This window comes from Euprymna scolopes, chromosome 35 (assembly GCF_053919585.1).
Source record: "Euprymna scolopes isolate OS-2025 chromosome 35, ASM5391958v1, whole genome shotgun sequence".
NCBI classification, from domain to species: domain Eukaryota; kingdom Metazoa; phylum Mollusca; class Cephalopoda; order Sepiida; family Sepiolidae; genus Euprymna; species Euprymna scolopes.
Window position 1 is genome coordinate 31981427 of NC_136516.1, and position 144179 is coordinate 32125605.

General features: G+C 34.7%; 3 protein-coding genes across 3 annotated transcripts in view; 1 reads left to right on the top strand and 2 right to left on the bottom strand.

The window, feature by feature from the left end:
• Positions 1-18896: 18896 nt before the first annotated feature.
• LOC145259794 (cyclin-dependent kinase 2-like) lies at positions 18897-114347 on the bottom strand. The gene is made up of 8 exons (XM_080117559.1): positions 114086-114347; positions 101253-101330; positions 68812-68932; positions 60611-60781; positions 50858-50959; positions 46934-47003; positions 22129-22262; positions 18897-19187 (listed from the first exon to the last, which is right to left on the bottom strand). Exons 1-8 carry the CDS (start codon positions 114199-114201, stop codon positions 19086-19088), a joined length of 894 nt encoding a protein of 297 aa, XP_079973685.1. The 5' UTR covers positions 114202-114347; the 3' UTR covers positions 18897-19085.
• Positions 114348-123115: 8768 nt separating this feature from the next.
• On the bottom strand, positions 123116-123646 carry LOC145259600 (SCAN domain-containing protein 3-like). The gene has a single exon (XM_080117255.1). The coding sequence runs from the start codon at positions 123644-123646 to the stop codon at positions 123116-123118; it is 531 nt and encodes a 176-aa protein (XP_079973381.1).
• A 9799-nt stretch (positions 123647-133445) lies between these two features.
• The window catches only part of LOC145259795 (rotatin-like), a 149247-nt gene continuing 138513 nt past the window's right edge, over positions 133446-144179 (top strand). Inside the window, exons 1-5 of the mRNA XM_080117560.1 lie at positions 133446-133610; positions 137854-138041; positions 140885-141071; positions 141824-141973; positions 143819-143903. Of these exons, the coding sequence (XP_079973686.1) occupies positions 133553-133610; positions 137854-138041; positions 140885-141071; positions 141824-141973; positions 143819-143903 (668 nt within the window). The 5' untranslated portion in view covers positions 133446-133552. The remainder of the gene's footprint in view (positions 133611-137853; positions 138042-140884; positions 141072-141823; positions 141974-143818; positions 143904-144179) is intronic.

Below are 144179 nucleotides of genomic sequence, written 5' to 3' on the forward strand. Positions count from 1 at the left end.
TAAAAAAAATTATATTACGAACAGAAGAGTGATGGATCCATGAAAATTATATTATTTTCAACTGACGAGTGACAAAACCATGAAAATGATAATTTCAAAATTGACGAGTGGCAAAGCCATGAAATTGATAAAACTTTGTATAGATGCATTAAAAAGCCATGAAAATAATATTGGAATGAGTAATTAATGGGGAAAAAATAAGGCGACGAAAAAATGGCAAAAAAATAAAGGGGGGGACGAAAAATGTCGAAAAATAAAGAGGACAAAAAAATCGGGAAAAAAATTAAGGGGATGAAAAAAATCGGAAAAAAAATTAAGGGGACGAAAAAAATCGGAAAAAAATGAAGGGGATGAAAAAATCGGAAAAGAAAAAAAAGAGATGTAAAAAAGGGAAATAACATCAAAAGGGACCTAAAAATCGGGAAAGGATCAAAAGGAGCACAAAAAATGGGAAAAAAACAAAAACTATGAAATAAAGAAAAACAAAAGGGAAGCAAAAAATATAAAAGGGAAAAAAACAAAAGCAAATATGTCTGTAATAATTACGGAGATGAGCGAGCAGAGAAAAGGGGAAAAGAAAGAAAAATAGAAAGCAAGGCGAAATCTTGATAAATGAGTATAGGAAGAGTGATCACGGACCGAGTTAACTTTTGAGGGATGACTTGGGTAATATGACAAGAGCATGTCACATGTAACGACAACCAAGATGAATGGCAGAAAACGCGAACGCACAATTTATGATGAACGATGGTATGAAAGACGGAAACATTTCTCATTTTTAGAGATTTAAGCAGACAGAATAGTTTGCAAATTTATATATCTGACTTATAAAGTCATCTTGTGAAATTCCACAAGTTGAACTTAAGTAGCATCTAATCTAATATAAAAAAAATTTGATTTCGACTAGCCAATTTTCAATTTTTTGAAACATTTTGTACCATTCTTTCTTGTCACTATAACACGATTTGCTACAGTTTATTTAAACAATTAAATCGTCCTGCTAAAAAAAAAAAATGGATAATTATGGATGTAAAATCAAAATTAGCATCGGTATAACTCGTGTTTTAATTAGAGAATATAAAGAGTCGTCTTCAATACAACTAAACTTTTATTTTTCTGTATGTGCAAACAAATAAAAATTAAATTTTGTTTTCAATAAGTATTCCTAAGACAGAAAATCTGGAAATCATGCAAGCATCCTTTTTCAAGAACTGCCTGCCTGTGGAACACTTCCACCGGTCTGCTTCCCAGTTGAATACAACATGGTAGCCTTAAAATCCTATGCAAACAAGTTCTTGTTGAGCCGTCCTCATAAATAATCAAATTCTACTCAATTTACACCATTAACAATTACTATACTACCACCTTATATTCATTAACCCTTATCCTCGAGTGGCTTTCTGGTACCGATAAGTGGTGAATATCAAGTAAAAAGAAATGGTACCGGAAGCTGAGCATGATGAAGAGTAAGGTTACAGAACCATGAAGTGTGGTTTGTTTTACGGCATTATTCATCTATGGGGGATTTAATGTGAAGTAATGTTGTCAAACATAATTCCATAGGTCAGATAATCTTTTATAATAAAGTCATATTCCTGTCTGCTTGTTTGTTCGCAATTTGATTAATATGTACAAAGGGTACGCTGTTTCAACAATTTATTTTCATACTGGAAACAGACGCTTACACACATTCCAGTATCATTTCTATGCATACTATTTATTCAAATCTGCATTCAAGAAGTAACCTCATTTGCATATTGCATTTAAGAAAATCTATTTTAATAATTAACTCCATGCTATGAATTGTTTGTTGTAGTGAAATTGTTTTGACTGTTCTATGTATAAATATTTAAAGTTGATTGAGTTGGGCAAAAACTAAGGGAATCAACCCCAAAATCAAACACCACTGCTTTGTGGGCCTTATCACAGCAAAAGGCTAAGAGATGGGGACTCTGACTTCAAAATCCTACTGCTGCCTTGCAGTTTTCCTTAAAAGGCTATGAAACCTAATCCAGAAAAAAAAAAGGCGCAGTAGTGGATACGATATGGCGACTGTTTACCTCACTGAGATTACTTTTGGCTAGAAACTGCAGCCTCCTCTGCTCCCAGTCATCACGGGTTCGCTCCACTGTTCATGAGCATTAGAGGTTCAGAGGGTGTTTATCTGATGCGCAACATACTGCACCTAAACTGCGCAAGCAAGTTTGGAGCTAAGGTGGGAAGTCCTGTGGCGATGGAGTGAGACTACTCCAACCCCGAGGGATAAAGCACTGGGGCTCCAACTAGTCATGATGACGATTTATTCAAAGGAAATCTACATTCAAGAAGTAATCTCATTTGCATATTACATTAAGGAAAATCTATTTTAATAATTAACTCCATGTCATGAATTGTTTGTTGTAGTGAAATTGTTTTAACTGTTCTATGTATAACTAATTAACGTTGAGTTAATTTATTTTTAATTATAATTAGTTAACACCAGTTGCCTTTAAAAACGGAAAAAAAAAGTTTATTTATTTAAGCTTTTATTTGAGTTATTTCCCCTTTAAACTATAAGAGTTATTTCCCGTTTAATTTTCATAGACGAAATGGATGTGTTTTATGCTTCCATAAATCCAACATGTGATCCATTTTAAAGTTAAACATAAAAAGTTAGGATATTTAGTGCATCTTAGTTTTTGACTTAACTCTCCACCCGCTAATGTTTCAACCTGGCAATGCTGAGTATATACAGCTAGCTAGTTTATATTTCTAGAATACACTGCTATCGTATCAGGCAAAAGTATCTAAACCAAAAATTAGGGGAAATCATCAAGTAAAATTTTAATAATAGAAATCAGTTTTATTGTATACTAGCAGGGCACCCGGCATTGCCCGGTCATAAAATACGCTTAAATATATTTTAATTCATGCAGATTTTGTATTTATTATTATAGAGCCAATTCTCTACTGAATATTATATTGTACCTAATATATAGTACAGATTCAAAAAGTTTAAAGCTTTAAAAAAATGATTTGGGTACCATCAGCTATAATCAAAAACCAAAACATTTAGCGCTCCTACAAATGTAGCTATCGAGAAATAGGTAAGAGAGGTTTAACATGAAACAACTTGAAGAAATGGAGTTTGGGCACGTGCAGAAAAACGTAAAAATGCTGGCAAGTTAGAATTAACAGTTTACATTTCAACTTGCCGATATATGTCTATACGCGTTATTCATCCATCCAAACAAAGATTTTACTCGTTATAAACCATCCTTGTGTGATTACTATTTTCTGTTAATTTCAGTGTTATGTGACCAGTGGTTTAAGAGTTTGTTTTATTTACATAGATTTTATAAAAAAATTTTGTCTTAATTAGTAGAATTACATAAGAGAGAGAAAAGAGAAGAATAAATCAGACAAAACAAGTTTGTGTCGATGTAAAATCCGATAAAACTGACTTATATTTGGATTCTTCGAACTACTGTTCTCTTCTTGAGTATCATGGTCACATTTTTGTCGATGTAAACTTCCACCTTCTTCAAGTGTATCTTGTCGAACCCTGGAATTTTTTTCTCTCAAACACGGGATCTGCACGGAATTTCAAACTCTAATTTAATCCATGGGAGATAGCACGCTCTCATTCCGTTTAGGTAAAAGTCCTAAGTAGTTTGCCATCAGGTTTTGACCCTTCAAACGAGTATAAATTTATAACTAAATTTTACCAAGTACTTTATCTACTATGCCACGGATCCTTGCAGACAATTCTAGTATGAATTTTAGGAGTCTTAAATCTATTTGGGCTCTAGATGTACAATCTTACTGCCTGCCATTCCAGAGTTTGAGAAGATACAGGAATCTGCAGGGAATTTTGAACGGAACCCTTTATCTACAACGATCGTGGCGTAGTGGATAAAGTACTTGGTAAATTCAATTGTAAAATCACAATCTTCTGATGATGGTTGATGGTTCAATCTTCAGTGCGGACGACACTCAAAAATATGACTGCAAATTACTTAAGACTTCTACCCAGTCAGGGCTGATGGAACGAGAGCATGCTAGCCTCGTAGATTAAATAAAGATTCCATTCGAAATTCCATGCAGATTCCCAGAGTTTGACAGAAAGATTCCAGAATTTAACAAGATATACCTGAAGAAGGCCAAAGGTTACTACAACCGAAATGTTATGAAAATACCACATATAATGAGAACGGTAGTCTGAGGAATTAAAGAAAAAAATCTTCATTTTAAAAGAATTCCAGCATAAATTTAATTAAAAAAAACTCGTAACTTGTCGTTTCAATAAACATGGCCTTATAGGTGCGGAGCCAATGAAATAGTATTTGGGTATCCGTTACATCTGACGATACTTAAAAATAAGCAAAAGACAAAGTATAATCTTTAACAGATTTATTCAACAACTTACAGATTAAACGGTAATGTAGAAGCCACTGGATACATGATAATCAAAGTCTGCAATTTGAGACACATTTGTTTACCTCTAAAACTGGGAGGTGACGGTGGTTTACTGGTTAACGACGCAGACTAACAACCTGGATGTTCCAAGTTTAAATCAGATTCGTTCCACAAAAATCACTTTCACTTAGGATGTTGACCGCCTTCTCATGGTCCCTCCTGTAAGTACTCGTTCAGCAGAAACATTTCTGAGTTCGGCAAGATACACCTGATGAAGGTCAAAGATTATATCAACCGAAACGTGAAAATAATACTTAAGATGAAAACAAAGAATAAAAATAAAAATAAAAAATGCAAAAACTGAAATATATTTTAAATAAAATTCTACTTGATTTTCCATATTTTTTTTGTGTAGAGTTCTAAAACAGAAGAGTTTCCGCTGTTAATTATTTTGGAACTGCCAGGTCTTCCAAAAAAAAAAAAAAAAAAAATTTTTTTTTTTTTTTTTAAATCAGGAAAAAAAAAAAAAAAATTTCAAACAAATTAGCAGAAAATATAAACTTTATTATGATTTTAGGAATGTTAAGATATTTGAATCATAATGATACAAACAATATGGGTTCCTATTCAGAATTCTCATATAAGAAAAATCTGTATGCTGTATGTATCCTTGACTAAACGAATATATCATCTTCCAAAAATCAAGTAAACTGATCAAATAGTTTTAGTATTATAAAGAAAATCATTTTTAAATGATTAATGGAAATACATAGACAACATTAGTTTTACAAGTGTGAATTATTGGTGAGTTACCTCCCTTGTTTTTAAAGATTTTTTTTTCAAAATGGCAGGCAATGATCACTCTTTGGATACTCATAAGACTTGATTTATTTAAAAATAAAACTACTTAATCGATTTACATGACTTTTGGAATATATTTTTGTATAGTCATGGGCATAGGCATAATCTATATATTAATACAATAGCGTGTGTGTTACTTTGTGTCATGCTTACATCTTTTTTTCCTTGGAGTGGCTGTTGTTTAATAATTGTTGTGTCCTTCTATTTCTTGTATCAAATAATTTTGCCAAGAATTCTTCATAAGTTTTGGTTTCGTTTTCGATTATAGATGATGGCACTCAACTCATCTATTTTTTTTTTTTAAATCACTACTTTATATCGTTTTTTAACGGTCATGTTTACATTATTAAATAGGAGAAAATAAATAATGCACCTTTTTTTTTATTGTTCTGTCCTTTTTTTATTGTTCTGTCCTTTTTTTTATTGTTCTGTCCTTTTTTTTATTGTTCTGTCCTTTTTTTATTGTTCTACACGCTATTGTATTAATATACAGACTTGCTTAAATATTTTTAGTTTTAACAAAATGGTTAGAATAATATGATGGTGTCTCCATTCATGCTGAACGCCCACAATGCCCAGCAGTAATATATTACATATGAAAGATGCCACTGTGGAATTTCCACAGGTCTCGCTAGTATAAATTATTTTTTTATTTTTTTTTTTTTGATATAGGAAGAATTCTGGACAAGAATCAAAATATAAATTAAATTTTTTTGGAAGAAATTTACAAAGAAATTAACTTTGTGCATTTAAAAAAAATTTTTTTTTTTATTTAATGAAAGCATTTGACATTTTTTTCAATAATTCTGTGTTTTTCTAATAGTTGTGAATAATTGGTCCGCTTCAACATTTGTTATAATTGTTCAAATTTTTTTTTTTTTTTTTTATTGAATAGAATTTGTGGGTTTGTTTTAAAATCCACAGATGCACGAAAACGTGGTAAAAAATACAAAAATATAACAAAGGTTACCAAAGGCAAGATAAGTTACTCTTCTGCCTATCTGGAAAAGTTTTTAGCAGTTTTACTCACTTTAAAACATTTAAGCAGTTAAAAAGTGTCGAGCATTACGTGAGAACAAGAAAAAATGGATGCGAATTGACACAGTGACTTAAAAAATATATATATATATATATATATATATATATATATATATATATATATATATTACTGTTAGAAACCCACCCAATATATGTTACAGTAACATTTATTGGGTGGGTTTCTAACAGTAGTTTGTATAACTTTTTATTTTTAAGCTATTATCAAAACGTTAAATAATAATGTGTCAATTTGAAGACATTTTTCTTGTTCTCACCTAACGCTCGACACTATTTTTTTTTTTTTTTCAAACCAAATAACCGTTTTCAAACCACTAAAAACTTTTTCAGATAGGAAGAATAGAAACTTATCTTTCCTTTGATAACATTTATTTGATATACATTTGTTTTTTTTTACCACTTTTTTTTTTTTTAAATAAGTAAACAGATTAATTTTATTGCATAAGATAGGCTGAAGGATAATATGCAACATCGTATTAAGGAGTTTGCTTTAACAGCAACCTTATTGCAGTCAACAAGTACCTTGCCCCTGATCTATTTTGATATATGTTAATACTTTTAACCTGATGATTATAAATAGATTAATTTTATTGTGTACTAGCAATGGATGCGCGGCGTTGCCCGGGTGTTTGGAGGTGTATGTTGAGCAAAAAAAAAAAAAAAAAAAAAAAAAAAAAACGGTCAATTTTTTTAACTTTGACCCCTATTATGACCCCTTTAAATTTAATTGTTTAGGGCTCAAATAAAGTTAAGTTAGATCCATGTCTAAGGAACCTATATCTAAAATTTCACCTGTTTAGACCCAAAATTGTAGGAAGAGTTTGGTAGAGTTCTCAAAGGTCAAATCGTTGAACTTTGACCTCTTAACAGCCAAATTTCTGTCCAAAAACCAATCACATCGATTTTCCCAAATCTCAGTACCCTGTATATCAAATTTCGAATCTGTAGGCTCTGTATTGACAGAGTTATTGCATAGGGAAATGTACACAGACACATTCACTTATATATATATATATATATATATATATATATATATATATATATATATAGAGAGAGAGAGAGAGAGAGAGAGAGAGAGACAGAGAGAGACAGAGATTAGAAAAGTGTCATTTGCTCCTTTAAGGGGAAGCTAGACACACACACACAGGTTATCAGTTAGTGTATGCATGCGTGTGTGTGCATATATATAAATAAAGTGAAAAGGTAATTTGCTTGAAGCATTGCTGATACACAAACATCTAACTGTATAAGAAGGCTGTTAGCAACGTAGAATATCCGGATGATAAATCAGTAAAGAAATTTCATTGTGCAACATATTAGAAAATTTGCTCCTTTAAGGGGAAATCGTAAATGGACTTATATTTAAGATATACTCCCTAGTATCTTTTCGTTTTTACGAACAGACATGTACAAAAAGCCACAAAGCTGTTCTTTAGTGTGTGTGTATATATCTATAATATAAAGCTGAATGTCTGTGTGTGTGTGTGTCTGGTCACGAATAGGCTCCTATATGGTTGACTATTTTAAAAAACTGATTACATATAATGATAGAAACTATTGAGACACAGGAATGGGTATGTTTGATCTGGTAGAACAGTGGTTCATTAAAATTGAGAGGTCTGTGTACACGCCTGGTCCACAAAGTATGGAAATAAAAAAATTAAAAAAAAAAAAACGTTTACAAGTGTTTTTGATATAGATGTACATAAGAATACTTTGATAAGTATGTTTTAACTTAAGTAGGGATGGTATAATAAAATTGTAGAGTCTGCATTCGTACCTGGCCTCCATAGAATGGAAATAGGCACAGACTTTAATAAAGACTTTTCATATCTATCTGCATAAGTATACTTTGATAATTATGTTTCAGTTTGAAGAAATATGGTATAATAAAATTATGGGGTGTTCGCTCGCACCTGACCTCCGTAGAATGGAAATATGCCACAAAGTTTAACAAGGTTTTTTAATATAGATCCACAGAATATTGTGATAAGTGTTTCAGTGTGAACAGGTATGTTATAATAAATTATGGGGTTTATCTATTTTATTTTTACTTTCATCCTATTTTGCTTTGGTTTTGATACCCCCAAATTCAACCCAAATTTACAACCTTTCCTTTTTATAACCTATCATACTTTAATAAATCAGAGTCCATTTTGTGTAGGCTGTTTTTGAACCCAGTCAACGACGGGTACTTTTGCTAGTATATATATATATATATATATATATATATATATATATATAATGAAAAAAGGTTAGTTTGCTTAAAGCATTGCTGGTAAACAAATATGTAAGTGTTTAAGAAGGTTGTTGTAGAACAGCAGGATGACAAAGTAACATGACGTATGAACAAAAAAATGACAACCGAAAGTCGTATATAAATTAACAAGTCTTTGTATATTTAAGTAAACATATCAGCAAATCTCCTCACTAACGTAATGTACTTGCAATAACCCTTATCCCTGAGTGGCTTCCGGGCCTTGATAAGTGGTGATCACTGTGTAAAAAAAAAAAAAAAAAAAAAAAATTAACATACATAAATCAGTAGATAAGATTTACCGTTTAATATAACCGGAATCGTAAAATGTCTTTGACGATTTTGAAGGAGAGCCCTCCCTTTTTCAAAATGAAAACAAACCAAAAGTATGCCGTAAAAACGGAACAACAAATACAATTCCAAAAGAGCTTTGAAAAACGAAGACATACAAAGACTTGTAATTTATATGTGGTGTTTGGTTTTTTTGTTCATAAGTCATGTCACTTCACCATCCCAGTATTCTACATTGCTAACAGCTTTCTTAACCCTTTATGACCTGGTTGAACTAATTCGTTCAGTTATAAATTAATGAACATAACAGCATAAATAAAGTGGGAATTGATTCAAACACACCTTGTACGTATTAGTTCAGTATCTGGGTAAATGACAGATACCTCCAGATTACAACTGTCCATTGCTTACATTCATAGCATCATTACCTGTTAAACTAAAATTAACAAATATTTTTTTAAATCATCTACATCATAATCTATAATATAAATCTGACCAGTCTGTTTAAATGTATGTATGTATGTATGTTTCGCAAAAACATTGACAAAGGCGACGGATCCTGGTAAGATCGGTATCCTTTTGAAGCTCAACACCTCGGACAACAAATATCGAAAAATTAGCCAAAAACATTAATTTCTTCACCCTAAACTCAGCCATTTTGTACAAGGAGGGTTGTTTTTTTTTTTGCCGGCATTTTAGCAAATCATTGTCACCGTTGGATTGACATCGGTTATTTTCAACGCTTTTGACTTCCGGCCGCGTCATGGAGACATCGGCGAAGAAGTCAGATTTTATTTCAATTTCTTTTCCGTCTTCGCGTAACGGGTTCGAGCTTGCTTGCTTGCCTATTACCACTTTTTTTTTTTTTACTTTTGCTCAAAACACATCTCCAAACGCCCGGGATGCCGGCACCCAGGCTAGTTCAGGTCATTAAGGGTTAAACACTTACATATAAAATAATTGGATAATTTTTTTTTTTTTTTTTTCTCTCAGAAAGACCATATGCAGTTGCACAAAAATTTTATTATTTAAGATTATGACATGCTGAATGCAGTTAAAATCAATTTAGTATTATGTAATAAATCTAACAAAAATTATTTTATTGAGCAAATAAACTAGTATCATTGGCTTATTTCCAAGATGATGACATGCTTCACTGGATTGAAGATCGTCAAAAAAAAAAAAAATAAATAAATAAAAATAAAAAATAAAGTAGATTCAATGAAACAAAGTAAAGTCTTTTAGAGAGATAAAAAAAAAAACAATTTAAATTGACATATTTATTACAGAAAATATTTATTTCACATGTTTTGGTACTTATACTGATCAAGTTAAATTAAATACTGCATTAAAAATAACCTCTTTGATATACTTATGTATTGGGCAACAAAAAAATTAGGGAAAGATACTGAGTAGAAATTTTTATTAAAAGTCGAAATTAATTATATCATAAATTTCAATTTTATTGAATTAATTTTTGTAGCGTTATCTGAAAACAGGGGAGATAATTCATTTTGACAAACTAAAATTTTTCCTAAAATAAACAACTCACGAAAAATACAATAAAATTGATTTTTACTTTTAATTAAACTTCTTGATATTTTTCAAATTTTTTGGTGAAGATAATTTTCTCTTTTTTGGCCTGATACATAAGTATACCAACATTTTTATTTGGAATGCCATTTTCATCTGTGTCTTTATCTGTAGAAGCACGCAAGTTGTTTAAATTTTTTTCCACTAATTCCATATACAAACCATTCAATACGTAAATATATAAACAATACTAAATAGATCATTTTTGAAAAAAAAAAAAAAAAAAAAAAAAAATTTTAGAAAATGATTACCTGTTTTAGGTGGAACAATTTTGAAATAATGCCCATGAATGCCAACATCGCTAGTCAAATTTTTTTTCTTTAAAATAAAAGTTGGAGGTAGTGAAGAAAAAAGAAAAACAAAGGGGGAGGGATGTATCTTGTGAGAGAAGGCGATTCAATTCTATGGGCTACGATTAGTTGAGATAGATCATATGTTAAGAGAGAGGTCATTTATGAACAAGTGAAGCATGCATGGTCCCCCGTGAGTGCGCAGTGAACAAGGCATAAAAAAAATGACTACGTTCAGCATTGCCCCCCCTCCCCCATTTAGCCCCAAAAGTCCTCAGGGAACATCAAATCCTGGTGAAAATGAATGGTGCAGTTTTAGGTCTTAACATATGTAAATTTGAGTTCTGCACTATGCAAAAGAAAAAAAAAAAAAAAAAAGAAATGACTAAGTCCATCATTTGCCTCCACCCCGACCCCATTTAGTCCCAAAAGTCCCCAAGCCCTTAACATATTTAAATTTGAGTTCAGCATCATAGACACAAAGACAATTTTGGACAAATATGGTAAAATGATCCCAAAAATGGAGTGTTTTTATTAGCCCTAAAAGAGCCCCTGGGGCACACCCAAGAATTATCGCAAAGTATGGACAAACGAAATTATATAGAAATCAGTTAGTTACAACTTTTCAGAAAGTTTTATAAAAATCCAAGGCATCAATTTTTTTTTTTAAGCACAAAAGTGTCACTTTTAGCCATTTTAACTCAAAAGACACCCCTAGAGAGGCAACCGAAGTTTTCGCTGGAAATCCGTTGTTACTTTTTTTTTTACTCATATAATGTTTAATGTTTGTGCAAAATTTTAAAAAATTCCAAGGCGTAGTTATTGAGAAAAGTGCGGACAGACGAACGGACAAGGGTGAATTAACAGGTCCACCCTTCTTTTGTCGGGGGGGTATCCTGCTTCATTTGTGTTTCAAAAAGCAGCATTTGATATGAACCATAAAATATGTAGATGGAAGAACCTAGAGATTTTTTTATATGTTGACTACATAAAAAAAATTTGTTTTCCTCTGGTTTAGAAACACAAATGAAGCAGGATACTCGACACATGCCTTTTACCTACTTTTTTTTTTTTTTTTTTTTTTTTTTTTTTTTTTTTTTAAAAAGAATTCTATTCTTCTGCTTTTTGGTTAGGAGAAAAATGTTTGCTTGTTAAAATGTTAGATAATGCACTTTTGATGATCGCGTGACGGAACTGACAGGTCAAAGAGACACAAAGTTTAGTCAATCGAGTTTGAGTTTGGTCGCCAAAGTGAACAGACATGCTCAAAATCTGGGAAGCGGGACTAGAAAAGCACAAGCATGTAGACAAGTAAGCAGACTCCTGGTGAAGACAAACTAAGACAGTCTGAAATAAATTTATATTTCGTAAATTCAGGTGTCTATAATCGTTTATGGCGTTGGTCGTTGCAAGTTTCATCACAGAGCCCAGCAGTGATGACAGAACTCTGGAGAAGGGAAAGGTATGAAGCATCTTATTCTTCTATAATAACTACGTTTTATCGAAAACATATTCCATATAATAATCCCTGTATATAACATGTGTATACGTCTATTTGAAACGTGGCTATACAACATCTATGTTTATTTGGTGCCGTTTGGAGAAGATATCATCCTTTCCTATACAAAAGAGATTTCTTTTAATATGTCATTTGAAGCAAAAAAAAGAAAAAAAAAAAAAAAAAAATTATGTACTTGTCATGTTGAAAACAGTAATAGATCCAACAACAATGAATATGAATCAAGCAGAAAGTTATTTTTATGGAAAATTGGGTAAAATCTCATTTTTCTTAGATGTTATGAAGCAGATAACTCTGAAAGGAATACTTTAGATTACTTTTGTCATAGCTGCAATATTTGTAGTTTATAGCAACACACTTTTTTTCTTTTTTTTTTTTAAACTAAATAAACAATAGAAGTAGTTCTACTCAATGAATTTTCATAATTTTTGGATATATTACTATTTTCGACATTGCTTAAAACAATATATTTAAAATACTGATCTGTCGAATATATCTTAACAAGCACCGAAAAGGGTAATATAATGTTCTGATGTTACAATTCATATTTTCTGTTCTCGGTTAGTGAAGGAGAAATCGTTCTAAACTAAGGCAATTTTTATTTTTGCTCCAATCCATAGTGCCTTTTTTTTGCGGGGGACTGAATTTTTCCCACATTAAAAACCAACCTTGTGTCTAACTCTCCCCTGTGGGGGGACAAGTAAATAGGGAATTTAAACTAATTCTATCTAGAAATGATTTTCTAACCAAGTTTCAAAACAAGCTGCGCATGCGTGGTCCTCCTCTGGTGCTGCATGTGAGATGACGCCACAAAAAAATAGTGAAGAAATGATGAATGTGAGAAATATTAAAGAGCCACAAAAAAAAAAAAAAAAAAAAAAAGGGGGGAGCATTTTTAGCACTAAAAGTTCCTGGGGACACAAACCAGAATTTAGCTAGGGTTACCCATACTGGATTTATATTAAGAACAATAGGCTCCACATTTTGGCCAAGTTTGAGAAAAATCTAATGGATGGATCAAATGCTATGAGGCAAAACGTGTCATATTTGGCCATTTTGGGGCATTTTTTAACTCTTGAGCCTCTGGTGACACAACAGGAATTTTCACAAAAAATTTCTTTTGACTGTGCACATCTACTTAACGAAATAGAATTTGTGGCAAAATTTCAGGAAAAACTAATGGATGGTTATCTAACGAACACACGGACGCCACTGAAAACATAGGTCCCTCTCCGATAAATCGAGGGATCAACTTTCGAATTTTTCAAAACCACCAATTAAACAGAGCGACAGTTTTTTTTTTTTATTTCTTGAGGGGATGGGGGGGGGGAGTAATTTAAACTAATTCTATTGTTTTATGTATTGATCAGACTATTGATCTCATCTTGAGTGTTATTTGTGCAACGTTTCAGTCAGTTTGGCCTTCAACCATCTTCAGGCAAGTTGTTTGTTGTTTCTTTTCCAAAGAACAAACCAACATGCCTGAAGACGGTCAAAGGCCAAACTGACAAATTTGAAACTAAACTATAAAATAGATACTAACTCACAGAATACGAAAATATCTACAGAGCCAGTAACTTTTCTTTTTCCAAACAACCAACATGCCTGAAGGCGGTCGAAGGTCAAACTGACCGAAACGTTGCACAAGTACCACTCAAGATGAGAACGAGAGTTCAATCAATATAAGTAATATAAACAATCAGCCCTCATCAGAAATTTAAATTCACAACTTTAATAATTCTAATTATGCCCGCATTCACTATTCACTTCAGGTCATCTGTCCAGACACACGGAATGAATTATAAACTGACCACGTAATCCACACGGGTTCAACATGAAAGAAATTAGACAATCACAAATGAATATACAACATAGTCGGCTTTAAGTCATATGAACACTTTAGTTTTTTAAATGCAGAATTCAGTCAGCTTAAAGGTCTTAATATCGTTTAAATATCGTTGTGTAGATTTTTATTTGGTTTGATCTTCCAGACTAGATATGTCTACTAGCAAAGGTGCCTGCGCTTTGCACGGGACTTTGCTATACACTTGGGTACCCAAGCGTACAGCAAAGTCCTGATTTTGACCTTTCATCTTGAAAAATAGTGTGCACCATCCGTAGGTCTGAGACTATCATCATATGAGGTTTAGTCATGATCGGCCCAGTGGTATGGGCTGTAGGAGAGTATATATACATAGACTATGACCTTGAAAAAGGTGTGCACCATCCCTAGGTTGGGAACCATTATCATGCCAGGGTTGGTCATGATCAGTTCAATGGAGTGAACTGCAGGAAAGTTACACACACACACAACTTTTACTATTAGTCAGACACAGTATTATAATATGTCTATCACTTGCTACAGCATATCAATCCTTGTGTTATTTTACTCCAAATGCCAACCAGTCAAGCCTGCCGTCTCCCAACCAGTCAGACACACCGTCCCAACTAGTCTGATGATATGTCTCTTACATTTGACAGCATATCAAAGCATTTGGAGTTATTTTATCACAAATTGTCATTTTGTTAAAAGTGTTTTCATATTTACTTGATTTTTGGAATCCTTTGAGATGAGGCTTTATAATTTGTGTATTCATTTTTTTTTTTTTTTTTTTTTTTTTTGCGGACTGTTATCCTCATCTTCATAGTTGTTTCACCACGTTTCGGCAAACTCATCCTCTGGTCTTCTTCAGGTGATTAACCACGATGTGATAAGAATGCCGAGTCTTATAACTAGGGCTAGAACAACAGCATATTCTTTTCATTGTTCTGACTCTCAAGTATATATCCGACGCAGTTAATCAAACGAGGACTACATCACTTTATATAAAAGCATATAAGATATGAACGGATACACACTCAAGAGTCAAAACAATGAAAAGAATATGTTGTTGTCATAGCCCTACTTATAACTGTACCTTCAATAATTACTGCCTACCATAGTTGTTTCACCATCTCAAAGGATTAATAAAAAAAAAATTTTTTAAATTATACCATACCGAACCCGACCAGATAAGAACACAAAATTGGATTTATAAGACCATAAAATCCAACCTTAATTGGCCTTTGGGGCACATGGTGCAGTGAACAGAGGCGTTGAGTCTCTACAGTTACAGGTGAGACTTGTTTGAAGATAATTTCAATCCTACCCAAGCACACACATTTTGTTTTCAGTCGTCCATATTTTAAAATACGAAATAGATATCATGACAAGAGAGTGTGGATCTAGAAGTTAATAAAAACTAGAAGGTTGTCAATCAACGCCCCCACCACTTGATGCAATGGAAAGTCATATTCAGGAACGGCTTAGAATGGACAGTTTGATTGTAGCTGGGAAGTATGTTAAGCAGGAGAAACAAGAATGTCAAAAAAATAGAAAAATGGTTAACAAAGATTGACTATGGTCAAGGGTCGAAGACTTTTGTACAAGTGTGTCATAGGCAGTTTAGTATCATGGTCCCTAAAGTTAGACACACACATGCATATATACGTATATACATACACTTATAATTTTATATACAAGCGTAAAGCAAAAAAAATTTAATGAGTCATTCTTTAAATTTAACACAATAAAAAAAAAAAAAAAAAAGGGGTGATGTGTAAAAATGGTTACCTGTTTGGAGTAGAAAAAGTTTTAAATGATTTCAACAATTGCTGGGATCCCTAATCACATTTGATTTTTATCATTTGAGTTAGAGGTTCTAAGGGGGAGAGAAAAGAAAAACAAAAAGGAGGTCAAGACCGTGAGGACAAACAGATATAGGAACAAGGACAGCGAGCGATTTTAAGGGGGGGGGGATAATACATACTGGAGAGAAACCACATTCGGTTTTATGGATAAAATATGCTTGAATCACTTCATGTGTTTTATGCTTAATAATACCACATGTATCCTCTGGATTGCCAAAGTCATTCCGTTAGCAAAGGAACATGACAGGGGATAACTTATGAATTCAAACATAAAATTATATGGCGCTTACTTAGATGGCACTTACGGCGATAAACAAAACTGAAGAAAAACCTTTGTCATGTACCTATTTGTCATGGAATGAAGATAGTATATTCAAAAAAAATTGATCAAGTGAGTTTTTATTTTTGAAAAACAAATTTGCCGCTTTTTTTTTTTTTACTAATAAGTGAAGGCCAAAGCCATTTCAATATTCTATTTATATAAAATTACCGTTCTTAAAAAAAAAAAAGTTTTCATAATTTGAAAATTTTATTTTCTGAAAAAAAATTAAAATTAAAAAAAATTGTTATGCCAATAAATTGTTCGATTTTAAATCATGTCTTTCCGACATTATCCACCCCCCCCACACACACACACACAAAAAAACAATTTGGAAATAAAAATCAGTTGTCTGCCCTTGATTTTACCATCACTGCTACCCCCCCCACCTCACCTCATCAACAGAGTAAAATTATATTTTGTTGAATAAAATAAAAAAAACTACTTGATCAAATTACTTGATTTTTGGAATATTTCATCTTCTTTCCATAACTGGTATGTATATAATACAGATTTTTCTGTATTTTCTTTACTTTTAATTTTTTGCCACTATAAGTGCCAATCTGAATAAGCACCAATTAAATTAAAATTCTTAAAATCGCAAAAATCAGCAGTGTGAGGTGTTACAGCTTATTTGTTATCAAACTAAAAACTTTGCTTTGAATTCAAACAAAACCGAACATTCATGTTATTTGAATTCTTCAGACTACTGTTCTCATCTTGAGTGTCACTTTCACAAGGTTTCGGTCAATGTAACCTCGGACCTTCTTCAGGTGTGTCTTGTTAAACTCGCAAGGACCCACGGCGCAGTGGTTAACTTGGAGGACTTCAATGGTAAAGTGACATTCTCCTGAAGGTTGAAGGCTCAACAAAAAAAAATGGCAAAATTATGTCTGCATTCACTATTCCCTTCAGGTCATCTGTCCAGACACACAGAATGAATTATAAACTGACCACGTAGTCCACACGGGTTCAACATGAAAGGAATTAGACAATCACAAATGAATATACAACATGGTTTGCTTTAAGTCATATGAACACTTTAGTTTTTTAAATGACTGGATCAACGGAACAAGAGCATGCTATTCCCATGAAGCAAATAAACGGTTCTGTTTGAAATTCCATCCAGATCCCCCCCCCCCCGAGTTCAACAAGATACACCTGAAGAAGGTTAGAGGTCGCATCGATCGAAACGTTGTAAAAATAACACTCAAGATGAGAACAGTAGTCCAAAGAATCCAAATAATATGAATAACCAATCCTCATCTCAAAAATTCAGAAACATAAAACTGAACACGCTGTAAGTCTCTTAACTGGAATTCACTGTTTTTTTCCGAGTTCATTTTCGTCGCTATAGTCTTGACGTTTGGTTTTCATATCCCAAAACTAAAAAAGGTTGGAGGTTACATCGACCGAAACATTGTAAAAATAACACTCAAGATGAGAACAGTAGTCCGAAGAATCCAAATAGTAGAAATAACCAATCCTCATCTCAAAAATTCAGATCTTTGTCAATAAACAAATGGAGCAAAAAAAAAAAAAAAAATGTATTTTATAGCGATAACTTTATGGCTGGTATTATTAGCTCCCTTGAGCCTTGGAGAGTTGCTCCAATAATGGTTAATGTACTCGACTACATATCCGGTGGTGGCAGGATCAAATTCTGTCATAGTCAGCCACCCTAATGAGCTGTAGTAATGGCGAAACATGCAGATATATATTTATATATATATATATATATATATATATATATATATATATATATATATATATTGATATAAACAAATTTACAAGGTCGCGGCACTGGACATGCTACTGTTTCAGACAAGTGGTCGGTTTAAACTGGAACTCCTCAATAGGCGACTTAATAAATGGTTGCTTTTTTTTTTCTTCTGCAACCAATTATTAAGTCGCCTGACAAGGACTTCTAGTTTGAAATGATCATTTGTCCAAAACATTAGCATGTCCAGTGTCACGACTATGAAAATTTGTTTATATTAATAAAAGTATATCTTATAGAGCACTCTTAATAACCTTGTTAAATTCATTAGTTATCACTCTTGAATACTTTTCACTGGGAGTGTGTGTGTATGTATATATATATATATATATATATATATATACACACACACACACACACACACACACACAGGGTGACCCCCCACCCCACCCCCAAAAAAAGCTAAATGGAGGCCATCTAGAACATATGCTATAAAACGGAGAAAAAAAGGCCAAAGATCTTTGTGTTTTGATGTGTTTTGAATATAATAAACTAGTTATGACCAGTTTCATTTCATTCGGACAAAACACTAAGAAACGGGGCCTAATTAGAGTTGGGGCCCGTTTTTTGGGAGGGTCACCCTGCACACACACACACACACACACACACACACACACATATATTGACGATTTCATTTTCGTCGCTTATAGTCTTGATATTTCTGTTTTTCATATCGGAGAATTAAAAGTGAATATTTGATCTAAAGTTTGAACATTCATTTAGATCTGGAGTTGGAAGTTGTTAATCATTTTGATAATCTGTCGTGGAACTGAAACTTTGGAAGAAGGGGAAGAGATATTTATTAAATGAGATGAAAATGGCATGGAGAGAAAATGGAACATTTGGGAAAGGTGATGAGAGATATTGGAGTGAGGAGAGCAAAAAAAAAAAATTTTTTAGAAAGAGATCTTTCATTGGTTGTAGGGTGACAAATTTTTGCTGAAGTCCTGTGAGATTTGAGCGGGAAAATATTATGATAGAAAATGCATTCTGGTAAATCTGAACAATCACAATACGAAACAATGACACATTCAACTAAAGACTGGTTTCTGTTTGTAAACAATGTTAAAGTATGGATGGTGTAAGGCCAGTTGTGCGGATATTCTTTTGGAGGGCTCATAACACAGCATCACCTGAAAAACAGAAATAAAAATTGAAAATAAAAATAAATATAAAAAAAATAATCTATAAATATAAAAGCGAAAATGTATGTATGTATGTGTGTTCGCTTTTTCTGTATGTCTACAAAAGGCTTCTTTCAGAGAAGCGGTCAGTCGGTTCACAACTTTTTAAAACTTTTTATATCACATATAAATCGTAATATCTCACAGTTAACAACGAAGCTCGCCTGTCTATTTAATTTGCTCGATTTCGGGAAGATAAATATTCAACATTTGTCGCTCGCCGCATGTGGGTTAGTCTTTTTCCTATAACATCTTGGGAGGGGGGGGGCGTTCAGCAGTAAATGAACTCCCGCAGTCAAACTTGACCTCATTAACTCATTAAAACGAGCACCTGCTAAATCCAAGTAATTAAATAAATTCAAATGTGTTTCCGTAAGCATGTCGCGGTGGGGCAATGGTTAACGTTGCACGTTTATTTTTTTCACAACTTTGCCTCAACAGTTCGGGTTCGATCCTCATACTTACTTTTTTTTTTTAACCCCCCCTCCCCCCACACACACACCTCCAAACACCCGAGAAACGCCGGGTATCTCGCTAGTCAAAAATAAATTAAAAATATAAAATAAATAAAAATATAAAAAGACAAGTAAATAAAAATAAAATAAAAATAAACAAGTAAAAAAATATATATATAAAAAGACAAGTAAATAAAAATATAAAATAAATATAACAAGCCGCTCATGTGTGGTCCCCCTCTGTATGTGAGATGACGCCACAAAAAATAGTGAAGAAATAATGAATGTGAGAAACGTGAAGAGCCAACATTGTCTTCACATTTTTACCAAGTTTCAGAAAAATCTAATGGATAGGGCAAAATTATGGGGGTAAAAAGTGTCATTTTTTGCAATTTTGGGGCATTTGTGACCCCTTTTGAGCTCCTGGGAACACCGAATTCCAGTGAAAATGGACAAACACAGTTTTACGCCTTAAAACATGTATATTTGAATTCAGCACCAAGGAAAACCACTATATAGACATACATATCAAGTTTTGAGTAATATGAAAAGACCTCCAAAAAGCCAGGTTTTTTAGCCCTGCTGTGAACCAGAATTTTGCCAGTGTCACCCATACTGAATTTATATTAAGAACAATAGCCTCCACATTTTGACCAAGTTTCAGAAAAATCTAATGGAAGCATCAAATGCTATGGGGCATGTATATTTGAGTTGATCACCGTGAAAAATCACTATATAGTCAGACATAAAAAATTTTTGTTGAGAAATATGAAAAAAAAAAAATAAGCCACAAAAAGTGGCGTTTTTAGCACTAAAAGTCCCCGGGGACGCAAACCAGAATTTTGCCAGTGTCACCCATACTGGATTTATATAAAGAACAATAGGCTCCATTTTTTGGCCAAGTTTCAGAAAAATCTAATGAATGGACTAAAGGTTATGGGTCAAAATGTGGCATTTTTTACCTCTTTTGAGCTCTTCGGGATGCAACAGTAATTTTGTAAAAAAATCTTTTTACTGTGCACATTTATTTAATGAAATAGAATTTGTGGCAAAATTTCAGGAAAAACTAATGGACGGTTATCTGGCATTCGTCTGGACTAATGGTCTCACGGACGCCGCTGAAAACATAGGTCCCTCTCTGATAAATCGGGGGACAAAAAAAGAAAACAACTCAATTAAACTCAATAGATCAGCGGTGTTATGACAATTAGTGGTCAACTTTCTGGGTGACCAGGTAGCAATGGTAAAAATAAACTGGCAATTAGGTTTTGAGAAAACTGGACATATCAGATTGCCAGTGAAAGTAAATATATTTGGGGGACACTGGCTGTTAAGGGGGAGATCAGTAACAGAGCCTGACAAGAATGGTTTCAATAAAAGATGGTGATAGGGCTAGTCGACGTCAGAGTCAATTTTAACCGAGATCCTGTACTCGAAATGTGAGGCTGGACTCAGATGCAAGATGCTTTGAGGGCCTGTGGCACTATGGATAGAGACGACAAGTCTCTACAGTTCCAGGTAAGCATTTCAATAGCAGTTTCAATCCTGCCCAAAGAAGGTCATAGGATTAGTTGGCCAAAATATGAGAAGACAACAACTATGGAAGGCAGTAATTACTGGGGATAGTGTTAACCACCTTTTTTCTTTTTTTTTTATTACATTTTCACCCCAAACAAGGCACATTGCCACTTTGGTGTAGGGGGCTATTATCAGGGGAAACATCTACTGGGGTACTATGTAGGGATTAGGGCAGCGAGATGTTGGTTCACGTTGCACTTGAACTTATGCATGTCAGTACAGTTGGGGAAGCAGTGACCTGGAATGGAATTCCAAAGTCTAGCAGTTCTGGGGAAGAAACTACTGGAATAGAAAGATCTTTTACATCTAGGGATCTCTACAGTGTGGGGGTGGGATTTTGCAGCTTGTCAGGTCTGTCGAGAGTGTTCACGTCGTGGGGGCACAAGTGCTTGCAGTTCTTCAGAGCATTCACCATTATAATACTTGTAGAACAGGCAGAGGGATGCAACGTTTCGACGATGGGACAGAGGCTGAAGCTTAGATGCCAGTTTAGGGCCTATCAGATTTGCGACTCTTTTGAACCCTGTCAAGGAGCGAGAGACTAGTAGCCGATGCACCAGCCCAAATATGACAGCAATACTCCATACATGGGCGAATAGTGGCCTTATAGAGGTACAGGATACTTTCGGGTGTTAGAAGTTTTCTAGCACGGTAGAGAGAGCCCACCTTCCTCGCAGCGGCCCTGGCAATGCCCTAAAACATGCGAAACAACTATGAAGATAAGTTCACAAAAAGATGAACACAGTTTTTACGTGATATTTTATTTCATTCAACTATATTAAGTATTAATTGCATATTCTTTCCTTCTTGTAGGTAAAAAAAAAAAAAAAAAAAAGGAAAAGAAATAAAAGGCTTACTTCAAGTAGATCGATTCCTTCAGATTCACAATTTGGTAGCAATTCATTAAGTTTTTGTGCTGGCCAGTTTGGAAAAGAACATTTGTAGTCAGGCAACTTAGATACTCCAGACCACATTGATTCATTTGGTGTCCCTAAATAATATAAGAAATAAAATAAATTATAAAAAGAAAAAAATACACACACACACACACACACTAGTTCCTATTTTCCTGCCTCCCAAGAGGCAGAGTTAGACACCAAGGTTGGTTTTTAATGTGGGGAGAAGGAACAAAAATAAAAATTGTCTCAGTCATGAAGGATTTCTCCTCCACTAACCAAGAACAAAAAATTGAAGTGTAGTGTCAGAACAGATACTACACTTTGAGATGTTAAATTCTTTATTCAAGCTAAAATTACAAAGTAAGTTCAAACTGAACAAAAAACTTAGGCACAAGGCCAACTCAAAAGGAGGGAAAAAAGGGAGTTGTTGGTCATCCTTGTCACTCCAGAACTAAACAAAAGTTTCTCTTAGCTAGTATCTTCTTTCACCATAATACCGCATTCACCCTTTTGTACTGGGGGATGTCCTAATTAGAACCCAATTGTTTAAAGCATTTTTTATTTACATGTAAAAACAAAAAAATAACAATAATGATGATACAATAATTCATTTGTGTCGAGGGTGAGGTGAAGAAAAAATACAAAAGTGGTTAGTAGGACCCTCCCAATCCCGTCTAGTTGATAGACCGCCTGTTCCATTTCGGTTTGTAAAGGAACCTGAGTTCCTGCAGGCCAGCCTCTAAATGGGGGTGCTCTATAGATGGGACGAAATGGAGTAAAAAAAAATTTGTGGGTGAGGAATGGGGCATTAGTAATTGATTTCTTTCTCTCTAAGATGGGTGAAATTTAGAGTGAGGAGTAAAAAGAAAAAATTGAAGGGGTGGGGATCTTGGAGGCTTCCTAGTTGGAGAGGGATGAAGCATTCACTTGGCTGGCTAAGAGGCTGAAAATTGATTACACTTGACGGAACTGCGTGTTCCACACCTAGGCGGGGAACACGTATTCAAATTTGGCTCCTTTTCGTACATACAGACTTGCTACATGTATCCATCTTCTGTCAAATGCCGCACAATGCAGCCTTCTTCCATCACATCTGATCTTCATCCGTAGTTGGTGTTTAAAAAAGCGATTAGATCCTGATCAGAAACCCCCCCCCCCCCCGGCCAACTTGCAGATGCAACGTGCAAATCACCATTCTTGCCACGGCCATGATCGTAATGTAGACCATTTGTCTTTCCCCGTCCAATGGCGGCCCCACGTTGTCAACGACACTGGATACGGTAATCGGGCGAGCATGCTCGGGATCGATACGAGCCGTCACCTCGCTGACATATGACCAGTACTGGCGGAGTTCGCAGCAATCGAAGAAAGCATGATCAGTCGTTTCTACAGCCGTTGTTCCACAATGGAGACAATCAGGCGACTCCAAAAACCCGGAACTGCATTGTATGTTGTTGAGTGGAAGTGCATTTCGGACCAATCACCAGGTCAGAGAAAACTTTGAATTGTTCAGATGACTCAAATCTGGCGCCCAATTCCACGTGAGGCGAATCTCACTCTGCTGCCAACCCAAACGCGCGCATAGTAGGTCGGCGGCGGCCCCCCTCACTAGATCCCTGTGGAGTTCCATACAGGTAGCAGTCACAAGGTCGCTGGACCTTGGTAGTCGTTTTAGCACGGCTCGGCACTCTTTCAGGGTGGCAAATTCTCCCCGTGGCCTGCGATGGATCGAGAATGAGGTCAATAAAGGCGGCAGTAACCACGGGGTGCCATGGTTGATCCTCTTGCATATAGTGGCTCAGGAAAGCCAGTCTCTCAATGTCTTGATGACACTTCAAGTCCGGCATTCCCAAGCCTCCCTCACACGGACGTTGAATACAGACCTGTCTGCTCACCCAGTGTCTTCCTCTGTCCCAAAGAAGCGAGGATAAGAGTTCGACGAGAGCTTTTAGGTGTTGTGCAGGCAGGGGAAGTATGGCCAGTCAGTCAAGGATGAGAGGAAAGACGTACATGGCGCACGCCTCAGCTCTACCCTTTAAGGAAAGTTTACTAGGAAGCCATGAGTTGACTACAGCCTCCACCTTTGACCATACCTCCGCCCAATTTTGATCAAGCTGGAGACCCGGTCCAAACCACACGCCGAGGATCCGAACCAGACCATCCATTCAGCTGAAGGGCACCAGGTGGTTTGCGTTGCCACTCCAGGCACCCAACTGCAGTCCAACCGACTTGCTGCGGTTTATCTTGGCTCCTGTGATTCTTTCATACCGAGCAAGCGTCTCTGACAATCTCGATGTCTCGGAAGCTCAACACAAAGATCGTGACGTCAGCGGCGAACGCGGATACCTTTGCGGCTGGACCACCAGGTATAGCAATTTCGAGTAGGGCCGAATTTGCCTTCCCACATCTCAACTTGCTGAGCAGAGGCTCCAACGCCAGGACATAGAAAAGGGGCAACAGCAGACAACCCTGACAAACTGACTGAGAGATAACAAATAGTTTTGAGCGCTTTCCATTGCTTGCACGACAGCCCAGGGCTGTCGATACATCACGGAGATCCACTTGCAGAAGTCCGGTTTAAAACCGGCGGCCTCTAAGACAGATGCCCGGAAGTGATGGTCGACCCTATCGAAAGCTTTGGATTGATCTAAATTGATCGGTGTGGCTTCCGTGTCATCTTCTATCCCCCTTTAGGACCGTGCGGATCAGGTGCAAGTTGTTTTGAATCACTCTTCCCTTCATAGCATAGTTCTGCTCCAGTTCGATTAAGTCACCGATAACAACCTGCAGCCGATTCAACAAGATCTTGGCCAAAATCTTCAACTCTGTGTTTAGCAGAGTTATGGGCCTGTAGTCATCAAATTCTTCCCCGGCATGCCCGTCACCTTTCCTCAGCAATGTGATCACTCCTTTGGTGACTTGCACCAGGATGGATTCCTGAACAAACCAATGATTGAACACATCTGTCAGAAGAGGCAGAAACATGGGTGACAGCCTCAAATACAGTTCATATGATAGACCATCAAGTGCTGGTGATCTGTCACAGCTGACCCGCTTCAGCGCAGTAAAAACCTTCCGCTCAGTCACCCAGCCCTTGCCACTAACCACTCTAGCAGTCTCAAGATGGGGAGAGTCGGCCAAACAGCTGCTAACCTCAAGGACTGGAAGATCGGGCTGCTGCGGAAAACGCTCCTCGAAATGTTCTTGAAAACCCTCGCATATCTCCAGAGTCGATTCCAGGGTGTGTCCATCCGAATGTTTCACTTTGCCAATATACTTGTCCGAGCCACACCTAGAAACCTCACGATACATGTCCGCATCAGCACTGACTGCTTTGTTGTCTATCTTTCTAAGCCTAGCTCTAACTACTTGGCCTTCGTAATGCTCGCTAGTCTCGCCTAGAAGGTCCTGCTTAGCTAGTTCCTGACTAACCCTATCATCCTCCCCGGGCTAGTTTCTGTTCTAGCTGCTTCTTCATCTTAGCCTTATCTAGTGCAAGGCGCTGGGCATACTTGACGGAGAAGCTTCTGATCTTGGCTTTAAGACCTAACAACCACTTACTCCCGGTAACCGCCCCCACTAGTGCCTTTTTAATTAAGTCTATTAACTGATCTCAGAAGTCTTGTATCTCCAAAAGGGAGGTGTTTAACTTCCAGTACCCCACTAACTTATGCCTATTTCACAGCTTCAGCCAGGCCATAGCTAGTTTATGGTCCATCTGGCCTAGCCAAGTGAACATGGAACAGGATAGGAAGTCTACTTCACCTCTCCTAACTAACATCCAGAGGTTCGACTCAAAACCTATCGACTAGACCACATCTAGCCATCAGATCAGCCAGGCTGAACTCGCACCTCTCTGACCCTCTAGCTTCGCCTCCTACCTTATCTCCCTCGGGGTCTAAGATGACATTCCAATCCCCCATTAACACTACCTACTTCCGACAATCTACAAACACGTCGAGCTGACTGAAGAATGAGACCCTCTTCTGAGCGGTGCTTGGCGCATAAACCGCGATCACCCAAAACACAGAATTTTTTACGGCAACATCGGCCACGACCAGCCTGCCCTCCGCATCCCGATGAACGTCGATCATCGCAGACAGGGTACGTTTAAGAGACTCCTTTCCCCCGCGGGCTGTCATATGCTGAGAAAACCTTAAAATCTTGGGCCAACATCTGACAGTCCACAGAACAAACGAAATGCGTCTCCTGAATCACAGCCACATCCACTACCAGGGACAAGAGGTCGTGCCGGAGGCGAGCTGCCCGGCCTGATGATCTCAAGCCCCTCGCATTCATACTAGCCAAATTCAAAGCCATGGTACCTACCTTAAGGTGTGTCACACTCGGCTCCAAAATCAGCCAGGGAAAGGACGCCAACCTTGTATGCAATGCTCAAGGTGGTCAGGTTTTTTATGTCCTGACCTTCTCTCACAATGCCGCCGACGTCCAAAGGGAAAGTCAATTTAAGGACCCTATAAAGTGACAGATGAACCAACACTGGGATACTTCTCTTACATCGTTTTGAGAGTTTGTCAAGGGAAGGGTAATTTTTGTTACTAACCACCATATTAAAAACCGATCTTGTGTCTAACTCTGCCCTTGTGAGGAGGAAAAAAAAAACAACAGGCAAATAAATCCAATTAATTTCAATTGAAAAAAATGTTGAAAAAATGCAAAAGTTGTTTTTTTTTTTCATTTATAATCACCATCAAAATGTTTTTTTGGTTTGGAGCAAATGTCTTTCCTGATACTACACTTTTCTGTCCTCAGTGAAGGAAAAATTTTTCTAAGCTGTGCCAATTTCAATTTTTGTCCCACAGCCCCCCCCTCATTTTTTCTTTTTTTTTTTTTGAAGGAAGCTGGATTTTCCCCATATTAAAGAGAAAACTTGTGTCTAATTCTGCCCTCATAGGAAAGCAAGTAAACAGGTCCCATCGAAGCACTTAAAATCAATAATACAACCATTGTGTTTGAAATACTGCATATATAGCAGAAAACAAAGACCCAAGCACATCTATTTGTATTTCTAATTTGCATAACAATTTTTTAAACAGTTCATAATAAATGTTTGATGTTAATCATTTGTAATTTTATTGTTCTTTTTTCTTTGTATATGTGCTCCCCTTGAAGGGAGTACAACATAACATTCGTTCTGGTGCCTACGTCTGGTAATATGTTACAGAACGGAAATTGGGTATCAAGACATTCGTTTACATTACATTTAAATTTCAGTATGTGAGTAGAGAATTTTCTCCGACTGAGGGAGCTGGAAGGGAATTCCAGTAGCAAACAGTACAAGGGAAGAAACTATCATTCATTATCATATTCTGTTTATCGTCTATTTCACATGCTGACATGTGTTCGATGGCTTTAAGAAACTGGCTTTGAAACTAACTTATCTCTGACCAAGTTTTTATTTATCCCTCTTTCACTCAAATCTATACTCTCCCCCCCCATATGAACTGAACCTGCTAAGTCAACTATTCTACATCCACTAAATCAATAACTCTCAGCCATTCTTTCAATGTGGCCATACCATCAAAGTCTCCTGTTCTATACACATCTCTCTATACTTAATCTTCCTTTGAGATCATCAGATCCGTTTGAATTTCCTTTCTTTCTCTGAGGTCATTAGATTTTATGTGTTTATTCAAGATTCACATTACTCATCCATCGCATCGTTTTCATTTCCCTTCATGCAACACGTATCCTTATGAGCAGACACTTCTCAGATATGCGGATAGGTATCTTCCGCGCGCGCACACACACACGTTATTGCCTTGTTGTGGTTTCTGATTTATCTGACAGGTGGCGTCTACTTCTGTTGCAATATTTTTTGCTTCATAATGGGGGTATGGGCCCTCACAGTTGGGAGATTCTATTTATAAATGATGCTGCTAGAAACTGACGAATCAAATTAATTCATATTCTGCTACCAACCAATCAGAAGCCAGAAAAATTAAACTTTTTTTTTTAGCAACTTTGCATATGTTTTCTTCATGCAAACACGGGAAGAATCTTTTGCTCTTTGGCTACAAAATTATAAAGTCAGGAACCTGTACAAAACAACAAGTCATCTCCAGGACTTGTATAGAACAACTAACCATCGTAAACTGTTCTGAAACTAAACATCGCTTCCAACTCAAGAACTTCCTGTTGCATACTTTCTTTATCTACTTCCGTTCTCTGCCTGTCTCTACCTTTTTTTTTTTTTTTACATGGGGGTCACCACTTATCAAGGCCCAGGAGCCATTCAGGGATAAGGGTTATTGCGTGTACAGTAATCAATGGGATAGTATCGTAGTAATAGTTAGTATTGGGGATTTGATAAGGTGTCATTACTTAAGGGGACGGTTCATCAGGAATTTGTTTGTGTTGGAGTTGAAGACATCCAAGTTGAATTCGGGAAAACAGGCAACGGCAGAGAGTTCCACAGCCGTGCAGTTCTAAGAAAGAAGCTTTGTTAATGGAATCTACCTTTTGATTTAGGCACGGATAAAGAGTGGGAAAATTTATCGACAGTGGTTTCAGCTAGTTGGGTGTTTTTCGTGAAAGATTGGCGAGGGGAGGGGGACCAGAGAATGGAGCTCAGACGAGCACTTGCCATGTTAATAACGATAAAACAGAGACAGGCTCGCAACGTCTCTTCTGTGGGAGAGAGGTTGCAGGGAAGAGAAAAGGGCATCCCCCACTAAGCCACGAAGTCTATTTTGTACTCTGTCAAGGCAGGATAGACTGTTTTTAGCAGCTCCTGCCCAGATGTGGCAGCAGTACTCCATCCTTGGATGTACTTGGCTTTTATATAGATAAAGAATTGCATCAGTAGTGTGATATCTTCTGGAGCGGTAGAAGGATCCCACCATCTTTCCAGCGACCTTGGCAACAGATTTGATGTATGTGTTCCATTTCAGATCAGGAGTAAAGGTCAAACCCAGAAGCTTATCAAAACATGGGCCCTCCCTTAGACGAGAGCCATCCATTTCAATCGATGCCAGATGGGGATCAGAGCGTTAATGATATAATGATAGGAGCTTGGTCTTAGATGCATTAAAGGTAACCAGCCACCTCTTCCCCCACTGAACCACGCGCTCAAGATCAGAGGAGAAGAATCAGAGAACATTGCCTTTGATGTGTTGCCATAGATAGTCGTGTCATCAGCATAGATGTCAACGAATGATTTAAGTATGCATTTTGGGAGATCATTGATGTAGATCAAGAAGAGAGTTGGGCCCAGGTTGGACCCCTGAGGAACTCCAGCATTAATACTGTGGGCCTCTGATTTCTGCCCATCAACCACTACTCTTATGAGCCTATCAGAAATGATTTAATGATAGAGAAAACATTTCCAGTTATACCGTAGCTGGAAATCTTGTGAAGTAGGCCTTTATGCCATACCTTATCGAAGACCTTTGATATGTCAAGAGCAATTTCCCTAGAAATGAAGCCTTTGTTGAGAGATTCGCTAATGCTATGTGATATAACTGTTAGCACGTCAGCTGTAGATCTAGCAGAACGGACGCCATATTGTGTGTCACTAAGGTTATTTCTGCTGAGGTAGTTGACTACTTCTCTATTTAATATGGATTCCAGCAACTTACTCATGACACACAGGAGACTTATTGGTTTGTATTGAGAGGGTTGGTTGGGTGTTTTACGGCATATCAACCCTTTTCGGGTTATTTAATGCCGAATCCAAAGATTTTGAAGAAAAACAGGTACTACCACTCCGGGTCAGAGTGGATCTGGGAGCAATGGTAATTAAAGGGTGACTCCACACTCCCCAAAGCCCACAAGCTGGGGCTTCACCACTGGATATAGTTTAAGGTCATATCCAGGACCCCCATTGAGGGACGTTTACCCTCTGCAAGGGGGCAGTCGGCGTATTCTAATGCCCCATCGACAGGGCCAGTATTGAGAGGGAGATGACTTATCACCTAAATTCTTAAATACAGGGCATACTGATGAGGTTTTCCAGGGTGTTGGAAAACACTTCTCCTTAAGGCAACGCTTAAACAGTTTGGTAAGTATGGGGGCAAGTTCTGGTTGTAGCTTTTTAAATACTATAATTGGAATACCGTCAGGCCCAGTTGCTTTGCTGGAATCAAGGTTCTTGATTAGCTTGGCGACCTCACGCACAGATATTTGTATGTTACCTAGCATGTTGTAGGAGGAAATACAGGGAGTTGATGGCCTTCGTCGCATCGGGTAGAATTTGCTGCAAAGTTCTTGGCAAATAGTTTGGCCTTGTCGGATGCTGACGAGATGACCTCTGGACCATTGATAATGGTTGGGATAGAACGCACGCTTCTGTTCAGGATCCTATTTGCTATAACTGGTGGGAACCAAGCAGCTGCTCAGCTACTTTGGATTTAACGGATTGAGCATATAGCTCTCTTGCATTTTTTATTACTCTTTTACAGTGGTTGCTTGCGGTCCTGAAAGCAGCTTTAGTCTCAGTGCATCTATTATGTTGGTAGCTATGGAAAAAGTGATTTCTATGTGCTATAGCAGCAGCACATTCAGGGGAGAACCATGGCTGGCTGTTAGGTTTTTGTTGGAATTTTTTTTGATGGTATGAATTGGTCTATGCCACCAAGTAACCATTCGGTCAGGTCTGATACTTTAGAGGACACATCCTTTTTTAAACATGGAATGGAGAGGTAGATCAGATATGAATGTACGGAAGGTATCCCAGTCAGCCATAGAGTATTGGTACACAGTACGGTGAAGAGGTACATCTGTAGACTTATTATATTTCATTTTTATCTTAACTGATACAACAGAGTGGTCGGAGGATCCCAGAGGAGATAGAATGGCACATGAGCATAGCTCTGGGGAAGTGGAGAGAAAAAGGTCTAGAAGTCTTGCGTACTGACCGGTAGTATCGGGCACATGGGTGGGCTCACGAACAAACTAAGTGAGGTCATATGCAATGGCAAAATCATGACAGAACCTCCCCTCATCGTTCGTCTTATTTGAGTGGGTCAGCCATTCAACATTGTGGACGTTGAAGTCACCGCAAATGTGAATGTTAGCCGCGGGATGAGCAGACAGGATGTGTTCAATTTTCGCCGTTCATGTAGACAGACACTTCTCCATACGCCTCGACAGGTGCACGTTTGTTTTAAGGTAAGACAACCCAATGTATACACTAAATAACTTTTGTGAACACTAGACATGCATACACAATAAACATACATATACAACGGACATACCACAAGTTAAAAGACATGCTTATGCATGTACACAAAATACTCATGATTCTTACTTTGTTAAAGAAAACATCTTATTTGTATATATTGTAACTCAGCTTTAACATCATCCATTTTGATGGCTCTTCTTTAAATGTACCTCGGTACGTGGTTGCATTATTCTGAGGTCGGAGTCGTCTTGTTCCCTACAAATGGAGCTGTATATCAGTTCAAAATGCGTACGCCTAGAATACATTTTTACCCTACAAAATAGTTACCCCAATCCCTATATCCTCAACCCGACAGATTTCACTTTTATACATCACACGGCGTACACATACTAAAAAAAATGCAAAAATAAAAAAAAATAAATATTTATGCAAAAATAAAAATATTTATGCAAAAATAAAAATATTTATGCAAAAAAAAAAAAATATATTTATGCAAAAAATAAAATAAAAATATTTATGCAAAAAATAAAAATATTTATGCAAAAAATAAAAATATTTATGCAAAATATAAAAAATAAAAATATTTATGGAAAAAATACAAAATAAAAATATTTATGCAAAAATAAAAATAAATATTCATGCAAAAAATTTTTAAAAAAATATTTATGCAAAAAATAAAAATATTCATGCAAACATAAAAAAATAAAAATTTAAAAAGACACAGTACACGAAAAAAGATGCGTTCATATCTATAAAATCTGACCATGCTATAATGGTGCACTCATCAATACGGATGAGGACACAGCATCATCCAATCTTTGTAAAAGCATCAGAGTGAAGTTTTCAATTATCATTTTAAAGATATTTTATTAACTTTATACGTTTTGCATAATTGTCTCCGAAAAACATTTTTATTTTTCCTGTTTAATATCACAATTTGCTAAATTGCAATCTAAACATTCAACAAAGCTTAAAAACAAATTACAAAAAAAAAAAAAAAAATAGAAAAATTAAAAATCTTCATTAAGTTTTCCTAAACAATATTTATTAAATTGAGTTTCTCATTTATCAAATCCATTTCCTCTTTTAATGTTTTTGCTAAAAAGCAACTTCCTCAGTTCTTTTTCTTGGCAGCAAAAGACATTCTTAAAGAAATAAAAAAAAAAACAAGGATGAATAAGAAATATTTCTGGAAAAGACACCTGTAAAACAAAAATGCAAGGTTTTCGCTTATCTTTCTGCAGCGTCAGGAAAGTAAAGCTAGTCTACTCAAAGAGTAAATAATGGACTGATTAGTCGGGTAACTAGATAGAAAGGATTTGAAGTTCTAAGATCAGTTGCCGTTTCAATTAAGCAAGAAAAACACGCACCATAAGGTTTTGCTAGATAGACGTTATTTAGTTCTCTTCCACCGCGAGAACTGTGACACCAAGATTGGAAAGTGGGATTGAGAGGTCGACCGCTCTGATCTGCAAAAAAGTGCCTGGGCAGCCCCGTCGGCATACCCCAGTAATGGCGCCTCAGGCGATTAGCAATAAACTAACCCCATCTCAAAGAGAAAAGGCAAAGCCTGGGAGGGTGAACCTCCTAGAACAGCGTTACACTGCAATCACCGGTCATTACAGGAATGATCTAATCTCTTGATTTTAGGAGTCCAAGGAGGCTTTGGTTCTTATGCAATATAAAGATCGTGCTATCGTCAAAATCATTCAGGCAGTTTACACGTGTTAACAAAAATGCAAAGTTTTTGCTTATAGATGCATTTTTACTTTGTCTGTCTGTCACATTTACATTAGCATTTTTAGATAAATTGTAGTTTCGATTTAGCAAGGAAAACATGCAATGTAATGTTTTGTTAGGGGCTTTAACCAAGACCGTCTTAAAAGACAAGATGGCCGGTGAGCAAAAATAATTTAATCTGCTGACGTCATCACGGATAGTCCATACCGGTGACACCGGTAGTCACCGGTAGGCATTCGTAACGTCTTGGAGTCAGTGTAATATTTCTTTTTTTATTAAAATGCCTTCACGGTGCATCGTTCCAACTTGCTGAGGAAATTATCGTAAAGTACCAAAAAGTGACAGTATTTTCATTTCCGAAAGATAAAGAATTATAATGCAGTAAAAAAAAAAAAGATTTTACACCATCTCCATTCAGCAAAGTAAGTTTTAACGTGCTCCCCCCCCCCTGTATTTAACACGATGTAACTATATTTTAATTCAATATTATCATCCTAAATGTTCTACCATTCAAAATAAGAAGCTTCAAATAAATTGCTAATATTAAAAAAAAAAATTTTACAGCATACAAAACTAATGAAAATGCGAGACAACATCGACTCTTTAAAACACGATTTTTTTAAGCTGTTGACACACGTTTAAAAATCTAACAAAAATTAATTTTCCTGAAATTTTTCAATATTTAAAAATAAATTATGCCGGCTGATAAAATTTTTAAACTTTTTTTTAAAGCTAGAAAGATAAAATTTAAAAATACTTATTTTATATATATATATATATATATATATATATATATATATATATATATGAAACTAAACTAAAAAAAAAAAAAACGCGCGTTCACTCGTGGTCTTAAACAGTCTTGGCCTTCGGGACCAGATCAAAGTGTAGTATCTGTTCTCCAGATGCTGCAATGCTGCATTCTATTTCTTGTTCTCTTTCGGTGGAGGAGAAATCCTTCACGACTGAGACAATTTTTATTTTTGTACCTTTTCGCCACGTTAAAAAACGACCCTGGTGTCTAACTCTGTCCCGTGGGGAGGCATAGTAAATAAGTACAATTCATTTCATTAACGTAATTGGGTTTGTATTACTGTACACATAGATTCGAAAAAGTTGTCAAAAACAAATATATAACAAATAAATGTTATCAAAGGCAAGATAAGTTACTTTTCTACCAAATATTTTTCGTGTTTTTATTCAATGTAACATGTTTATTCAGCTCGAAAAACATAGTGCTTACCGATGTATTCGAAAATTCAAGATGGCGTCTGATTCTCTCTTTAACACGGTAAGTTTGGGATAAGGTGTTATAAATAAAAAACTATACAACATACTATTAAAAACCCGCCGAATATATGTCAACCTATGTCACGGTAACATATATTGAGCGAGTTTTTAACAGTATTTTATCCGGTTTTGTATTTATAACACCTTTTCCCAAACTTACCGTGTTAAAGAGAGAATCAGACGCCATCTGGAATTTTCGAATACATCGGTAAACACTGTTTTTCGAGCTGAATAAACATGTTACATTGAATAAAAACACGAAAAATATATCCAGTTTGGTAGAAAAGTAACTTATCTTGCCTTTGATAACATTTATTTGTTATATATTTGTTTTTTGACAACTTTTTCGAATCTATGTGTACAATAATACAAACCCACATATTTTAACAAACTGAAAATATGGATATAAAAAAATGATTTTGCATGTTATTTTTGTTATGTGGTGAAATAATCTTAAATAAGAAACATGATTTTTTCTTTAGGTTAATTTTTTTACTGTGCAATATTTCATGAATTTATTAAAAATATTGTTTTTGATTTTGAAAAAAATATTGTGGTTCATTTTGATTTAAAAATATTCATTTTGATTAAAAAATATTCATTTTGATTTAAAAAAAGTTTAATTTTAATATTTGTTTATTGTCTTAACTCATATTAAATGTTTTGCTTGTGTTCTGCTTCAAATATTCATAATCTTACATGCATAATTTTCATTTAATTATATTAAATAAACTTCAAGTTTATTTCAAATCAAATCGTGTTCCTTCACTTTTTTAAAATGTAATTTATAAGTAATTAAAGAACGCATTATTATCTTTAAAATCTATAATACAACGAAATATTCAATTGCTTATAATATACTTAAACAAATAACTTGTGTTTTTTTTTTTTATTATTTTTTATTATTAATATTAGATGAGTTTCAGTATAAATCGTGTTCTTTCTTTATTTCTTTATTTTAATCCAATTTTGAAGTTTTGTAACGCTGTCTGTAAAAATTACTGTTCATTATTGACAGTCTAAGAGTTCCACATATCTTGCTTGTTGGGACCTCGGCGATGACGTCATTTTTTCAGCTGGCCGGCCATCTTTATAACGAAGGCCACGCTTTAACCCACCACTTTTGTGTTCTCTATCAAAGAAAACCATGAAATACCTCATGAATGAGTTTTGCAAGATGAAGGGGGGGGGGCAAATATCTTCAAACAGCCTGATCTAGAGGCACCTGAATTATGGAGAGAAATTGCATGAAAATTATACCATGGAAGCGTAATGTGAATTTTAAAGACAGGCTTAGTTCTGATGACACCATAAGAATATTAAATCTGGAGAATATAGTGAGATGTGTTCAGAACAGAAGACTTTGTTGGTATGGTCACATTAAAAGAATAGATGAGAATTCTTGGGTTAGTAGATGTAGAACAGTCGAAGTAGCAGAGTCAGTTGGTTGGAGAAGGTCAAAGAAAACATGGGAGGAAGTGACAAAGATGAAGTTGAGATCAAGAGGGATAAATAAAGACCTGGCCAGAGATGTTACGTTTTGAAATCAATTTCTAGAATTCTCCCAACACAAACCAGCAAAAAGCTCAATCTGGTAGCACCAGGTTTAACTTAAGACAACCGCGAACCATGTCATGATGAACAATAAAAACAGTTAACGTGACCATAATAGATGCTCTCACGACACATGCAGTGTAAGGTCAAGCTAGATAAAGGCTTTAAACCCACACCTCTGTGCCATAGAGCGGCAACTTTGGTTGAAGTGAGTGTCCCGGATAATGGAGGTCTGAACAGAGCTGAAAGAGAGAAACAGACCAAATATCAAGGTCTCATGTATGATATGAAAAGAAACTGGAATCTTAGGGAGATATCAATCATACCAGTTATTATAGGTGTCACAGGGCTTATGAAGAAGAACCTGAAGTCCTACCTAACTAATATTCCTGGTGAACCAAGTGCAAAAGAGATCCAGACAATTGCACTTAAGAGAACAGCGAGGATACTAAAAAGAGCTCTCTGTTGGTTTCAATAAAAAGCAGGGCTGGTTTGGCTGCCTCATACCCACCATTACAATCTTCAAAGGAAGAAATTAAAATAATAAAAAAAAAAAATGTAGTTTGATTGTTTTATGGCATAGCATTCTTTTCAGGTTATTTAATGCTGAAGCTTGTAATTTTAGAAAAAATTTTTATGCTTCAAGTTCTTTATATCTTCAAATATTTATTAATGGTGTTTGGCTTGGTTTATAACAGAGCGCAGACGCACATGTGCAAATGCATGTAAAATGGCGTCACTGGTAAAGAAAAAGACTATAAAAAGGAGAAAGACAATGTTAAAAGACGATCACGTTAGAGATGTGGATCACATTCGAGAGCATGTTAGAGACGTGGTAACATCACAGCCAATAACAAGTCGCACGTGGCAGAAGAACAAAAAGAAATAAATGCTGTTGCTACAACCGGGGGGGGGGGAGTTCTTTCCTATTCTTTGTCTACTTTGTGACTGAGGCTACAACGTGTTTTGATGACGTTACAGGTTGTGTTGTAAATGGAAAATTCTTTTTGTTTTTGACTTTGCAGAACATGATTGAGTTTTACAAAGACAAAGAAAAAAAAATATAACGAAGGAACATGCATTGTAAGGTTGTGCGAGATAGGTTTTAAACCCGCAAGAATTGAAGCCTCCTTCATTAAACCTTTTGAACAACGCAAGAAAAGCACAAACTGCCTCATGATAAACAATGAAAACAGGTAAATAGGCCATTATAGATGTTCTCACGACAGATATTAAAGGAAATAACATTTCCCCTTTGATGATCGATCATATGTGGCATATTTCCTGCATTTTCATTTCTTATCGTAATTTCGATGAGGATGAGCAGCTTAGATATAAATAATGGGAAGATGCTCGTACGGAGAATTTCCTTTGATCTTCAGAGTCCAAACAATATTACCTCCACCCGAGGCGGGGCGGGTAAGAAGGGAGGGTGTCCAGCAACGCTGCAAATAAACGAATGCGCGGAAAGAAAAGAAAAAGATAAGTTGTTCAATATGAGAACCTATTAAATGAGTACAGCAGACAATTATTTCGGTTTTCTTAAGGGACCAATCATTAATAGGCAGGAAGAAGAAGAAAAAGATGAGGAAAAGTAAAAAAAAAAACAATATGAAAGGGAAGATAAAATTGTTTCTTATAAAATAATGATATTAATAATGTCTACAGGAAGTTGTATTATGCGTCTTGTTAGTTTTCAGCAGTTGTATAATGTTTTTAAATATCTTTAATATTTATATTTTTAATGTTTTAATATTTTTAATGTTTTTAATGTTTTAATTATTTTTAACACTTTTTAATATTTTAAATATTTTCAATGTTTTTAATATTTTTTTATGTTTTCAATATTTTTTTGTTTTTAATGATTTTAATGCCTTTAATATTTAACATTTTTTAATGCTTTTAAATTCTTAATGCTTTTTTCATGGTTTCAATATTTTTTTAATATTTAATATTTTAAATTATAGTCAGCAATTAATTTCTATTCACTGTAACTTTTGTGTTTTTTATGTTATGTTAATTTTTAGGATTTGTAGGGATGGGAGAGAAAAACAGATGAAGAGAGGGTAGAGATGGAGAGGTTGTATAAAAGAGAAATAGGTGTAAGAAATAGACAGGGAGTAGATAGAGAAAAGAAGGAAGTAGAAAGAAAGAGTATAGAGAGACAGAGAGAGACCGATTGAGGGGGGAAAGTAGAAGAAAGAGAGAGGGGGGAAAGTAGAAGAAAGAGAGAGGGGGGAAAGTAGAAGAAAGAGAGAGGGGGGAAAGTAGAAGAAAGAGAGAGGGGGGAAAGTAGAAGAAAGAGAGAGGGGGGAAAGTAGAAGAAAGAGAGAGGGGGGAAAGTAGAAGAAAGAGAGAGGGGGAAAGTAGAAGAAAGAGAGAGGGGGAAAGTAGAAGAAAGAGAGAGGGGGGAAAGTAGAAGAAATAGAGAAGGGGAAAGTAGAAGAAAGAGAGAGGGGGAAAGTAGAAGAAAGAGAGAGGGTGAAAGTAGAAGAAAGAGAGAGGGGGAAAGTAGAAGAAAGAGAGAGGGGGAAAGTAGAAGAAAGAGAGAGGGGGAAAGTAGTAGAAAGAGAGAGGGGGAAAGTAGAAGAAAGAGAGACAGGAGGAAAGTAGAAGAAAGAGAGACAGGAGGAAAGTAGAAGAAAGAGAGACAGGAGGAAAGTAGAAGAAAGAGAGACAGGAGGAAAGTAGAAGAAAGAGAGACAGGAGGAAAGTAGAAGAAAGAGAGACAGGGGGAAAGTAGAAGAAAGAGAGACAGGGGGAAAGTAGAAGAAAGAGAGAGGGGGAAGTAGAAGAAAGAGAGACAGGGGGGAAGTAGAAGAAAGAAAGAGGGGGAAGTAGAAGAAAGAGAGACAGGGGGAGTAGACAAAGACGCAGACAGGGGGGAGTAGACAAAGACGCAGACAGGGGGGAGTAGACAAAGACGCAGACAGGGGGGAGTAGACAAAGACGCAGACAGGGGGGAGTAGACAAAGACGCAGACAGGGGGGAGTAGACAAAGACGCAGACAGGGGGGAGTAGACAAAGACGCAGACAGGGGGGAGTAGACAAAGACGCAGACAGGGGGGAGTAGACAAAGACGCAGACAGGGGGGAGTAGACAAAGACGCAGACAGGGGGGAGTAGACAAAGACGCAGACAGGGGGGAGTAGACAAAGACGCAGACAGGGGGGAGTAGACAAAGACGCAGACAGGGGGGAGTAGACAAAGACGCAGACAGGGGGGAGTAGACAAAGACGCAGACAGGGGGGAGTAGACAAAGACGCAGACAGGGGGGAGTAGACAAAGACGCAGACAGGGGGGAGTAGACAAAGACGCAGACAGGGGGGAGTAGACAAAGACGCAGGAGTTGAGAAAAAGACAGAGGGAGTAGTGAAATAGAAAGGAAGATAAGAGGGTAGGAGAAAGGAGATAATCAGATAATTCTTTAGCATTAAGCGAATTCACGAAGGGTTGATTTGCCACAAAACAAATAAAAAGGATGGCCTTTTTTTTTCTTGTACAGAAGAAATTAAAACAAATGTCTTGTCGTTGGCCATTAAACAGATGGGAATCGATTTCAATCAGTTAGATATCAATTGGAAGATCTAACAGATTGCCTAAAGCAAAGATAATCAGATTAAAAAAAGGATGCAGTTTGTGTAAGACAATAATACAAAATGAGATGAAAATAAAAGAAAATGAAATCAGAAAAGTTTTTTCAATTTACAAAAAAAAATAAATAAATAAATAAAAAATGAACAAAAAAGAAAAATATTTTTGTCCATTTTTTACTTTTCTAAATAAAATAAAATTTTCAGAAAATTTGTTATCTGCTAAGTAAGAAGAAGAAATTAGTCTTTGCATAGACAAGTTCTGTAACGCAGTCCATGGCTCTGCCATTAAAGCAAATAAGGTCACATATTCAATGTTTTTTCTAAATTAATTAAATTATTTATCTACTAGTGGGTGTACCCGGCATTACCCGGGTGTGTCAAGGTGGTGTAGTAAGGAACCCCGAAAAAAAAAAAAGAAAAAAAGAAAAAAAAAAAAGTGGCAGTAGTAGAGGGAGGGTCAAAACAACAGTAGGCAGTTTGGGTGGAGAGAGATGTTAAATAAAAAGAAAGAAAAAAAAAAGTTGAAGTAGGCAGACAGGCTCGAACCCGTAACGCAAAGAAGAAAAAGGTTGAAATTAAGGCTAGTTAATCAAAAGGAAACGATGACTTGCGAAAATATCGGCAAAAAAAAGTGACCCCTTCTTATAGAAAATTGTCCAGTTGAAGGTTAAGGAATTAATGTTTTGGGCCAATTTTTCGTAAAAAAGATCAATGTTTAAAATGACACCAGTTTCATTATGTTCTGATGCCAGAACTTTTTTGCAAGATGCACACACATTTTGCCCTTTGTATATATACACTCGCCTGGGTGCCCGGCGTTGCCCAGGTGTTTGGAGATGTGTGTTGAGCAAAAAAACACAAAAGTGGTAGTAGGCAGGCAGGCTTGAACCAGTAACATGAAGGAGGAAAAGAATGTGAAAAAAAAAAAAAAAAAGTAATATCTTTGCTGTTGCATCCCTCGCCCAACTAGAAGTGGCAAAGGTTTAAATTACAGCTAGTCAATCGAAAAGAGGCGATGACTTTCAAAAATATTGATAAAAAAAGCGACCCCTCCCTGTTGAGGGTGAAGCAATTAATGTCTTTAGCCAATTTTTCGATATTTGTCGTCCGAAGGATCGAGCTTCAAAACAATACCAATCTCATAAAAAAAATCCGTCGCCTCTGTCAAAAGTTTTAGGCAGACATACATACATACATTTAAACAGACAAGTGAGATATATATAGATTATATAAAAAAGGCAGTTGTCTGTGTGTTTATATGTCCAACTAAAAGTAAAAAAATTACAAAAACACTCACAAGGTTGGTATATTCTTGATTGACGTTACTTTGGATAATTAAAAGCTAAAATTTAGAAATAATTATTCATTATTTTGAGGTGGGTGGGGAGTCAACTAGGCCAGGTTTTGTCGGAGTGGAAAGATAAGTTTTGCAGTAGAGATGAATGATTTTGATAAATAATTACTAATAGCATTTCAGCCCAGCGTTGCCCGAGTGTTTGGAGGTGTATGTTGAGCAAAAAAAAAAAGTGGTAGTAGGAAGGCAGGCTCAAGCCCGTACGGCAAAGAAGGAAAAGAACAGGAAAAAACCTGACGTCTTTGCTGTTACAACCACTGCTAAACCGGGAATGACGTAGGTTTAAATTAAGGCTGGACAAGAAAGGAGGATAATTTTCGAAAATATCAGCAAAAAATGCGACCCCTCCCTGTAGCAAAGTGCCCAGTTGAAGGTGAAGATATTAATGCTTTTAGGCAATTTTTTGATATTTGTCGTCTGAAAGGTTGAACTTCAAAACGATACTGATCTTGTAAAAATCCGTCACCTCTGTCGCAAGTTTTAGGCAGACTTACAAACATACATGCATACATTTATATATTGGTAACTAAAAATTTTCGACCCAAACCGATTAAAAGGCTTGCCCTATCTCTGAATACCCTTTATGTAAAATGTTTAGACCAGAAATTATCCGAGTAATTTGGTAGAGACTGCAGAATTCAAATTTTTTTTAACTTTGACCCTTATTATTACCCCTTAAGATTTATTGTTTTGGGCTCAAATCAAGTTATTAATGAGATCCATGTCCAAGGAACTTATATCTAAAATTTCAATTGTTTATACCCAAAATTGACAGAGGAGTTTGGTAGAGTTCTCAAAGGCCAAATCCTTTAACTTTGATCTCCTAACAGCCAAATTTCTGGACGAAAACGAATGACAAAGATTTTCCCAAATTTCAGTACCCTGTATATCAAATTTTGAGTCTGTAGACTTAAAATTGACAGAGTTATTGTGTAGGGAAATGTACACAGACACCTTCACTTTTATAGATATATAGATTATTGTCAATACATTAAAACTAGAGAGGAATGGGCTGGACAGTACGTATTAGTTCAGTATCTGTGTAGATGCCAGATACCTCCAGATTGCAAGGGTTCATTGCTTACATTCAGTATGCCACCATCAGTCTCAGAGAGTGGAGGATTTCGTTTGTTGTCATAAACACTTTTTTCAAGGTGAGTTTATGAAATGTAAAAATTGTCAGTGGTACCTATTTACTATGCCTCCCCACGGGACAGAGTTAGACACCAGGGTCGTTTTTTAACGTGGAGAAAAGGTACAAAAATAAAAATTGTCTCAGTCGTGAAGGATTTCTCCTCCACCGAAAGAGAACCAGAAATAGAAGTGCAGCATCTGAAGAACAGATGGTATTTATTTGCTCCCCCACCGAGCAAATTAGGCACAAGGCCAATTTTTAATGTGAGGAGTGAAGGGAGGGGGACCAGCTCCCGAGAGGTGGGAAATGGGAGCTGGTTAAAGGTCAGGCATGTGGAGTTGCCCCCACATCTGGTCTTTGCTAGCCATAGCTAGTCCTAGCTAGTCATAGCTTGCAGTATCTGCCGGAACAGATGGTATTTATTTGCTCCCCCACCGAGCAAATTAGGCACAAGGCCAATTTTTAATGTGAGGAGAGAAAGGAGGGGGAAGGGAAAAAAGGGGACCAGCTCCCGAGAGGTGGGAAATGGGAGCTGGTTAAAGGTCAGGCATGTGGGGTTGCCCCCACATCTGGTCTTTGCTAGTCACAGCTAGTCATAGCCAGTCATAGCCTGCAGCATCTGCCGGAACAGATGGTATTTATTTGCTCCCCCACCGAGCAAATTAGGCACAAGGCCAATTTTTAATGTGAGGAGTGAAGGGAGGGGGAAGGGAAAAAGGGGACCAGCTCCCGAGAGGTGGGAAATGGGAGCTGGTTAAAGGTCAGGCATGTGGGGTTGCCCCCACATCTGGTCTTTGCTAGTCATAGCTAGTCATAGCTTGCAGCATCTGCCAGAACAGATACTACACTTTGATCTTGGCCCGAAGGCCAAGGAACTTCATAACTTTTTCAGTTTGAAGGCAATCATAGTATCATTACTGTTTAAACTAAAATTAACAATAAATATTTTTAATCATCTACATTATAATTCAGGACATAAAGGGTTAAATGTTTATAAAACCGATGCAGTTGATGTCATCACAGTTAGGAGATGGGTTCATCGCTTTTAGAGTGGCAACAGAGATACAAGTGACAAAGTAGAAAAATAAATTCTGGAGCGCAAAAAGTTTGTTTTAATGGTACTACTTCAGTCTTCATAGTTTTTTAATTAAAAAATAGGCCTTACTTTCAGAACAACCTGCACAGCAATACATAGTTACTTAAAATCTTCTTTTTTTTTAATTGCATTTTCACTCCAAACAAGGCACTGTGCCACTTTGATGTAAGGGGCTATTACTGGGACATAACTTTAAGCTATGAGAGTTACTTCGTATTTGATTTTCATAGACCAAAATGGATGTGTTTTATACTTCCCTAAATACAACATGTGGTCACTTTTCATAACAAGTTAGGATATTTGGTGCATCTTAAATAGCAGGTGACTAATCCCTCCAACCGACAATATGTTTCGACTGGCAACACTGGGTATATACAGCTAGTAATATTGTAATTTGGGTGAATTAAGCCCAATTTTTTTTTTTTTTTCTTTTTTTTTTTTTTTCGAAAACTGTTCTTTAATAAAAGTTTAAAAGAAAAAAAAAACATGCAAATATATTTTAGCATTTTTAATTTACTTTTTATAAAGAAACTAGGCTGGACGTTGCCAAAGTGTTTGGGGCTGTGTGTTGAGAAAAAAAAAAGGTGGTAGTAGGCAGGCAGGCAGGCTCGAACCCGTACCACAGAAAATGAAAAGTATGTGAAAAAAGAAAAAAAAAAGAAAAAGTGACGTCTATTTTCTACTGTAATAACTTCTTCTCTAGAACAGCTAGGCTTTGGAATTCTCTTCCTGCTACCTGCTTCCCAAACTGTACTGATATGCAGAAGTTCAAAGGCAACATAAACCAACATCTTAATCTGTCTTAGGCATGGTCCAAAGTGGCAATGTGCCTTGTTTGGAGTGAAGGTGAGTAAAAATAAAACAAACAAAAAAATTAAAAAATAAATAAAAAATAAATTTAAAAAATTTTTAAATTAAAAAAAAAATTTTTTTTAATTAAAAAAAAAAAATTTTTTAAATTAAAAAATAAATAAATAAAATAAAAAAAATAAGTAAAAAAAAATGAATAAAAAAAAATGAAAAAAATAAATAAATAAAAAAAAACAAAAAAATAAAAGTACACCAGACTAGATGCTGAATGCCATTGTCTTATTAGACAGAAGTTAGCCATAATTTCTGAGCCAGCACCATAAATTATATATAGGTAACTATGTTATTATTAGGGCTAGGACAACAGCTTATTCTCTTTATTGTTTTGACTTGAGTGTGTATCCGTTAATATCTTATATGCTTTTATATAGAGTGATGTGGTTCTCGGTTGATTAATTGTGTCTAACTGTGTCGGATATATACTCGAGAATCAAAACAATGAAAAGAAAATGCAGTTGTCATAGCCCTAGTTATTATATTTGTATTTTACTAGCAGGACCTGTGGAAATTCCACAGGGGATCGATTCATATATAATATATTGATGTTGGCATTCTGTAGACATTCAGCGTATATGGAGACGCTCTGATATTATTGTAGCTTTTTTTGTTACAACTGCAAAAGTATTTATTCAAGCTAGCAGGAACACCCAGCGTAGCCAGGTCATAAAATATGCTTAATATGATATTTCAAGTGTTCTTTACTATGATAGGCGGGGGGGGGGGTTGTAGTTCTCTCCCACTGCAAGGACTGACACCAGAGTTGGAAAGTGAGATTGAGTAGTCAGTGTATTAATATATAGTTAATTCTTCTTTTTTTTTTTTTCCTCCAGACCAAGTGATTTTGAGCATAAAATTTCTCTTTCCTTCAGTGAGAAATAACATTTAAACAAAACAATTTTGTGCTTTAAAGCAGTTTTCATCTTTAATTTTAAATTAAAATAGGATTTTAAATAATTACACTATTTTTAAAACAAGTTTTCAAGGATATTTGCCTTAAAATCTACCTTTTTACAAAAAAAAATACCAGAGAAACAATATAGATGGCATGACATAGGAATTTCATTTTTTTTTTTTTTTTTTTAAATCAATACTAAAGCCGGTAACCATCTGCCAATTGCATCCTGACATGAACGCTGCATATACGAAGGAATTGTGTATGAGGAAGAAGCTGTGTGCCTTCTTATGTCCCACTCCCCTCCTGTCTTTCGTAAGAGGATGAGGTTTGAATGAGAAGGCAGAGGGGAAAATATAATTATATTATTTAATATGGAAAAAGATCATTAAGAAAAAAGGAAATTGCCACAAGCATTTTTATCATCATTAAAAGATGCAAAAGCAGCAACAGCCTACGAGGATGCTTCTTCTGCAATCTTTAAATATTTTAACAAAGTTTAGAGATGCAGATAATGATGAGAGCACTGGATAACGGTTATTAAAATTCGAGTTTACTTTTTCTTTTCTAAATTAATCTTTTGAAAGTAAAATGCAAAAAGAAAAATGGAGAGGAAAATTGGAGAGGAGGGGAATGAAAAAAAAAGGGGGAGATGACACGGGGATAAAAACGAGACACACAGCAGTAGGGATAAAAAAAAAAAGATGAAAGAAAAAGGGAGATAAAAAAAGAACATTACAAAACGAGCTTTAAAGAAAAAGGCAAAGCGGAGAGGTGAGGGGGGGGTCAAAGAAAAGGACAAACAACGCAGAGAGCGAGGGGGTCAAAGAAAAGGACACACGACATGAGGGGACAAAAGTGGAGAGACGACACGAGGGGGGAAACAAAATGTGTGGACACAATACGAGGGGGGGGACAAAATGTGTGGACACAATACGAGGGAGGGGGGGCGAACAAAATGTACAGACACAATACGAGGGAGGGGAACAAAATGTGTGGACACAATACGAGGGAGGGGGGGCGAACAAAATGTACAGACACAATACGAGGGAGGGGAACAAAATGTGTGGACACAATACGAGGGGGGGGGGGCAAAATGTGTGGGCACGACACGGAGAGCATGAAAAAGGGGGCTCGACACGGAGAGCATGAAAAAGGGGGCTCGACACGGAGAGCATGAAAAAGGGGGCTCGACACGGAGAGCATGAAAAAGGGGGCACGACACGGAGAGCATGAAAAAGGGGGCACGACACGGAGAGCACGAAAAAGGGGGCACGACACGGAGAGCACGAAAAAGGGGGCACGACACGGAGAGCACGAAAAAGGGGGGTCGACACGGAGAGCACGAAAAAGGGGGGTCGACACGGAGAGCATGAAAAAGGGGGCTCGACACGGAGAGCACGAAAAAGGGGGCACGACACGGAGAGCACGAAAAAGGGGGCACGACACGGAGAGCACGAAAAAGGGGGCTCGACACGGAGAGCACGAAAAAGGGGGCTCGACACGGAGAGCATGAAAAAGGGGGCTCGACACGGAGAGCACGAAAAAGGGGTCACGACACGGAGAGCACGAAAAAGGGGTCACGACACGGAGAGCACGAAAAAGGGGTCACGACACGGAGAGCATGAAAAAGGGGGCACGACACGGAGAGCATGAAAAAGGGAAGGCAAAACTTGGCGGGATATAAAATATTATCTATAATTCAGATGGTTTCCATGTGTTAAAAAACACAATGCCTCGCAAATTGAGATTGTTCAGAGTCCGATATTAATAAGTAGATGAAAATAAATCATGAAAAAAAGGTGAGAATGCTGACTTATCTGTTTTTTTTGAGGCAACATTTTTTTCCAAATTGTTTCAACAAATTTACAGGCATTTAAAAATCAAATGTAAACAAGTTCTTGTTGAACCATCACCATAAATAATCAAATTCTACACAATTAACTATTGCTACACCTTACATTCATGAACCCTTATCCTTGAGTGGCCTTCAGGCCTTTATAAGTGGCGACTCAAGTAAAAAAAAAAAAAAAAAAGAATGAAATAAAAATAATATAAAACGAAATGTAACATTTTCATGAAAGCTGCTCACCTAAAGTCCTAAATATGCGAAAGAGTTGATCAATTTCAGAGTCTCCTGGAAACAACGCCATTTTTGTGATCTGAAAAGAAAATGCAAAAAACATTTGATAGCATTATCAGAAAATATATTGCCCGTGGCAATTCATGTTCAACTGTGTTTTCTTTTTGAATCTATTAAGATCCTAAGACCATTCGTAGACATTTATGTTGACGACACTACCATCTATGGCAACACATCAAAGGCTGTAAATGACCAAATTCTCTCTGACTCTCTCTCCTCTGATCATGAGCATGTGGTACAATGGAGAAAGAGGTGGCTGGTTACTTTTAATTCATTTAAAACCAAGCTTCTAACTTTACATCATCAACGTTCAGCTCCCCATCTGGCATCAATTAAAATGAACCGCTCTCGTCTTGGGGAGACTCCATTTTTTTTTTTTTTTTTTTTTTTTTTTTTTTTTTACAAGCTTTGGGCTTGACCTTTACTTCTGATATGAAATGGAACACGTACATCAAATCTGTTGCCAAGGTCACTGGAGAAATGGCGGGATCCTTCTATCACTCTAGTAGATATCTCACTGCTGATGCAATTCTCTATCTATATAAAAGCCAGGTACATCCAAGGATGGAGAACTATTGTCACATCTGGGCAGGAACTACTAGAAAGATCTTATCCTGCCTTGACAGAGTTCAAATTAGACTTCGTAGCCTAGTGAGGGATGCCTTTTTCTCTTCTCTGCAACCTCTTTCCCACAGAAGAGACGTTGTGAGCCTGTCTCTGCTTTATCATTATTTTCATAGCAAATGCTCATTTGAGCTCCAATTTATGGTTCTCCCCCTTGTCAAACTTTCATGAAAAACACTCGTTTAGCTGAAACCACTGTCAATAATTTCCCCCACTCTCTATCTCTATCTATGCGTAAACCTAATCGTAGATTCCATGAACAAAGCTTCTTTCTTAGAACTCTCTTCTGTTTGCCTGCTTTCCAGCTGACTACAATTTGGTAGTTTTCCAAGTCCAACATAAACAAAATCTTGATGAACCGTCCCCTAAATTAATCCACACCACTAATGATTACTACATTATCCCATTGACTACTGTACACTCATTAACCCTTATCTCGAGTAGCCTTCAGACCTTGATAAGTGATTACTCCTATGGAAAAAAAAAATTTTTTAAACAAATTTATTCGATTACTGTAAATAACCAAAAGATACTAATTAAACAAAAATTGATATTGATCCAGTGTTGGATATTAACCGGGCAATGCCGAAAGGTGTGCTGGTCGATGATTTCATTCATTTAAGTAGTGTCCTGCCTGATACAGGCATTAACAGCTACGGCCTTTCATCCATTGAGGTATTCATGAATTCATTGTTGCTCGTCATTTTTTATGTTGCCCGGGTGCTTAGACTACCAACGTACGTTTCTCGCTGTCGTCCTCTGCTTTTTTTCTACCCACGATTTTTCCCGTTGTTGGAGAGTAGTTTGATGACGATCAGGTGGCACCTGTCTATCTTGGTAATCCCTCCAAGTGAGGTGTTCCGATTCAGAACCCTGTTTATGCTGTTTCTCGAATAAAGAGGTTGATGTATTGTCATAGCTTTCTTTGCAGTTGTACAGACAGTAGGTTGCAGTTTCTTTCTGTCTGAGCAGTGTTCATACTGAGTGATTGTCCTAACCATTGTACCCAGAGATATCTTCTGCTCAACGCAACGAAATATGAGACTATGAACATAATTATTTGTTTGCTTCCTTGTTATATCAGTCACCTGCTTCCCATGACCTCATCGTACCCTAATTGGGATGGGGGGGGGGGGGGGTAAGTGGGTTCTCGAATATGCCCAAGATTCTCCCGCACACTAACGGAGGGAAGGATGTATCTTACTTTTCCTTTGACAGTAGTGCTGTCCCTCTACCCTTAGTCGATGATTATTCAAGCCCAAAAGTTTTGGTGACTAAAATATGTTTTAGAATAATAAAAATATTTAGAAGAAATGATCATTTACATTAACCTATAAATGTAAACCTAAAAATGTTATCAAAACAATTTAGTTGACAACTTAGAAATAATGACATGTAAAAACATCATGTGATTATCTTAGTAACGTATACTAATGACGTCATTTAGAGGAGGATAATGTCTTTTTAGGATATGTGGAAATTAGTTAAAGAAAACAGTCGAAGTCTACAGAGGGAGAGAGAGAGAGAGAGAGACGGTCGATAGTTCATGATGACTCCGAGCAGAGGGGGTCAAAAATGGCGATAGTCAGAATCAGCGTTGCAACTTTCCAATAGGGAAAAAAAATATTCCGGAATAAAAAGTTGCTGAAAATATAACCGGAGGCTCTATCGTTCTTGGGGAGAATATTCATTGCAGCTTTCCGACAGAAGCCATATTACTTGTCATTGAGTAAGGCGTTTTTATTGAGGTGGTTGACAACTTTCCTATTTATCACAGGTTCGAGCAACGTACTCACGACACACAGAAGTCTAATCGGTATGTACTGAGCAGACCAACACAAGGTTTTCCAAGATATCGGGAAGCATTTCTTCTTTAAGTAGCGTTTGAACAGATTTGCAAGAATGGAAGCTAGTTCCGGTTGCAGATTGGAATATTGTCAAATCCAGTTGCCTTGCTGACATGAAGGTTCTTGATAAGTTTGGCAATATCACGACACAGAAATGTGGATGTCGTTCTCGGTGACATTCATTCTCAGGCTTTTACTTTCCATAGCATTCCTCCACATTGATGTGAACAAGTGATCCTATTGTTTCACAGGTAAGTACTATGTGATCGACATAAAGGATCTCTTCTGGACAACCTGAGCAGAACTCCCTGGATGAAAGCCATTATATACTCTAGTTTAATAGATAAAAAATATTGGTGCTTATCTTTTCCAAGATATCGGGAAGCATTTCTTCTTAAGGCAGCGTTTGAACAGCTTTGCAAGAATGGAAGCTACAGGGTGGGCCAAAAGTTACTGACCCATTTTAATTTTAAATAACTCTTATTTCTAAGTATTTTTTAATTTCTTAATACTTTTTATTTTTTGCAGATCCTTAAAATCCATTATGGAAAAATTTCAGTATTGTTCAACGTACAAAAATTGTACAATTTTACTATCAAAATCAAAGCTCAATAATTCAAACCAAAGCGCCTATCGAAGACATTTCAATGTGAGAAATGCACTTACTGTGAGGATATCAAAAGGAAATGTCTTTTGTCAACAAACCCCAATATTTAATAAAACTAAAAGAAAACATCACTAGATAAATGAGAGAAATAAGGCAAGAAATTTTGGAAAAGTTATGGCAGAGCTCAAATTTGTGAAGCAGAAAATGGAAGGCATTTACAGGATGTTTTATTTTGTTTTTTTAAGGTAAAAATAAATTTTTTTTTTTTTTACACAGGCATCACCACATTATCAAGGCCAAGAGGCCACTCGAGGATAAGGGTTAAAAAATGTACAGTAATAATTGGACAATATAGTAATCAACTCGGTAAATTTGTTAACTTATATGGAATGGCTCATCAAGAACTTGTTTACATTAGACTTGAAGACAACCATATTGTTGTCAGCCAGAAAGCAGGAAAACGGAAGACAATTCCACAGGCATGCAGTTCCAAGAAAGAAGCTTTGTTCATGGAATCTATGTTTAGGTTTAGGCACAGATAAAGAGTGGGGGGAATTAATATTGAATAGAAATACACATTTTGTTCTCAAGAACATGGGCCAAGTTTTAATAAAGGAAACTGAAAAATTAAAATAAAATAGAGTTTATCGACCATATGCTATTGATAACAATATATGCAATATTCTTCATGATAGAGCAGAACAGTAGCATACAATCCTTGCTAATAACTATGATATCAAAATGACATTTAAACACATACCCTATACACAAATAAAAAGGTAATCTCAAACTTACCATTTCCACAAAAATACAGCCAAGACTCCAAACGTCCACAGGCGTAGAATAGAATCTGCATCCAAGAAGAATCTCTGGTGCTCGATACCACAAAGTCACAACCTGATCAGATTACAAATAAAATCCCGTAAATCATAAAATGCATTCATGAAGAGAAACTGTGCTAACATTATAAAGATGAGAACAAGTGAAGCATGCATGGTTCCCTGTGAGTGAACGAGGCATAAAAAAAAAAAATGACTAAGTTCAGTATTTACCCCCCCTCCTTACTTAGCCCCCAAAAAGTCCCCAGGGGACATCAAATCCTGGTGTAAATGAACAAATGGTACAGTTTTAGGCCTTAACATATGTAAACTTGAGTTCTGCACCATGCAAAAAAAAAATTAAAAGACTGTCCATCATTTGCCCCCCCCCTCGCAATTAGCCCAAAAAGTCCCCAAGGCCTTAATATTTGAGTTCAGCGCCATGCAAAACTGCTAAATAGACATACACAGAAAATTTAGGACAAATATGGTAAAATAGTCCGAAAAATGAAGTGTGTCCCTGGGGCACACCCAAGAGTTATCGCAAAGTATAGACAAATAAAATCATATAGAAATCAGTTAGTTACAACTTTTTGGAAAGTTTTATAAAAATCCAAGGCATTAATTTTTTTTTGATACACACAAAAGTATCAATTTTAGTCATTTTAATCCGAAAGGCACCCCTAGGGGGGCAACCGGATTGTTCCCCGGAAAATCTATTCTGTTACTTTTTTTTACTCATATCATGTTTAATGTTTGTGCAAAATTTCAAAAAATTCCAAGGTGTAGTTATTGCGAACAAACGAACGGAGACAAGGATGAATTTACAGGTCCACCCTCCTTTTGTCGGGGGACCAATAAAACCAATTTAGCTCAATATTGGAGAAAGCCAATACGTCTGGCCTTATAGATAACATTTGGAGTGTTATCTTTATCCTGTTTTAATAACGTTTGGCTAAATATGACCGATTTTTCGATAAATATATTGGTTCAATAAAAAATAAAGCGCAAGTTTGGATATATGTGAATTCTATTATCATAAAAAGAACTATTGTTTATTTATATAATAGTTACATAAGGAATAAAAGAGATTGCGCTTATTTAATTTTATGATACAACATAAGATTCTGAAATACTGTATATATAGTAATCTGCAAACATAATATAACATCATTTACTTCTGAGATGTTGGACAAATGGCCATGTGTGGTTTGGAAAAGCCAGCACATAAAGATAAGCATACTCTGGCCTAGAAACAGTATGGCACAATCACGTTTACACACCAGTTCTTGCCAGATCACCAAAGTTTAGCCTGCCTAGTCCCAGATGGGTGACCATTTGGGAAGGTTAGGTGCTGTATGTACATTTTGGAAAGGATAGGTGCTGTATGTACCTTCTGGGAAGATTGGGCATAGGGCCAGCACCCTTACCCCGATAAAAGAACCCCTCGCTACAAAAGCATCTACAAAGTTGTGGATGGCATATGCCATGCCAAGGGCTCAAGGCTATGGTTGGATGGGGCCTAGAAATAACAATATTCACACCAAGCCAGTATGTCATAGAAGGTAGTTTCCCTTCTAAAAAAAAAAAAAAACATACTAGTTTGTCGTTCAGAGTTCATAGACTCTGAATATTAAATTAATTTAATTTTTTTTGATAAAATTCTACTTGACAAGTTCCCATAATCTTTGATGTACACTAGTGAGGAGAGGATTCCAGAAATGTTCTCAATTCCAATACAATAACCGATTCCGATTCTTTAACAATCTCTAAATATTAAGCAACAGTTTTTTCGGGGTTTTTTTTTTTTTAGATTACCATAAAAGCCCATGTGACACGAGGTATATATTTTCGCAAATGTAAAAATATACTTGTGTGGATTGTCTACAGATTTTCATTTTGCTTTTAACTTAAAATCAATGCATATTCATTTTTTTTTACTTCAGTAAAAGTAATGAAAAATTAAGTTTTAAACAAAAACAAACCAAATAATTAAAAGCATCATTTTTTGACATTGGAAAATAGGCACATTTCTCCCCCCGCTTCCTAGATTCTGATCCTATTACAAATTTTCGTACTGTCTGTCTGTGTGTGTGTGACGCGGTTTGTCTCAGCCTACAGGCAATCCACTCAGGCAAGTTAGGCACCGAAATGAAGCTTATGACCATGTTTTGTGCATGGAAATGCAAAAATGCAAAAAAAATAACGATTTACTAAACAACGTTTATTTACTGGATACTTTTCCGGTATTCACCGGAAGTTATTATTTCCCTTAGTTAATTTAATTTACTGTGTGTGTATGTGTGTGTGTGTGTGACGCGGTTTGTCTCAGCCTACAGGCAATCCACCCAGGCAAGTTAAGTACCAAAATGAAGCTTATGACCTAGTGGGTGTTTTAGTGATATTTATATCCATGTTTAATGTATGGAAATGCAAAAAAATAAATAAATAAATAAAATAAAAATAATGATTTATAAACGTTTTATTTACTGGATATTTTTCCGGTACAAGGACTCAAGTTTGCTGTTGCAATATTTTTTATTCATAATGGGGTATGATCCCACACAGTCGGCAATTCTATTTATAGACGATGCTGCTAGGAACTGACAAATCGAATTAATTCACGTTCTGCTACCAACCAATCAGAAACCAGAATTGCTCCATAAATATTAAACCTTTTCTGTAGCAATTTTGCATGTTTTTTCCATCTCAACACGGTAAGAATATTTTGCTCTGTGGAACTGTCTACTGCAAACCAGTCACCTCTCAGGACTTGTGTGTAACAATGAACCATCGGAAATTGTTCTGTCTACTGCAAACCAGTTACCTCTCAAGACTTGTTTAGAACAACGAACCATCGGAAACTGTTCTGAAACTAAACATGGTTTACACTTCTAGATTTGCCCAGGTAGGCAAACATGGGTGCTCGTACTTCAAAAAGTTCTGATTAGTGTTGGGACGATTAATTGTAATCGGGAATCAGAAAAAAAAAAAAAATCAGAACTTTCAGGGGTATCAGAAAATTTTATACTTATTTCCTGAATCCAAAAATGATTTTTTTTCAATTGTCTGTTTTAGTTAATTTGTTTAAAACAACATCTAACACTGTTGGTAGTAATGTTAAAATAATAAATTGATTTTAAACTCCCAGTAAACTATAGATCATCTTCCACAAGTGTAGTTTTATGTTTGAGAAAATATCTGCACATTTAAATGTTTTTATGGTAATCTTCAAAAATTAACTTTATAGTTAAACATTTTAAGGTTTATAAGGAATGGAAATTGGTAATTGTACCGGAATCATGAATTTAGTACAGAATCGGGAAAAATATTGGAATCACCCCATCACTGGTTCTGATTTTCTTAATTTACGATTAAATCATCCCAACATTAGTGTGCACTAATATTTTTCACTAACAGGTAAGTATATTTATAAGTTTTGCTGTTATTTTATTTTGAACTGCCATATTTTTATTGAACCCAAATTTTTTAGATGACGATTGATAAGTTGTCTTATTCGGATTATCTGGACTATTGTTCTCGTCTTGTTAATCTTCCAATGTTTCAGTCGACGTAAACTCCGACCTTCTTCAGGTGAATCTTGTCGAATGCATGAATATACGCAGAATTTCTAACTGACCTCTTTATTTAATCAACAGGGGGTGGGCATGCTCTCATTCCGTCAACCATGACCAGATACAAGTCATATAATTCACAATTGTTCTCTTACTCTTTTCCACACTGAGTATTGAACCTTTAACCTCTAGAAGAGTGTCACTTAGAACTGAATTATTACTTAGTACTTTATCCATTACGTCATGGGTCTACTAGGGCTTGTAGTGTAACAGATAAAGTATTAAGTAAAAGTTAAATTCTCAATGTGAGTAATACTAAGAATACAACTACGAATTAATTCTGTACTCGGTCATGGCTGACAGAATAAGAGCATGCTACCTCCATGAATAAAATAAAGGTTTCGTTGTTTGGTTTTACGGCATATCAACTTTTTTCAAGTTATTTAATGTCGAATCTAGTTACTTTGGAAATTTGATGTTGCATCCAGTTTATTCTTCAAGCTCTATGTATCTTCAATCGCTAGTTTGTAGTGTTTGGTTTGGTTTGGTTGTTTTATAGTGGATTTTATTGTTTTTGTTCCCTGCCCTGCAGAACATAAGTTTTGCAATGGGAGAGGGAAAAGGGTTACAGTATTAATGTTTGGTACATTTAAAGTTAGGAAACCAGTCAGAAAGTGGGGGAGATAGAAAGGGGAAAATGGGGAGAAGGAAAAGGGGGAAAAGGTGGGTTGTCGTTTTTGTTTTTATTTTTGCAGAACATAAAAAAGTTTTGCAAAAGGAAGTAGAAAAACAAAAAGCATCAATGTTAGGTGCATTTCGACTCAGGAAGTCAATATCTTCAGACAGCCTGATCTGGCAGCACCAGTAAAATAAAGGGTTCTATTCGAAATTCTGGAGTTTGACAGAATGATTCCAGAAGAAGACCAGAGGTTACATCAGGCGAAACATTGTGAGAATAACACTCAAGATGAGAAAAGTAAATCAAACAGTCAACCCAATACAAGAAATTTATCATTTTTTAACTGAGAAACATATTTTTAATCACAACAATAACAAATGTAAATCATGTTTTGTTTTAGTTTTTTTTGTTTTTTTTTTAAATATTAATAATTCTCTTAATTATAATAGTGTCCAGATTTTCTATAATAAATTTTATACATTCATAAAAAACATTCTTCTTTCAATAAGTCCTTACAATTTTAAAGCAGGATTCAGTCAATTTTTTATTTGTAAACAAACATGCACATATTTATTTGCTGGCGACAAAGTATGTTTGTTTAAGAATAAAAAATAAGTTGAATCCTACTTTCTCGTTGATAGGCACTTATTGAAAGAATGGTGAACTGATGGATAACTCTATTAAACTTATACAAGAGTTGTTTCCCTTGATCATACTTTATACTGAAAAAGAAATCTTTACTTTTTGTTTTGATAAATTTACAGTTGAATTTTTTTTTTTTTTTTTTCTATCTTGATGTTACCCTGGCCATATGTAACCAAATATCACAACATAGGAATAAATAATATAAAACCAATTTTTAGTCTACATAATGTTAAATAATAGACACTTTTAAAGAATTTTTTTTTAAGATTTATAATTTATATAAAAAAGACAAAATTTGTTTATCTCAGAATTTTCAAATTACAAACTTCCAATTCAGTTCAAATAATCACCTGGGTCTGCAAATTGTCCTTCAGAGATGAACAGATATTTTTTTTTTTTTTTTTTTTAAATCCGATTCTGATTATATTTAGCCTCTCATTAATAGAAAATTATACAGATTGCGAACGATAATCCTTTTTTTGTATAATCTCTACTTTCACACTTTTTTTTTTTTTTTTTTACCATATCATGGTTTCCAACTGATTTGAAGTATTTTAGGGGTCTTTCGACTTACTATAAAATGCAATTTAAAATTATTCTGTTTTTTTATATGTAAGAGTATAAGAAGGCTATAGCAATGCAGGGAACTGGCTGTTGAAGTGATATGAGAACGAACAAACAAAAAATCATTTTTATTCATACGTCACGCCAATACAACACCCAGTTCCCTGCATTGCTATAGCCTTCTTATACTCCATATCTATTCACCAAAAAAATAAAGAAAATCAAATGCATTTTATACGTTAAAAGTATGTAATATATATAGCAGCTTATAGGTATTCAAGAGTGATAACTGTTGAATTTAACGAGATTACTAAGAGTGCCCAATAAAAGAGCAAGATATTTTTATTAATATAAACAAATTTACAAGCTCGCGACACTGGACATGCTAATGTTTTGGACAGATGGTTGTTTAAAACCACAAGCCCTGTCAGACGACTTTAAAAATTGATCGGTTTCCATAGAAAAAAACAGCCCTCAAAAAGACTAAGTCACCTGACGAGGACTTGTGGTTTTAACCAACCATCTGTCCAAAACATTAGCATGTTCAGTGTTGCGACCATGTAAATTTGTTTTTATTCAGATATCTATATGTAGAACACAAATTTAACACTATATTTCAACAGAATACTCAAATAAGACAAACAGATTCAAATTAAAATCCAAATATACAAGTTCTCCCGCATTAATCTTACAAAGATATATATTTCTTGAGCTTTCATGATCTCCATATTTATTATTACTACTAGAAGATTAATCGGAATCGAGAATCAGAAAAATCTGAAATTTCTAGGGATGTTGGAATTGGTATCAAAATTGGAAAAAAGATTTGTGCCTATTTATCGATGCCAAAAATAATCCCTTTATCTTTTTTCTTTCTTTTTTTAACTTTGATTTTTGTTTGAAACAAAATCTACTGCTGGTATTAATAATAAAATAAATATCTTTTGATTTGAAACTAAAATCTATAGATCACCCCCTACCCCACAAGTGTATTTTTATACACGAGAAAATGTCTGCATATTCAACACATGTTTTTACAATAATCAGGAAAAATAGCACATCCATATTTAAATACATAAAGGAGTTCAGAATCGGGTAAAATATTGGAATCGTCCCATCACTAATACATATAAATTTATTTATACAAACATTAATGGCATTAATATACCTGCTCTGTTCACTCATTGAGCACTCTTTTGGTAGACACATGTTGTTTCATTGGATGTACTTCTAGGAAACTAAACTCTACTGACTATATATATATATATATATATATATATATATTAGTGTGTGTGTGTGTTTTCATTAGTCAATCGTAGAGCTACTCCCAAGGTCAGACTGAACTTAACTTTGGCATCTTTTTTTTTTTTTTTATGAATATGCAGAGTTATAGGTGACCTTATTTTAGTACGTGTGTAACTGAAATGATTTCTGATCATATGGTTTACACCCCCTTGTTCCAGAGTTCGAATCTTTTAAGTGGCTTGAACAGTTATCTCTACATTGACAATTCCATAAGGATAAAACATACACATAAATGTTTATTATCGAATAATATATTACAGAAGTTCAACACAACATACAATCTTAATTTTTAATTTTTCTTAATAATCGAATGGCATAGTCACATTGACACACTAGTTCACGACAGATCACCAACGTTAAGCAATGATGAGCCTGATTAATACTAGATGAGTGACCATTTGGGAATACTAGGGGCTGTATACGGTAACAGAACAACACTGCTGTCAAAAGAAAAAATTAGGCGCTGCCTTCCCTCTGCTAGTCTGTGGGAGACCCTTGGGCATGGTCAAGAATCAACTTTATCCCTCCGATCAGGATAATGTGAGGTCATGGAAAGTAGATGCCTGGTGTAATACAGACGTAAACGGAAATAATTCTGTTCATGGTTTCGTATTTTACTATGCTGAGCAGAAGATACGTCTGGGTACAATTGTCAGAACAATCGCCCAGTATGGGCGCTGCTCTGACAGAAAGAAACTGCAACCTATTGTCTGCGTAACTGCAAAGAAAGCTATGGCAATACATCAAACTCTTTGAGAAACAGTATGAACAGGGTTTTGAATCAGAACACCTTGCTCAGAGGGATTACCATGATAGACCGGTGGCACCTGATCGTCATCAAATTACTCTCTTCTAACAACCAGCAAAGATTAAACCAAAGAAGATAGCTATGTGGACAGCAGCAAGAAGCATATGTTAACAATCTGAACACCTGGGCAACATCAAAAATGATGAACAACAATGAATTCATGAATCCCTCGAGGGGGATAGATAAATGGAGAGTCATAGTCGTCACTGCTTATACCAGGCAGGACACCACTTGAATTGAACGAATATATCACAGCAGTTCAGAACATATATTCTTTGTTTTTAATTTTTTCATAATCAAACACTCTGCCGGAGTTCTTTCCCACTAATCTTACAATGGTATATATTTCTGGGGTTTTCATGATTTCCATATCAACAAAGCAAAGCTCTTTTTTACGACGGATATCAATAATAGAGAAAATGCCTTTGTTGATATAGACATGAGGAATGCCCGAGCGATGCCGTCAAGATAGCTCAAGATTTGGAATTCACCAATCAATTTTGGAAGGAGCTGCTGTGAATAAATCGCAACTCTCTGCAGTCAATCTTCATTATGGTTTTTCTTAGGTGTGGGAGGAGATCTACCATGTGTTTTTCTTAGGTGTGGGAGGAGATCTACCATGTGTTTTTCTTAGGTGTGGGAGGAGATCTACCATGTGTTTTTCTTAGGTGTGGGAGGAGATCTACCATGTGTTTTCTTAGGTGTGGGAGGAGATCTACCATGTGTTCAGCTAACCAGCTACCTAGACAGGGGCTTGCAAGTCAACCTGTATGTTAATAAAACAGAACCAATGATAAGGATATATATATATATATATATATATATATATATCTATATAATACTAAAAGTCTATGGATCTTGTATGTTTGCAATCAGATTTCCGGTTTTCAACATCCGGTTGCGCATGCGTAAATAGCAACGTCTTCAATCCGTTATTCCAATTCCGGAATTTTTATATCGCTTTTAATACAAACAATTTCATTTAATTTGATCAAATAGTTATTTATATATACAAATAATACATAGATTCATAGATAATTATAATATATATTATAAAATCTATTTATCTATGAATCTATTAATAATATGAAATATTACCCTATACAATTTATGGAAAGAAAACACCTCTCACTTTCCCTCTAATAGATTTCAACACTCCTACTCCCTCTGTTTTCGTTACGTACGCGAGAAATAGTTACGTGTATGTGTGAGAGAGAGAAAAAGAGAGCGATGTAAAACTGGATAGAGTTATCCCCCTTAACTAATGCAGACCTTTTTACTAGAGGGCGTTATTACAAAAAAATTTCTTTTTCTTCTTCCCATGTTTTTTAAAGTCGTCTGCTTACATTTCCAAACGGAAAGCTGAATCGGTAAATGCACACATTTCTATTACATTAAATAGTGTTTTCCTTTACACAATGGGTACTGAATGTTTGCTTAAATTAAATGAAAAAAGTTACATTTTATTTTCATTTTCTATTTAAAAAGCCATTATTAACATGTGGAGAGTGTTTTTTTTTATTATTCTGTACTTTCAACTAACAATTTCATTTAAAAGATGATATATCAAAATTTGAATTTAACTATAATAAGGATTATGATACCTGTTCAGTGCATATTTACCTATAAGTATGACCAACCACTTATAATTCAGTAACTGTAATTTAAAAAAAAATAACAATTATAATAAACAGAACGACTCATAGAAATCTATCTATATTCTTTTTTCATTTTAATATACTTTCATAGAAATGCTTCTGTTATGTAAAAAAAAACTATTTTCTTTATGCCACAAGTGTCACGCTCATACATGAATTCCATACCTAATATAACGTACTGACCCAACGGGTCACGGGTGGTCTAGTATATACTATTCCTTAATTGGAATTCATTTTTTTTTTTTTTAGATGAGCATTATATGTTAATTTTTTTTTTCCCTATCCGTCGTGGTTACCACCTGACGAAGGCCAGAGGAAGTTGGTCGAAACGTTGTGAACCAATAAAAAGATCCAAAAACAACAACTAATAAAGATGAGACTAATAGTCCGAAATAAAAAAAAAAAATTAACAATGATAAGGAGTCGTTAAAAAAAAAAAAAAAAAAAAAAATTTAATTTAAAAAATTAAAAACTAGGTGGACATCTTATTACTTACCTCATGTGTGTAAGTTCGTACAGGTACGCCAAATGCTCTTGCTAAACCAAAATCTGCCAATTTAATGTTACCTTCAGCATCTATCAATAAATTCTGTGGTTTCAAATCTCTGTGTAGGATTTTATGCGAGTGACAATAAGCGATGCCTTTTAGTAACTGATACATATAACTCTGGAAATAAAAGATAAAGAAAATCAAATGCATTTTATACGTTTAAAAGTATGTAACATATACCAAGTTATAGGTATTCAAGAGTGATAACTATTGAATTTAACGAGATTACTAAAAGTGCCCAATAAAAGAAGAGCAAGATATTTTTATTAATATAAACAAATTTACAAGCTTGCAACACTGGACATGCTAACGTTTCAGACAGATGGTTGTTTAAAACGACAAGCCCTGTCAGGCGACTTAAAAAATGATTGCTTTCCATAGAAGAAACCAGTTCTCAAAAAAACTTGAAGTTGCCTGACGAGGACTTGGGGTTTTAAGAAACCATCTGTCCAAAAAGAACAATTTAAAACTATATTTTACATGTTCAACAGGATAGTCAAATAAGAAAAACGATTCAAATTGAAATTCAAAATGTATGTAGAGGAATGATAATGATTTGAAATAATCTTTATTTCTCGACTGCTTGCAAACAAATTTTTCTACAAACCTGGATTACACGCATTTGGAATTTTTAATTTGGATCTTTTTGTCAACAGTATAAATCCGATTTCTTCTTAGGGGAACACTGACTCCTGTAATCATTTTGTCTCGAAAATACTTAACATCTTCATATCATTTCATCTGGATTTTTAAATTTATCTTTATTTTTTCATTTCTTTTCACCATTTCATGAAGTCTGCACGAAAAATATTTTTTGCATTTATGACTAGTTTTCATATAATGCTGTTTCTATTTATGCCAGTACCAGCAAATCCATAACTTTGCAATAATATTTATTTGCTAATATCTTTCTTCTGAATAGACAAATGCATTTCTTTGAAACTCCACGGATTAAGGAAATTTTAATATTTTTTAATATTTGTTTGAGTATCCTGTCGAACAATAAATTCATGTAAAATATAATTTACAGTCTTAAATTTGTGTTCTTCTATGACACATTCCATTTTCTATCTTGGTTATATGGAGCTTTTTTTATTTGGTTGATATTACTATATAAATATTAACATATATAAGTTTACAGAAGCTTTTGGCTTTTAAACTTAAATTTTATATACATATATATAATAAATTCCACAGCCAAACAACGTCGCAGCAACAAGAGCCATGACAGTCAAAGAACCGGAAGTCCAAGACTCGAGTTTCGCCCTCATTTGGGCTCATCAGTTAGACACATCCGAACTCAGGGTTCGAAACCCGAGCCTCTTGCATGCAAGGCAAGCACTCTACCAACTGAGCAAACGCCCTACACACAAGAATTTCAATTAACCAACACAGATTAAGCAAACCGCGCCGAAATCCGACTGTGAAATGAACCTACTTCGTCTCAACAAGGGACGCGGTCATCCAACCAGCTAATAACCCCAAGCTGATGTCTCACAAGTAGGAGTTTTAACTCGAAAGGACGATGACAGGCTGCGACGTTGTTTGGCTGTGGAATTTATTATATACAATCTCTCACATTCTGAAAATCATATATATATATATATATCCTTCAGCGAAACAGTTCTTCATGGTAAACAACTGATGATCTTCACAGTAATATTAAGACTAATAAATTTTTGGAAGCAAAATAATTGCAAGAAATTAATTGATTTACGAGCAAAGAAGTTTCCAAAAAAAATCGCAGTTTTAAAGGTTAAAATACTTCCAAGATATATATCTGTGTATAGAGAAATAAAAAGGAACAAACTGAGTTATGTGTTCATCAACGTTTTGTCTTTATTTCGAGACTTCCTCTGGATGAAATAAAGATGAAACGTTGATGAACACATAACTCAGTTTGTTCCTTTTCATTCCTCTATTCTGTTGGAATACTATTTCCATTATATCTTTGTATGTACACTTAGTCTGTGTAGCTAAACTGCTATAAATATATTTTCATACTTTACAGAGCAATTTTATTGCTAAACTGATTTGTTTTCTAATTGCATATATACCTTCATTGAATTATATTTTAAAAAAATATTTTCTTACAAGAAATGAACTCAAAAATGGTGGGGGGGGGGCGTCTGTATTATTTGTGTGGTTGGGGTCAAGGAGTGAAGAAAAAAAAAAAGTAAAGACTCCCAAGCAATGCAAAGTAAACACAGCTAACATGATTTATGTCCCAGAATTATTTCAGAAACTTTAAGAAAATCAAGAATCGCAACCCACAGAAAGAATTTGTAAAAAAAAAATCAGAAAAATACTTTTACCCAAAATAATAAACACATAAAACTAAAATATAAAAAAATTAAATAGAACCATGAAAACAACCATCAAATTAGAAAATGAAGTTAATTAATGAGATGTTCTTTTGCAAATCAATATGATAATTAGTTAACTTCACAATGTTGATCACATACATGTGATCAGAAAGCTATTGTACTTCATGAAAGTACTTTATGTGCCTGGCAGTGTTCTTAGATAGGTGTTGTATGAGAATGTCTCCAAAGATAATCGAAATAATCCAATGAAAGAAGAAACAGGCGATTCTTAAACACCCCAACATTAAAAGTGCATTTGAGAAGTTTTATTACCGCACAAGTTGAAAGGCTCGACATACAAAATCAACCATAGGCTCTTTGATATGACAGGAGCGCATTTGAAATCAATGCTTTATGCTTAGAACACAATTGAAGCATGATACTTGACTTTTGCATTTTAAACTTTAATTCAAACCATCATATATAAAAAAATAATTTCGTAAAATTAACAGTAGGTTCTCTACAGTGCACCGTAGACTATAATTATTATGGTGTAAATCAGTGTGGCGAGGCATGTGAAGCTTCCTCTCGGTATGAATATTTATTTTGCATTTTAATTTCACGAGGAGTTTGATAAATGATCCAACCAATATATAAGGAAAAGTAGTTAATAAAACTACTTAAAATACACTTTGAAAAAGAGTTAAAAACATATTTAATTTTAAAAAAGAAGCACAAGTGGATAGTCTTTAATCCGCAGAGTTTCGAAAGGAAACTATTTCTTCGAAACTCCGCGGATTAAGGACTATCCACTTATTTTGTGCTTCCTTTTTTTAAATCAAATATGTTTTTAACTCTTTTTCAAAGTGTTTTTTTAACATGTTTTATTAACTAATTGCCCTTATTATAAGCTCTATTTCCTATTTGGTTTTATCGAGCTTTTACATCTGGTTGAGATTACTTTATAAATATTAACTCTTCAATATCTATAATATATTTTAGTTTTGCCATTTTGGATTATTTTGGTAAACTTAACTGTAATTCTTATTTAATTATATATATATAAAAGTGAACGTGTCTGTGTGTGTACATTTCCCTACGCAATAACTCTGTTAATTTTTAGTCTACAGACTCAAAATTTGATATAACGGGTACTGAGATTTGGGAAAATCTATGTTGTCGGGTTTTGGCCAGAAATTTGGCTGTTAAGGGGTCAAAGTTCAACGATTTGACCTTTGAGAACTCTACCAAACTCCTCCTACAATTTTGGGTCTAAACACTTGAAATTTTAGATATAGATTCCTTGGACATGGATCTAACTTAATAACTAATAATCTGATGAAAGAAAGAACGGATGATTCTGAATAAATTTAATACCTTATACAGACTAACATCACAATTGCATTTGAGAAGTTTTATTACCAGACAAGCCAAAAGTCTTGACATAAAAATCAACACTAGGTTCTGTGATATGACTGGAGCACGTTCAAAATGAAAGTTTCTGTTTAAAGCACAAGTGAATCATTACACTTGAATTTTGCAATTTAAAACTTTAAATCAAGCCATACATTATATAAAAAAATAATTTTATAAAATCAACAGTAGGTTCTCTACAGTGCAATGTAGACTACAATGTATTGCGGACTACATCACTGTGGGGAAGCATGTTACGCTTCCTCCCAGTGCACAGCAACGGCTATCCAACAAGAGCAGGCAATCAATCGATTTGATTGAAAAATGGGCGATTTGACAGATTTTGATTGCAATAAAAATAAAAGTGTGAAATATTCATTGATCATCATTAAATCCTGGGCAACATCGTGTCTCCCTGCTAGTATAAACATATAGATTTTTATTGTCATCGAAATTGGTAAAAAAAATTTTCAATTAAATCGATTCATTGCCTGGGGACTCAAAACCTATCTAAGAACACTAGGCACACAGGATATATTTGTATGAAATTTCATAAAAAATCAGTCCAGCCGTTTTAGAGTCCATAGGGAACAAACTGACAGACACAAAGTTCTTTTTATATAATAAGATATAGATAGAAATATATATAAAACATTACTTTAACGATAGCCATAGCGAGTTAAATGAGGTCTCCTTTGTTTACGCTAACCCTAGAATTTGTGTCCATTAATTTTATTAAAAAAAAAAAAAAAAAAAGCCTGAAAATTTCTCCAGTGTCGAGACTTGATGTCACCATGTGTTTTTTTTTTAAGCTATTCTTTTATTCTGAAAATTATTTTCGTCATTAATTTTGGAAATATTTTTGGCTCAGATAAGAAATGAGGATCACAAAAGAAAAAAGGATGATTGCTTTTTTTTTTTTTTTTTTTTACTTCAATAGAAAATACATCAACTTGGAAAAAAAAAATTATTTTTAAATGAAGAGATGAGGGAAAAAAAAAAAAAAAATGTCCCTAAAATGAAGAATCGCCCGTATCACCAGCAGCACCACAAAATCAAGATAAACAATTGGAAGATGGATGAGAGTATTAAAGGAAATAAAAATAAAATGAATTTTTAAGAAAATAGAGAAAAAAAAATATTAGAATCATCCATGGAAGCAATAAATAAAATAAATAAAAAAAATAAAATAAATAAAAATTGCGCAAGGATCATCCTGAAGACATACATAACGTGCACATGACGGATATCGGTTGGCCATTAGCAAAAATATCTGCAAGGAGACAAAAATTCAAAAATAGTTTGATGGGGGTAAAGATCCATTTTATATGTATGTTCACACACACACACACACACCTATATAGGCATGCATATAACTACATATACATAGACATGAACAAACACACAAACATATGAACCCAGACAAATATAAACATGCACACACATTGTGCATATATATATGTATATATTTATATATATTTGTATACTTATACACAGAATGTATGCACACACACACACCTATATTGTGTGTATAAGTATACATGAACATATATACACGCACATACATTAGGTGTGTGTGTGTGTATGTATATATATATATATATATATATATATACACACACACACACGTGTGCAGATACATTGTGTATAGATATATTAATGTAATACACGCATATATGTGTGTGTGTGTGTGTGTGTGTGCATGCATTACATTAATATATATACCAATGTATCTGCATAAGTGTGTGTGTGTATATATATATATATATATATTAATGCATACATACACACATACATTGTGTATGCTCACATCAAGTGTCTTTTAATATGGCAATTCCCCATTATCAGAGATTTCAATATTGATGCAGAGTCAAATTTATTGTGTAGAACCCCTAGCGCCACTACCCACTTCACACCAAAGAAACAACCCCTAAAGATTTTCATTATAAACCTTTTTTTCTGCAGAGGCAGATGTCTAGCTGCTAACAGCAGAATCAAAATTATTGTTATGATGCCTATAGCATAAATTAAAAAAAAAAAAAAAAAAAAAAACCTGGGTTATCCTTCTTTAACTGATTGATGGGTCGAAGATTCCAGTAAAAAAAAAAAAAAAAAAAAAAAAATGCCAGCCCAAAGATGGAAAAAAAAAAAAAAAAAAAAAAAAAAAAAAAATTTACTCTTTACTCTATTGTGTCTGGGATAGAGATTGGGGGGGGGGGGGCCTGGAAGTTTTTAATATATCAAAAAACTGAAAAGGTTTTTGTTTTTAAGATAAACATTAGTCTCTGTCACAGCTATAAGCGATGAAAACAAAGTTCATGAACACATTTTTTCCATTAAAAATTAAAAGATATATATATATTACCAGCTGTGTGTGTGAAGGGGGTGGGGGGCTTTGCCCAGACATAAAATATACTTAAATATATTTTAATTTGTCCAGATTTCGTATATATTATCATTGTCGGGATTTAAAGTGTAGTTTTTGACTTTTAGTTGAACATACACACCTACAGAGAGATAACATTCCTTTATAGAAGAGACTAGCAGGGCTAGCCAGCATTTCCCAAGATAAAAGTATAACAACTTTTACCCCTCTCTTTCTGTCCCCTCTTTCTTCTTCACCCTATCCCATTCCTCTCTCTAAGCACACACACGCAACATCAGCTTACTTCCCTTTACATCACATTAAAAGATACATGTATCTCTCAATAACATTAAATGCTACAAATGGCCAAATAATGGATGTCTTTTTTTTTTTTTTTAATTTTAAATATACATCAGGGGATACCACTAATTAAAAAAAATATACTAACTTTGTAAGTATTTGCTGTGTATTTTTCAAGTTTTAACTGGACATACAGATACTTGCACTTTGTACAATAGACTAGCAGTGCTACCAGGTATGGCCCAGGACCTTAAATAACTAAACAAAAAATGTTAAATAGTTTTAAATTTCTCACCCACCCCACCTCCCCTAAAAGAGAAATGTTTGTTTATGAGGAGCAAAACTATAAAACTTAGGTCTTCAGACCGCTACTGAAAGCACCAAATTAAATTACAAGTAAAACTAAGCTTCTCTTTCTCTGTACAGAAATGACAATAGTTAAGAAACGATAAAACTCAGCGTCTTTCAATTAAAAAAAAAAAAATGCCAACTCATTTCTTAGGCTGTATTAACATGCGATAACATTAAAAATCATTTTTAATTCTTGATAACATTAAATGATACTTATCATCATTCGACCCCTAAAGAATGAATGTTTACCTCTAGATTTTAGATGTTATTTACCCCAGGGGTCGATCCTTGGACCTTTATTATTCCTGATATTCATAAATGACCTCCCTGATAAAATGGTCCGAGATGGGCATATATGCTAACGACACCATGTTCTATAACAGGCACGAGGGGAAAACGAATGAACACATATGCAAGGTAACGTCAGACACCCTAAAGGAAGACTTCCAGTCTGTAGTGGAATGGGGACAAAAATGGATGGTAACGTTCAATGCTGCCAAGACTAAGCTCGTTTCTTTTAATAATTACAAGAAACTTTGTCAACCACCAATACTAGCTATGGCTAAAGATACATTACCTGAAAGTACTCCGTTAAAACTCCTCAGCTTAACGTTCACAATGAATAGGAGTTGGAACAGATACATTGAGAGCATTGCCAAGACTGCTGCAAAGAAGGTGGGCTCTCTCTACCATGCTAGAAAGTTACACATGCCCGAAAGTATCCTGTACTTCTACAAGACCACTATTCACCCATGTATGGAGTATTGTTGTCACATCTAGACTGGTGCATACTACTCTCCTTCTTGAACAGGGTTCTAAAGAAAGTCACCAACCTGATAAGTCATCTAAGCTTCAACTTCTGTTCCATCAACAAAATGTTGCATCCCTCTGCCTGTTTTACAAGTATTTTAATGGTGAATGCTCCGACGAATTACAAACCCTTGTGCCCCCTCAACATAAATACTCCTGACAAACCCGACAAGCAGCAAAATCCCACTCCTCCTACATGTAAGAAAGCCGTCTACTCTTAATAGTTTCTTCGCTAAGAGTGCTAGACTTCGGAATTCCCTTCTGAGCTCCTGCTTCCCCAATTGTACTGACATGCAGAAGTTAAAGTGTAATGCAAACAGACATCTTGCTGGTCAATTCCCTACAAAGTATTCCTGAAATTTATGTCCCTGATAGTAGCCCCCCTCCATCAAAGTGGCACGATGCCTTGTTTGGGATGAAAATGTAATTTTAAAAAAATTCTTGGAGGTTATGCCGATTAAAAAAAAAAAAAACTTTACAGGGGCTTGTTGTGTAATTTTTAAGTTTCAGCTGAACATACCAACACACAGATAACTGCACTTTATATAACAGATGATAGAAGATACATGGAAAACACATAACGAGAGTTGAGATTACAATACCTTGATCAAATCAGGGGAGAGGCCGGCAGCTGGAGAAGAATCCATATATTTCTTTAAGTCTTGATCGAGATATTCAAATACCAGATATAACTTCTTGTCACTGTGCACAACATCTAGAAGTCTGTAAGAAATAAAAAATAAAAATAAAAAATTTAAAAAAATCAATAAATAGATATAAACATATGCATAACATGCACAAAACAAAGTTCAGGTTTGTATTATTATACACAGATTCGAAAAAGTTGTCAAAAAACAAATATGTAACAAATAAATGTTATCAAAGGCAAGATAAGTTATTTTTCTACTTAACTGGATACTTTTTAATGTTTTTATTTTTAATGTAACATGTTTATTCAGCTCGAAAAACAGTGTTTACCGATGTATTGGAAAATTTAAAATGGTGCCCAATTCTCTTTTGAACACGGTAAGTTTGGGAAAATGAGTTAAAAATAAGAAACTATACAAAATACTGTTGTAAACCCACTGAATATATGTCAGCCCATGTCACGGTAACATATTGAGAGAGTGTTTTTGACAACTTTTTCGAATCTATGTGTATAGTAATACAAACCCCAAAGTTCAATACAAAATTAAATAAAATTACCTTTTAATTTATCAAGAACGGAGATTATGCTAAATAGATTCAAAATTTTTAAATATTTCAACACATATGGATTGATAAGAATTCTGAAGACAGTTTAAACGGCTTTATTTTTTCACTTGTCCCATTTTTTTTTTTTCTATTTATCTACTTGTGCCATTTTTGCTGGGTTATTTTTTTTCAGTGCCATTTTTACCAAAATTCATAATTATGATCAATGAATTGTAGTTTTGGTTGTGGTTCAAAATGAATAAATATTCATAATTTTTATCGTTTGTACCAGCATTAGAAAATTTTGGAAAAACAAAAAATATTTTTAAAAAAAAGACAAAAAATTGTTTTTGAAAATCAGAAATCAGGGTTACGGTTGAAAAATGAATAATTGAACAAATTTTTTTTATTATTAAAAATGTTTTTGGAATCAGACATTTGGGCCAAAATTTTCTGATTCTGACACCAATTGTCTCACTATTAGATAAAGCACTTTTTTCTTTTTTAATTTCAATAAATGGAAATTTTGTTTTCAAATTGTTGACATGATTTCTTGCTTTCAGCGTTCTTCCTCTTTCTATCCTCTTCATATCCAAGCATTATATAAAAAAAAAAAAACACCTGTATATACAAAAAAATGGCATAAGATTTTGCATGAGATGTAACAAAATCAAATTAGATTTTTCCCCTGTAGATATTAAAGATGTAAAATAATAGCACATTTATTTTCTGCTTTGCAGCTGAAAACAAACAAATTGACTATGATTAGATAGGTTTTTCAAGATGTGTGTGAAAAACATACACACACACACAATGGTGATAGCACAAAAGTCTACTCATAATTAATTTACATTAACCTCGCAGCATAGTTAACAGATAAGAAATAAAAATAAAAAAATATTTACATACAACAAATAACTTTTACCAAATGCAATAAAATTTAATTTTTTACTGATCTGCATATTTTTAATGTTCTAAAGTGTTTATTCTATTTATTTTTTTCTTCAAAATTAAATTTTGTCAGCTTTTTCAGACCCAGTAAAAAAAATTTAATCAATTTAATCTTGGTAACATTTACAGATTAGGACTAGAATTCTGATCAAAATCCATAAAATGATTTTGGAAAGGAAAAAAAATGTTTTAAATTTGGCAGTGAAGTCTAGTAAAAAAAATAAAAATGAAATTCAAGGAATCTGACTTAATCGCTTAGAAGTGTTTATATACCCCTTAGATAATGATATCTAGAATTTGGGAACGCACGTCGCGTCTAGATTTATTTACAGCGACTTTTACAAAATTATTGCTATCGCATTAACTTCTATTTGACCTCATTAAAAAACTGTCCTGCAATAAAACTTAACTCCGCTACTAATATTTGACCTCATTAAGTCATTAAGTACGGGCACCTGTCAATTTTTAATACTTAAATGAATTCAAATGTGTGTTTTTTTTTGTTTTTTTACATGGGGGTCACCACTTATCAAGGCCTGAAGGCCACTCAGGGATAAGGGTTATTGCATGTACAGTAATCAATGAGATAGTATTGTAGTAATCATTAGTATTGGGGGTTTTGATAGAGTGTCTTACTTAAGGGGGCAGTTTTTCAGGAGTTTGTTTGTGCTGAACTTGAAGACGTCCAAGTTGTAGTCAGGTGGGAAACAGGTAAGCGGCAGAGAGTTCCACTGGCGTGCAGTTCTAAGAAAGAAGTTTTGCTCATGGAATCTACGTTTGGATTTAGGCATAGATAAAGAGTGGGGAAAATTATTGACAGTAGTTTCAGCCAGACGGGTGTTTCTCGTGAAAGATTGGCGAGGGGGGGATGAGGGATTGGAGCTCAGACGAGCACCTGCCATGGAAATAGCGATAAAACAGAGACAGGCTTGCAACGTGTCTTCTGTGGGAGAGAGGTTGTAGAGAAGAGAAAAGGGCATCCCCCACAAAATCACAAAGTCTATTTTGTACTCTGTCAAGGCAGGGTAGGCTGTTTTTAGCAGCTCCTGCCCAGATGTGGCAGCAGTACTCCATCCTTGGACGTACTTGGCTTTTATAAAGATAGAGAATTGTATCAGTAGTGAGATATCTTCTGGAGCGGTAGAAGGATTCCACCATTTTCCCAGCATCCGTGGCAACAGATTTGATGTATGTGTTCCATTTCAGATCAGGAGTAAAGGTCAAACCAAGAAGCTTGCCAAAACATGGAGCCTCTCCAAGACGAGAGCCATCCATTTCAATTGATGCCAGATGGGGATCAGAGTGTTGATGATGTAAGGATAGAAGCTTGGTTTTGGATGCATTAAAAGTGACCAGCCACCTCTTCCCCCATTGTACCACGTGCTCAAGCTCAGAGGAGAGAGAATTAGAGAGAACTTTGTCATTTACGGCCTTTGATGTATTGCCATAGATGGTCGTGCCATCAGCATAGATGTCAACGAATGATTTAAGTATGTGTTTTAGGAGATCATTGATGTAGATCAGGAAGAGAGTTGGACCCAGGATGGACCCCTGAGGGACTCCAGCATTAATACTGTGGGCCTCTGATTTCTGCCCATCAACCACTACTCTTATGAACCTATCGGAGAGAAATGATTTAATGATTGAGAAAACATTTCCAGTAATACCGTAGCTGGAAATCTTGTGAAGTAGGCCTTCGATATGTCAAGAGCAATTGCCCTGGAAAGGAAACCTTTGTCAAGAGATTCACTAATCCTGTGTGATATAACCGTTAGCACATCTGCTGTAGATCTTGCAGAGCAGAAACCATATTGCGTGTCACTAAGAAGGTTGTTTTTGTTACTCTTTCTTGCTGGCCGAGCGGTTAATATGTCACGTTCTTTTCACCTACCAAAACCTTTTTTTAACTCCCCCCCCCCCAACACAAACATCCGGGCAACGATTTTTAAAAAGTTTTAACATTGTTTCTTTTTATATAATATTCAAACAGGTTTATTACTTTGCTTATTTTGTTTCGATTTAAACCCCCCCCCCACGAGCACACGCACACCTCTAAACACTTGGGCAACGCTGGGTACCCCCGCTAGTCTATTATATAAAAGGCAAATTGTGTGTGTGTGTGTGTGCGTGTTCGCTTTTCCGCGATTTCTGCAAAAGGCTTCTTTCGGAAAAGCGCTCGCTCACTTCGCAATTTCTTAAAACTTTTTATATCATCCATAAATTGTAATATCTCAGAGTTACCCACAGACCTCGCCTGTCTATTTAATTTTATTCACTTTCAAACCTTAATTATTCCACATTTCCCGCATCGGCACGCGTTACATTCGCTTTTCGGTATAAACAAAAGCGAAACTCTACTCTAATCACAGGCCCAGAGCCAGTGTCGACTTCGTCATATCAGATGGGCGAGCTGGTTTTTATTGACCTCATTAAAAACTGTCCCGCACAAAATCGCCATCACGTCAATCAAAAACGAGCACCTGTTTGTTTGTTTTTTTCACACTTTACTGCACATCGTAAAAGCTTCCTTTTTTTTTCAAACCCACCTCTTTTTTTTCACACACACCCAAAAACACCCAGGCAACGACGGGTACCCCTCGCTAGTCTATACATATAAAAGGCAAAATGGCTGCAAGCGTTTTTGTATGTCCAAGAAAAGCTTTTCACGGAGGTTTTTGACAAGGTTACTATAATGGAGAACTTTCCTTATACTTCCTAGATGATAATATCTTCGATTTGCAAATGGATCTTGTCTATCTTTATTTTGATCAACTTTTAAAAATTCCCTACATCCCGTTCTTTCCAGTGTTCGTTTCTCTTTTTCCTATAAAAAACAAACTGATCAAAGCAAAGGACGTACATAAGGCAATTAACTTTGATCACTGTGGGGGGGGGGGAACCCTTCGCATCAGACAACTGCTATTCATTTGGACACTGCCAGAGTTCCCCCCTTTTTGGTGGGGAGCTGGTTTTCCCCAACATTGTGGGGAAACAAATACAGCAAAGAAAGCTGAAAGCTTAACTGGCCTACAGCGAGAGTTAAGTGCATGATTCTTATCCGCTATGGCGTTATTGTTGATATCGCTGAATTTGAACACTACACTTCTGGTCATGTCATGGAGTAGGGGTAAGACGTCAGGTTTTCTTTCACTCTTTTCTGCCTTTGCGTCATGGGTTTGAGCCTGCCTTCCTACTACCACTTTTTTTTTGTCAACACACACTTCCAAACACCCAGGCAACACCAGGCACTCCCACTAGTCAATAATATAAAAGGCAAAAATGGGCGCGCGCATTTGTGTATGTCCACAAAAGGCTTTTTACACAAAGGTTCTCAGCCAGGTTTAAAAGCAATGTTCATTTCTGCGCATGCGCGGCAACTCCTATGATTCTAAAGTTAATTACCAACACATTCAATTCACTGTCCTATTTAGTCTAATGGTTAGCAAGGAAGACTAATTACCCCACATTTTCGAGTTCGATCCCATGTCTCTTAAAAATTTTTTTTATTTCATCCTTGTGCCAATATCCTCCACACTGGAAAACGTTAATTACCAACTCGTTTAATTCACTATCCTCATTATTTTTCACATTCTTTTCCTCCTTCGCGTTACGGTTCGAGCCTGCCTGACTACTACCACTTTTTTTTTTTTTCTTTTTCCTCTCCACCCAAACTGCCTACTGTTGTTTTGATTCCCATTACCCACCTACAACTACTTTTCTTTTTTTAACACCTCCCACCCACCCCGGGATTCCTTATTTCATACACCGGGGCAATGCCAGGGAGCCCCGCTAGTCTATATATATAAAAGCGAAAATGTATGGATGTATGTATGTGTGTGTGTATGTGTGTGTGTGTGTGTGTGTGTATGTGTATGTGTGTGTCTGCTAAAAACTTTCAACAGACAGAATAAAAATTCACAAACTCTGTATCATATTGAAGCTCCATCCTTCGCCCGGAAAATATCGAAAAATTGACCAAAACCGTTCATTTTTTTCACCCCAAAATCGACAATTTTCGACAGAGGGGAGGTCAATAAAAACCGTCCTCTCGTGATGACGACCGGTTCTACGCATGCGTCAGATGACGTCATGACCTGATTTACTTTAAATAGTTGAAGAACTGACTAAATTTCATGTACGTCGTGTTAGCTCAGTTGGTTAGCGCGTTGGGTCGTTATCTAAACGTTTTGGGTTCGAATCGTGGTGTGAGACGCCTTTTTTTTTCTCGATTTTTTAAATTTAAATATTGAACCAGTGTTATTTAAGCCATTTTTCACGTAACATTCGTTTTTCTTTTTTTTACTTCGCTTATTCTTAGGTTTCCATTAACACCCCCACCCCGGATCACACACCCAAAAACACCTGGGTACCCACCGATTTTTTAAATTTTAATATCGAGACAGGCTTATTTAAGCCATTTTTCACTTGCTTCTTTTTTTTTTGGTTTTTAGTCTTAACGTTCGTTTTTCTGTTTTCTTTTTTGTTTTTTCGATTTTTACATTTAACATCGTTCGTTTACCTTACGTTAGTTTTTTTTGTGTTTTTTTTTTTGATGTTTTGATTAAATCCCCCCCCTCGCTTTATTTTTCAGATAAGTTTTAACATTCGTTTTTCTGTTTTTTTTTTTTTATACTTCGCTTATAACAAACAAATCTGGTCATTCCGCAGAAAATGTTAACTGCTGAATAGCTATTGCTTACGTTGTTGTCGTCGTAAAGCTCGCACAAAATGTTAACTCTACGACTTCCGTGCGGGTACCTGTCAATTTTGTTCTTAAATAAATTCAAACATCTTTCAGTAACTCATTCTGGCTGGCCGAATGGTTCATGTTTTTTTCACATTTTATTTTCCAACTTCGCCTCAGGGCTTCAGGTTCGATCCTACCAACTTACCAAAACTTTTTAAACCCCCCGGTTTCTTTTTTATTTAAGAGCACACACACCTCGAAACACTCGGGCAACGCCAGGTACCCCCGCTAGTCTTATATAAAAGGAACTTTGTGTGTGTGTGTGTGTATGTGTGTGTGTGTAAGAGAGAGAAAGTTAATTCCCTATGAATTTAACAACTGAGCCGATTTTAATAAAATTTTGCATGAAAGTACTTTGTGTCTGGCAGTAGATTGGTCTTGTATCAGAATGTCTTTGATAAGCATCGATAATCAAAATAATCTAATGAAAGAAGAAATACGTGATTTTTACCAAAGTTAACACCTTACATAGCCTATCACAAGTGCATTTGATAAGTTTATTACCACACAAGCAGAAAGGTCCAACATATAAAATCAACAGCAGTTTCCTTGATATGATAGGGGCGCGTTTGAAATGAATGCTTCTGATTAGAGCACAATTGAAGCATAATACTTGACTCTTGCATTTTAAACTTCAATTAAAGCTATTATATATAAAAAAAACATTTATAAAATCAAAAGATTCTCTACAGTGCAATGTAGGCTACAATGTATTGTGGACTAATTCACTGCGGGGAGTCATGTGAAGCTTCCTCTCGGTGCATCGCAATGGGTCCCCAACTAGAACAGACAATCAATCTGTTTAAAAATGTGCAATTTCACCAATTTCGATGGCAAGTGAAACATTTGTGGATCATTCACTTCCGAGCAACGTCAGGTTTCCGCTAGTTCTATGTAAATCAGGACTGTTTGGATTTTTAAAAGATAGAGAGGGTTATATTTTCTGCTCACAACAAAAACGAATGCCACATTTAAGAAATCACCAACAACAGCAAAAGCTTATTTATTTTGTTTTATTCGATTTTGGAACCAGTCATTCTAAAATGGATAAACATCTAAATTTTGGCAATCGCCAACATTAGGTAATCATAAAGTATATTCTTGTGTTACACCATTGGTGAGCAGAGGATTACATTTTTTAAAACAAATTTTTTTATAGATAAAAAGTTTTACCAAAGGAAAGAAAAATAAATATCAAACTTTTCGATATTTAGTTAAAAAAATACTTTACCTGAAAGTACTTTGTTCAAACTCCTTGGCTTAACGTTCTCAGGGAACATGAGTTCCTATTTACAACCCCTCCCCACGGGACAGAGTTAGACACCAGGGTCGTTTTTTAACGTGGAGAAAACGAACAAAAATAAAAATTGTCTCAGTCGTGAAGGATATCTCCTCCACTGACAGAGAACAAGAAATTGAAGTGCAGCATCTGAAGAACAGATACTACACTTTGATCTTGTCCCAAAAGCCAAACATTGAGAGCATTGCCACGGCTGCTGCGAGGAATGTAGGCTCTCTCTACCATGCTAGAAAGCTACTTACGCCTGAAAGTAACCTGTACCTCTATAGGGTCACCATTCACCCATGTATGGAGTATTGTTGTCACATTTGGGTTGGTGCATCTGCTACTAGTCACTCACTCCTGGACAGGGTTCAAAAGAGAGTCGCCAACCTGATAAGTCCTGAACTGTCATCTAAGCTTAAGCCTCTGTCCCATCGATGAAATGTCGCATTCCTCTGCCTGTTCTACAAGTATTTTAAATGGTGAATGCTCCGACATGTACCCCCCCCCTCGACATAAATAACCTCGACAAATCCGACAAACAGCAAGATCCCACCCCTACACAGTAGAAATCTCTAGATGTAAAAAAGCCTGCTACTCCAATAGTTTCTTCCTCAGAACTGCTAGACTTTGAAACTCCCTTCCGGGATTCCGCTTTCCCAAGTGTACTGACATGCAGAAGTTTAAGTATAATATGAACAGAAATCTTGCTGCTCAACTCCCTACATAGTATCTCTGCAACTTATGTTCCCAATAGTAGCCTCCTATATCAAAGTGGCACTGTGCTTTGTTTCGGATGAAAATGGAATCTATATATCTATAAAAGTGAAAATGTCTGTGTGTGTGTGTGTGTGTGTGTGTGTGTACACACTTCCCTACCAAATAACTGCCAATTTTCAGTCTAGAGACTCGAGATTTGACATAAGGAGTATTGAGATTTTGGAAAATCGTTTTGATTGGTTTTCAGCCAGAAATTTAGCTGTCAAAGGGTTAAAGTTTAACAGTTTGACCTTTGAAAACTCTACCAAACTCCTCTGCCAATTTTTAATCTAAACACTTGAAATTTTAAATGTAGGTTACTTGGACATAGCTCAAACTTTTTAATTTGATTTGAGCCCAAAACAATAAATGTTAAGGGCTTAAAATTGGGGTCAAAATTACAAAAACTGACCTGTGGTCTCTACCAAATTATTCAGCCAACTTTTGGTCTAAACATTTGAAATTTTATATAAAGTGTATTCAGACATAGGGCAACCTTTTAATCACTTTTTGATGAAAATTTAGCTTCCAAGGGCTCAAAGTTCAAAAGATTTTACTTTTACGGTCTCTAGCAAACTATTCAGCCAATTTTGAGTCTAAACATTTGAAACTTTACATAAAGGGTATTCAGACATGCAGCAAGCTGTTTAATCAGTTTTGGGGTGAAATTTTGGCTGCCAAAAGGTCAAAGTTGAAAGAGTTGACTTTTGCAGAATCTACCAAACTCCTCCGCCAATTTTGGGTCTAAACACTTGAAATTTTAGATGTACATGGACATTGGACATGGGACAAACACTTCAATCTGAGCTCAAAACAATAAATGTTAAGGGGTCAAATTGGAGTAAACGTTTTAAAAATTTGACCTCTGCGGGCTATATTCACACTCTTTAATTCACATAAATTTATGAACAGTACATAGGGTCCAAGCAAAGCCGGGCGGAACTGCTAGTAAAAAAAAAAATAAAAAAATATCAAGTCAAATAATTGTGTACAGTCTTCTGTAGTGAAAAATCATTGATTTTTTTTTTTTTGTAGTGCTGCACCTACTGATGACTGACCCAATTTTTCAGGTTAAAATGAACAGCTACAGCAGGAATTGGAATACATCTTACTAAAGCCTGATTGTCACAGCCGATGAATTTTAAAAATGCAGTCCGGATGTGAAGACACCTTAGAAGAATGATATGTAATAAAATTCTGTTTTTAAACTTGGAAAAAATGCTACAGAAACGTATGGAATGCTTCAGACTGCATGAATCGAGCATCAATTTTTGAGTGGCATAAGATATTCAAAGAAGGCAGAGAATCTCTGAGGGATGATGAGGTGTGGGAGGAGTAAGGAAGTCAGAACACCAGAGTTGATTGGCCAAATAAAGAATTTCATGGATAAGCCAAATCAAGAATTTCATGGATTATGGTCATGTGTCTATAGAGACAATAAGTGCAGTTTGATGTCAGTGTGGGAACTGAACACACAATTATTTGCGAAGAACTGAAGCTGCGAAAGATTTGCGTAAATTGTCCCAAGGGTGCTCAAAGAAAATCAGAAAGAAAGATGTTATAACCACGATGGCATCAAGACAGTTCCTCACCCTCCCTATAGTCCAGAACTTGCTCCCTGTGACTTTTGGTTATTCCCTAAACTCAAAGAAAATCTTAGAGGCTGTTGTTATGAGATAATTGAGGAGATGGAAGAGGCTGTGACGAAGGTCATTGACAAGTTCACAGAAGAGGATTTTCATATTTATTATATTGGACGCAATACATAGTAAGGATTTTTAAAAAAAAAAAAAAAAAAAAAATAGACTCACGACACACAAGATGCTTTACTAGTTCAAGAAATTTAAATATTTTAACTGAAGTATATGAAAGTGTCTAGATTTTAAATGAAACTAATCCAAAACTGCTTTAAGATGACTGTTGTAACTCAGTTGAAAGTACTTGCAAAAAAAAAATCAAAAGAAAAAAAAAAAACAGATGGACAAAGACAACTTGCAGATTCGACAGAAATAAGAATGACAATTTGAAAAATTTTTAAATTAAAAAAAAAAAGCTCATTAAGCAAAAACATGCTATTCAACAATACTTGTCTTAATGAATGCATAAATACGAAATATATATATATATGTATAGATATTATTTTAGAATGAAATCAAAGTAGAATAGATAATAGTAATAGTAGCACTGAACCAATGGGTCATGAGTATTAAGAGTGTCTGTGTGTGTGTGTGTGTGTGTGTGTGTGTGCATATAACTGGAAAAAAAAACAAAAAAAAACTACTCACCCATTTATTTTGTATCATTATTTTCATGGAAGTGTTCGACTGAGCTTCAGTCTATGCCCCCCCCCCACGCCAAACTTCACAAGAAATACTCGTCTAGCTGAAAACACTATCAATAATTCCCCCCACTCGTTATCTGTGCCTAAACCTAAACGTAGATTCCATGAACAAAGCTTCTTTCTTAGAACTGCACGCCTGTGGAATTGTCTTCCGTTTTCCTGCTTTCCAGCTGACTAGAATATGGTTGTCTTCAGGTCTAACTGTTCTGGAACTCGCGGCAGTTATTCCTCAGAATCTTGCTTTCAGGTACCTACAATACCGTATAGCAGTCAACTTTAGAAAGCGTGCGTTGATCAGACAGTAAAAAATCTCTGGTAGCTGAACGGATTACCCAGTTCACGTGGAAAATATTTAGCGCTGCAACAGAAATCCTCAGCCGCGTTACACTCGGATACATTACCAATTGCAAGATGTCCTCCGCCGCATCATACCGCACGCGGTCGAAAGTTTCAGCCTCAACCAAGTCTACTTCAGCTCGGGCCAGAGCAGAAGCAGCTAAAGCTCATCTCGCCCTTATCGACAGTGAAGCGGACCTGGAACAGGAGCTTGAAATGTTGAGAATTAACGCTCTACAGAAAGAGGTAGAGCTAAAAACAAAATTTAAAAAAATAAAAGCGCGCAAAGAAGTGGCCCTCACAGCCACCTGCTCCAGCAGAGATGAAAGCTCAGTCACCTCCTCTCGTCGCCACAGAACCAACCCCATGCTCGACCTACCACCTCTCGACGCATTAAAACGTACTACCGACTATGTCATCAGCCAGAGGTCCCTAAAACAGTCGGAGACACCAGTCGTTCCCCCTGCCGATCAGCACATCCGACCTCCACCTGACCAAACCTTGGACCCTCCACACGACCTTTTACTATACATGGCCCGCCGGGAAATGCTCTCCTCAAGTCTATCAAGATTCTCAGACCAACCTAAAGACTATAGAGTCTGGAAAGCGTCGTTCCTGAACACTATCTCGGGATTGAGACTTTCTCCTCGGGAGGAGATGGATATGCTGGTGAAGTGGCTCGGCAGACACTCTTCAGACCAAGCCAACAGATTAAGGACTGCTCACTTCAACCGGCCTGAAAAGGGACTGTATGAGATATGGAGGAGGCTCGACAAATGCTACGGAGCCGTTGAAGTCATCGAGGACTCTATTTTCAAGAGACTCGAGGTGTTCCCTAAGATTACAAGGGACTACTCAAAACTCAGAGACCTAAGCGATCTTCTTGCAGAGGTTCAAGCTCTGAAGGATGATGGGGACATACCCGGCCTCGCCACCTTGGACACTGCCCGCGGCATCCGGCAAGTAGTGGAAAAGCTCCCACCTTCTATAGGAGACAAGTGGGCATCATACGGTGCGAAGTACAAACGACAACACCAAGTGTCCTTCCCCCCTTTCTCTGTTTTTGTTGGTTTCATCGAACAGCAGGCAGATGACCGAAATGACCCCAGCTTCTATCGGACAATGGACAGTCAATCCCCTAAAGGGCACGAAAGGACGAGTCGCGATGAGGTCTCCGTCCATAAGATCGAGGTTAAAGCAAAGGACTGCAGCCGACTATGCCCCATCCACAACACGCCTCATCCTCTCCGAAAATGCTGGGCATTTAGGAAAAAACCCTTGTCCGAAAGGAAAGACATCCTTAGGCAAAATGGGATGTGTGTCCGATGCTGCTCCACCACAGACCACATAGCGAAGGAATGCAATGCCATTCTAAAATGCGCAGAATGTGACAGCGATAGCCACGAGAGCTCAATGCATCCACACCCGACACCCCAACCAACCGATGCCAGACCCATGCCGTTACACGGCGGGGAGAAGGATTATGTCTCGACCAATTGTTTACAAATCTGTGGAGACAACCTAAATGGACGATCATACTCCAAGATTTGCCTGGTTAACATATATGCAAGTGGACAAGAAAAGTCACTTACGGCATATGCCGTGATCGACGAGCACAGCAACAAATCCCTGGCTCGCTCGGAGTTCTTCGACTTCTTCAACAACCGGGGCCCTACCTCAGCATACACCCTGAAAACCTGTGCCGGAGTCACGGAGACGTCAGGAAGAAGAGCGCTAGGATACAGGGTGGGGTCGCTCGATGGGAAAACCACATACGCTCTGCCAACCTTGATTGAGTGTAACGAGATCCCAGACGACCGGTCTGAGATACCGACACCCGACGTGGTGCGGAAACTGCCTCACTTAGCGGTCATCGCAGACGAGGTGCCTGCCCTGGATCCGGACGCACCCATCTTGCTACTTCTGGGACGCGACGTCATTGACGCCCACAAGGTCCGGAGAACGATCAACGGTCCGTGCGGTGCCCCCTATGCCCAGAAACTGGATCTAGGATGGAGCGTGGTGGGCGAAATTTGTCCTGAAAGAACGATAAACAAGAAAAAGGTTGGTCAGAGACCGGGTTTCATGAAGAAGCAGAACAATGTTGGACAACCACGGTCTGTCAATTCTGCAGCCGATACTGTGGGTCCAATGCGATCAAAATCTGAAAATTCTGGCCTCAGCACCAGTTCAACTTCGACAGCAGACCAGAAGCCAACAGGGACTCCACTTGGGGAGCAATATCTCAGTAAAAGTCATGAAAATCTTGCCGTGCGTCAGAAGAAGCTCTCTCTACTGACAGATAAATCCAAGTTGAATACTAATACGGCTGCGACTACCAATACTACTACTACCACCACCACTAGTACAAAGACGGATTCCATAAAACCTAGTAACGAGGAAGAGGTTCTGAAGGAAAAAGACAAAAATGTCGTCTTTACAAAACCGTCAAAGGTTTTAAAAGGTTCTACAACCAGCACCATCCAGAAAGCGTCTAGCACCAAGAATTTAGACAAAGGCAGTGTATCCAATAAAAATGTGTCGCATGGAACGAAGATTCAACCCATGAAAAAAGCTCACAACCCACAAAGTGTAACCAAAGACAAATCATTACCAAAGACGACATCGGCACCAGCTGGTGCCATGGCCTACGATGCTGAATTACTCACCAATTTCGAGCGAGAGGAAAAGGTCGAAGATGGGCGGGTCTCTGAACTGGTCCGTATCACAGAAGGACAAAAGGCCGAAATTGAAAAGTTAAAGTATGAAATTAAAACCCTACAGGCAAGGCTTCCCCCCTGTGATCTAGGAGAAGAACTTGACCTTCTACGATGTCAAAACAAATCCTTCCAAGACCGATTAAAAGACCGGGGGATTCCAATGGAGCCCTTGCCTGCACACTGATGGTGTATTATTAGTGCAATTGCATAAATAACAATTGGACGGGGAGTGTTCTGTCTTCAGACCGGGCCCTTTTTTAACAAGGGACACACGCTTTAAGAGCACCGGTGCCTCGGGCCTCGTTCTCATTCATCTCTGTGCGAGTTTTCTCATATATAGTTTTCTTTCTTATTTCTTCCCTTCTTGATCTTTCTTTAATGGAAAACTTACCCGTTTAGGCATTCCAAATGAAAAAAGAAAAGGAAAAAAATGTCATGTCGCTATCCACGGGATCTCGTTTTAGTCTCGTTCTGCGATTCTGTCCCTCCTCCCTCCTTTTCACCGCGGAATTCAAAACTGCACGGTCAGACTTTACTCGACTCCATGAACTGGGCTTTCCCCGTTTAAGCCATGAGGTACGTTTAGTACATCCTATTATTCCTTTACCTAGCTATTTCTTCTATGAAGAACTTGAAACCCTGTTTCTGTTTATTTAATCTAGTGTGCGACTTCCACACTTAATTTGTAGAAATTCTAATTATTTCCTTCTTCGCTCGCACAGAACTTATATCTTTTCTCAGACTTCTATTATTTTTATTTCATGGGCGTCGGGTAGTTTATGCACCGCACTAGAATAACAACCTTTGTAAAAAGGAGACATAACCGTTCCATACTTTCACCTAACGATTTAATAATAAGAAAAAGAAAAGACACTTTTCTAACTGTTACGGACTTTCACCTAACAATTTAATGGAGAAAAGACATTTTCTAACCACTCCATACTTTCACCTAACGATTTAATAATAATAAAAGAAAAGACACTTTTCTAACTGTTACGGACTTTCACCTAACAGTTGATTGAAAAGGATAAGATATCCAAGAATCTGTTAATTTGGAAGCCTGTCCAAAACATAATTATTTTCATGTATTATTTCCTTTTGTTTAATTATGTTTTCTCCTTTTAACTATTTGTTTTGTTTTTGTTTCAGATTTTTTACCTAGTTAATAAAACGTTTTCAACGTACCAGTTGTTTTCGTTATGTTGATTTGAGTTTATCTGTCTGATCAACGCACGCTTTCTAAAGTTGACTGCTATACGGTATTGTAGGTACCTGAAAGCAAGATTCTGAGGAATAACTGCCGCGAGTTCCAGAACACTAACGTAAACAAGTTCTTGATGAGCCGTTCCACTTGTTAACAAATTTACCAAATTTCCATTACTAACGATTACTATATTGTCCAATTTCTACTGTACACTCTTTAACTCTTATCCTCGAGTGGCCTCTTGGGCTTGATGAGTGGTGATGCTTATGTAAAAAAAAAAATACAAAATGGACATAGAGGGGAGTGGTTTTGTTAATTTTTATTATCTATGAGCTTATGTCAGGTGAGGATGATCGGGTACACCATACCAAAATTGGAATTAAAGATATGTTAGCATTTTCATTCCTTTTTTGCAAACAATGTTGCAGAGGGAAGAGAGAGGGGGGAGGGAGGAAGCTGATAAATTGGCCTCACTCCTCCTCCTCCGGGTGGAGAGAGGAGATGACATATGTTGTTGAAAGACATTTATAAATGTGTTCTTTCAGTTTAAAAATTCTCCCCAACTGCTGTCACAGATGTTTGTTCCTTTTTTTTCTCTCTCTTTTTAAATTATTTTTGTTTTTATATTCATTGAGAATTTCTCTCCATTTTAAACTATTTTTCTTTTTAATATTCATTGCGAATTGGCAGATGGTGTAATCTGGTTATCAATGGGCAAAGATATACAAAGATCAAAAATAAATTTGGAAGAGAACAGGCAAGCAGGGTTCAAAATCCAAGCAACGGGTGTTTGCATCAAGTTTTACAGCATGTCCACTTCTTTTGGGGTTATTTGATGTCGAAATACAACACCTATTTTGTTTATTTGCCTACTTATATTGCCTCTCTACAAGGGCATAGTTGGACACAAAATTGGTTTTAAAGTGAGGAAAAAATCCAGCACCACCCTCACATTCACATAAAAAAGAGGATACTCTGGATCGAGATAAAAATTAATATTGCGTCAGTAAAGAAGGACTTCTCCAGACAGAAAAGATCAAGTTGTATCAGAACAGATACTATACTTTACTCCCAGTAAAAAAAAAAAAAAAATTTTACATAAAAAAATTAAGAACCATTTTTCGGATTAATTTATTTATTGCGGACTATTATCCTCATCTTTCTTAATTGTTTTTTCACAACGTTTCGGCCAACTATTCCTCTGGCCTTTGTCAGGTGGTAACCGCAACGGGATAGGAACTGAATCTCCTAACTGCATTCTCAGCAATTACTGCCATCCATAGTTGTTGTCGTCTCACCACGTTTTGGCCAGCTTTGGGTAGGATTGAAACCACCATCTTCAGACAATTCTCACCTGGAGCCGTAGAGATTCAACGTCTCTATCCACTGTGCCATGTAAGAGGCTTACTTCGTCAAAACATGGCGAGACGACAACTATGGATGGCAGTAATTGCTCAGAATGCAGTTAGGAGGTTCAGAGTTCCAATCCCATCGCGGTTACCACCTAACGAAGGTCAGAGAAATAGTTGGCCGAAACGTCGTAAAACAACGAATAAAGATGAGGATAATCGTCTGCAATCAAAAAATTAATAAATAAAACTCATTTCAATAATGAATTCCAATTAAATAATATATACATTTTTTCGGATATTTAATAAAACAAAATAACATTCATAAAAAGACTCCTGCCTGATACAGCAATGGACTTCTAAATGAATGAATGCGAAAGTAGAGTCCAATTCTCACACTAAATGTCAGAATGACATTACAAGTTAATTCAATCTGAAACATCATTTTTATATATTGCTTGTGTATATGTCATATCAGTGGTAAGATTAATTTATATACTTTTGTTATATCCTTATTTTAAATAAATAAATCTAAATAAATACGTGTAGAAGTTAAGCTTATTTCTTGTAGTCAAAACGCTCCTTTCCTAATTAATTTAAACTCACACAAAAAACGAACCATCTATTTCATATACTAGCATGGGTGCCCGGCGTTGCCCGAGTGTTTGGAGGTGTGTGTTGAGAAAAAAAAAATTTTTTTAAATAAAAAAAATGGTAGTAGGAAGGCAGGCTCGAACCCGTACCGTGAAGGAGGAAAAGAATGTGAAAAAAAAAAACATGACGTCTTTGCTGTTTCGACCACCGCCAAACCGGAAGTGACGTAGGTTTAAATTAAGGCTAGACAATCAAAAAGAGGGGATGACTTTCGAAATTATCGGCGGAAAAAGCAACTCCTCCCTGTAGAAAAGTGCCCAGTTGAGGGTGAAGAAATTAATGTTTTTAGCCAATTTTTCGGTATTTATCATCTGAAGGCCCAAGCTTCAAAACAATACTGGTCTTGTGAAAATCTGTCGCCTCTGTCAAAAGTTTTAGGAAGACATGCAAACATACATACATTTATATATTGGTAGCTCAAATTTTTTACCCAAACCGATTAAAAAGCTTGCCCTATCTCTGAATACCCTTTATGTAAAATTTCAAATGTTTAAACCAGAAATTGTCTGAGTAATTTGGTAGCAACTGCAGAGGTTAAATTTTTTTAACTTTGACCCCTATTATGAGCCCTTAACATTTATTGTTTTAGGCTTAAATCAAGTTATTAAGTTAGATCCATGTCCAAGGAACCTATATCTAAAGTTTCAAGTGTTTAGACCAAAAATTGGCGGAGGAGTTTGGTAGAGTTCAAAGGTCAAATCGTTGAACTTTGACCCCTTAACAGCCAAATTTTTGGCCTAAAATGTATTATAAAGATTTTCCCAAATCTCAGTACCCTGTATATCAAATTTCAAGTCTGTAGACTAAAAATTGAGAGTCATTGTGTAGGAAATGTACAGACACACACTTTTACTTTTATAGATATATAGATTGTGTGTAGCAGGGGTACCCGGCGTTACCCAGGTGTTTGGAGGTGTAAAAGAAAAAAAAAAAAGGTGTTACTAGTCAGGCAGGCTTGAACCCGTGATATGGTGATGCAAAGGCGGAAAAGAAAGTGAAAGAAAACGTGACATATTATTGCTACGCTACGAGACCATAGGAAGTGAAAAGCATTAAAATTTAGCCATGTCAATCAAAAGGTTGACTTCCTAAGTGAATACGCAAGTGCAGAAATAAACATTGGCTGAAGGCCAGTTCAGCTTTCTGTTGTTTCATTTATTTGTTTCCTCACGATGTTGGGGAAACCAAGCTCCTTTTTCGGGGGAGCTCTCAAATGAATAGCAATTGTCTGATATGAAGGGTATTCCCCACATTGATCAAAGCTGATTGCCTTCAATACGTGCCGACAAAGAAACACTGGAAACAAGTTTTTTTTTTTTTTTTTTTTTTTTTTTTTTAAAAACTTGCTCAAAATAAACGTAGAGATGTCAACCGTTCGCAAATCGTAGATATTACAATCTAGGGAGTATATAAAAAAGTTCTAAAACATAATACTCCTCCCCCTCTCGGAAACTCCGGCGAAAAAAAGCCTTTGCTGGACATACAAATACACGCGCGGCCGTTTTGCCATATATATATATATCTCTGTCCCAAGGTTAACTAATTTGCATATTGGTTTCAAAAAATAACATTTTTTTTTATTGACCATTTGTTATTGTTTTTTTATTCTATTTTTTTTTTTAAATCAATGATTGTTTTCATTATAATACAACAAATAAATATGTTTCACAACATTCTTTTTATTTCCTGTTTAAATATTTAGCACTTGTTTTCACATGTTTATTCCATTGAAGAGACTTGATTTACAAGTTTTAATCTATTTCTAAATTGCACCTTTTTTTTTTGCCATGTTGTTGAAAGAAAGACATTCTGAAGATGAAGCTTTGCTTCGAAATATATTTATGAATTTTGATATAAATTTCAAACAAAATAAATGTCCGTTTATTTTGTAACAATGCGTTGTTTTGGCTTCAAATGTATATAATACGTGTTTTATTTTATTCAAACTCAACCAGCGTTTCTAAGGAACAAAAACCTTAACGTCTTTTAATTTTTTTTTTTATTTTGTTACACTTAATTTTCTATAGTTAGTACTAATGCTAAAATAAATTGTTACACTTAATTTTCTATAGTTAGTACTAATGCTAAAATAAATTGTTACACTTAATTTTCTATAATTAGTACTAATGCTAAAATAAATTGTTACACTTAATTTTCTATAATTAGTACTAATGCTAAAATAAATTGTTACACTTAATTTTCTATAATTAGTACTAATGCTAAAATAAATTGTTACACTTAATTTTCTATAATTAGTACTAATGCTAAAATAAATTGTTACACTTAATTTTCTATAGTTAGTACTAATGCTAAAATAAATTGTTACACTTAATTTTCTATAATTAGTACTAATGCTAAAATAAATTGTTACACTTAATTTTCTATAGTTAGTACTAATGCTAAAATAAATTGTTACACTTAATTTTCTATAGTTAGTACTAATGCTAAAATAAATTTTTACACTTAATTTTCTATAGTTAGTACTAATGCTAAAATAAATTGTTACACTTAATTTTCTATAATTAGTACTAATGCTAAAATAAATTGTTACACTTAATTTTCTATAGTTAGTACTAATGCTAAAATAAATTGTTACACTTAATTTTCTATAATTAGTACTAATGCTAAAATAAATTGTTACACTTAATTTTCTATAATTAGTACTAATGCTAAAATAAATTGTTACACTTAATTTTCTATAATTAGTACTAATGCTAAAATAAATTGTTACACTTAATTTTCTATAGTTAGTACTAATGCTAAAATAAATTGTTACACTTAATTTTCTATAATTAGTACTAATGCTAAAATAAATTGTTACACTTAATTTTCTATAGTTAGTACTAATGCTAAAATAAATTGTTACACTTAATTTTCTATAATTAGTACTAATGCTAAAATAAATTGTTACACTTAATTTTCTATAATTAGTACTAATGCTAAAATAAATTGTTACACTTAATTTTCTATAGTTAGTACTAATGCTAAAATAAATTGTTACACTTAATTTTCTATAATTAGTACTAATGCTAAAATAAATTGTTACACTTAATTTTCTATAGTTAGTACTAATGCTAAAATAAATTGTTACACTTAATTTTCTATAATTAGTACTAATGCTAAAATAAATTGTTACACTTAATTTTCTATAGTTAGTACTAATGCTAAAATAAATTGTTACACTTAATTTTCTATAGTTAGTACTAATGCTAAAATAAATTGTTACACTTAATTTTCTATAATTAGTACTAATGCTAAAATAAATTGTTACACTTAATTTTCTATAATTAGTACTAATGCTAAAATAAATTGTTACACTTCATTTTCTATAGTTAGTACTAATGCTAAAATAAATTGTTACACTTAATTTTCTATAATTAGTACTAATGATAAAATAAATTGTTACACTTAATTTTCTATAGTTAGTACTAATGCTAAAATAAATTGTTACACTTAATTTTCTATAGTTAGTACTAATGCTAAAATAAATTTTTACACTTAATTTTCTATAGTTAGTACTAATGCTAAAATAAATTGTTACACTTAATTTTCTATAGTTAGTACTAATGCTAAAATAAATTGTTACACTTAATTTTCTATAGTTAGTACTAATGCTAAAATAAATTGTTACACTTAATTTTCTATAGTTAGTACTGATGCTAAAATAAATTGTTACACTTAATTTTCTATAGTTAGTACTAATGCTAAAATAAATTGTTACACTTAATTTTCTATAATTAGTACTAATGCTAAAATAAATTGTTACACTTAATTTTCTATAGTTAGTACTAATGCTAAAATAAATTGTTACACTTAATTTTCTATAGTTAGTACTAATGCTAAAATAAATTGTTACACTTAATTTTCTATAATTAGTACTAATGCTAAAATAAATTGTTACACTTAATTTTCTATAGTTAGTACTAATGCTAAAATAAATTGTTACACTTAATTTTCTATAATTAGTACTAATGCTAAAATAAATTGTTACACTTAATTTTCTATAGTTAGTACTAATGCTAAAATAAATTGTTACACTTAATTTTCTATAGTTAGTACTAATGCTAAAATAAATTGTTACACTTAATTTTCTATAATTAGTACTAATGCTAAAATAAATTGTTACACTTAATTTTCTATAATTAGTACTAATGCTAAAATAAATTGTTACACTTCATTTTCTATAGTTAGTACTAATGCTAAAATAAATTGTTACACTTAATTTTCTATAATTAGTACTAATGATAAAATAAATTGTTACACTTAATTTTCTATAGTTAGTACTAATGCTAAAATAAATTGTTACACTTAATTTTCTATAGTTAGTACTAATGCTAAAATAAATTTTTACACTTAATTTTCTATAGTTAGTACTAATGCTAAAATAAATTGTTACACTTAATTTTCTATAGTTAGTACTAATGCTAAAATAAATTGTTACACTTAATTTTCTATAATTAGTACTAATGCTAAAATAAATTGTTACACTTAATTTTCTATAATTAGTACTAATGCTAAAATAAATTGTTACACTTAATTTTCTATAATTAGTACTAATGCTAAAATAAATTGTTACACTTAATTTTCTATAGTTAGTACTAATGCTAAAATAAATTGTTACACTTAATTTTCTATAATTAGTACTAATGCTAAAATAAATTGTTACACTTCATTTTCTATAGTTAGTACTAATGCTAAAATAAATTGTTACACTTAATTTTCTATAATTAGTACTAATGCTAAAATAAATTGTTACACTTAATTTTCTATAGTTAGTACTAATGCTAAAATAAATTGTTACACTTAATTTTCTATAATTAGTACTAATGCTAAAATAAATTGTTACACTTCATTTTCTATAGTTAGTACTAATGCTAAAATAAATTGTTACACTTAATTTTCTATAATTAGTACTAATGCTAAAATAAATTGTTACACTTAATTTTCTATAATTAGTACTAATGCTAAAATAAATTGTTACACTTCATTTTCTATAATTAGTACTAATGCTAAAATAAATTGTTACACTTAATTTTCTATAGTTAGTACTAATGCTAAAATAAATTGTTACACTTAATTTTCTATAATTAGTACTAATGCTAAAATAAATTGTTACACTTAATTTTCTATAGTTAGTACTAATGCTAAAATAAATTGTTACACTTAATTTTCTATAATTAGTACTAATGCTAAAATAAATTGTTACACTTAATTTTCTATAGTTAGTACTAATGCTAAAATAAATTGTTACACTTAATTTTCTATAATTAGTACTAATGATAAAATAAATTGTTACACTTAATTTTCTATAGTTAGTACTAATGCTAAAATAAATTGTTACACTTAATTTTCTATAGTTAGTACTAATGCTAAAATAAATTTTTACACTTAATTTTCTATAGTTAGTACTAATGCTAAAATAAATTGTTACACTTAATTTTCTATAGTTAGTACTAATGCTAAAATAAATTGTTACACTTCATTTTCTATAATTAGTACTAATGCTAAAATAAATTGTTACACTTAATTTTCTATAGTTAGTACTAATGCTAAAATAAATTTTTACACTTCATTTTCTATAATTAGTACTAATGCTAAAATAAATTGTTACACTTCATTTTCTATAGTTAGTACTAATGCTAAAATAAATTTTTACACTTCATTTTCTATAATTAGTACTAATGATAAAATAAATTGTTACACTTAATTTTCTATAGTTAGTACTAATGCTAAAATAAATTGTTACACTTCATTTTCTATAATTAGTACTAATGCTAAAATAAATTGTTACACTTCATTTTCTATAGTTAGTACTAATGCTAAAATAAATTGTTACACTTCATTTTCTATAATTAGTACTAATGATAAAATAAATTGTTACACTTAATTTTCTATAATTAGTACTAATGCTAAAATAAATTTTTACACTTCATTTTCTATAATTAGTACTAATGCTAAAATAAATTGTTACACTTAATTTTCTATAGTTAGTACTAATGCTAAAATAAATTTTTACACTTCATTTTCTATAATTAGTACTAATGCTAAAATAAATTGTTACACTTAATTTTCTATAATTAGTACTAATGATAAAATAAATTGTTACACTTAATTTTCTATAGTTAGTACTAATGCTAAAATAAATTTTTACACTTCATTTTCTATAATTAGTACTAATGCTAAAATAAATTGTTACACTTAATTTTCTATAATTAGTACTAATGCTAAAATAAATTGTTACACTTAATTTTCTATAATTAGTACTAATGCTAAAATAAATTGTTACACTTAATTTTCTATAATTAGTACTAATGCTAAAATAAATTGTTACACTTAATTTTCTATAGTTAGTACTAATGCTAAAATAAATTGTTACACTTAATTTTCTATAGTTAGTACTAATGCTAAAATAAATTGTTACACTTAATTTTCTATAATTAGTACTAATGCTAAAATAAATTGTTACACTTAATTTTCTATAGTTAGTACTAATGCTAAAATAAATTGTTACACTTAATTTTCTATAGTTAGTACTAATGCTAAAATAAATTGTTACACTTAATTTTCTATAGTTAGTACTAATGCTAAAATAAATTGTTACACTTAATTTTCTATAATTAGTACTAATGCTAAAATAAATTGTTACACTTAATTTTCTATAATTAGTACTAATGCTAAAATAAATTGTTACACTTAATTTTCTATAGTTAGTACTAATGCTAAAATAAATTGTTACACTTAATTTTCTATAATTAGTACTAATGCTAAAATAAATTGTTACACTTAATTTTCTATAGTTAGTACTGATGCTAAAATAAATACTTATTTTAAATTTAAATGCATATGAAATACGTTTTAAAGCCAAATTAAGTTTTTTTTTAAATAAACAAATATTTTACATGTTTAAAATTAATATATTTCAGACTTATAATCCTACGTCAGAATTTTACATTTTTTTTCTTTTTTTCCTCGCCATGATATTAAGTTGAAGAAAAAAAAAAGTTAACGAAGAGTCCGCGTGCTGTTATCTGCAGTGTTGTTTTTGAAATGTGCCGGAAGAATGAACGCAATTTGAAATTCGGGGTAGTATTTTCCTGTGTTAGAAGCGTTGAGAGAATTTGAATGTTAAATTGAAATCGGTATGAAAGAATACTTATATTTTTAAATCTACCAGTAAAATTAAGATTTATAGATCATAACAATTTTTTTTTTTAAATGCCACCAGAAAATATCATATATTTATATAATTAAATGAGAAAGATTTTGCTTTATTATAGACTAGCGGGGGGTACCCGGCGTTGCCCGGGTGTTTGGAGGTGTATGTGGAAACTCTGGGGGTGGGAGGGTTAAAAAAAAAAAAAAAAAAAAAAATGTTTTGGTAGGTAAGTATGAGGATCGAACCCGAACCGTTGAGGCAAAGTTGTAAATCAAAGTGTATAAAAAAAAAAAAAAAAAAAAAAAAAAACATGCGACGTTAACGATTGCCCCACCGCGAGATGCTAACGGAAACACGTTTGAATTTATTTAATTACTTGGATTTGGCAGGTGCCCGTTTTAATGAGTTAATGTGGTCAAGTTTGACTGCGGGATTTTTATTTTCCCAAGATGTTATAGGAAAAAGACTAACCCACATGCGGCGAGCGACAAATGTTGAATATTTATCTTCCCGAAATCGAGCAAATTAAGTAGACAGGCGAGCTTCGTTGTTAACTGTGAGATATTACGATTTATATGTGATATAAAAAGTTTTAAAAAGTTGTGAAGCGACCGACCGCTTCTCTGAAAAAAGCCTTTTGTAGACATACAGAAAAAGCGAACACACATACATACATACATTTTCGCTTTTATATTTATAGATAGATTAATTGTTTACTAGCAGAACCCGTAGAAATTCCACGGTAGTTGAAAATTTTTAAACCACATGAATAAAAATGAATAACGTTGAAACAACAACTAGAAGATGACGATGATAGTCCAAATAATTAAATAAAAATTATACAATTTACTCATCTCCAAAAATGATTGCAAAATAATATAATAATATAACAATCGGTATGGACCTGATAATTGGATTTATAAGACGAAAAAATCCAAAGCTGGTCAAAGGATTAGTTGACCAAACCGTGGTGAGATGACAACAGCTATTGAAGGCAGCAATTGCTGTGGATGTAGTTGGAGGATTCAACATTCCTATTCCGTCGCAGTTAATCTGACGAAGGCCAGAGGAATAATTGGTGGAAACGTTGTGAAAACAACAACTAGAAGATAGGGATAATAGTCCAAATAATTAAATAAAAAATATACAAATGGCTCATCTCCAGAAATAATTCCAAACTAATTCAATAAATAACGACAAATTTAAAACAATCTTTAAGCAAATTCTTTTTTAACCTTTTAAAACTAAAAAGAATTGGAGTTTGTATTACTGTACACATAGATTCGAAAAAGTTGTCAAAAAACAAATATATAACAAATAAATGTTATCAAAGGCAAGATAAGTTACTTTTCTACCTAACTGGATATATTTTTGGTGTTTTTATTCAATGTAACATGTTTATTCAGCTCGAAAACCATACAGTGTTTACCGATGTATTGGAACATTCAAGATGGAGTCTGATTCTCTCTTTAACACGTTAAGTTTGGGAAAAGATGTTATAAAAAAAAAAAGGATAAAATACTGTTAAAAACTCGCTCAATACATGTTACCGTGACATAGGTTGACATATTCGGCGGGTTTTTAATAGTATTTTGTATAGTTTTTTTATTTATAACACCTTTTTCCAAATTTACGGTGTTAAAGAGGGTGTGAGACGCCATCTTGAATTTTCCAATACATCGGTAAACAGTGTATGTTTTTCGAGCTGAATAAATATGTTACATTGAATAAAAACACAAAAAATATATCCAGTTTGGCAGAAAAGTAACTTATCTTGCCTTTGATAACATTTATTTGTTATATATTTGTTTTTTGACAACTTTTTCGAATCTATGTGTACAGTAATACAAACCCAAGAATTGATTTAAAAATTTTAGGGTTTTTTTTTTTTTTGTTTTTTTTTTCAATGAAAATTCAACACAACACATTTTGTTTTTTTTTCTTAATATTAAAAAATACAGGGTGTCCACAAAGTCTGGCTACATAATGTAGCCAGACTTTGTGGGCATCATATATATATATATATATATATATATATATATATATAGGGTGCCCACAAAGTCTGGCTAAATTATGTAGCCAGACTTTGTGGACACCCTGTATATATAATATATATAAATTACAAAGAAACAAATGTCAAGTCGCTTGCCCATTTTTTTTAAATTTTAAAAAAAATCTATAATAAAAAAAACTTGGTCTTCTCTCAACATGACTTTTTTAAAATTATAATTAGTCGATTAATTGTTCTGTTCTCCCATTTCTTGTAAGAAACAATTTTACCAAGAATTCTTCATAAGTTTTCATTTCGGTTTTGATTATATAGCTGATGCCACTGAATGGAGATATTTTTTTATTTTTAAATCACAACTTTATAACATTAGAATCGATAGAAAATTGACTCTAATTTAATATATAAAAGGTTAAATGTCTGTGTGTCTGTTATTGGTTGGTTGTTTTTGTTTTACGGCATATCAAGGTTATTTAATGCTGAATCCAGTGATTTTGAAGAAAAATGTTTTAATAGAATATATATTTTTTTCATATTGATTTCTATTTAACCCATAGTTGGGACCCTAACGGGTCAGAGTGGACCTGGGAGCAATGGCAATTAAGGGGTGGCTCCACACTCCCCAAAGCCAACAAGCTGGGGCCTCACCACTGGATATAGTTTAAGGTCATATCCAGGACCAAGTTTGGCCCTGTCGAATATGCCGACTGCCCCCCCTGCAGAGGGTAAAAGTCCCTCAATGGGGGTCCTGGTAGTACCTGTTATGGTCCCAACTATGGGTTAAATAGAAACTGATGTGAAAACAACAAATATACTCTATTAAAAAAAATTTTCTTCAAAATCTTTGGATTCGGCATTAAATAACCCGAAAAGGGTTGATATGCCGTAAAACAAAAACAACCAACCAACCAACCAGGACCAAGTTTACGTGGATTTTGACCCGTGTGTCTCTCAGTCTCCATCTTTTCAAACTCTATCTCCTCCAAAACGAAAAGTCACAGAGCAGAACTATGGGCCTCAAACGATTGGATTTTTTATGGGCTATTCTTTCATGGGTTTTTAATAGTTAAAATTGTTTTTAAAAGGGATCAAAAATGGGTGAAAATTAAAAAAAAAAAAAAAAAATCGTTAAACATTTTGTACATTCATCTTATTCTATTTTTTATCGGTTTATGTGCGTGTGACGTTGGGACAGTGGTAACATCACCAGCTTTGAATGTTTCAGTTTCAATTCTAGCTGATGGCACCTAAACACTTTTTTTTTTTAACTTTGGAAATCATGACTATAATAATATAATAAAAATATAATAATAATAAATATAATAATATAATAATAATATATATACGAAATATGGACAAATTAAAATATCATATTTTACACCCGGCTATGGCTCTCCATTTATTTCTCTCCCTCAAGGCATTCATGAATTCATTGTTGCTCATCATTTTTTATGTTTCCCAGGTATTCGAACAATCAACATCTTTCTCGCTGTTGTCCTCTACTTCTACCCACAATATTTCCTATCAAGCTAATCTATTCTATTCCGCTTTTTCTATAGACATGGCCCATGAACCTCATTTGTCTTTTTCGTACTGTTCTCATTAGAAATCTTTCTGCGTTTGCCATTTCTAATACCTCTTGGTTTGTTTTCTTTTCTATCCAGGATATCTTCAAAATTGTCCCCAGGAATCAAATTTCAGTTGCTTCTAGTCTCTTCCTCATGCTGTTGACGATTGTCCAATTTTTTATTATGCCTTCCATAAATCCACACAACATTGTCCAATTTATTATTATGCCTTCCATAAATCCACACAACATTGTCCAATTTATTATTATGCCTTCCATAAATCCACACAACATTGTCCAATTTATTATTATGCCTTCCATAAATCCACACAACATTGTCCAATTTATTATTATGCCTTCCATAAATCCACACAACATTGACAATTTATTATTATGCTTTCCATAAATCTACACAACATTGTCCAATTTATTATTATGCCTTCCATAAATCCACACAACATTGTCCAATTTATTATTATGCCTTCCATAAATCCACACAACATTGTCCAATTTATTATTATGCCTTCCATAAATCCACACAACATTGTCCAATTTATTATTATGCCTTCCATAAATCCACACAACATTGTCCAATTTATTATTATGCCTTCCATAAATCCACACAACATTGTCCAATTTATTATTATGCCTTCCATAAATCCACACAACATTGTCCAATTTATTATTATGCCTTCCATAAATCCACACAACATTGACAATTTATTATTATGCTTTCCATAAATCTACACAACATTGTCCAATTTATTATTATGCCTTCCATAAATCCACACAACATTGTCCAATTTATTATTATGCCTTCCATAAATCCACACAACATTGTCCAATTTATTATTATGCCTTCCATAAATCCACACAACATTGTCCAATTTATTATTATGCCTTCCATAAATCCACACAACATTGTCCAATTTATTATTATGCCTTCCATAAATCCACACAACATTGTCCAATTTATTATTATGCCTTCCATAAATCCACACAACATTGTCCAATTTATTATTATGCCTTCCATAAATCCACACAACATTGTCCAATTTATTATTATGCCTTCCATAAATCCACACAACATTGTCCAATTTACTATTATGCCTTCCATAAATCCACACAACATTGTCCAATTTATTATTATGCCTTCCATAAATCTACACAACATTGTCCAATTTATTATTATGCCTTCCATAAATCCACACAACATTGACAATTTATTATTATGCCTTCCATAAATCCACACAACATTGTCCAATTTATTATTATGCCTTCCATAAATCCACACAACATTGTCCAATTTATTATTATGCCTTCCATAAATCCACACAACATTGTCCAATTTATTATTATGCCTTCCATAAATCCACACAACATTGTCCAATTTATTATTATGCCTTCCATAAATCCACACAACATTGACAATTTATTATTATGCCTTCCATAAATCCACACAACATTGTCCAATTTATTATTATGCCTTCCATAAATCCACACAACATTGTCCAATTTATTATTATGTCTTCCATAAATCAACACAACATTGTCCAATTTATTATTATGCCTTCCATAAATCCACACAACATTGTCCAATTTATTATTATGCCTTCCATAAATCTACACAACATTGTCCAATTTATTATTATGCCTTCCGTAAATCTACACAACATTGTCCAATTTATTATTATGCCTTCCATAAATCCACACAACATTGTCCAATTTATTATTATGCCTTCCATAAATCAACACAACATTGTCCAATTTATTATTATGCCTTCCATAAATCCACACAACATCGTCCAATTTATTATTATGCCTTCCATAAATCTACACAACATTGTCCAATTTATTATTATGCCTTCCATAAATCAACACAACATTGTCCAATTTATTATTATGCCTTCCATAAATCCACACAACATTGTCCAATTTATTATTATGCCTTCCATAAATCTACACAACATTGTCCAATTTATTATTATGCCTTCCATAAATCCACACAACATTGACAATTTATTATTATGCCTTCCATAAATCCACACAACATTGTCCAATTTATTATTATGCCTTCCATAAATCCACACAACATTGTCCAATTTATTATTATGCCTTCCATAAATCCACACAACATTGTCCAATTTATTATTATGCCTTCCATAAATCCACACAACATTGTCCAATTTATTATTATGCCTTCCATAAATCCACACAACATTGACAATTTATTATTATGCCTTCCATAAATCCACACAACATTGTCCAATTTATTATTATGCCTTCCATAAATCCACACAACATTGTCCAATTTATTATTATGCCTTCCATAAATCAACACAACATTGTCCAATTTATTATTATGCCTTCCATAAATCCACACAACATTGTCCAATTTATTATTATGCCTTCCATAAATCTACACAACATTGTCCAATTTATTATTATGCCTTCCGTAAATCTACACAACATTGTCCAATTTACTATTATGCCTTCCATAAATCCACACAACAAACTCCTTACTATTTCCTTTAGTAACATCAGTTTCAGGACAAACTTTCCTAATGTTCAATCTTTTCTCTTGGGAAAATCTCCTCACATCCTTGCTCTTTGAGAGACTAATATAAATGCTTCTAGCAAGGATCTATATACAAATGCTTATAAATGCCTCTTGTCCGCTTAGACTCTTTCACGCATTTACATGGTCTCAGTTCAAACTTTTCTGATCTTCAATCCTGTCTTGATACCTCATTGTGGCTTCTTTCCAGGAGCTGCATGTTTGTGGAACTCTCATCCTGCTGACGGTTTTCCTCCTACTTACAGCCCGGTTCTTTTCGAGATTAAGGTCAATAGGTATATCCTGTCTTTGAGCTAATTTTTGGTGCTTAGCACTTATTGAACTGCGCTATTTCTAAATAGTATTTTCAAGTTAAATTAAAGTTTTACAATAGCCTTTTTTTTTTTAAATATTAGGTGAAAGTACAGAATAGTTACAAAAACATCATCCAGCCCATGTTAAAAATGGCTTTCTATATAATATTATTTCAGCATGGTTCAATAAGTGCAGAAGTACTTTATCTTTCATTCTTGTTAGCTGTAAACCGTCTGGATGATTTCAACGACAGCACAGTCTTTATACCCAAAATTCTTTCCAACTATAAAAATATACAATTACAAAAACTAATCAGATCCATTACTTTTTTTTTGTTTCTCATGAAGTCCGTTCGCTCTAGCGCCCCAAAAACTTTCTCTCACCTAAGATTTAAAAAGACTAATAAAAATAATTATTTAAATGTTTCAACTTTTGTTTTTTTTGTTTTTTTAAATACCTTCTTCACAGAGATATTCTATTTAATTTCGTTTTATGAAATGAAAAAAAAAAAAAAAATCATGAATTTTGTTTATTTATAATTTCCGGACTATTGTTCTTATTTTGAGTGCTATTTCCATACAATGTAACCTCCAAACTTCCTCAAATGTATCCGGTTATTGAACTCTGAACCCTTTAATTTGATACATGGGGTTAATATGCTCTCGTTACATCAACAACATGACTAAGTTAAAGTTTTAAGTAATTTGCTTTCTGAGTATCGCTCATACTGAGAATTACTTAGAACTGAATTTTACCAAGTACTTTATCTGTTGGACCTGGAGTCAAGATGATAACTTTTTTTTTTTTTTTTTACATGGAAGTCACCATGAGAACAGTAGTCCGAAGGATCCAAATATGAATAATCAATCCTCATCTCAAAAATTAAGTATTTTTATTTTCATATCAATTTTGAACCTTGATTTTCTGAGCATTTAATTCTTATGACTTCTGAATGAACTGATCTTGTAGCTTTCGAGCCAAAATCAAAGTGTAGTATCTGTTTTAACACTGCACTTAAATTCTTTTGTTCTCAGTTAGTGGAGGAGAAATCCTTCATTACTGACAATTTTAATTTTTGTTCCTTTTCTTACCATTAAAAACGATCCTGGTGTCTAACTCTGCCCTCGTGGGAGTTTTATTTATTTATTTTTTTTTTTTACATGGAGGTCACCACTTATCAAGGCCCGGAAGCCACTCGGGGATAAGGGTTATTGCGTGTACAGTAATCAATGGGATAGTATCGTAGTAATCGTTAGTATTGGAGATTTGATAAAGTGTCTTACTTAAGGGGGCGGTTCATCAGGAATTTGTTTATGTTGGACTTGAAGACATCCAAGTTGTAGTCAGGTGGGAAACAGGCAAACGGAAGAGTTCCACAGGCGTGCACTTCTAAGAAAGAAGCTTTGTTCATGGAATCTACGTTTTAGTTTTGGCACAGATAAAGAGTGGGGGAAATTTTTGACAGTGGTTTCAGCTACACGGGTGTTTATCGTGAAAGATTGGCGAGGGGGGGGCAGAGATTGGAGCTCAGACGAGCAGTTGCCATGGAAGTAACGATACAACAAAGACAGGCTCGCAACATCTCTTCTGTGGGAGAGAGGTTGTAGAGAAGAGAAAAGGGCATCCCCCACTAAGCCACAAAGTCTATTTTGTACTCTGTCAAGGCAGGATAGGCTGTTTTTAGCAGTTCCTGTCCAGATGTGGCAGCAGTACTCCATCCTTGGACGTACTTGGCTTTTATATAGATAGAGAATTGCATCAGCAGTGAGATATCTTCTGGAGCGGTAGAAGGATCCTACCAGTAGTTCAAATATTCCAAACTAACAAAGTCTCCTATTCTGCAGACATAAAAAGTATGCACACATATTAAACAAACAAAAAAAAATAGGTATAATATACTCACTGTACAACATTGTTGTGTGATAATTCTTTAAGTAAGGAGATCTCTCTTATTGCTGTACTCGGCACACCTTCAGTCTCTCTGGAAAAAAAAAAAAAAAAATCATTGCTTACATTTAACAAAATGTTTCTCATATTTCATCAATAAAAAAAAAATAAAAAATAAAAAAATGGGATTTTGATGCCATCAGCCAGAAGCGAAATCGAAAGTGAAACTTGCATCAATGAAGTTAGTAACTGAACGCTTTTACCGATGTGGCCATGATTACGCAGATGCTATGATATCACAAATTTAACTATTTAACACGAAAGAAAGTATCAAGGATTTGCGCATGTTCAGCTTGCAAATTGCCTTGAAAGGCAGGTTTTTATCTGCCCTCCCCCGCCTCAAAGAAAACAATATTTCAACATGAAATAATGCACAATTTTTTTCCCATTCTTTGATATATTTTGTCCTAGAGATCACTCTTTCTTACGATGTGCTTCAGCGAGTCATATCTTTTATTTGTGGGTCAATTTTTAAAAGAATTACATTGCTGGAAAGAGAATAGAATAAGCATTCCGATGAAGTTAATTTATTTTTCTTTTATGCGTTCAATGGTTTTATGCTCCAAGTTAAAAATGAAAAAAAAAACGGTAAAAAATAACAGCAAAAAAAGGAAACTTTTTTCAATGTTTACATTTCATATGTTACATTTGGATACATATATGCGGGGTCAAATTTGACTGGATATGGCTGAAATTTTACAGGCTATATAAGCATAGAAGTCCATCTCTACTAGACTTTGCTTCCTGTGGTCGTAAAAATATAAATCAAAGTTACGACCGAGCAAAGTTGACAAAGAATATTTCAAAATTGATAAGATAAATCTGTATGTATCATCCATTTTTATATAGATAATAGTTTCAGAATTATTTTCATGTATATGTAAATATTTGATAATTATTAATTGCGCGGAAATTTCTTTAAAATGTTATCTTTTATAGAAATTCAAATCTGCTTAACAGGGATACTGCTCACTATGCGCTCAGCTAACTAAAGTCAGCGCATTAACAAGTGTCATTGTATTTTTTTTTAAATAAAAAAGCTGTTTTTTTCTGCTTGCAAAACGAAAGCAGAAAAATCAGTTTTATTTTTTATTCTACGTTTGTCAATTTAAAATTATTTTCAAGTTTTTCAAATTAGATTTCCAAACAATACTACTTTGTTGCTTTTAACGCTTTTAGTACACATGTACTAAAAGCGTTAAAAAACAAAATGTACTAAGTGGGAAAAAAAACAAAAATCTATCTATCTATATATTTATAAAAGTGAACGTGTCTCTGTGTGTGTGTGTGTGTGTGTGTGTGTGTGTGTACATTTCCCTACTTTTTAGTCTACAAATCTGGAAAAATTTTGTTTATTTATAATTTCCGGACTATTGTTCTTATTTTGGAAAATCTATGGTGATCGGTTTTTGGCCAGAAATTTATCTGTTAAGGGGTCAAAGTTTAACGATTTGACCTTTGAGAACTCTACCAAACTCCTCCGACAATTTTGGGTCTAAGCACTTGAAATTAGGTTCCTTGGACATGGATCTAACTTAATAACTTGATTTGAACCCAAAACAATAAATGTTAAGGGGGTCAAAAAAGGGGTCAAAAAAGGGGTCAAAGTTTTTAAATTGACCTCTGCAGTCTCTTCCAATTTTTGGTCTAAACATTTGAAATTTTACATAAAGGGTATTCAGAGATAGGGCAAGCTTTTTCATTGGTTTGGGTCGAAAATTTTTAGTTACCAATATGTGAATGTATGTATGTACCTATGTTTGCATGTCTGGCTAAAACTTTCGACAGAGGCGACGGATTTTACCAAGATCAGTATCATTTTAAAGTTCGACCTTTCATACGACAAATATCGAAAAATTGGCTAAAAACATTCATATCTTTACCTTCAACTAGGCAATTGGGGCACTTTTTTCGCCAATATTTTTTAAAGTTATCCTCTCCTTTAGATTGTCTAGCCTTAATTTTAAAAAATGTCGCTTCCGGTTTGGCGGTGGTCGTAACAGCATAGAGGTCAGGTTTTTACCCAGTTCTTTTCCTCCTTCGCAGAACGGGTTCGATCCTGCCTTCCTACTATCACTTTTTTTTTTTTTTGGTTCAACAGACACATCCAAACACCCGGGCAACACCTGGGTGAAATGTTAGTAGTTAAATATTTAGAGATTTATAAAGAACCGGAATTAGGAATTTAGTACAGAATCGGTAATTGTATCGGAACCAGGGAAAAATATCAGAATCATTCCATCACTAAAAAATTGCTGCACGACAAAATTACTAAGAGCCCCTTTCTCACACCATTACAACAATGGCCATCTATATATATAAAAGTGAAAATGTGTGTATGTATGTTTGCTTTTTCTGTGTGTCCAAGAAAAGCTTTTTTCCGAGAAGCGCTCGTTCGGCTCACAACTTCTTAAAACTTTTTATATCACATATAAATCATAATATCTCCGAGTTAACAACGGAGCTCGCCTCTCCATTTAATTTGCTCCACTTCGGGAAGATAAATATTCAACAGTTTTCGCTCGCCGCATGTGGATTAGGCTTTTTCCTATAATAAAAGCAACACTAATTCTGGCGGTATTTTTCCGGTCGCCATCGCTGGAAATGTCCGAAAGCAATCAGCTTTGATCAATGTGGAAATATTTTCTTTATATCAGACAATTGCTATTCAAATTTGACAAGGGGAGCTGATCTCCCCCCCTCATAAGATCTTGAGAAAATAAAAAAAACCCGCAGTCAAAGTTGACATCATTAAGTCATTAAAACGTGTACTTCAAATTCTAAATAGTTAAATAAATTCAAACGTGTTTCTGTTAGTATTTCGTGGTGGCCCAATGGTTAACATCGTACGTTGTTTTTTCACACTTTAATTTCCAACTTTGCCTCAAGGGTTCGGGTTCGACCCCCATACTTACCTACCTAAACTTTTTTTTTATTTTAACCGATCCAATTTCGCCGTCGATGTCGTCTTAGCTCAGTTGCTTGGAGGGCGGCGTCATTATCTAAAGGTTTTGAGTTCGAATCGTGGTGTGAGATGTCTTTTTTTTCCGATTTTTTTAATTTTAATATTGAAATAAGGTTATTTAAGCCATTTTTAATGTGTTTTTTTTTTGGTTTTTATTTTTCAGATTTTTTAAAGAAGTTTTAACGTTCGTTTTTCAGTTTTCTTTTTCCATCACATTCGCGTTTTTAGAGCACTGCCTCATTATCTAAAGGTTTTGGGTTCAAATCGTGGTGTGAGATGTCTTTTTTTTTATTTTTTAAATTTTAATATTGAAACAGGGTTCTTTAAGCCATTTTTCACATGTTTTTTGGGGGGAGGATTATTTTTAAGATTTTTTTAACAAAGTTTTAACGTTCATTTTTCTGTTTCACGTTTTCTTTTTTTGTTTTTCCCATTTTTACATTTAAGTTTTTTTGTGTTTTTTTTCGATTTTTTAAAGTTTTAACATTTATTTTATATAAAATATTTAATAATTTACTATTTAATATTTAAAAATATTTACTTTGCATGTTCTTTTTTTTATTAACACCCCCATCCCTGCCTGAGCACACACCTTTAAACACCCGAGCAACGCCGGGTACTCCCCCCCCCCCCGCTAGTCTATTTATAAAAGCGAAAATATGTGTGTGTGTGTGTGTGCATTTTCGTGTATGTCTAAGAAAGGGTTCTTTCCGAGAACCGATCAGTTGCCTCACAACTTCTTAAAACTTCTTATATCGCACCTAAATGATAATATCTACGAGTTAACAACCGGGGTCGCCTGTCTATTTAATTTGCCCGATTTTGAAAAGATAAATATTCAACAATTTTCGATCGCCGCATGTGTATTAAGCTTTTTCCTATAATAATAAAAGTGAAACGGAACTTAAGACATCGTTCCCAGTGTGATCGCCGGGAAGGTCCAAAAGCAATCAGCTTTGATCAATGTGGAGTTTCTACTTATATCAGACAATTGCTATTCAATTTGGACAATCCCCTTGTTATGGGGAGCTGGTTTCCCCCCCAACATCTTGGGGGGAAAAAAAAAATTAAAGAAAGCGTTCCCGCAGTAAATAAAATACTACCTCGCAGTCAAAGTTGACCTCATTAAGTCATTAAAACGGGCACCTGCCAATTTTAAATACTTAAATAAATTCAAACGTGTTTCCGTTAGTATTTCGTGGTGGCTCAGTGGTTAAGCCGCACGTTTTTTTTCACACTTTAATTTCCAACTTTGCCTCAAGGGTTCAGGTTCGATCCTTCATACATACCTACCTAAACTTTTTTTTTAAACCCCCCCACCTCCCGACACAAACACCCAGGTGACCACACACACACACCTCCAAACACCCGCTAGTCTTCTATATACATAAAAGCGAAAATGTTTGTGTGTGTGTGTGTGTGTGTGTGTGTATGTCTCACAAAAACTTTCGACACGGGCCACGGATTTTCGCCACATAGGTATCATTTTAAAGCTCCAACCTTTGCTCAACAAATATTGAAAAATTGGCCAAAAACATTAATTCCTTCACCCTAAACTGGGCCCTTTTCTACAAGGAGGGAGCAAAAAAAAATTGTTTCTTCATTTTCTCTTCTCTTGCTACTACGACAATGACGTCATGTTTGACCTAGAAAATGTCGACGTTAATTTAAACCACCTGCAAGTGTTTTTAAAGGTTTAATTTTATCCATTATTAAGTGTATGTCTCTTTGGCGTAGGGGTAACAAGTCGGGTATTTTTTTTTTCCACCTTAGCCTCGATGCTTCAGATTCGAGCCTGTCTTTCTACCTAAACTTTTTTTTCCTCTTTTACACCTCCAAACACCCGGGCAACGCCGGGTACACCCCGCTAGTCTATTATAATGATATTTGAAAATGAGGTCACAAAAGGAACGTTACTCTCCTATTCTTGTCCAGGGTTGCCAGATTGATCTTTTTTAAAGCCAAATTTTTCGAATTTGATCTTTTTTAAAGCCAAATTTGGCCTTCAAACATTGTACCTGGTCTTTGTTGCCAAGCATAACAAATGGACTAAGGAATGGACTAAGCAGAAGATTGTATAGATCAAGAGTTTGTTTTTAATTGCTTTTTTTTTTATATATTTTAATTTTCCTAAAATTATACCCACTGTGTGTTTGCATTTCTCACCTGTACACGAGTTACATTTATTTACTACTAGATGACATACCCAGAGTTACCCGGTATTAAATGTAACATTAAATTTCTTTTAAAAAAAATTAAGTAAAAAAAAAAAAACAGAAAGAAACCGAGACATGTGCAAGCAAGTAATGTTTTTTCCTAAACAGTTCACGTCTTCTAAGTAAAAAGAAAAAATACTCAAGCTGAGATCAAAACTTAAAAACAGCAAGTCAAGTACAATAACCATTAGACCAGCTTACCAATCTTTCGTGAAACAGTTAACAGATAAAAATCCGACGACACACTTTTATTGCAGATGCAAAACCAATTAAAAAAGTTTTCCACATGTGTGAACATCCTATATACCAAATTTCAAGTCTGTAGATCAAAAATTTGTTGAGTATATAGGTTGAGAAGTGTCCTCTCACACACTTTTATAGAATATATAGATTAATCGCATATTTATTGAAATAAATGTGATCAAAGTAATTTTGAAGCATTTTAACTACCAGATTAAAAGTCATTTAAACTGGCTTTAAAATTTTTAATTAATCATTTGATTAAAATTTTTAATTAATCGTTTGATTAAAATTTTTAATTAATCGTTTGATCAAAATTTTTAATTAATCGTTTGATCAAAATTTTTAATTAATCATTTGATCAAAATTTTTAATTAATCATTTGATTAAATTTTTTAATTAATCATTTGATCAAAATTTTTAATTAATCATTTGATCAAAATTTTTAATTAATCATTTGATCAAAATTTTTAATTAATCATTTGATCAAAATTTTTAATTAATCATTTGATTAAATTTTTTAATTAATCATTTGATTAAATTTTTTAATTAATCATTTGATTAAATTTTTTAATTAATCATTTGATTAAATTTTTTAATTAATCATTTGATTAAAAAATTTTAATTAATCATTTGATTAAATTTTTTAATTAATCATTTGATTAAAATTTTTAATTAATCATTTGATTAAATTTTTTAATTAATCATTTGATTAAAATTTTTAATTAATCATTTGATTAAATTTTTAATTAATCATTTGATTAAAAATTTTAATTAATCATTTGATTAAAAAAATTTTAAGGAGAATTGAAAGCAGGCCTTGGATTTTATTGTTGATAGTTTTCCTTATTTTCTCCTTTAGTCCTCACATTCAATGAGCAATGTTTCTGCCAAAGGGGGAAGAATTGCTGTTTCCTGGGTCGGAATATATTCATCTAAAGCTTATCTTGTTGGCTACTTTTTGACCTTATCTATTTACATCTAGTTTGTTACTTTAGTAGTTTAGTTTAGTACTTTAGTAGTTTGTTACTTTAGTAGTTTAGTTAGTTACTTTAGTAACTAACTTTTAGTTACTTTAGTTTAGTTTGTTACTTTAGTAGTTTAGTTAGTTACTTTTTGACCTTATCTATTTACATCTTGTTTGTGGTAATTTCCATTAAAAAAAAAATGGTGAAAAAAAAAATCTAAATATACAACAAATAAATGTTATCAAAGGCAAGATAATTTACACTTCTTCCTACTTTGATAAGTTTTGTGTTTTAACTTATTTTAAATCGTTTATTTACTCTGAAACAGAAATAGTGTCAAGTCTGTTTTGTTAAGACAGAAAAAAATTAAAGCCTAATCGCTCAAAAATCCAAAATTAAACAATACTGGTAGACATTACAGCTTTCGTTAAGAGTCGCACTTTGTTTACAAAGCTATACAACATCAAATAAATCTTTAGATACAAATGACCAAAACTGTATAAAATGTACATTTTTTTTTTTAAAGAAAATATAAAAATAGAAGTTTTATTCAAACAGTTTTTATTTGAACTTTTATAATAAAATTATAGCCTTTATTATAAAAATGTTTATGCACTGTTTTTTTTTGTTTTTTTTTTCTAATCAAACAAAAAGAAAAAAATAGTTCATAAATATTTTTTATAACAGTTATATTTTTATGTTAAAAAAAATTACTAACACCTGATGTTTGATTAAAAAAAAAAAAAAACGTTCATAAGCATTTTTATTATAAATGTTGTTATAAAAGTTCAAATAAAGACTGAATAAAACTTCTAAAAAAAAAAAAAAAAATAAAATAAAATAAAATAAAAATAAAGTTACATTATATAACAGTGTTGATCATCCGTACCTTAAAATTTTTCTGACGCCACTTCCGCCAAATGGCTTTGTAAACAAAGTGTGATTCTTAACAAAAGCAAACATTACATTTTTGCACAATTGGTGAAATTTATTGGATTAATTTTCGATTTTTGAACGATCATCAAGGGTCCAAATGGCTATGACAAAACCGCCATTTTTTTTTTTTTCCATTCGGTCTTAGACGTGACACTATTTTCGTTTTTAAGTAAATAAATGCTTTAAAATAACGTTTCTGAATTTTTGAGATGAGGATTAGTCACTCGTATTATTTGGATTAATCAGACTACTAGGTGTGTCAAAATTTTTTTTTGGGGGGGGGGGGGGATTTTTGACACCCTTAACACAAAACTGCAAATAAAATATACAAAACTCGTAATTTCTTTTTTTTTAAAGTGGGTTGTTTAATTTCTTTATGAAATATACTTCCAAAATAAACTATGAAATATTTTTTATTTTTTTTAAAATGTGCTTACAAAGTGCATGCACGCGCTCATGCAGCCATTTTTTCCTACATAATGAAATGAATTGAATTTTATGAGTTAAATTTTTTTCAATTTAAAAATCTATCAAAATTTTTCTATTGGTTCAATTTTTAAGAGATTTTCAGGTTTAATGTGAAATTTTATGCTCTTTCCAATAAACTGAATATAATATTCTATACAAACGTTTTTTTTTTTAAATTCACCCCACCATTTTGAAATGTCTATTTAAAAGTAAATAATTTTTCACCTAAGATTTATATATCACAAATTGAAGATAAAAGATCAAGAAATAAAATAATCTAATTTAAAACAAAAACAAAAGAATTTACCTGTAAAGTTAAAAGTCTAAAACTTTGTTTAAAAAAAAAAAAAAACACGATTTTTTTGTTTTTTTAAGTTAAAATCACATTTTGAAAATATTGTCTTGTAAAAATTCGACACATTAATTTTCTATTTCATTCAATGTTTTTTTTTAGATTTTTGAAAAAAAAAAAATTCATTGCATAAAGAAGAAATAAAATATTTTAAATCAAAAACTCATGTAATTTTTTAAGAGAATTAAAAAAAAAAATAAATAAATAAATAAAAAAATGGAAAATTTGTCGGCAGGTTTTTTTTTAAAAAGTAAACTTTGATGAGTGAAATGTGATCATTTTCAAGTACGGTGACCCATATTTGACTAATTTGATTGTTGACAGTAACCACATGTCAGAAATTCAAAGGGGAGATAAGACACATATCAGTACTTCAAGTTTTGTTTCTTTATATAGTTACTACTGGGAAATATATTTGGTCTAATGTGTTATTTTTTACGTTTTTGAAATAATTATGGTGCTTTTCGGCCTCTATATTTGTCAACTGGAAGAAAGGGAGGCAACTCCGCTCTGTGACTACATGTTATTAGATTTTAAAATTGCGGTCTTTTCTGATGCTTGCTTAAAAAATTTTTATTTAAAAAGTACATGGAATATAAAATATAAATATGGACAAATTCTTATAAATGACGAATGGAAGCACCCATTGATTAGTATTTTTTATAGGTAAGTGATTTTTTGGAATTTATATATATTTATTATAATTGGAGTAAGTTAAAATTCGTTGAATTTCTTGAAATCTTTTTTAAAGAAAACCAATTAAAAAAAAATATTGCATATTTTTCTATTAAACCTTTTATTATTTTAAAATTTGGTCTTTCCTTCTTTCATTGAAAAAAAAAAATTAGGCTTTAAATTAAATTTTTCAAGTAGTTATAAGCTTCGAAATATAGTGAGTCTAATTATTCAGATTTTTATCACTCATTTTTAATGGCGACATCTGACACTGCTATCGGACTACTGTTCTCATCTTCAGTGCCAATTTCACAACGTTTCGGTCGATGTAACCTCCGACCTTCTTCAGGTGTCTTGTCACACCTGGGAATGTTTCTGTCGAATTTGGAAATTTGGACAATTTAAAACGCAACCCTTTACTTACTTCACGGGTTCACATCAGATAACATGCTCTTTGTTCCGTCAGGCATGACTGGATAGAGGTGTAGTATTGGGAATCCAGCTTAAATGCTATCTAGGTAATTGTAGAAATAGTAAGCTATGGAGGTATATTTTCGATTCCCATCAGTGAGTTTAGTGGGGTCACAGAAGGTTAGATTTGACATCCGTCAAACTCAAGTCACCTTTTGTCAACCTAGTTAGATGCACCGGAAATTAGGGGTGATGTGCACCAGAAATTAGGGGTAACAGGAATTGTGGTCGTAGGTTTCCGGTTGGTGACCACATGGGGGAGTTGGTCTTGGACTGCAGATGAAGCAGACATGACATTAGGGTCTCTCCTCCAACAACCATGGGTTCGAGACATAGGCTTGCCTTTTTTAATAAAACAAATTGAAGCTTCAATCCATCTCGTGTTATCGATCCATCTGCAGCAGTAAGTACCACTCCCCATGAGATGGAGCCAGCGACAAGATATCATCCGATGGACAAGGCAAGCAGGTATGTACACATTATATATTTGTACCTTAAAAGATAGTAAAAAGCAATCGTAAAAAAGAACGATTAGCAAAGTAAATAAATTAGAAGGACGCAAACAGAATCTTTAACAGAGGTCCTTGGTCCTAATTGTATTTTTCGGTTGCCTACACCAAGAATTGAACCTTCAACCTTAAGGAGAATTTTTTCTAAGTACGCTAACCAACCACAGGTTCTTGCAAACTTAGGGGAAATATATTTTTAAAAATAAAAGTCAAACAGAAAAAAAGAAAAGAAAAACAAGTTTCAATGCACTTAATGGAAGTGCTCTCTGATCTACTAAAAATATCTGGGCAGCCCTGTCGGCATTTCCCAGTATGAGCGCCTCAGGCGACTAGCAGTAAACTAGTCCTTTTTACAGCTTCCTAAAAAAAAAATTAAAAAAAAAAAAAATTATGACTTAGTTAATAATGTTTAATATATATAATTATTAAAACTATACGAAATTGAAAGTTTAATTTTGGCAAAACATCAAAAGATATTTGCTAAAAGTAAATGCGATTTTTTAAGCCTGTAAAAAACAAAAATAACATTTAAGATTTAAAAAAGAAAAAAAAAAGCAAAAAATATGAAAGGAACTTTTTTCTTTTTTGACTCGTATTTTTTTTTTATATTTCTCCTAAGTTTAAAACAAAAAAAAAAGAAAAAGAAAAACTTGTCTATTATTTACCAAAATGTTTAACAGAAAAATAATCATTCGTCTGTCTAAATCTAAATTGATTGCTTTTCGTTTTTGACAAGAATGCCGAAAAAAAAAAAAAAATTCCTGAAGGTTGAAGGTTCAATTCTCAGTGTGGGCGACACTCAAAAATACTATTGCGAATTACTTAGGACCTCTATCCAGTCATGGCTGACGAAACGAGAGCATGCTACCCCTCCTCCTCCTGTGCCCTGTGAAGTACATATTCCAGAGTTCGACAAGATACCCATGAAGAAGGTCGGAGGTTAGACGACCGAAACGTTGTGAAAATAACACTCAAGAGAGAACAGTAGTCTGATGAATCCAAGCCACAAAAAAAAAGGTACTTGCGCACTTTTGCCACCGTACTGAAATAATAACGTTATTTCGAAAGCCATTCTTAATATGGTGATGGGTGGGGAGTGGGGAGGGTGTTTTGTAACTATTCTGTGCTTCCACCCAACAATTTAATAAAAAAAATAAATAAATAAAAAAATAAAGATATCGTGAAGTTTGAATTTAACCTGGAAAAAAAAACTTTAAAAATAGCGCGGTGGCAAAAAGTGCACAAGCACCAAAAACTACTTATCCGGGTAGAAGAGAAACTTATCTTGCCTTTGGTAACATTTATTTGTTGTATATTTGTTTTTTTTTTTTTGTTTTTTTGTTTTTTGTTGCCACTTTTTCGTACCTGTCTTTTGTAAAACAAACTCAAATTGCTACTTACTCAGAATACGGATCGTACTGAAATAACGTCTGCATTTGTTTACATCAGCTGACATGTTTGCTTGCTTGACAATGAATGCCCTGGAAAAGTTCCTTCTGATTAATGTTTGTTTACCAGTTTTAAATATACTAGCGAACTTGTTTGGAGAGGGAGGGGATCAGACTTAAAGAATATTTTCAAATTGGTAAGCATTCATCAGAAGTGACTTTTCCAGGGCATTCATCGGAAAGCACAAATATCAGCTGACGTAAATGTAAACACAGACAGAACTTGATTCTAACCAACGTTATTATTTTAGAACCCATTCTTAACTATTCTGTACTTTCACCTAACAATTTAAATTCAATTGTGGCAATTCGGAATCGTAACTCATTATTTCAAGGGAGGTAAATCTATTTTAAAGTTGTTGAACAAAATTTTATTTTCTTACAATTACTTACTTTGTTTAAGAAAATTTTATATAGTTTTTAAATAACATAAAAACTGTAACATTAAATGAATTGTAAGAAAAAACATTTTTCTTACAATTCTTAGTAAAATAGTTACCTCCCTTAGAACAATGAGTTAAGATTCCGAATTGCCTAAATTGTTGCGTAATTAAATTTAATACAGAAAAAATGCTGTAAAAATTAAATTTCACTTAAAGGACTTGTCTATAAAATTAGTACAGTCCGTATTCCACAGAATTATCTTTTTTTTTTTTGTTTGTTTTTTTTTTTGTTTGTTTTTTTTTTTTTTGCGCTTCTACACTGTTGGGATAAAATTTCAGAAATCATAAAACTGAATTTCACATGAAAATAACAGTATTTACTTATTCCTCGTATTTTTAAGATGATTATATCCAAAAATTACGAAAATCGATAATCTAGAAAATTATTTATTAAAGAAAACAGAAAAAAAATAGAATTTGATGAAAACAATCGTAAAGACAGCGAAGAGAGTTCAAAAGGGAGGTAATTTTATGTTTCGATTTAAACATTATGGCGGCAATTGTTCACCTGATAACACGATTAAAGTTGTTTTTGTAAAAAACTAGTCATATTTAGGTAATTTCGACTGCATAATTTGGAAGCTACCATTGTAACTTATTGGAATTGACAAAAAAAAAATCCGTTGAAAGTATTTTTTTTATTTGAAAACTCCATTTATCGACTACAAAATCTCGTCGCAATAGTGTAGAAGCGCCTTTTTAATATTAAAAAAAACTGGTGCTTCTACAGAATTTGAACCAAAGATGTTTTTAGTTTAACCAAAGAAAATAAAAAAACAGTTGTGTTCAAATTCTGTAAAAGTACTAATCAATATTCAAAATAAATTAAATTTTATATGAAATAAAATAAAAGATTTTATTCAAATAATTTTAATAGGACATTTAAGTTTAACATATTTCCTTTTAAATTTTAAAAGTTTAACAAACTTTTTTCAACTTCTTGAAATATTTTTCCATGTTAATTTAATTTTATTTAAAATCCATAACGTTAAACTTTTTTTAATCAATTTTTAATATACTTTCTTCGCCCATTTATTGCCTTTTATGAACTTTTCAAAATTCAAGTCCAAACATTTTTATTAATTTATCCATACTTACGCGTCAAGTCGTATCTTTTTCAAGGCGACATATTTTCCACTATCCTTATCGCGAGCTTTATAAACAACTCCATAAGTTCCTTCGCCGATTTTCTCAACCTTCTGGAACTTGTCCATGTTGTCTGCAACATAAAATTCCAGCCACCCTGGACGAAAGATTGCCACAAATGTAAAAGTTACCAAAAGGCGTCACACAACAAATACTAACACCATACACATACAATGATATTTCGCGCGAAAAATTACGTACGCTTCGAAAAGACGACAAGGTGACAAATACCTTCTTTTTTTTTTTTTTTTAGATACTTATTTTTATTAATAAATGACACATTTAATTGTTTCCGCTATTAAGAAGAAATATTTATGCATAATTTATATAACATTTATTTAAAAAAAAAAAAAGCTATCTAAAAGTACCTTTAAAAGTTATGATGACGTCACAGTCATACAAAAAAACTTTAATGTAATTTCTCAAATAAATTTTTTAAAATATATTCTTTAATTCAATGAATATTGTTTATTTCCTATTTTAAATGATATATTTGTTTTATTGTCTATAATTTATATAAGTTTAAAGAAAAAACAACTTGTTATTAATAATTAGTTTCGAATCTATGCCGACTCCTTTTCTTTTTTAGTGTTCGGTTATCGTCTGCTTTTTTTTTTTATTTCAATTTTATTTTCAATTTATTTTTTCTTCATATTTTTTTTACTAATAAATAACAAATATAATTATTTCTACTGTTAGAAAATATTTATTTATAATTTAAATAACATGTTTAAAATTTTTCTGAAAATTTTCAATTTTTATCCATATTCTTTACTAATAAATAACAAATTAAATGATTTATACTGTTAAACATACATTTATTTGTAATTTAAATAACATGTTCAGAACTTAAAATTATTTAAAAAGTACTATTATTGATTAAAATCAAATAAAAAGTTATGATGACGTCACAAACATACAAAAAGTTTAACCCAATCTCTCTACGAACAAGAAAAAAATTTTTTAATTCATTGCGCGTTCTACATTTTATATTTTAAATGATAGATTTTTTTACTGTCTATAATTTATCTAAGTTTAAATAAAAACTTAGTTTAAATAAAATGTACTAATAATTAGTTTCGAATCTATGTCGACTCTCTTCCCTTTTTTTATTAATGTTTGGTTATCATCTGCTTTTTATTTATTTTCAATTTATTTATTTATTTATTTTAAACTAGCATGGATACTCGGCGTTGCCTAGGTGTGGAGTGGTGGTATAGTAAGGGTATTGAGCAACCAACCAACCCCCTTAAAAAATAAATAAATACCCGTGAGTACGCGTGCAAGCGCAAAGGCTCAAACCTGTATCGCGAAAGGGGAAAAGGAGGCGAAAATAAGTAAACTCGTTAACCGACTTCAAAATAACATGCTTTAAACGTACGTTGAAATCGCGGGCCATGAATGACTTTGCAAGAATGTTGACGCAAAAACTGACCCTTCTCGCAAAAACGGCCCAATTGACCAGAACATAATTATTCTTTTTTGCCAATTTTAACATATTTGTCATCCGAGAGATCGATCTTTCTGATGATATCAATTTTGTCAGTGTTTGTTACATCTGTCGAAAGTTTTTGACACACACACACACACATATTTTGCCTTTTATATATTAGATACTAGTGGGGGGGGCGTTGCCTGGTCATAAAAAAAAAGATTAGGAAGAGGGGGGCCTGATATCGTATAATCGGTTTTTATTTAAGAAAAAAAAAATTACCTCTCCTTGCGAAAAACGGCCCAGTTGACAGTCAGAGAATTAATGTTTTCCAACAATTTTTGGATATTTATCATCTGAGAGATGGATCTTTCTACCGATTTTGTCAGTGTTTGTTGTGTGTGTTGAAAGTTTTAGCGAGACATACAAACATACATACATACTAACATACTCTTTTGGTGAACAACAGATGTCCCCTGGAAAACCCAATAAAAATTCCCACAATAGACTTACTCCAACAACAACCACCAACTTTACCATCAGAACCCATCCAAATATCCCAGCACATGCCCAGCTCTCCTGGAACTCCTGCGCCACTGGAGTCTCTGCATGACATGACACCTGCCTTCACAAACTCTCTGCTGGAAACCCCAAAAACACCAACACAGGAATCTACATCACCTACCAGGATACCACCACCTGCATCACCGCCACAATCACATAGACACTCACCACCATCATTTGTACTCCCAGAAGCAGATGATGAACAGTTAGCTTTGGAGGAGGAGCTCAGCAACACAATTGAGGAGGTGAGGTTTATCCCAGCACATGCCCAGCTCTCCTGGAACTCCTGCGCCACTGGAGTCTCTGCATGACATGACACCTGCCTTCACAAACTCTCTGCTGGAAACCCCAAAAACACCAACACAGGAATCTACATCACCTACCAGGATACCACCACCTGCATCACCGCCACAATCACATAGACACTCACCACCATCATTTGTACTCCCAGAAGCAGATGATGAACAGTTAGCTTTGGAGGAGGAGCTCAGCAACACAATTGAGGAGGTGAGGTTTATCCCAGCACATGCCCAGCTCTCCTGGAACTCCTGCGCCACTGGAGTCTCTGCATGACATGACACCTGCCTTCACAAACTCTCTGCTGGAAACCCCAAAAACACCAACACAGGAATCTACATCACCTACCAGGATACCACCACCTGCATCACCGCCACAATCACATAGACACTCACCACCATCATTTGTACTCCCAGAAGCAGATGATGAACAGTTAGCTTTGGAGGAGGAGCTCAGCAACACAATTGAGGAGGTGAGGTTTATGAGAATGAAGGACAGACCACGTTTGTCCAAGATCCAAGCAGCTGGAAGAGCAAAGACTGTTATAGCCAAAGTTAACATCGCTCTCAAGAGGCTAATTCCAACAACAGTAATGCTCACAGAACTCAACCATATCACATATGCAGCTGGCCTCTATATTGACAGAAAAATTAACCTTCGAACATTCAATCACAATCATCGAATAGGGCCCAGAGTCTCTAGACAAACAGCTCATTGGAAGATCAAGCTGCAAAAACAACTGAACCTCTGCAGGAAAGAACTAAGCCAAATAAAACAGTTCCTTGCAAATCCCTCGATACAGGGTCGACTTAAGACCACCATCAAAAAACTCTGTACCAAATACCACCATGAGAAAATTGAGGGATTACATAATACAGCTAGGGAGTTGGAAGGAAAAATACCAGCACTTTCCCAGAGAATTAAAAACCAGGAGAACAAGATCAACTCCCAGATTCAAAATAGGCAGTTTAAAACAAACCAAAGGACTTTTTACAGGCAGCTGATAAGGGACACCATTACTGTAGATAGTCCACCTGCAGAGGAAGCCCTGGAAAACTACTGGAGACCTCTATTTGAAACAGAAGGTAAATACAATCAAGAGGCCCAGTGGATTGAAGATATTATTAGGCTCAATGAAACCAAGCCTCAGATGCCAGAACCAGTCATAACTCCTGGTATGATAACAAGAAAACTGGCACAATTATCCAACCACAAAGCACCTGGCATCGACAATGTCCAAAACTTTTGGCTGAAGCAATTGACTGCACTCCACCCCCACTACAGTGATTGCTTCAGCAGGATGCTAAGAGATGAAGAAGCAACACCACCCTGGCTGACAGAGGGGGACACCAGCCTCATACCCAAGACCAAGGAGACACAACAGCCAAATAAATACAGGCCAATATGCTGCCTTACAACTACCTACAAGCTTTTCACTGGTCTGATAGCCGATGGTATATATGACCATCTATCTTCTGGGACCTACCTTGAAAAAGAGCAGACAGGGTGCAGAAGAAAATGCCTCGGTACCAAAGACCAGCTATTAATCAACAAGACCGTCCTAGAAGACTGTAAGAAGAGACACAAAAACCTGAGCATGGCATGTATTGATTACCAGAAGGCATTTGACAGTGTGCCACACTCATGGCTACTTCGGTGCCTTGAGTTATACAAAGTCCACCCGGTAATTAGAAAAACAATGGCTGCTCACCTTCAGATGTGGAAAACTACAATATCATTAAATCACAATGGAGGAAAAACCATCATCCCTGAAGTAAAAATCAAAAGGGGAATATTCCAAGGTGATAGCTTATCTCCCTTACTCTTCTGTATGGCAATAGACCCACTAAGCAAGCTCCTGAATAAAAATCAGAGCGCCTACAATTTGAGTCAGGGACGCCATCGAGATACAAGCAAGAGAATAAACCATCTGCTCTTCATGGATGACCTTAAGCTGTATGCTAGCTCTGACACCGATCTGCACCACCTTCTGCAGATAGTACACACATTCTCCAGTGACATCGGAATGAAGTTTGGCCTGGATAAATGTGCCAAATGTACACTCAGAGCTGGGAAGAAGACCCACACAGAAAATATGCAGCTTAATGAAAACATCGACATCAGGGATCTAGAAGAGCATGAGCCTTACAAGTACCTTGGCATTGAGGAAAACGAGAACATACAACATGCCAAGATGAGGGAGAAGATTAGTAAAGAATATGTACGCCGGGTGAGGAAAATATGCAAAACCCAGCTCACCAATAAAAATAAAATTACTGCCATAAACCAGTTTGCTATGCCAGTAATAGCATACAGCTTTGGTATCATTGACTGGCCACAAAAATACATCAACCGGCTAGATGTAAAGACACGGAAGCTACTAACGCTTTATAAAATAATATATAGAAATCAGTGTCTACCAAGGCTGTATGTGCCCAGGGGAGAAGGAGATCTGGGACTCTCAGAGATTAATCATCAACATAGGGCAGCTATTGTGAGCACCGGTCAGTATCTGAGAAGCTCCCAGAATGACACCCTCTCAATAGTATATGAACATCAAGAGATGAGAGCCAGCAGAACAACATCAGTCACCCAGCTGGCCAAACATTTTGGTCAGAGTTGTCTCTCAGATGAGGACGAAACACCAAACAAGTGTGCCACAGAAATAGCAAGAAAGAGCCGGCAGAAATATACATATATATACATATATATGGCTGCCCAAGACCAGGGATGATGACCAATGCATTCAAGAAGATGGCAGGGATCAGTAATGACAATAAATGCAGATTCTGCCACACAGAATTGGAAAGTGTTGGTCATCTGATATCAAGTTGCAAAGTTCTTCTAGGGGACGGCTACTATACAGCGAGACATGATGGAGTATGCAAGTACCTCCACTGGATCATCTGTAAAAAATTAAACATCCAGTGTAGCAGCAAGTCCTGGGAACATCAACCTGAAAAAAACAATTGGAAATGATTTATATACCATACATTACGACCATGTAATCCCTACAGCCACCTACCTTGAAAATGCTGCTGTGAAACCTGACATAGTTATATGGAATAAGTCAGAGAGAGTTGCAACCTTGATTGAAGTGAGTGTTCCTAATGATGGCGGTCTTAACAGAGCTGAAAGAGAGAAACAGACCAAATACCAAGGTCTCATGTATGATATGAAAAGAAACTGGAACCTAAAGGGGATATCGATCATACCAGTTATCATTAGGTGCCACAGGACTTATGAAGAAGAACCTGAAGTCCTACCTAACTAATATTCCTGGTGAACCAAGTGCAAAAGAGATTCAGACAATTGCACTTAAGGGAACAGCAAGGATACTAAAAAGAGCTCTCGGTTGGTTTCAATAAAAAAGCGGGGCAATGTTGGCAGCTGGTTTGGCTGCCCCATACCCGGCATTACAATCTTCAAAGGAAGAAAAATAAAAAAAAATTAAAAAAAACTAACAAGGTGAGATTTATATAATAGACTAGTGGGAATGCACAGCATTGCCCGTGTGTTTGCTGGTGTAAAAGAAAAAAAAAGTTTTGGTGGGTAGGTAGGCTCGAACACGAAGGTGGAAAAGAAAGGGAAAAAAACTGGCATCTTACCCGCTCGGCCACCAAGGGAGAGGAATGAAGAGCATTATAATTTAACGATTAAAAAGTTAAATGGCAGGTGCGTGAACTTAATGAGGTCAAACATCACACGACTTAACTTTGGTGCTGCAAGCCCGTTTCTGCATATTCATTTGTTTCCCCCGCAAAGATGTTGGGGAAAGCAGCAGGGGAGTGTCCAAATGATTACCAATTGTCTGATATAAGGGGTTTCCACCGCATTAATCAAACGTCATTGCTTTTCTGGACGTCCCTAGCTGAGTGCCAGGGAGATTATTCTGCTACAGGTTCAGTTTCACTTTCATACTGAAAAACCAAGCAAACATGCGTAGACCAAGAAATATCGCAAAAATAGCGTGTAAAAGTCGCCAAAATTAAAGATACACGCAAGTTCGTTTCATAAATCATAGATATTATAATCTAGGTACCATATAAAAGGTTCTCAGAAACAGTAACCACTCCAAGCGCCCCTCACACGAGAAGAGCCTTTGGCAGACATACACAAAAAATGCACGCACAAACACACACACATTTTCGCTTTTATGTTATAGATTTATTTTTACTAATAGATGACAAATTTAGGCACTTTTGCAATTGTCGTCATTGTGTTGTGGGCGATCACTCCATTTTGCTAGGAGATTTGTTCAGTTTTTCATGCAAGAATTTAGGAGGTTAAATTATTTTTTTCAGCTACATTTTTTCAATGATATTGTAATTTTTATTACACAATAGAAACAGAGGTGACTGCAGAAAAGGTGAGAGATTATGTCAACAAATATGGGCTGACCGCTAAACCATCAGAGTCACAAGAAAATGGAATGGCTTTGAGATTGAAATTGCAGCGGAACAAAGCAGGAAAGTTGATGTTTCGATGAACAAATGAGATCCTTAAAGTCAAAGATGGCCTAACCAAGCAAGAACTTGCGAAATTATTTAAAAATAAAAATAGAATGATTATTAGAATTAGGTTAGGATATAAATATTTTTTGTTTTTCAGAGTCTCAAGTAATATGTTATTACTAGCAGGCCGACTGGCGTTGCCCGGTTGTAAAATATGCATAAATATTATATTTTAATTAATACAGAAACTGAGAAATGTGCATGCGAGTATTATGCTTTTTTCTTAACCATTCACTTCTTGTAAGTAAAAAAAAAAAATTGAGCTGAAATCAAAACCAAAACTTGAAGACAGTGAGTCAAGTATGATAACCATTAGACCAGCATGACACAATCTTTAAAAGGTGTTTTCCAACTACTTACACTTAACATAAGTAATCTGTAATGTGAACTATTCACGCATGTGAATTCGTGAAACAGTTACCAAACAGATAAAAATCCGATGGCACCCACGTACCAATTTTTCAATTTCCACCCCTAAGCAGCACTTTTTTCTGGATGAAAACTGATTAAATATGTTCTTCGCTTGTCAATATCCTATATACCAGATTTCAAGTCTGTAGATCAAACATTCGTTAAGTATATAGGTTGAGAATTTTCCTCACACATTCTCACTTTTAATAAACATATAGAAAATCAATAAAAAGTAAGTTATGATGACAGCACAATCATACAAAAAAGATTAAAGTAATTTCTTAACGAAATTAAAAAAAATATATTCTTTAATTCAATGAATAGTCTATATTTTAGATTTTAAAGAATAGATTTTTTCATTGTCTATCATTTATACAAGTTTAAAGCAAAAAAAAATGTTATTAATACAGTGGTACCTCAGTACTCAACCATAATTCATTCCAAATGTTTGTTCGAACACCGAAATGTTCGACAACCAAAACGATATTTCCCCTTTCAATTAACTGAAATAGAATTAATTGGTTCCAAAGTTTAAAACTCCCTTTTTTCTGTAAACTTTGGAGAATATATACATTTAATTACACTGCCATTTCATATTCCTTTGCAAGCACTGACACATGCATTCTTCCAATGGTAAAAAAGTGTCCATTTCTTCTGTTTCTAAAGTTTTTATATGATGCTAAACCGATCATTTGAATAACAAAGTTTTTTTTGTGTGCAATTAATTACTGTCGTCCCAGGATACGTCCGTTTCGTTCATCATATTGAAGTTTACTGACCTTTTTTATACTTTTCGACACCTCAAGGTCCTTTGCATCTCACACAAAAAAAGGGGTCGACCAATCGAATTGCGTGGTTCTGGTGCCACGCTGATGTACTAAAAATAATTCAGACACTGTCTAGACCAGTGGTTCTCAACCTTTTTTTACTCATGGACCCCTTTTCCTTTCTTTTCATATTGGTGGACCCCTTCATAACAATTGGTTATAAGACAATCTTCTATTTTTCACTACTATAAATTTTGAGGTTTTAATAGTCAAAGAAATATTATATAATTAAGCTTTATTTTTAAATGAAAACTAATTTAATGCAACAACTATTCAACAACTATAATAATTATGATAATAATGATAATAAGTAATAATAATAATAATAATAATAATAATAATAATAATAATAATCTAAATTAGAGTGATATAATTTTTTACCAATATCTTACATTACAATATTACAATGTTTCTTCCATGGTCAAGCCGATGGAGATCAGAGCTCTTCAGTCATTCAAGAATTCAATGAATTCACTGCAGCATTTATGTACACTGGTTAAAATTTTTGATAAACAGTTAAGTTTTGAGACATTTGTGTTGAACAAAGATGGCGGCTTAGTTCAGATCAGTAACCAAGATGCCTACCAACAATCAAATGCGGTCCGTCGCGTAGTTAACCTCTTAAGTTCTGAGATATTATGTTGAACAACGATGGCAGCGTAGTTCAGATCAGTAACCAAGATGGCGGCGTAGTTCAGATCAGTAACGAAGATGGCGGCAAAGAATTAAATGCAGTCCGTGACGTAGCAAATGGCGAACTGACTAAATCCAAAATTCAACGATTTTTATAATAATTTTGCGACGTTTTAATTGGTTGTTTAGCACAGCCGTTGGTTATAAAAATGATTAGCGAATCCATTCGTCTCATACCCCCATCACAAGTTAAAAAAAAGTGGAATGTGTAATTTTAAAAAAAAAAAGAGATAGGCATTTTTATTCAGTGAGATCCCTTTGGTTGATGTTGCTCGGTAAGTTTCTTTATATCTGGTTTCATTGATGTTAATGATAGTCGAAGGTCTCCTCTTTTCACAATGTCAAGTCTATTGCAAACTTTTGATAACACTTGAGAAACACGACTAAATCCTAATTCAACCAGATAAGATGTTGGAAAAGCAATAATGTAGAGCTGTGCTTTATCCCAGAGCAAAGGGTACTTTGTGGCAACATCAGTTATCTTCCATACATTGTACTTTCCATCTTTGAATTTTGCATGCATAATTTCATCACTTTGTAATTCAATGAGAGGCTTTTGCAAAGATATATCTATATCGGCAACATTAACTTTGAAAGGAATTGAAACCCAAGTCGGTATAACCATCACAAGTAGGTCACTAAACCGAGTTTGCATATCTGCATGCATATTTTCCAAATATTCAGCATATAATGCAAGATCGTTATCTTGCAAATCGCTGCTAACAGAGGCCAAACAAAGAAACTGGGCAAATGCATGACACCTGATATTATTCATATACAACTGTAGCTTCCTCAGAAAAGCAGCAATAACACTTTTCCTAGATATCAGATCAGAATCTTTTCCTTGGAGTTATTTATAAAGTGAATTCAGTTTTTCAAATATATCTGGTGAGAAAAACACATCACATTTATTTGCAAGCAGTTGTTCTCCAAATTGTGTGTCAGCAAGAAAGGAAACAATAGAATCCCAAATGCAATTAAATGCTGAAGACAATTCCCCTTTGATAGCTATCTCACCTCTGTATGTAATACAAGCCACTCAAACTCTTCTCCATTTTGCTTACATAATTCATGCAAAAGGCTGTCTCTGAGAGAATTTGATTTAATATGGTTAACTAGTTGTATTACGACAGTAAGGGCATTCATGCAGACGTGCACTCATTTTATTTGCAAGTAAGTGTTGACGGTGTATCACGCAGTGAATACAAAATACTTACAGGACAGCTTTTTTTAAATGTGCAATAAAACCTTTGTATCTGGCTGCCATCGAAGGTGCACCATCAGTAGCAAAAGCAATTATATTTTGGAGTGGAAAAATGTTTTCCGGGAAATAAGTAACAACTTCAGCGAAAATCGTTTCACGTTTTGTGTCTGTCACAGGACTTGTAGCAAAACGCATTTCCTATTTGGGCCCTTCATCACTATTAAATCTAAAATATGCTAATAAAATGGCCTCATTATCTCTTAAAGTGGATTCATCAAGTTGAAGCGCAAACTGTTTCACTTGCAAATGGGCTATCATTTGTTCTTCTATATCCTCTGCCACATCAATGCGTCATGACACAGAAGAGTTGCTTAAAGGGATGGAATTAGTAATTTCACTGGCATTTTGTTTCATAACTAACAAAATTATAACAGACACTGCTGGTAGAATTACTGTTTCACCAACATTATGAGGTTTTCCTGCCTTTGCTATTATTTTGCTAATTTCATATTTCATGCCAGTAAACCATCTCTCATTTTACTCACTTTGTTATTAAACACTTGAGACTGTGTTTTTTGAGCTTGGAAATCATCACAAAGTTTTTTAAAGTATTCTACTGGTTTATCTTTCTTTCGTGTGTGCTTCTTTTCTAGATGGGTTTTTAGCTTAGAAGGTTTCATGTTATCATTTGAAAGTACATCCATGCATATGAGGCACATTGGTTTCGATTCATTATGTGGTGCTGGAATAAATCCGTAAGACAAATATTCAACGGAGTACTGTCGGTACTTCTTTTTACTTGGAGTAGCCATGGGATGTCTGAAAAAAAAAACATATATATATATATATATATATATATATATATATTTATACATATATACATGGTTGTTAAGTTTTGAGACATTGTGTTGAACAAAGATGGTGGCGTAGTTCAGATCAGTAACCAAGATGGCGACCAAGAATCAAATGCGGTCCGTCGCGTAGTTAACCTCTTAAGTTCTGAGATATTATGTTGAACAAAAATGGTGGCATAGTTCAGATCAGTAACCAAGATGGTGGCGAAGAATTAAATGCGGTCCGTGACATAGCAAATGGCGAACTGATTGAATCCAAAATTCGACAATTTTTATAATAATTTTGCGACGTTTTGATTGGTTGTTTAGCACAGCCGTTGGTTATAAAAATGATTGGTGAATCCACACGTCTGTTGGTACGTATATTGATTATTATTCTGCGCGTTACATTAATACTGTTATCTTCTTTGTTATTACCCTGTTAAATTTGTTATTGCTTTTCCCGTCTCTTCCTTCGATGTCAATTTTTTTGGAGCCAGACTTTTTGTTTGTTTTACTCGTCAGCCATGGCAACTGCCAGCTATGAGCCGCCGGATTCTCCTAAAGCCAAAATGGAAGAGGATAACATAGGTTGGAAAAAACCTCCAACGGTTAAAATCAATGTAGAAGAATTCCTGACTGAAGCAAGGAAATGTATGAAGGTTGTCACAGAAAATGGAATTATTTTAGAGGAACTGAGGCTCAAAGAATTTACCAAAAGGACAATCCGTCTCTTCATAATTGACCGTAAGACCAAAAAGTTAATCTGTTCGACAAAAGACACGGTCACTAAACTGATTGGAACTATAGGCATGAGAGCCGAAAGGATCACAAAAACAAAAGGGTACAATACATGGGCGGCTTTCTTTAAATCTGAGGATGAATGCGTTGCCCTTTCAAAAAACGAAATTATAACCACAGACAACATTCTCCGAATGGAATATATGGGAAGAAGGAGGACCACAGTGTCTATATTTGAGGTTCCTGGAGTGGTCCGAGGAGAATACCTAGCGGCATATCTCATGAAATTTGGAGACATTACAGGGATATCAGTGGACCACTATAACGGAGTTTGGTCATTTGACATCCTCCTTAATGAGGAGGCATTTATTAAAATACCATATTATATAGAAGCTGCAGGAGACAAACTACCCATCGTTGTTGCTGGAAGAAGGCCGGCATGTTGGATTTGCGGAGAGGTAGGACACCTTACATATACGTGTCCCAAAAGACAGTCTACGAACAAACCTAACCCAAAAAATCATGTAGTGGGACATGCACTACCCAAAACTACAGACCCTGATTCATCAAATGAAAATACACCTATTAAAAAAACAGTTGTGCAGGCAAAAAGAATTTTCCTCAATGAATTTGAAAAAATATGTAATACTGAAAACGCATCCCCAAAAAAAGACAAATGGAAACTCGTCCCAATAAGAAAATCTCCACATAAAACCTATGCGCAGTCACTAGAAATTAGAACTAGTAAAGACCCGGGGGTGGGGCAACAAATTTAAGAAACTCCTTAAGTTAAAGGAATCCCTGGATGAGAAGAGACAGGCAGAAGAGAAGAAAAAAGAAAGGAAAACAATCCCGTTCCCAGACTCTCTTTTTCCTGAGAAACCCGATCCCCTTCCTAAGGAAAAATGCTCGCTAGCTAAAGTCCCTCCCCCTGTAAAATCCACAGTCACTGCCAGGGAAAAAAAACTGACCCCTTTAGGCTCCCCTGTTAAAAAAAACAAGAAGTCCTAAACCTTTCCCCCTCAGTACACCAGCCAGCACGCCCTGGAACTCTCCTCCCCCTTCCCCCATGAAAACTGACATGCACCCTCCCTCTAAACGAAAGGGAAAACATCATAAAAGCTCATAAGAAAAAAGAATTTAAAAATCTTTTAGCTTTTAAAACAATCAATAAAAAAGACGTGTCCAATCCGGAGGATTTTCCAAAAGCAAAAAGACTTTTAACTGTTGTAAAACCAAGAGAAGAGGCAGCTGCACTATGGACTATGATGGAGGAGGCTAATACGGTGTTTAAAGCCTTCCCTCCAATGGCATTTTTCAACGATGCTGACATTATGGAAATAAGAAAATCATGTGTTGGGCGGGTCCCTATAAAAATGCACCCATCATTATATAGGGCCTTAAAGCTAACCTTTCCTCTTGACATCGGCGGTCTGTCCCCTGACGGGTCAATCACTACTGAGATGACCACTGGATCCATGGGGACAGCTGTCGGTGTCTTGACACCGTCTATGTTTGATCAGGATTCCCAACCCTAAGTAACTCAAGATGGCTTCTTTAAGATTAGCTAGTTTAAATGTCCGAGGGTTGAGGGACGCCTCTCGTAAACTTCGAGTTGCACGTGATCTTCAACGCCTCGGTGTGGATTTGTTGTATACAGGAAACTCACTTCATTCCAAGTGATTATCAGGGTGTGCTCCTTAGAGACTTTCAGTACTTTTTAACTCCTGGTTTAGGAACGGGTGCATACCTCAGTACTTTACCAGGGGAATCATTAAATTGCTACGCAAAGATAAAAATGGAGGGGATGGGATAGGTAATTTCCGGTCCTTAACAATGTTACACACAGAGTTAAAGATTTTGGCCAAGATCTTAGCAAATCGTCTGCAGATTGTCTTACACCATCTAATAAGTCCCGAACAGACTTGTTCTGTTAAGGGCCGGACGATTCAAGATAATTTGCACGCGATATGCTTGATCGTAGAAAAAGTCGACACAGAAGCCACGCTGATCAATTTAGATCAGTCCAAAGCATTCGACAGAGTAGACCATCGTTACCTAGAGGCTGTTCTTCACTCGGCTGGGTTTGGTCCCCAGTTTCGCTCTTGGATTTGCCTCTTGTATGCCAACCCCGGTGCTATGGTAGAAGTGAATGGGGTGAGGTCGAAACCCTTCATGTTAACAAGATCGATCCGTCAAGGTTGTCCGTTATCCCCAATGCTGTATGTGCTGGCGCTTGAGCCATATTTGTGCCAGCTTCGGGTGAATCCAGTCCTTCGCGAGATTACTTTGCCGAGTGGCTCTACCCCGGTAAAGTATACCGCCTATGCTGACGACATGACTGTGCTTGTAACGAGCAGTGCTGAGATTAGAGTCGTCGACATAGAAACAAGTCGATATGCCAAGGTCACAGGGGCCATAATTAACTACATTAAGTCTATTGGCTTACGTATCGGTGCCTGGAGGGGTATGCCCCTTCAGGGACCCTTTGGTTGGACTGATGGGCCATGCAAGCTACTCGCCGTCTGGTTTGGCCCCGGTCTCCAGCTGGAGAAAAATTGGTCGGAGGTATTGGAAGCGGTCAAGGTCGTATCTCATTTGTGGGCCTTGAGAAATCTGTCTTTGAAAGGTCGGGCGGAGGTATGCAATTCTCATATCTACTCCCTGATCCTTTACCATCTATCAGTACTTCCACTCCTGGAGACCACACTAGTTGATCTGGTGCGTGCTCTTTTCACGTTCTTGTGGCGCGGAAAGCAAGCCATGGTTACCCGGGAGGTCTGTTACCTGCATCCGTCTGAAGGCGGTCTGGGTATGCCTAGTGTGGAAATACGTAGACACACTCTTAGGCTGATATACCTGGATCGAATGTGTACACCAAGTGAGGGAAACGGTGTCTTCTGGATAGAAGACACTAAGAAAGCCTTTCAGGCTTTGGAGAGTATGCATTCGGCTGAGGGGGAGGCACACAAGTTGCCCCGAAACGAGTGCCCTTTCTATCGCGAGTGTCGGCAGGCCTTGAGATTTCTTCTACGGGTCAAAGAAAGCCTCTCTGACACCCAACTGTTGTCTCGCAAGGTGCTATATCAGGCCTTAGTGAGGGGATCCGTTTGAGACGAAAAGATTGAGGAGTTCGGTTTTACAAAGGAGGAGCGCCACTTAATATGGCCTTGGGCACCTGGGTTGAGCTGCTTCGATAATTACGAGGCATCACTCACCTGGCTGGTAATACGAAATGCCCTTTAGGTCGGCAAAACACTTTATGCAGCGGGTTTTATGGAGACACCTAATTGTGTCCGATGCGGAGATTGGGAGGAAGACCTTGATCATGCTTTCTTCCACTGCGCCATAGTTCGACCGTTGTGTGAGTTAGTTGAAGGCTTCACGGTTCGCATGCTGAGCGGGCGGTTTTTTGTGCTGGAGTCGGTTTCCCCGTGCTGCAACTGGCTACCAACCATGAAGAAAGAAGAACGCTATGTTTTTCTGTGTTTGCTAGCAGTTATGAGAGGCGTGATTTGGACGACGCGACAGAAGGAGGTTTACGGAGATGAGACCTTCGCTGCTCCCCAGCTTGTCCTCATTTTCAAATATCGATTGAAGATGCGAATTAAGCTGGAGAAGGTGAAACTCGCTCCTGTGAATTTCAACGACAGGTGGGTGAAAGTTTTGCGACTGTGTAGAGTGAATGGAGCTAGTCTTGAATTCCTTTTTTGAATTGCTTAGGTTTTTTAAGGATTTTGGGTGACCTGATCAAACATAGACATGCATCGGACCTCCTAGAATAAGCTAGTTAGGCATTTTTGTTCGATTTTTAACTTAGTTAGAGTATGCATGTTGTCATCGTCCCAATCCCCTTTTTGGTTTTCCCTGTCCCATCGCCCTCCCCGTTTTTTTTTTTTTTTTTTCTCCCGCTTTTGGTTCGATAATCCCCAATCTCGGCCCCATTAGGTGACAGATAGACTGTTTTGCCAGTGATGTAAGCCATTTTTGTGGTGTTTTAATAAAGTTAGTTTTCGTGGGCCCTACATTTTTTCGACTGACAAAACTTTTTACCTGCCACAATTATTAGTGAGGTGGTTCTTTTTACTAACCACTTTTTATCATTGTATATTTCTCATTCGATTTTTGTAAATAAGATTTTTATCCCCGACCCCCCCCCCACCCCCCACATCATGTATATATAGTTGTAATTTTCGGGTTTTAAGTAGAATGTCCACAGAGTGATTCTGGTATTTTGGTGTAAGAATCTAGTTAAGTTAACGTTATGTTAGTTAGGACATTAACCCCCATCCCCCTTTTTCTGCCTTGTGCCACATTTTTATTTGTAAAAATTTATTTTTGCAAAATAAAATAAATATTTACCCCCATCACAAGTCAAAAACATTTTATATTGTCACTTCTTGACAGAAGAAGACCATCTTTGCCTTGCTTTATTGCTGATTATTCATTCATTTTCATGTATTTTTGAAATATTGTTATTTTTTTTTATTTGAATTTTTTATTCATTTATTTATTTTTAGTTTGTTTTTTATTATATATATATATATATATATATATATATATATATATATATATATATATATATATACCTGTGGAGATGTGATTAAGATGCATCAATTTCTATCTACTGTGGGAAAAAAGGTGGCTCTTCAGACCATCCCTGCTCTTACACAGTCACACAGTCTGTTGCAGAGGTCACACTTAAGCTGAGATTGAGGGACTCCAACTGGTGCTGCTCTACCGTGGACGTTCATATGATGCTTCAGGCCTTCACTCGATTTACAGACCACAGAGCAAACAGAACATTTGTGCCCCGCAGTGTTTTCCCCATCAAAGAAAGATTGATCTCCATGTGATCGCTTGTGGCTAGCTAGGCTAGCTCCGGATAAAGTCATTTTACCACATAAATCACAGATGTGGTTCTGCACGAAAGCCTCCGACAGATCTGATAGATCTGACAGATTTTTCTTCCGGATATCACGCTTCATTTTTGCATGCTCATATTTTTTCTTCTCAAAGCTATCACAGCCATGATAGACCAAGGAGCGCCACTTTTTATGATCATTGGATGCACTTTCCCAACTGAACACATCAATACCAAGAGCTTTAAGATTATCTTTGATGTTATTCCTAAAGCGTTTCCTAGGTTTATGTTGTGGACGCTTTCCTTGTGTAATTTCACCGTAGAACAGGCACTTTAGCAATCTCTCATCGTCCATCCTTGTCAGATGTCCAGCCCACCTCATCTGGTTGCATATAATCAACTTCTCGATACAAGGTACGTCAGCTCGCATGAGAATATCCATATCAGGTATAAAAGTGCTCTACCTGATGCCCAGAATGTGTCTCAGGAATTTCTGGTGCACTCTCTCCATAACTTTTGTGTCTACCATGAGTTGTCCAGGCTTCAGAAGCATAAAGCAGGGATGGTAAAATACAAGATTGATAGACACTGATCTTTGTATGAAGAGTTATACTATACTTCTCTAAGCCACCAAAAGCCTTAGTGGTATGCTGTATTCTATAGACCTCAGCATCCAGGGTTCTGTCTCTGGCAAGAGTGCTACCCAAATACACAAATGTGTCAACCACAGCAAGTCTTTAGTTGTTGACAAAAATATTTGGTTCCACATACAAACTACCAGTGTGAACATGACCTTAGTCTTCTTAAGACTAATAGTAAGCCCAAAAGACGCCCAGGCCCCTGAAAACAGATCCATGATACCCTGCATATTCCTCTCACTATGGGCTACGAGATCGGTGTCATCCGCATAAAGCAATTCACGAACCAGGTGCTGAAAGGTCCTTCTAGAAGCATAAAAATGACGAAGATCAAAGACCCTACCTGTGGTTCTGAAACGCAAATAAACACCCAGAAAACAGTCTTTAAAGGCATAGGAAGCATAGTTGCAAAATAAATAGAAGAAAGTGTAGGTGCTGGGATATCACTCTGCTTCACACTATTGTCAACTGAGATGGGTTCTGATAGGCATCCATTGAAGTTCAGGCGAGCCTTCATATTAGTGTGGAGCTCCCTGAGTAATCATAGAAATTGAGGTGGGCATCCCAACTTCCCCAGAATTATCCATAGGGCATTTCTGTTCACCGTATCAAAAGCCTTAGTCAAATCAACAAAAATCTGATAAAGCGGAACACGGTGTTCAGTACATTTCTCCTGCAACTGCCGAGCAGAGAAGATCATGTCGATGGTTCCTCCACCTGATCGAAATCCACTTTGGCTTTCTGGAATGACGGATGGACAAATATACTTAATCTATTGAGTAGAACTCTGGAAAATACTTTGCTAACTGCTTCCAATAAACTTATCCCCGATAACTTCCACAGACGGTCCTGGACCTCTTTCCCTTGTACAGTAATATAAGAATTGCATCAACCCAATCCTGATGGACAGGAACACCCTTCCAAACATCAGTGATAAGATGAAGAATTTCATGAACAAGCTTGTCACCCCCATTTAAGAGGACTTCCACAGGAATACCATCAAACCCTGGAGCCCTTCCAACGTTGCATCTCTAATTTCATTCTCAGATGGGAACTCAGACATTTCATGGATAAGCTTCTGTTGTGATAAAAATTCATTGATGGCATCCTCATCAACATTAGAGGGGTTGTCAAAGAGATCAGAATAATGCTTATCCAATGAAGGAGAATCTTGTTAGGATCCTTTATAAGGTCAATTCCATCACTGGAGAGTAGCGGAGATGTAGATAGTGTTTGAGGACCAAAAGCTTTTTTAAGCAAATGGTACATGCGCTTGAAATCTTTATGTTCAAAAGCCATCTGGATTTGGTTGGCGAGTTTAGCCCACCACTGATTCTTCATTTGTCGGAGTCGCTTTTGGAGAAGACCTTTGTTTGTTTTAAGTGACTGTTGGAGGGACTCTTGACCTCCATTAGAGGCAAACAACATTTTATGATGCAACTCATTTTTAGCACTTAAGAGTTGAGTAATTTCAGAATCGTTATCATCAAACCAATCCTGATGTTTAGATTTGTGATAGCAAAGGACATCCATACTTATTTCATAGAGTGTTTTTTTTTAAATGTGCCCATGACCCATCAAAATCAGTAGAATAAACTACAAATCAAAGCTTTTCACGTACACTTGGATCAGCCAGCCTGGACACATCAACCCGCCTGGGAATCTTAAAACCACCCGACCTACACTTCCTCCTTATACAAATTTTCAACTTCCCGCATACCAAGAAGTGATCTGTGCTGCATTCAACTCCATGCATAACACGCACACTAGAGACCAATTTTTTAATTTTTACCCCTTAGCAGCTCCTTTTCCTGATAATAAAAAAAAACTATTAAAAATTTTCTACATGTTTGAATACCTTATATACCAAAGTTCAAGTCTTTAGGATCAAATTTCGTTGAGTATATAGGTTGAGAAGTGTTCTCAAACACACACACACACACACACACACACACACACACACACAGATCCTCATTTGTTTACCCATTTACAATGCGGGACAGAGTTAGACACAAGGGTCGTTTTTTAACGTGGAGAAAAGGCACAAAAATAAAAATTGTCTCAGTCGTGAAGGACTGCTCCTCCATCGAAAGATAACAAGAAATGGAAGTGCAGCATCTGAAGAACAGATACTACACTTTGATCTTGGCCAAAAGGATCCTCATTTTTTGTAGATAGACTAGATAGATTTATTAAATTTTCTAAGCGTTTTCCTTATCACCTTGGTAACGAGAAAGGAGGTCATTCGCGTGCGATGAGAGTTATCGCCCTTCCTGGTTGGAACTCTTCCATGTTTTGCTTTTTTTTTATTTTTTTATGTTCGTATCCACGGCGGATGTTTTGAAGCATGTTGAAACAGCTCCGATTTTTTGTTTTTGGCGCACGTTTGACATGATTGAAGATGTCGGCTCCACCGAGAAAGGACGATACAAACCTATCTAGGATATTTGATAAACTTGGTGAGTCTTTTACAAATAAAAACCGAAATTAGTCGTCATTGTATTTACATAAACAATTTTCGTTCGCGGCAACGCTTTTATTTGGCTACATACTGAATTTTTAAAGATTTAAAGGGTATTCTTTTTTATGACAAATTTTAATTTAAATTTTTTGGGGGAAAAAAAAAGCTAAAGATCCATAATGTAAAATTGTTAAAAACTTATAAACAATCATTTTAAACAATATTAAGAAAAATCACATAAAAGCAATTTAATGGCAAAATTGAATCCTGCAGAATGCATTTTGGTTTCTTCACAAACAAGGTAGCCATTTTAATTTTTGGAACTTCTGCAGTTTACGGACCGTGCTGAAATAATAACGTTATTAGGTACTCATGCAGACAGTGATCTGTGCTGAAATAATAACGTTATTATTTAAAAAACCATTGGGTTTGTATTACTGTACACATAGATTCGAAAAAGTTGTCAAAAAACAAATATATAACAAATAAATGTTATCAAAGGCAAGATAAATTACTTTTATACCAAACTGGATATAATTTTCGTGTTTTTATTCAATTTAACATGTTTATTCAGCTCGAAAAGCATACAGTGTTTACCGATGTATAGGAAAATTTAAAATGGCGGCCGACTCTCTCTTTAACACGGTAAGTTCGGAAAAAGGTGTAATAAATAATAAACTAGACAAAATACTGTTAGAAATTTGCTCAATATATGTTACCGTGACATAACTTGATATATATTCGGTGTTTTTTTAATAGTATTTTGTCTAGTTTATTATTTATAACATCTTTTCCCGAACTTACCGTGTTAAAGAGAGAGAGTCGGCCGCCATTTTGAATTTTCCAATACATCGATAAACACTGTATGCTTTTTGAGCTGAATAAACATGTTAAATTGAATAAAAACACGAAAATTATATCCAGTTTGGTAGAAAAGTAATTTATCTTGCCTTTGATAACATTTATTTGTTATATATTTGTTTTTTGACAACTTTTTCGAATCTATGTGTACAGTAATACAAACCCAAAATGCTTTTGCTACTATTGAAAAGTGAAAGGAATCTGGAAGTCTTTAAACTGTCAAATAGGTTATTTCTTTGGAACTCCCCATGTCTTAAAAGATTGAAAGCTTTAATGGTACTTTTCTCGGACCATTCCCGTTCCAAAGTCAATAGGATGCATGTTAGAGTTCTTGTCTGTGTGTATTTGGGATTACTCCAAACACCAAAATCGTTCTCAGGACATCAATTAATTGAAGACGGGAGTGATTAAAAATTACCCACTTAATAATTATATGATCAGGCAATAACAATTTTAAATTTTCAAACTTTCACTTCTGAGCAACGAACGCTGGCTACTTTATAAACAATTATTTCAAATGTTTTATCATACACGCATGCAAAAAATACAAATACTACTTTTTTAGGCGATTACGTGTGAACACCCGAAAAAAAAAGACAGAAGAAAAATAATTTAGATTTTAGAATGAGAGATCAGTTTCGTATATAAGTTTAATGTAAAAAATATTCCCATTACCGGCCATTCAAACTTTTTAGGACAGTTAACCAGTGGTTAACTTAACCACTTTTTTTTACCACTAACCCTAAGTCAGAGTGGCAGAGTCATAAAACCGCGTGTAATTAACTAAAAAGTAGACAAAATAAACTTACACAGGATTTATCTCGTATAGTAAAAAAAAAAAAAAAATTTAGTTAACGAACGACTCTAAAACTCTAGAATAGCCTGGAAATAGATGACCATTTTACGTTTAATTTATGTACAAACCTGATCCCCCATTTGAAATTTAAAAAAAATGGTATTTATGCTGAGAAGGTACTGTGCTATTTTTTTTTTTTTTTATAGTATTTTCAAGTGCTTCCCCTATCTTTCGTTTATTTAGTTGTTAGATGAAAGTACAGAATAGTTAAAAAGCATCCCCCCCCCCCATGTTTAAGAATCGGTTTCTAAATAATAGCGTTATTATTTCAGCACGGTACCTTTGCGTAAGTACCATAACAAATAATTGCCTTTGGGTGTCTTCTTTCTGACCAGTTTTGATATTTAAGATAGTCGACAGATTGATTTTTTAACATGTCGTTTTAAGCAAAAACAATATTACATACTTGTCATGTCGAAAATAATAATACATCCAAAAATTACAAAAATTTATCGAGTATAAAGTTATTTATAGGCAAAAGTAATTTTTATGGAAAATTTGGTAAAATTGCATTTTTTCTTAGATGTTATAAAGTAGACATTGAGGAGTTCACACACAGGGGACAGAACTCGCTACTCAAGATTTAGATTACACCGACATTTGTAGCCTATAGCGATAGACTTGTTTTTACTAAAAACACAATAGTAGTTGTTCTACTCAATGAATTTTCGTAATTTTTGGATATATTACTATGATAATTAAGTACGTAATATTGTTTTTGCTTAAAACGACATATTAAAAAAAAAAAACGAACTGTCGACTCTATTTTAACAAGCACACAAGTTTTTCAGTGCGTTCACATATGATCGACTAAAAAACAATAAAACCATTTATATATAGTATGGTTCAATAAGTGCACTCACTAGCGTGTGAAACATTCGTTGATCATCATTCAATCTTGGACAGCGTCAGGTTTCCCTGCTAGTTTATATATTTGATGTAATTTATTGAATAGATCCTGTGATTCTCTGATTATTAATACAATCTACAAAAAATTATCCTATAAAAAGAAAACAAGAATTTAATTAAAACAAGTACTTTTTTAGTACTGATCATAAAATATCGATTTTTATTTATTTATTTATTTATTAGCAGTTTAGCCCAGCTCTACTCGGGCCCTATGTACTGTTCATAAGTTTATGTGTATGTATATATATATATATTAAAAAGTTTGACTCCTGTCCAGGTAACCTACATCTAAAATTTAGACCCAAAATTGGTGGAGGAGTTTGATAGAGTCTGCAAAGGTTAACTCTTTCAACTTTGACTTCTTTGCAGCCAAATTTTCGCCCAAAATCTGATTAAAAAGCTTGTTACATGTCTGATTACCCTTTATGTAAAATTTAAAATGTTTAGACCCAAAATTGGCTGAATAGTTTGCTAGAGACTGCAAAGGTCAAAGCTTTTGAATTTTGACCCCTTGGCAGCCAAGTTGTTGACCAAAAACCAATTAAAAAGCTTGCCCTATGTCTGAATACACTTTATGTAAAATTTCAAATGTTTAGACCAAAAATTGGCTGAGTAATTTGGTAGAGACTGCAAAGGTCAAATTTTTTTTCTTTTTTTTTTTTTCAAACTTTGACCCCAATTTTTACGCTTTAACATTTATTGTTTTGGGCTCAAATCAAATTATAAAGTTTCATCCATGTCCAAGTAACCTACATCTAAAATTTCAAGTGTTTAGACCCAAATTAGGAGTTTGGTAGAGTTTTCAAAGGTCAAATCGTTGAACTTTGACCTCTAGACAGACAAATTTCTGGCCAAAAACCGATTAAAAATATTATTCCAAATCTCAATACCCCTTATGTCAAATCTCGAGTCTGTAGACTGAAAATTGACAGAGTAGTTTGGTAGGGAAGTGTATACACATACACATAATTCCACTTTTATAGATATATAGATTTATTTTTTTAAATATTGTTTTCATGTATTTACTATATATAAATAAATATATATATATATATATATATACTGAAACACCACCCAGCTTTTCCCAGTCATAAAATATGCTTAAATATGATATTTTAATTTCTGAAAATTTCATATTTATTATTATAGAGACAATTCTCTATTGATTATTATATTGTACCCAATATATAGTAGTGATTTCAAAAGTTTAAAAAAATATGACTCGAGTGCGATCAGCTAGAATTGAAACCAAAACATATAGCCTTCTAAGCATTATTTGTTATCATCTGGGTTAAATCTATATGCATACAAAACTTAAAAAAACAATGTTGCCAAAAATATAAATGTATATCTGCGCATACATAGAAATAACATGTTTAGTCGACTTACACCTGCCAAGTTCAATTTTTTATATTTTTTTTTATTTTGACCCCTTAGCAACTAGTTTTACTAGCTAAAAGCCAAATCAAATTTGCTCTACAGGTCCAAATGCCCTATATATAAAATTTCAACTCTGTAGAGCAAAAATTGACAAAGTAGTTTGGCAGAGATTGTTCTGCACGCAGACAGACACGGTCACTATTAGATATATATATAGATTTTTTTTATTTTTCAGGACATGAACTTGAAGAAATCCGAGTCCGGGCCCTAAAAAATATACTTGGGAAACTCGACCATAAGTTGCTGTCTCTCCATGATCTGGTCCAAGAGAAGCACTTTCTCATCCGACTTCTGGAATGGTTCAATTTCCCAAATGCTCCAAAACAATTGGAAGTGATTGAGCTGATGTGTCGGTTGTCACAGGTAAAAAAAAAAAAAGAAAAATCTAAAGAATTTACTGCACAAATTAAAAAAAATAATCATACAAATAAATCATAATTCAGCGTCATATTTAAATGTTTGTTTTATGTGGATCACATGTGTTGGACGGCTTTTAGAGAAATTAGCTTCCAAACTAAGCTACCTCTGGCCAGGTCTTTATTTATCCCTCTTCCTCTCAGATCCATCCTTTTAGTATTGAACAGAATCAACAATTCCTAACTTCGATAAAATATTGGGATCCGATACATCAACACGATTATGCCGTATATTTATGAGTTCACCCATAGTGAATCTACCTTCAGAATTTTGTGGAAATGTTAACAAACCAAGGTTCGATTCTCAGTTCATCCTGTCGACAGAGCCATGAATTCGCTGATTGCAACCATATGCAGAGATAGACCCCCCCTTCTCCTCACAACGGGGTAACAATATGGTTGTTTTCAAGTCTAACGTAAATAAGTTCTTGATGAGCCGTTCCATATAAGTTATCAAATTTAACAAATTTTCATTACTAATGATTATTATATTGTCCAATTTCTACTGTACACTCTTTAACCCTTATCCTTGAGTGGCCTCTTGGCCTTGATAATGTGGTGATACCTATGAAAAAAAAAAGAAAAAGTCCAATGTGAACAAGTTCTAATTGAATCGTCCCCCTAAGTAATCCAAGTTACAAAATTCCCACTGTTTACTACTAAATCACAATGACTAATGTATACCTATTAACCCTTATCCTTGAGTGGCCTCTGGGCCTTGATAAGTGGTGACACCCATGTAAAAAAAAAAATAAAAAAATAAAAAAAATAAAACTCCGCCACCTAGGAATGATGCACACCAAGTTAGGGTTCGCCACAATCCACCATGGCGCCAGCCAACTTTGTTTGTGAATTTAAATCAGGTCACCCTCTTCCATCCATCCCCCAACCAGTTTTAATGATTTTAACATAGGCTAAAATTTATTGCACCGTATCTCTTAACTTTGACCCAAGCACACAGTAAAGTTTTGTGCAAAGCGCAGGTATATCTTTGATAAAAATGTGTTTGTGATACTAAATAAATGTTAACCGCTGTGATTCTTTGTAATTGTTTCAATTTTTATGTGTAACAATATAAGTGTCAACTTTGATATAACCTATTTGCTTTAAAGTTCATGGTTGGATTTCAGTCACTTCACGAGAAAGTTTAAAAAATTTTAAACACCTTAAGAAATAGTTGCTCTTACAACATCCACTTACTGCAAGATTGCCCGCGAAATGGGTACACCAGCATACAGCAAACTCCCATGCAAAGCGTAGGTATCTTTGCTATTTTAGTTATAATCTGGCTAAGTAATCATTTCAATACATTTAAACATTTTTATTCTTTATTTTAGGTTTAACTATCCAGTGTTGCCCGGGAGTCATTTTATTTTCATTTTGTTTTCCTTTTTTTTAATCATGCACTTTATTTTTTTTTTGTTTTGTTTTTTATAAAATCAACAGTAGGTTCTCTACAGTGCAATGTATACTACACTGTATTGTGGACTAAATCAATATGGGGAGGTATATGAAGCTTTTTCCCAGTGCGATTTGATTGAAAAATGGGTGATTTCGCCGATTTCAATGACAGTAAAAGTATGGGAGTGAAACATTCATTCAGTTCCTGGCAGCATTGGGCCTCCCTGCTAGTTTTTACTACTTTCCACATGACACATAATTGCATGATAATGTTTTTACTTCAAATGAATATTTTTGATGTCCAATTATAATGCACAAGCACCTATCATTTTTATGGCTAATGCGTAGATCAAATAAACATGTTTTTTTTTGTTTTTTTTTTTACATAGGATCACCACATTATCAAGGCCAAGAGGCCACTCAAGGACAAGGGTTAAAGAGTGTACAGTAGAAATTGGACAATATAGTAATCATTAGTAATGAAAATTTGGTAAATTTGATAACTTATATGGAACGGCTCATCAAGAACTTATTTACGTTAGACTTGAACACAACCATATTGTAGTCAGCCGGAAAGCAGGAAAACGGAAGATAATTCCACATGCGTGCAGTTCTAAGAAAGAAGCTTTGTTCATGGAATCTACGTTTAGGTTTAGGCACAGATAAAGAGTGGGGGGAATTATTGATAGTGTTTACAGCTAGACGAGTGTTTCTTGTGGAAGTTTGGTGAGGGGGGACCATAGGTTGAAGCTCAGTTGAACACTTTCCATGAAAATAACGATAAAGCAGAGACAAACTCACAACATCTCTTCTGTGAGATAGAGGTTGCAGCGAAGAGAAAAGGACATCTCCTACGAGGCTACGAAGTCTATTTTGAACTCTATCAAAGCAGGACAAGTCCTTTCTAGCAGCTCCTGCCCAGATGTGGCAACAGTATTCCATCCTTGGACGTACCTGGCTCTTATATAGATAGAGAATAGCATCAGCAGTGAGATATTTATCGGATCGATAGAAAGATCCCACCATTTTTCCAGCGGCCTTGGCAACAGATTTGATGTACGTGTTCCATTTAAGATCAGGAGTAATGGTCAAGCCCAGAAGCTTGTCAAAACTTGAGGCCTCCTGAAGACGAGAGCCATTCATTTCAATTGATGCCAGATGTGGATTAGAATGTTGATGATGTAAAGAGAGAAGCTTGGTTTTAGATGCATTAAAAGTAACCAGCCACTCCTTTCCCCATTGTACTACGTGCTCAAGATCAGAGGAGAGAGAGAATTGGAGAGAACTTGGTTGTTTATTGAACGTTTTAAGAATATCATTTTTATTTAATGAACTTTGACATTGATGATGTGGTTAATATTTTTATGAGTTTTTGTTTGAATTATTTAGCATTCTGGCGCTGCTGAAATTCTACGAGATGTTGGCGCGGTTGACTTTTTGACGCATCTTCGTTTAGATGGAGCAGCCACGTTGCATTTAAAGATCGATGAGATTCTTAACAATCTAATGAAATTGCCCGACTTTGACTCTCGACAAAACGGAGCGAATTACATCCTTTATCAACAGTCAAATCTACGTGAGTGAAATAATTTAAGCATTTGAAACAAAATAATTTTGATTATTTAGACGTTTTTACCTCTTCCTGTTTTGTTTTTTTTGGGTTTTTTTTTACATTTTTTTGTCGGTGCTTATGCAGTTTAGCAAAGATATTAAAAACAAAGATAAAGATACCTGTTATGGAATGTGGAAGGAAGTTCTCGTAAAAAAAAATATAATTTAATTTGATCAAGTAAATTTTTTTGTTATTTTTTTACAGAGGAAAATCAAATTTTACTGAAACCTATCGCAACGCAACCTTCTGGACAATTTCGGCTTCAAAGAGGGGTGTGCCAAGGAAGATAACGTCATCTAATTCTTGAAGTTTGCCAAAATTTGACAAGATTATTTTTAGTTTTGAACAATTTTAAATATTTCTTTTTCTTTGTTTTTTTTTTTTTTTACTTTTAAAAAATCGTTTCAAAATGTATTAATAAAATTATTACAACTTCATGTACGTTTTGACAAAGAGTTATCTCCCCTGACACCCTCCTCTTCCTAGCTGAAATTGCCAAGATGGCTGCGTTGCAATGGGTCTTGGTAAAATTTGATTTTCGTCTGTATAAAAAAAACACTACTTGATCAAATTAACCAATTTTCTTTTTTATCTTATTTTTTATCTTTTCTAAACTGCATAAGCACCTTTTTGTGTAATAAAGATTCTTTATATTATTCTCCTTTTTTTTCTTTTATTCTTTTAAAAAGATTTTTATGTAATCTTTTTGTTCCTAGAATTTGAAACTGTTCCCACTGACCCAGCACTATGTGGTGGTGACCCAATAGGTACCGCAGCTCCACCTCCAGTCAATCTTGACGCCAACCATCCTCATCCAGCTCATGATAGATCTTCTGTTCTTTCGGCTTCATTCAGCAGGTTTTCAGGTATCAATTATGTTTCTCTTGGTCATATTTTCTTGCTGTTTTCAGGAAATTTATACAAAAATTAAATGCAATAAGGGTTGGTGAGGTCACATATCTTTACTCCATTTTAAACTGTTTTATTTAAAACTAGAGAGCTCAATTACTTTTGCATGAGCATGTATATTTTTTACTAGCTAGACACCTGGCGTTGCTCGGTCGTACAATACACTTAAACATGATATTTTAATTTATACAGATTGCGTATGTATTGTTATAGAATCAATTTTCTAATGAATATTATATATTACAAGGAATAATTTTCCCGTTGGACTAATTCACAAAAAAAATAAAATAAATAATAATCATAATGTAATTCATTAAATTCTGTCTGGGTTTGTTTACAATAGCATGTCAGCTGACACATGGGCTTGACGATGAATGCCCTGGAAACTCCCTTCTGATTAATGTTTAGTTTTAAAATATGAAACAAAGAAATGATTTGCAGTGATTTTAAATGGTACCTCTTCTTTTATCATAAATTAAACTCGTTAATAAGAAAAAATTAAAATAAAACGGTGAGGTACACCTGGGCTTAAACACAAAATCAGTTGATCTGTAGTTGAATGCACTTCCACTGAGCTTTATTTCCAGATGTCAATAAATCTGTTTTTTTTTTCTAATAAGAAATTATTTGTTGAGATTTTATTATTTCCTTTGGCTGGTGCAACCTAAAATATTCCCCTATAAAAATTCTTTTCTATCTATAAGAAAGAAAGACTATTTTTAGGATCAAAGTTTTTCGATTTTCAATACTTATCTGACAAATTTCTGAATAAAACATATCTAAGAACACTGCCAGACATATAAATTACTTTTGTGTGAAATTTGCAAAAGACTCAGCCGTTTTGAAACCTATAAGGAATGAACTAACAGCTCTTACACAAACACACTCACACACAGTGATTTTTATATAATAGTAGAGATATCAAGTGACACCATACATTACTTAGTTTGATATTCCATCATCAACTTTCAGTTTCATGGAGATATTAGAAACTCAACCTGCAGGATTAAGCGTACCAAATGTAACTAATTCTTCAGTCAGTGTTAGTGGTTTCCCCTCCTTTCCCCGCTTCTCTCTTCTATACTCAACCTATTCCTTTGTTTGGACATGCACACACTTTTATAAATTCTTCAAGGAATGAGTTTACATAAGGGAAATAACTCCTTGAAAAATAATCAGTTGAGTTAATTGTTGAAAGACATATCCTTCTTCCCACCAAGGAAATCTGCGCTAGTTTAGGATTAAAGAATAAATAATATTTTCTAAATTTTAGATATTATAAATCCAGGGTAATGCTGATCATAAAAATACCAATTTCATGGCTGTTTTATATTTTCAAGTTTTAGCTGAATATACACACACACACATTTGCCTATATCATCCTCTTACTCTCCTTCTCGTACATTGTTACTACTTACAAATACTTTCAGCATAGTCACACACTAATCAATAAGTCCCGGGCCTGACATATAGATGGCACCACTAATAAAAAAACAATATAAAAACTTTAACTCTGGTGCACAAGGTGGCGATCCAACCTACCTAATAGTAGTCCTTATGTCCAAGTGAAAATATGTCTTGTTTGGGGTGAAAATGCAAAAAAAAAAAAAAAAATCCACTATACTAATTCTTCTCTTAGACTGTTACTATTACTATTGCTACTCCCATCCTGTCACCACTTCTCATTTCACTCTTTCTTTCTTCCACAATCTTTTTTTTTTTTAGATTAGATTTAATGTGCAAACAAGCAAGCAAGATTATCAGTTTATGTGTTTACATTTTTTTATTAATATTTATTTCAGTTCTTTCTTCTGGTTTCAAAACCACAACTTTTCCCTGGCTTACCCTGACACAAACGGATCGACAAGTTTTATCTTCGACCAATTCGTAAGTTTACAAAATGAACTTTTTGCTAATCATCCGTCACATTTTCTATTTACTTAGCAGTCACTGTTATTCAGTCAAACTAATTAATATTTTAAATAAAATGAAACAGAGTATGTCATTTTATTGCTAATAACATATTATGGCAATAACAAATGAAAATTGGTTAGTTTTTGGGGTTTTTTTTTTTTTTACTTTTTTTATTTATTTATTTTGGCTCATTTACTCCAATCAAGGCATATTTTCACTTGGACATAAGGATTACTATTTGGGACCATG

Excerpts from the sequence above, each read along its gene's own strand:
- LOC145259794 (XM_080117559.1), bottom strand. The coding sequence starts at position 114,201 with ATGGACAAGTTCCAGAAGGTTGAGAAAATCGGCGAAGGAACTTATGGA. Across the intron at positions 101,331-114,085 it reads AAAAAGATACGACTTGACGC|AGAGACTGAAGGTGTGCCGA; the intron begins GTAAGTATGGAT and ends TTTTTTTTCCAG. Across the intron at positions 68,933-101,252 it reads TCACACAACAATGTTGTACA|ACTTCTAGATGTTGTGCACA; the intron begins GTGAGTATATTA and ends TATTTCTTACAG.
- LOC145259600 (XM_080117255.1), bottom strand. The coding sequence starts at position 123,646 with ATGAATAATATCAGGTGTCATGCATTTGCCCAGTTTCTTTGTTTGGCC.